Genomic DNA, 144179 nt, shown 5'->3' on the forward strand with positions numbered 1-144179 from the left:
ACTAGGGAAAGATTAACATTCTACAGAACGCAGGAATGTTGCGACTGAGTGAATTTGGTCAAGGCCAGAGTAGGGAATTAGCGTTTCAGATCCAGCACGGAGACAATGCCGTTGCAGATGCCATGTGGTAAAGTACCATCACGCATTAGGCCACAGTAAATGTTGAGTCTAGATTTTGTTCACTCCGACTTGCGTGTGCTTTGACCATTGAATATCAAAAGCTAGGATACTAACCTACCCTCACGTTGAGTACATGAGAGTTTTTCATTGGTTCAAAAAGTAAATTAATTCTCCACCAACTTGGTGCATTGACCTGCTACGACAACTTTTATTACTTCATGCATTCTAGGTACTTGACAACAGCATTTGCAATGATTTTTGTTACTATCTGCACCTGATATTAGCTGCCTTACAGAGGCAGGGTCATATTATTTAGAATGTCTTTTTGACAACCTGGGCTTGAGAAGACTGTTCAGAGGTTTTGTCCATTTGCGTGCTAAGTGGTAAGCTAAGTTTGCACACATTAAGTACATTCACTGTGCGGATACAAAGGTCAGGCATACGACACAGTAGTTTTCATAAATAATTTCAGGCACATCCCGAGATGGGATAGGCCTGTGATAGGTTTGCGAACAAAGGTCAGCTTGTATAGCCACGTGCGTTACTAAATTAGTAGCTTAGGTAAATCCTGTCTTTCACAGCTTATTAAAGTAGGAGCCATGTAAAGGAGATTATAATGTTGTAATTATCGTATACATAAGCTTTATATGACTGATTCCATGTAAAAGTTTTTAAAGGTGAATAAATATTCCATTCTATTATTGATTTCCACGACTATTTATCTAAATACCTAATATGAGTATTACTTTACTTGCATGTACTCAAACAGAGATGCTGCGAATCGAAAATTATTGCAGCACAAAAGGGAGGAAGTAAAGTAGCCAGTGAGTGAAGGCGAATGGAGATTACAATTTCTCAGGCATCCTGCTTTGCAGACACAAAACGTAGTGATGAAGCGTCTTCCTGAACCACCTCCTTTACGAACATTGATAGAGAACTAAGAAAAGTCAGAGAGCAGTGAAACTACAGCCATTGGGATAAATGTAAACGAAACATTTAATACAAACGAAAACTTCCAAATACTGTTTCTGTATGATTTGCTGTCGTTTACCGAAATGTGGTTATTAATTCCCCCTTAGGGAATAAACTGTTACTCGACGAAAAGGATATGTTACAGTAATGATTTTGCTGTTGGAGTATGCCAAAGTATTTAGTTGTGGGGATGCCCACGATTCGTTTTCCTTTTTCAGACTGATGTTGTCGTATATATTTTAACATCTCGTCGACACTGTGATCTGTAGAGATGGAGGAGTCGGTGAACTGTTTCTCTGTAGACATCTATTGGAATTGTTGTCAATAACTATGGACAGCTAAGTTCTGTATAGCTGCACAGAAATTTACGTTCAGCTTTGCCAGAAAATCAAGTCAATGTCACATGGCATCTAACCTTTTTGTGTTTTACTGAAGACATAATAATTACACAGAGTGTACTGCAACTAGATTTATTTATTATTGGTACAGATGCTCAGCAGGAATGATGTTGTTAGTTTCTCAACCAATATTGGTTAACAAACTAATTAATGTATTAGATGCTTCTCAGTCAAGTACAGGAAATCTGTTGGCTTACTTCAACATTTTATTTGGATACAGTTTGTACAGCAAATTTGTGGATACAAATTATGTGGCTTAAAAACAGAAGAACGGACACTACTTTCTTTGTAATTTATCAGTTTCCAATTGCCACCACCAAGAGAACACCCACCAGGTTAGCCGAGAGCACTGATGCGTTGCTTTCTGGACTCGGGTAGGCGCGCCAGCCCTGGATCGAATCCACCCAGTGGATTAACAATGAAGGGTCGGAGTGCTGGCCAGTCTGGATGTGGTTTTTAGGCGGTTTTCCACATCTCACTAGGTGAATACCAGGATGGTCCTCATGTCCCAACTCAGACATCTGAAACACATTTGCACTCTTTCGCGATTTACACTAGACACAGACAGCTGGGGTACACTGATTCCATCCCGAGGGGTATGGGGTGGCGGAAAGGAGGGTATCTGGCCGCCCCTTCAAATTGACCATGCAAAATCAGATTGTAGCCCTGCCAAACCTGCGAAAACTGTGGGACAAAGGCAGTAGCAAGAAGAAAGAAGAAGAATTGTGGTTAGAGAACACCACAGCTTTAATGATGTTATTATATCGTTACTATTTTCCGGCCTTATTATTTGTATCATGTTTTTTCTGTATGTCATTAACACATTACGCTGAAACGTTGAGTGAGGTCCAGTCAAATCTCAGTGCAACATGTACTGAAATAGTAAGAAGGCAGTGTGTGTAATTGAATGATGGAAAATTGGCATTTAATGTCCCTTCGCCGAAGAGGTCATGGTTGACACAGCATTAAGTCAGATCAGCGAAGGATGAAAATGCAAATTGGCCGTATCAATTTCGTTCAGACCACGTAAGGTTTACTTTAATCGTTTAGGGAAAACACAGAAATTTAATGTCTGATTGGCTAGGCGGGGATTTGAACCTTGGCCTTCCTGAACAAGGAGACAGTGAGTGTGTGTAGCTATAGAATGGTAGCTATGGAACTTCCAGTCCTCTCTAGCTCCAATTTTTTTTACCAAACATCTAAATTAATCTATTTCAGAAGAATTGCTCAGATGAAACGAAGGCTGATAATTGAAACATTGCAGATACTTCGTTGAGAATCAAACACTGCCAGCCGTCGAGAACCAGTCACAATAATGAGGTTTAGAAAGAACCCACAGATAATCCCTCCCCCCTCCCCCCCAACACACACACACACACACACACACACACACACACACACACACACACACACACACACACACACACACCACCACCACCACCACCACCACCACCACATCGCCAACACGCCAAATTGTTCGGGCAGCTGCCCCAACATGCTTCTGGTGAAGTAAGAAGCAGGCGAATGAGGGAGCCGCTCTTCCACCAGCATCAGGCACCAGCTCATCACACAAGAAGTACATACATTTTAGGGTTACTTTAGACTTAGAGTACCAAACGCGTGGTAATCGCACAGTGGTGGATTTGTGATGTAAGGCGTGTGTCATCCAATATTGCATCCTATATTGCATTGGCAGTGGATCAAATCAAATGGCTCTGAGCACTATGGGACTTAACTACTGAGGTCATCAGTCCCCTAGAACTTAGAACTACTTAAACCTAACTAACCTAAGGACATCACACACATCCATGCCCGAGGCAGGATTCGAACCTGCGACCGTAGCGGTCACGCGGTTCCAAACTGACGCGCTTAGAACCGCACGGCCACACCGGCCGGCATTGGCAGTGGATGGCTTTGTCTTGTAGTGAAGCAAAACCAACCCTTGTGACACATTCTGACCGCTTGCGTTTAACGACTTTCCGAAGGTTCTATAAAGTGTCACAGAAGTGTTAAGCAATCATTGGGAATACACAGCAGCTACTTAATAACACTGAGGAAGCAGCAGCTTTTCTAAAATTGTTTGTCTAATTTGCTAGGATCAACTCAGCTGATGTAAGTGTAAATAGAATCAAGCAGTTTATTGATCTACATCCACTTGACTGGCAGAAGGTTCAGCGAACCACCTTCAAACTATTTCTCTATCTTTCCACTCTCGAAAATGAACACAAGTCTTTCTGTGCGAGGCCTGATTTTTCTTATTTTATGGAAATGACCATTTCTCCCTATTCCGGAGGGCGCCAACAAATTATTTTCGTATTCGGAGGAGAAAGGTGGTGTTGGATTTTCATGATAAATTACTGTCTCAACGAAAAAGTTTTTTCATGATCGTGTGGCCGCGCGGTTTCGTTCGTCCAGTACCTGGAAAATGGTTCAAATGGCTCTGAGCACTATGGGACTTAACTTCTGAGGTCATCAGTCCCCTGGAACTTAGAACTACGTAAACCTAACTAACCTAAGGACATCACACACATCCATACCCGAGGCAGGATTCGAACCTGCAACCGTAGCGGTCGCGCGGTACCAGACTGAAGCGCCTAGAACCGCTCGGCCACTTCGGCCGGCCATTACCTGCACCTCCCTGTGAACTCGTTGCAGCAGATCGCCAGTAGGAAAGCAGAGCAGAAAATTATCGTACTGCAACTCGCACTGGGCTGCGTACAACATAACTATTCTAAGAATCGGAGAAAGGGTTTAATTTCGAATGAAAGGTGGAAATACTGGCAAAACTTCAGTATAATGAACCTTGAGATGTACACGTTCACTGCCAAGCCCGTGCTAATCTTAACACAGTCATGCACAAACCCTTTTATTCACGTTAGCAAGTTTATGGTAACGTATTTCTCGAAATCTGAACGGTTACTAAGGACGGATTGTTCTTAAATGCTCGCCATACTATTAAGTTTATCGGTGTCTGATGCACTCACATTTTCAGTCACCGATCTTCTCAATATGCCACGCGGGATTACTGAGTTTTCTCGTACACATAAACCACTTAAAAAAATCCATACTTTCTAAAAAAACACACCGGAATAAATATGCCTTCACTTTAAAACACTTTTGAAACACGTAGCACAACTAAAACCGGCAAATTATAACTTCCTTTGGAGCTCATACTACACACCACTGTACCATTGAAAGGCTCTGCTCCGACTCCCTTAGACTGCTGTAAGCATTCTGTAACTCCAAGAGAAAAGACACGCGACGAAGAACCCGTTCTGGTTGGTCAGCTTTTCTTAACGCCAATAGAAAAACATTACTCACCCGCGTTACACCGCGCTTTTCATGACTAGCCAATCAAGAAACAACACACTTTAGAATTGTATTTTTTCCCTAAATAAATGTTTAACACTCTGATAATTTGTTTATAGTTTACTTTATTAACTGTTTTCATCTGCACTCGAGTTAGCTTTCCTTTTTCCATAAACTTACTCAACGTATCATGATACTAAATCCCCCGTTGTCTGCTTTCACACTGCCTTAAAATTTTTGTCACGCTAGTTCGTACAGCGTTTATCAGTAGAACAATGATCTACATATTTACTTTAGATCACATTCATGCACCATTCACACTACTAAAAGCATATACAAAACTGTAGAAACATACATAAACAAAAAAGCCTTCATGAAATAAACAGATCAATTCACAAAAACATCCTCTTGATCTGTTTCTTGAATGTCTCTGTGCATTGCCGAACTCTGATGTCCAAATTCTTAACTGCATTATAATTTTTTCTGTTCAGTCATGTCCGCTGCTGTCCTCTAGCAGAAGAAAATTGGAACCACGTACTCGACTGAACCCGCTTCAGACACTCTGCCACTGCGGACGCGTGAGCCATTCTCCCGACACACAGGCTGCAGACAGGAGAGATATAACGCGCCACGCCTCAACCGCCACCCCAACTCGCACATCATATCAGTGCAGACAACACCGCGCTGTAGCAGCGGAGGCGCGCGCATCACTGGTGAAGCGTGGTGCTACCCGTGCATGGTCAGAAGAAGAGATGTGGCGTGACGTTAAGCACATTGTCGTGCGTCGTTATTACGACAGAGCAAAATTGTCGTATCCCGGCGCCACAGAGTGGGCAGAAACGGGCAGAAGAAGAAGGCAGCACAGAGAAGAAGCCTTCGACACCGCAACCTAGTAGGAATGCGGAGCGGAAGCGCGAAGAACGTCATGGACCTGTCCCCCTCCGTATATTAAGTGCAGTAGATGGTCGTGGACAGATATGTGTGATGTCATAGCCAACTGCTGCAGGGAAGAAGTAGGCGCAGAGTCCCTTGACTCAGACGCCGTCGTCCAGCTGCAGGCTGGCCTACTACCGCGCACTGACCAGCGCTGTGGCGGCCCACATTGTTGATCCACCTACTGTGGAGAAGACGACCGCGTCCAAACAGTGCGAGGAACACTCCAAGGCCGTGATCAGGGGGTTGCCTTGGATCTGTGATGAGAAGACGGTCCAAGAGGGGCTGTCATGTGCTGGGTTCCGTAGTGCAACTTGTAACCTCCCCTTCACTTATCGACCTTAATGACAGTGAAAAATTAAACCACGTGCACCTAATGGAAATTTGGGAAAAGCAATCTTCACCGAAGTTAATTTGTCGGTAAAGAGGGACGAAAGGGTTACATCTAAATGAAAGGAAAAATGCAAATGAAATTGGTGGAAATTTGAGAAAAGCGTAAAATTAATAAAGAAAGTAAATGTGCGGTCGTTACATTAACAATTAATTGGCGTTAATTAGATGTTTGAGATTTGGGGAAAATTACGGTCGCCAGTCCTATGGACAACTACTATAATAACTGAAAACGAAAGATTAATGCACATATAATTAGCAGTAAAAGCGTAGCAACTGAAGGTTGACACATGTTGTGTGAAAACTGAATGTTTGTCAGAAGTAATAAATTTCGCTACACTCTGACTTAATTTAGCAAAAAAGTTAATAAAACCAGAAAATTGAAAGTTAACTTAGTGACTGAAATTAATAGTGAACTTTATTTCTGAAGCACTACGAAATTCAATAAAATAAGGTTAGTCTTGGGCTACCTCAATCATTTCTAAAGCTACTTGAATCTACGCAATTTAGAAATAAGAGATTTAACTTTGAACTTGAATTAAATGATCCTGAACAATTAACAATAGTAAAATTTAGTACGTACCAAGCTGAGCTGCAGTCACAGGTAAGCTAAAATATGATAACAAAACTAGCACTCTTAATTTCTGCTTGTGTAATCTAAATATTGTAGCCAGCTATGAATACCTTAACTGAACTTTAAAATTAAAGCAGTGAAATGGAATGATATTACTTTAATGCTGGCGTATGAATTTCAACGACACTCGGCTTCATTCCAGAAAAGGATGGGACCCTGCTTGGTAATGCAATTGGGACAATGAGCAACAAAGGTTCATCTTAAGTTGCTGTATTTTTTTTTTTTTTTGGTTGATGCAACAGTTTGAAAAGCTGAGGTCTGTTATACAGTTCTAAAACTTTACCTGCTTTTAGTCTTCCTTGTTGGTTGATTGAAGGTTTGCAGTCGTCGATCGGGGAGGTGGCGACAGTCACTCATTGTCGGCCGTCGCTGTTGCAGGAGCTGGATGTTGGCGCGCCTTCTTCTCGACACGGTCACCAGGCGAAACGGGCTCTTGATGTGCGCCAGCTAATGCTTCCCGTCCGCGACACCGTATCAGAAACTATCATAGCAAGTCGAGCGCAATTACATGCTGCCAAACCCCGGAAGGGCGGTAACTCGCGGTGGAAGCGTCACACAATCCACATGCTATACCGCCCTAGTCCAGCCAGACTCCGTCTGCTCTGCCCGCGCTCCATGTGGCAGAGTTAACACTACCAAAGATCCTAAACACTTTGGTTCTCCACACGACCTATGGATGTAATCGTTCGATAGCATAGTTGTCCCTAGGAAAGACCCAGCGTAAAAATACAAATAATATTTACAATGCAAACTAATTATACATCGACATAAATGCATAAATATACATATATACAAATTGTAAAACAATTACAATATGTAAAGGCACCGAAATGTCATATCTTCAGGTAACAAAATAAGGAAAAAATTTATAGTACAATAGATGGAAATAGGAGGATATGCATTTCCGGCGTTACAAACTGCTAAGCTGCACAACCAGACGAATAAGAAGAGGCTGCTTCCGTACATCCTCATAGTAGAAACTGCTATGGATAGCAGCTACATCTGCAGGTTAAGCTCTTAGGCTTTCCTGTGACCGTCGAAGCTCTCCCCTACGCATCGATTCTAAGCCACAGTGCTTGAGGTGCCAAGTTGAAGGGCGTGTGGCTAAATAGTGCCGCAATTCGCCGCGGTGCGTAAAGTGCACCGGCGTGCACGACACCCGCGTCCGTGACAGACGACGAGAACAGGCGGCAAGTTGTGCTCGCTGCGATGGGCCACATGTGGCAAACTGGCGTGGCTGCCCGGCTCTCGCCAGCAGACCGAGAAGACACGACGACGGCGCCGAAAGCGCCGCCGAACGAAGACGCAACCAAAAGGAGTGAAGACAGCTGCCACTGAGCAAGGGCGGCCGGAATATCGCGCCTGTGAGTATGGCGCGGGGCACCGGCCACCGGTGGTGGCACAGCAGGGACATGCGCCCATACTGGCGGCCGCGGCGGAGGAGGCGATTGCGGCCTTCAAAGCCGCAATGGACGCAGACAGGACAGCTTTTAAGGCCACCCTGTCTGCAGATACGGAGGAGGCATGCAGCCAACTGCGGCAGTTGCGCTCGCAGGCGGTGCACGACGTCTGTGCAGAGGCCGCAGGGGAAGAGAAGACGCCTGCCGCCGCTACCCTAAAGGCTGCGTTCACACTGCCGGCCGGGCCGAGCCGGGCTGACGCGTACTGGCTCGGCTCGTGCCTAGCCAGCTTAGGCCGACGAGTAGTGCATTCACATTGCGCGCCGCGCCGAGCCGGGACGGCGAAATGGGGGAAAATCCACTTCTCCGATTTTCATGTTTTAAAAATTCTTAGCGGTATATAAGACTTCGCCACATCGTTTTATGAACTTATTTTTTCCTTAAAAGCGTTACTTACGTCGTGAAAAAAGAAAAAGTCTACTTTTCGTTTCGCGTGATTTCTTAGTTTCGTAACGCTTCCCAACCGATTTTGAAGAAAGTATGCGGCTAAAGAATCTGATTTTTGCACACGTGGTAGTGCAACATCTTAGCTTCGTATTGAATCATTTATCTTTCCATATTTCTTAACAGTCTTTGTGAAATGATGCTATTTGTCAACGTTGTGCACTTGATTTACAAATCTTGTAGTGAAAAAGTTATGTAGCGGTTAGCTTACTGTTAGATCCGTTTTAGACCATACATTGTTGGGAATGAAATGTAGCTAAAAGTACCAAAAAGTTTTTGAAATGATAATGATACTGATATCTGTCTCTGGTCTCAAGTAATGCGAGCTATTCAGTGGCGTCAGTGCCGCGTCCGCAAGCCACGGAGTTCGCGCGGTTACAGCTTGGTTTAGTGTAGTCATATGATGCAGGACAGAAAAAAACTAATTACTAGTGATCAGCGCAGACCTAGTGCCGGTCCCTCTTATTATTTTAATGGTCTCATTCTCTAGATAAATCCAAATGTATAAGAATTTTTCCCTCGGCTACTGGACAATTCATCTGCTATGCTTTTATAATTGGCCACACGTTGCATCACAAACAATTATTTGTCATCAACATCCTACAATTAGTATGATGTACATTTCGTATTTCGAACTAAAAGATAACTGAAGCGCAATTCTGTATTCTCGTTGTCTACTTTGACAGAAAAAATAATGGAGAGTTAATGAAACTACTGTAGATCGGCACAGTTGTGCGTTTCATTGTTCTTCATTGTTTTTTTTTTTTTTTTCTTCCTTGGCGGGCTGCGCTGCACTGTCAAGGTAATCCCCACTCTTTGGCTAAATGGCTGGCGGGAGGCCAAATAAATAAATTTAAAAAGATCTCCACCCTTCGACAGCTGACAAGCAAGTCAGTAGAAAACGCAACTGCAGTCAACAGTTGCTCGCCTTTAGCTAGTCTGTGCTGTCGTGTAGAACAATGTCTTCACTCTTTTATTGGTATTGTTTTGACTCTGCAGTAACTCGTCGAGTTTTCAAGTACAGAAGAACTAGGAGGTTATGGATTCATCCTATGAATAGCGACAGACATTTAGGAGAGTTTTTTTCTTTATATGAAGAACTTAAAAACTATCCTGAAAAATTTTATTCAAATTACAGAACGAATCATAATACATTTCAGTATGTGCTGCAGAACATTCAAGACAAAATTTCTAAACAGAACACAAATTTTCGCAGAAGTATAACAGCAGAAGAAAAATTGTGTATAACGATAAGGTAAGATTCGTTAGTACACACTTTTTGGTTTGCAGTAGAACTTTGTACAGCATTCGCTACCTCCAGTTAATTGTAGTCATGCTTTTGTATTTTAAATTTCACAAACGCTAACCTCTGAGGGGAAGAGAGTTTATGGGACTCCTGAGAATCATTAGGAAGTAACTAGCTTCGTCATTTTGGGTAATGTCTTGTTGTGCCTTCAACGAAGAATCGCAGAAATACTCCTTCAGAATTTTCCAACTTTTTTCTTCTTTTTTCTTCATGATGCAGCGCTTGGCAGTGGTGATGGTTCATCATGTGGAGCCACTGATGACCTCACAGAATTCTTTTCATTACCTTGTAAGATAGACAGATTGATAGGCGAAGAGTTTTGAGATAATGCCCTTTGACTCAGTGGTTCTATCTCCACTGATAAGGAACTGCCACAGCATGACTTTACAATGCATTATCATCTGGTAGGGACACATTTCCGTCCCTCAGTGACACTCATATCTGTCTCCGTTTACAAGTAAATGCGAACTATTCAGTGGCGGCAATGCCGCGATTGCTGGCAAGCTATTGTTGTAAATGCATGTAAATACGATAGGTTAAATAAATGAAGTAAAAGTAATTTCGCATGTATCAGCATAATAAACGTAATTTTTCCTCACTGATTGTGAAATGTGAGGTAACATCTTAAAGTAAAAGACGTGTGCAGTCACACTTGTGAAGAAAGCAGAAGGGAGACGTGTGATGCGTGTACTGCAGAAGCTGTAGTGCTGCTCCACAGGCTCGCGCCTGCGGTCGGCTCGCGCCGGCAATAATAAACACTCGGGATGTCGCCGGCTCGGCTCCGGGAGGCTCACGCCGTGTCGGCGCGGCCCGGCCGCCAGTGTGAACACCGCAATTCAAAACCACGTGTTTGATATGCACACATCTTTTATATTAAGATGTTACCTCACATTTCACAATCAGTGAGGAAAAATTACGTTTATTATAATGATACATGCGAAATTACTTTTATTTCATTTATATAATCTACCGTATTTACATGCATTTACAACAATAGCTTGCCAGCGATCGCGGCATCGCCGCCACTGAATAGTTCGCATTTACTTGTAAACGGAGACAGATATGAGTGTCACTGAGGGACGGAAATGTATCCCCACCAGATGACAATGCATTGTAAAGTCATGCTGTGGCACGTTACTGTAAGCTGTTGTCTGTGACATCATTTGCGATGTTCTTACTTTAAGGAATGCAGAATAACATATACATGACATTAACTTGTGTCCATCAATTTGGTATCAGAAATTCGGCTAGTATGACAGTAATGATGCAGTTTCCAGATTATGGAACGAAGTAACCAAGGAGTGTGTTTCAGATAGTACGCACAAATATAAATTATTTTCCTTTATAATTTTATTTGTTTTATTTACAGTGAAATGAGATACACAAAAACACAGTAAATAGCTAAGTTCTTTCAATTCCAACATTTATTTTTGAAAGGTTTTTTAATTATTTTAAGTTGCATTTTTAACGAAATATTCAACAGAAGTGTTCCTGACAGTTTTCAAACGTAATGTGGAATTTCTGTTGAATGTGGCACCAGCTGTCTGCATATCAGCATTGTTACAAAACTTTTCAGCTTCAGCATTGTATCCTCTGTCAATGACGATATTATGAAGTAGACAAATGCACTTGACTATGTGATCAGCTACGTCAATGGATGTTTCAATTTCCTTCCTCAGTAGTCTCCATTTATTGATCATTATACCAAATGCACATTCAACAACTTTTCTTGCTCTGGAATGCATATCATTGTATCGAATCTTCTCGTTGTCCAAATTTCTGCGAGGAAAAGGTCTCATCAAATTCTCTACATCTACATCTACATCTACATCTACATTTATACTCCGCAAGCCACCGAACGGTGTGTGCCGGAGGGCACTTTACGTGCCACTGTCATTACCTCCCTTTCCTGTTCCAGTCGCGTTTGGTTCGGGGGAATAACGACTGTCTGAAAGCCTCCGTGCGCGCTCTAATCTCTCTAATTTTACATTCGTGATCTCCTCGGGAGGTATAAGTAGGGGGAAGCAATATATTCGATACCTCATCCAGAAACGCACCCTCTCGAAACCTGGACAGCAAGCTACACCGCGATGCAGAGCGCCTCTCTTGCAGAGTCTGCCACTTGAGTTTATTAAACATCTCCGTAACGCTATTACGGTTACCAAATAACCCTGTGACGAAACGCGCCGCTCTTCTTTGGATCTTCTCTATCTCCTCCGTCAGACCGATCTGGTACGGATCCCACACTGATGAGCAATACTCAAGTATAGGTCGAATGAGTGTTTTGTAAACCACCTCCTTTGTTGATGGACTACATTTTCTAAGCACTCTCGCAATGAATCTCAACCTGGTACCCGCCTTACCAACAATTAATTTTATATGATCATTCCACTTCAAATCGTTCCGCACGCATACTTCCAGATATTTTACAGAAGTAACTGCTACCAGTGTTTGTTCCGCTATCATATAATCATACAATAAAGGATCCTTCTTTCTATGTATTCGCAATACATTACATTTGTCTATGTTAAGGGTCAGTTGCCACTCCCTGCACCAAGTGCCTATCCGCTGCAGATCTTCCTGTATTACGCTACAATTTTCTAATGCTGCAACTTCTCTGTATACTACAGCATCATCCGCGAAAAGCCGCATGGAACTTCCGACACTATCTACTAGGTCATTTATATATATTGTGAAAAGCAATGGTCCCATAACACTCCCCTGTGGCACGCCAGAGGTTACTTTAACGTCTGTAGACGTCTCTCCATTGACAACAACATGCTGTGTTCTGTTTGCTAAAAACTCTTCAATCCAGCCACACAGCTGGTCTGATATTCCGTAGGCTCTTACTTTGTTTATCAGGCGACAGTGCAGAACTGTATCGAACGCCTTCCGGAAGTCAAGAAAAATAGCATCTACCTGGGAGCCTGTATCTAATATTTTCTGGGTCTCATGAACAAATAAAGCGAGTTGGGTCTCACACGATCGCTGTTTCCGGAATCCATGTTGATTCCTACATAGTAGATTCTGGGTTTCCAAAAACGACATGATACTCGAGCAAAAAACATGTTCTAAAATTCTACAACAGATCGACGTCAGAGATATAGGTCTATAGTTTTGCGCATCTGCTCGACGACCCTTCTTGAAGACTGGGACTATCTGTGCTCTTTTCCAATCATTTGGAACCCTCCGTTCCTCTAGAGACTTGCGGTACACGGCTGTCAGAAGGGGGGCAAGTTCTTTCGTGTACTCTGTGTAGAATCGAATTGGTATCCCGTCAGGTCCAGTGGACTTTCCTCTATTGAGTGATTCCAGTTGCTTTTCTATTCCTTGGACACTTATTTCGATGTCAGCCATTTTTCGTTTGTGCGAGGATTTAAAGAAGGAACTGCAGTGCGGTCTTCCTCTGTGAAACAGCTTTGGAAAAAGGTGTTTAGTATTTCAGCTTTACGCGTGTCATCCTCTGTTTCAATGCCGTCATCATCCCGTAGTGTCTGGATATGCTGTTTCGAGCCACTTACTGATTTAACGTAAGACCAGAACTTCCTAGGATTTTCTGTCAAGTCGGTACATAGAATTTTACTTTCGAATTCACTGAACGCTTCACGCATAGCTCTCCTTACGCTAACTTTGACATCGTTTAGCTTCTGTTTGTCTGAGAGGTTTTGGCTGCGTTTAAACTTGGAGTGGAGCTCTCTTTGCTTTCGCAGTAGTTTCCTAACTTTGTTGTTTACCACGGTGGGTTTTTCCCGTCCCTCACAGTTTTACTCGGCACGTACCTGTCTAAAACGCATTTTACGATTGCCTTGAACTTTTTCCATAAACACTCAACATTGTCAGTGTCGGAACAGAAATTTTCGTTTTGATCTGTTAGGTAGTCTGAAATCTGCTTTCTATTACTCTTGCTAAACAGATAAAGATAATAAAGGGTATGCTTCATCTCCCAAAATGACGTACGGTAGTTCCTGACACATTCCTTCAAGTTTTGTATGTGGCGGTAATAACAGCTCCCCATTTGTAAGTTTCTTATATAACATACTTTCTTTAAACACTCCTGCATCAGACTGTTTACCGTAGGCGCCAACATCTACAGCTATAAATTTGTAATTTGCATCAGCAGCTGCTTGGAGTACAATCGAATAATACCGTTTGTAATTGTAAAACAAGCTGCCAGAAAGTTTAGGACATTGGACACGTATGTGCTTCCTGTCTATACATCCAACACAGTTTGGAAATCCCCATCTCGTATGCATTTCACTGGCAATTTCTTTAAATCGAGAGACAGTTGGCGTTGGTAAATGAATGGGAGCAAGTGACTCCCATATGGCCATACAAACGTCTTTCACCACCACTGATACGGTGGACACTCCTAATCGGAATGACGATGCTAGTGCATGAAAGGAGATGCCAGTGGACAGATACCTGAGAAAAAAACAATGTAACATGTGTTACTCAAGTGTGGTGCTGGGCGAAGTTTTTACAGTTTTCTTTGCACAGTAGATATTTACTTAGTCCATGTCATTTCACAGTTATACAACAATAAATAATTAAAGAGACATTTTCTTGAACCCTTCTATATTCTTTCAATTAAAATAATGAAATCGAAATGCAAAGACCTGAGAGACAGTTACAGAGAATAACTTGTGTAACTTGGCAAAATAAGGTCATGTGATCCAGGGAATAGTATATTAAAATGCAATTCCACTCGGACTTTGTTCTGTCATATGATTTTCCTAAGTTCCAAGAGCTATGCACAGTTCCTTATCAATGGAAATAGAACCACTGAGTCAAAGGGCGTTATCTCAAAACTCTTCGCCTATCAATCTGTCTATCTTACAAGGAAATGAAAAGAATTCTGTGAGGTCATCAGTGGCTCCACATGATGAACCATCACCACTGCCAAGCGCTGCATCATGAAGAAAAAAGAAGAAAAAAGGTGGAAAATTCTGAAAGAGTGTTTCTGCGATTCTTCGTAGAAGGCACAGCAAGACATTACCCAAAATGACGAAGCTAATTACTTACTAATGATTCTCAGGAGTCCCATAAACTCTCTTCCCATCAGAGGCAAGCGTTTGTGAAATTTAAAATGCAAAAGCATGACTACAATTAATTGGAGGTAGTGAATGCTGTACAAAGTTCTACTGCAAACCAAAAAGTGTGTACTAACGAATCTTACCTTATCGTTATACATAATTTTTCTTCTGCTGTTATACTTCTGCGAAAATTTGTGTTCTGTTTCGAAATTTTGTCTTGAATGTTCTGCAACACATACTGAAATGTATTATGATTCATTCTGTAATATGAATAAAATTTTTCAGGATAGTTTTTAAGTTCTTCATGTAAAGAAAAAAACTCTCCTAAATGTCTGTCGCTATTTATGGGATGAATCCATAACCTCCTAGTTCTTCTGTACTTGAAAACTCGACGAGTTACTGCACAGTCAAAACAATACCAATAAAAAAGTGAAGACATTGTTCTACACGACAGCACAGACTAGCTAAAGGCGAGCAACTGTAGGCTGCAGCTCCGTTTTCTACTGACTTGCTTGTCAGCTGTCGAAGGGTGGGGATTTTTTTAAATTTATTTATTTGGCCTCCGGCAGCTAACAGCCATTTAGCCAAAGAGTGGGGATTACCTTGACGGTGCAGCGCAGCCCGCCAAGGAAGAAAGAAAACAATGAAGAACAATGAAACGCGCATCTTTGTCGATCTACAGTAGTTTCATTAACTCTCCATTATTTTTTCTGTCAAAGTAGACAACGAGAATACAGAATTGCGCTTCAGTTTCCGCAGTAAACGTATCACAAATCTCCAGTTTGTTTTTGTGATTACTTTTACATCAAATTGTATCAGACCTATGTCATTGACACTTCTATCTAGACACTTTATTTAGACAATGAGACCATTAAAATAATACGAGGGACCGACACTAGGTCTGCGCTGATCACTAGTAATTAGTTCTTTTCTTTCCTGCATTATATGACTACACTAAACCAAGCTGTAACCGCGCGAACTTGCGGACGCGGCACTGACGCCACTGAATAGCTCGCATTACTTGTGACCAGAGACAGATATCAGTATCATTATCATTTCAAAAACTTTTTGGTACTTTTAGCTACATTTCATTCCCAACAATGTATGGTCTAAAACGGATTTAACAGTAAGCTACCCGCTACATAACTTTCTCACTACAAGATTTGTGAATCAGGTGCACACGTTGACAAAAGGCATCATTTCACAATGACTGTTAAGAAATATGGAAAGATAAATGTTTCAATACGAAGCTAAGATGTTACACTACCACGTGTACAAAAATCAGATTTTTTAGCCGCATACTTTCTTCAAAATCGGTTGGGAAGCGTTACGAAACTAACAAATCACGCGAAACGAAAAGTAGACTTTTTTTTTCACGACGTAAGTAACGCTTTTAAGGAAAAAATAAGTTCATGAAACGATGTGGCGAAGTCTTATATACCGCTAAGAATTTTTAAAACATGAAAATCGGAGAAGTGGATTTTCCCCCATTTCGCCGTCCCGGCTCGGTGCGGCGCGCAATGTGAATGCACTACTCGTCGGCCTGAGCTGGCTAGGCACGAGCCGGCCCAGTACACGTCATCCCGGCCCGGCCCGGTCGGCAATGTGAACGCAGCCTTTATGGACCAGCTGGCGGAAGGATACACGGCGGCGTGTACAACGAAGAAGAAGAAGTTGGAAGCCGTCGCAACAACGCCGAAGTCCATCGGTTCCGAACAGTTCTGCTCCGACGAGTGGGCTACCAGGGCGATCAGGACGCTCAAGGGCATGGGCTACGTCGTCCGCTACACAGAGAAGACACAACCGTGACCCTCATTGAGCCTGTCAGCGCAGCCAACGAGAGAGGAGTCGTGTCACTGCGCGACCGCACATCTCCGAGCGCTTGGTTCACGCTCGCCCACCAGACACCGATGGGCGGCCTGGGCCTCCCCCCGCGCCAAGTCACCACTGACGCAGCGCGGCAGGGGGCTTCCACAACTCAAAACTGCAGCACACCGTGCTGCAGCACCGTCACAGACTGATCTCTTATGACGAAAATACGGCATGACACAGTATCCGCTTGCATGATACCCGCTTCTAACTTAACCCATCCTTGCATGACCTATTGCAGTCAGCAAGACATCTGCTACTGCTCTTACTACCCGACCTAACTATCGCAGAGGTTTTTTTTCCCTTGGCGCTTGCCTTGACACTTTTTTACCTCTGCCCTTCAAACCACTACCCTTCGTTCTACTTTCGATCCAATCTATCTCCGGTTGAGTGCGTATAAATGGTTAACCTTAACCAGACGTACGCAAACATCGCAGTACCCACATCCTGCGACACCTCTAGTGAAAACTAACCCTTATGCAGAGATGGCAGGAGACCTTGTGAGTTGGCCATCATGCCGGTGTGGACGTGGAGGGGCTCCACCTCTTAAAAAAAAAAAAAAAAAGATCATATCAGTGACACTATCTCCCCTATTTCCCGATAGTACAAAACGAGTTGCCCCTCTTTGGACTTTTCCGACGTCCTCCATCAATTCTTCGTGATGTGGATTCCACACCGAGCAGCAGTACTCCAGTTGAGGGTGGACAAGCGTAGTGTAAGCACTGTTTTTAGTAGACCTGTTAAATTTTCTAAGTGTTCTGCCAGTAAATTGCAGTCTTTAGTTCTCTTTCCCCACAACATTATCGGTTTGATCGTTCTCATTTACGTTACTGGTAATTTAATTACGAAGTATTTACCTGAATTGACAGCCTTTAGATTTGTGTGATTTATCATGTAATCATGATTTAGGCGAGTCCTTGTAGTACTTGTTCCGACGTGAAATCAAGCGCCGGAACGACAGGCAAGATCGTTAGAGCGGAGGGGCTGTGAGACGATGTCAGCCATTAGTAAACTGGCCGGACCCCTTTCTAGGACGACAACGAGACAGTAGCGTCATCTACCTAAAGAGGACATAAGCACCTCGCCGCCTGGCCACGACCCAGTTGGAGATGGTTCAAATGGCTATGAGCACTATGGGACTCAACTGCTGTGGCCATTAGTCCCCTAGAACTTAGAACTACTTAAACCTAACTAACCTAAGAACATCACACACACCCATGCCCGAGGCAGGATTCGAACCTGCGACCGTAGCAGCAGCGCGGCTCCGGACTGGAGCGCCTAGAACCGCACGGCCACCGCGGCCGGCCCAGTTGGAGACTAGGTGTTCTAAGAATTCAATGGTAATTCCAAGGTAGCAGAGCTATTGTGCCCATACAATCTAGCCAGTGGGCAGGTCCACTGGTTCTGTTCCCTAAACCCTCATATCGCATTCGCCTCTGTGTTGACTTTAGGTCTACAGTCAACCCACAAACTGTGATTGACACTTATCCATTGCCACGCCCAGAGGATCTTATGGACAGATTAGGCACTGTTCGCTACTTTTCAAAAATTGATTTGCGCGACGCATATTTTCAAATGTCACTAGATGAAGAATCTCAAAAAGTGTGGGCTTGTTTAAATGTTTGCGTTTGCCTTTTGGCAGTGGTTCCGTACCCGCCATTTTCCAACGGTATTTGGAACAGCTGACTGCTCAAATACGAAACAGTTCAAACTAGATGGACGATACTGTCGTAACAGGTCGTACACCTGAAAAACACATTGCAAATTTGTGTGCTTTGTTTCGTGTGTTATCTGATGCAACACTAAAGTGTAGACTGGACAAGTGTGATTTTTTTAAACCTGAGTTGCAGTATCTTGATCATGTCATCAACAGTCAAGGTTTACATCCTCTTCAATCACATTTGTTAGTCATACGTTATTTGTCAGTTCCTCGCAATGTCACAGAATTGCAGTCAGTCTTAGGGAAAATGAACTATTATATTCGGTTCATACCGACTGCTGCACAAATCGCAGCTCCATTGCATCGCTTGCGTCGCAAAAACATCCTCTTCTTTTTGGACAGATGAGTGCCAAGAAGCTTTTCAAAAGCTTAAAAGTGCATTGCTCGGTGATCGCTGCTTAGTTCAATTTGATCCTGAAAAACCGGTTGTGTTGCAAGTTGGCGCTTCCTCTTACGGAATCGGCGCTGTGCTTTCGCACAGAATTGATGGTAAGGACAGATCTATTGCTTTCGCATCAAAAGTGTTGTCCAAAGCTCAGTGTAACTATTCACAAATAGAGAAAGTGGAATTGGCTATTGCGTATGGTGTCGCCAAATTCCACCACTATTTGTATGGCAGAAAATTCTATTTAGTAACGGATCACAAGCCTTTTCAGTCCTTGTTTCGTCCGACGAAGCCGGTTCCTGTACGAACTGCCCAAAAATTGCAAAGGTGGTCTTTGTTGTTGTCTCAATACCAGTACGAGATTGTATATCGTCCGACAGTTCAACATGGTATCGTCCGACAGCTCAACATGGCGGACGCACTTTCACGTTTTTCGATTGGCCCTGACACAGACTTTGACGCTTCTGCTGCATCTTGTTATCACAGCGATGCTTAGGATTCCGAATTGCTTCAGTCCTTTCCTCTGAACTATAGGAAAATTGCACAGTCCATTGAAGTAATTCAGATTGGAATGTTTTGCTAAAATACAGGGTGATTCAAAAAGAATACCACAACTTTAGGAATTTAAAACTCTGCAACGACAAAAGGCAGAGCTAAGCACTATCTGTCGGCGAATTAAGGGAGCTATAAAGTTTCATTTAGTTGTACATTTGTTCGCCATTTCAGCCAATAAAGTTTTTGGTCCCTTTTTCTTCGAAGGTGCTACTGTAACTGGACTACAGTATCTGGAGATGTTAGAGAATTGGCTGTTCCCTCAGCTCGAACAAGAAGCACAACAATTCATATTTCAGCAGGATGGAGCGCCACCACATTGGCACTTATCTGTCCGTAACTACCTGAACGTCAACTACCCGAGGCGATGGATCGGCCGCCAGGCAGCCCGTGACAGAGCACGTCATCACTGGCCTCCAAGAAGTCCTGATCTTACCCCCTGCGATTTTTTCTTATGGGGGTATGTTAAGGATATGGTGTTTCGGCCACCTCTCCCAGCCACCATTGATGATTTGAAACGAGAAATAACAGCAGCTATCCAAACTGTTACGCCTGATATGCTACAGAGAGTGTGGAACGAGTTGGAGTATCGGGTTGATATTGCTCGTGTGTCTGGAGGGGGCCATATTGAACATCTCTGAACTTGTTTTTGAGTGAAAAAAACCTTTTTAAATACTCTTTGTAATGATGTATAACAGAAGGTTATATTATGTTTCTTTCATTAAATACACATTTTTAAAGTTGTGGAATTCTTTTTGAATCACCCTGTACATTCACACGTATTGGCCTCGCTCTTTGCATAGCATTAAGAACTCTGTAGTGCGCCGATACTTTACACGTCGGCATAGTCTCGCTATACAGCACGGTGTGATTCTTGTTCAAAACGACAGTGGACAGTCACGTGTGTTGATCCCCAAAGCTTTGCAAAAAGAAGTGCTGCAGTTACTTCACCAAGGATACAGGCGGATTGTTCGTACGAAACAATAGCCCGTCGACACTGTACTTGGCAGGGTATGGACTCGCAAATAGAATAGATGGCGTCAAAGTGTCACGCATGTGCGAAAATCAGTCCACTACGCCACAAAAATTCTCTGCTTGGCCTAAGTCGTAATCGCCATGGTAAAGTGTGCACGCAGACTTTGCAGGACCTGTTTGTGACACTCGTTGATTGATTGTGGTTGACTCGTATAGCAAGTTTCCTTTTGCTGTGCCCATGAACTCGACAATGTAACGTAGCACAATTAAGGTGCTGTCCTCTATTTTTTGCCTCGAAGATTTGCCCGAAATTAGTGTCGGACAACGGCCCTCAGTTCATGTCAAATGAATTGGAAACATTTTGTGAACACAATCCAGGACATTTTGTATTTAATTTGGGGCGTAACATACCTTTCCAGATCAAATAATTGTAATTAAGTAACGCATAACCTTTGTACCATGTCTTCCTTTGAATAAGATCTTGAGTGGCAAACTTTCCATGGTTTAGTAGCAATGTAACATTTTCCCCCTGCACCCCCTTTTGCGTTCTTTTAAATTTGACACGTTTTTTTCGTTGCTTCTGCAACATTGTCCTGTTTTGTATACAATGAGGGACGAGTGCCATCTTTTATGAATTTATTTGATATGTCTGCTTAACTGCTGTCGAAACTCTTTCTTCGAATTTAAACCACATTTGGTCTACAGTTACATAGTCACATTAGAAGGAATGGAGACTGTCTCTTAGGAAGGCGGCAGGCGAATTTTTATCTGCTTTTTAAAGTAGTTGTTGGTAGTTATTTATCTCTTGTTAACATTCATCTTGACTCAGTTTATAGGGATGTGAAACTGAATGATCAGACAGACTCAGTCGTAAGTAAAACTGAATGCAGACTTGGATACTAGGAAAACGTATACAAACTAGAGTGTTAACAAATCACTAGTACGACTCATCCGAGAATGTGCTGAAGTGGTTGGAACCTATAGCTTCTGGTCGTATACGAGGGCTATCCACAAAGTACATTACGTTTTCGTTTGTGTCCGTTAAGAGCGGGGCTAGCACGGCCATCTTGGTGTCATGGCATTCCGCCGCTCAGTTGGCATCCTGCCGTGCTAGTGAGAGGTTCGTGCTGTACTCCGTTGAGTTACTGTGACAGTTTGAAATGTCAGCGTCAATTTAAAATGCCGCGAAGTGTGAAGTGCGTGCTGTAATAAGGTTTCTGACTGCAAAAAAACTGTACACCGGTAGAAATCTATCGGCAGCTTTGTGAAGTGTATGGGGACAACATAATCACTGAAGGTGGAGTGCGTCAATGGGTCATAAAATTTAAAAATGGCCGAACTAACGTTCACGACGAAGAGCGAAGTGGAAGACTCAGTATAGTGACTGCCGAACTTGTCGAAAAAGTCGATGCCGCGGTCCGTGAAAACCGTAATTTCACAATAACGGAACTCTCTATGAGTTTTCCACAAATTTCACGAAGTTTGTTGCACGAAATCATTACCGAAAAGCTTGGTTACCACAAGTATTGTGCAAGATGGATACCAAAAAACTTGACAGAGATTCCCAAAAAGCAGCGAATGGCTGCAGCGTTAACGTTTTTGGACGCTTACGAGAAAGATGGCGACTCACTACTCGATCGCATCGTTACTGGTGACGAAACATGGGTTAAGCATGTGAACTGCGAGACAAAATTGCAGTCAATGCAGTGGGGGCACACAAATTCCCCCCAAAAACCCAAGAAATGCGTGCAGACAATGTCGGCAAGGAAGGTGATGGCGACTGTCTTTTGGGACAGAAAAGTTGTGATTTTTGTGGATTTCCTGGAAAGAGGCACTACAATAAACTCGCAAAGGTATTGCCAAACTCTGCACAACCTCAGAAGAGCAATACAAAACAAGCGCAGGGGAAAGTTGGGCTCAAAGATCTTGCTGATTCACAACGCCCGTGCCCGAAAACAAGCGCAGGGGAAAGTTGGGCTCAAAGATCTTGCTGATTCACGACAACGCCCGGGCCTACATGGCAAATGCCACTCGTGAAGTTCTCGAATCTTTTAAGTGGGAGTTGTTTCCTCATCCGCCGTACAGTCCCGACCTGGCACCGAGCGACTTCCACTTATTCCCAGCAATGAAGAAGTGGTTGGCTACGCAGCGTTTTGATGACGACGCACAGCTTCAAGAAGAGGTAACCACGTGGTTGAAGGCGCAGGCGGCCGAATTTTACGACGAAGGAATTTCCAAGCTCGTCCATCGCTACGATAAGTGCCTTAATTTAAATGGCAACTATGTAGAAAAGTAGTATTTAAGTGTGGCTTTCATCTTTATATAATAAATAAAAAAATGGTTCAAATGGCTCTGAGCACTATGGGACTTAACATCTATGGTCATCAGTCCCCTAGAACTTAGAACTACTTAAACCTAACTAACCTAAGGACATCACACAACACCCAGTCATCACGTATAATAAATAAAATTTTCCAATACTTTATTTATTTTTAATTCCAAAACGTAATGTACTTTGTGGATAGCTCTCGTACAATGAAGGGCAGCACGAATGGTCACAGGTTTGACCGTTGGGCGAGTATCATGGAAATGCTGACAGATGTGAAATGGCAGACACCTGACGACAGGCGGTAACTGTCCCACGAAAACCTGCTCACAAAGCTTGCCCCCACGTATCGGTCCCGTAGGGACTACGAGGATAAGATTCGATTACTTGCAGTGCGTATGGAGGCATTTAAGCAATCATTGTTCATGTGCTCCATATGAAAACGGAACTGGAAGAAACCTTAATATACTGTACAATAGGAACAACCAGTTTCTATCCATTTTAGATTAATTTGCAGGGTATATATGTGCGTGTAGCTACTTGACGCACACCTCCTCGAACACGGCTTGCTTTCGACGGTAAATCTCAGGTGTCCTCAATTTCTTTGCGTGCAGAAGATGAATTTCGTTGTTGTTCTTATACGGTATCAACATTTTTCTACTTATGTTGCGGGAGAGGATCGCTACATACCGTCAGTATGCATAGGAGGTTTGCGTAACTCAGCACTCGTGGTCTAAGGGAGGCGACGCGGTGGTGCAGTGTGTTCGGTCAGAGGGCTGCGTGCCCTCTCTAATAAAAGAAACTGAAATATTCAACGGCGAACTTGAAGGGGTCTCATGTGAAGTCCACTCAGACCGAATGAACAGACCCAAAGAAAAAAAGACAGTGTCTCTGACTAGTAGTCAAAACGTCGAGGGGTTCATGGTTCGAAACTCGCAACTACCTGAATTCTGAATAAAAATAAACAGGAATGGCGGCCGAAGACTTCCGGCATAAGAAGTCATTCTCATTCTGCCAATGGCCTTGTCAAGAAGGGCGGATGAGTGGACAGAGATTCGGGGCGCTCTCTTGCCCTTGTCGTGGAAAACTGCCTCTAAAAGGCGGAAGAATCAGCAATGATGAACGTCATGAGGATGCAGAAGGCAGTGAAAGCAACTGCATTGAAGACACATATCGCATATCCATAGGACATGTAGCCTGCATTTGATCTCTCCATTGGCAAAAGATTCCTGACTAGTCCCTAATTCGGATCTCATTCTATGAGTCGGGACGTGGAATGTCAGGAGTTTAAACGTGGTAGGAAAGCTAGAAAATCTGAAAAGGAAAATGTTTAGGATCGATCTAGATATATTGGGCATCAGGGTAGTGAAATGGAAATAACGAAGGATTTCTGGTCAGACGAACATGGGGTAACATCAAGAGCAGGAGAAAATGGTATAAAGAGATTAAGATTCGTTACGAATAGGAAAGTAGGGTAGAGAGTGATCGATTTGAAAGGTTCAATGGCAGGATTATTCTCACCAGAATCGACAGAAAATCGACACCGACACGATAATTCAGGTACACTTGCCGACGTCGCAGGCTGAAGATGAATAGACAGAGAAAGTATATGAAGATACTGCAAGGGTAATACAGTACGTAAAGGGAGATGAAATTCTAACAGTTATGTGCGACTGGAACGCAGTTGTAGGGGAAGGAGTAAGAAAAGGTTACACGATAATATGGGCTTGGGACAAGGAATAAAAGAAGACAAAGCCTCACTCAGTTCTGCAATAAATTTCAGCTAGTAATAGCGAATTATCTGTTCAAGAATCACAAGGAGGGGAGGTCTACCTGAAAATAGCCGGAAGGTACGGGAAGATTCCAGTCAGATTATATCATGGTCAGGCCGAGATTCCGAAATCAGATATTGGATTGTAAGGCGTACCCAGGAGCAGATATAGACTGAGATCACAATTTAATAATGATAGACAGTAGACTGGAACATAACAGAGTATTCAGGAAGAATCAGTGGGAAAAAGAAGTGGGCTACAAAGTACTAGAGAATGACAAAGTACGCTTGAAGTCCTCTGCTGCTGCGGATCATGCGATGATGAAAAACTCAGCAGGTAGCTTAGTTGAAGAGCACTGAATATCTCTAAAAAGGCAATCACAGAAGTCGGAAAGAAAACATAAGTATGGGGAAGGAAACTGAGAAGAAACCACGGGTAAGAGAAGAAATACTTAAGTTGATCGACGAAATAAGGAAGTACAAAAATAACCAAGGAATTTCAGAAACACAGAAATATAACTCACTTAGGGTTGAAATAAGAAGAGCAGGGAATCTAAAGAGAAATGACTACATGAATAATGTGAAGACATAGACAAAGAATTGATTATCGAAAGGACTGATTCAGCATACAGAAAAGTCAAAACAGGCTTTTGTGAAATTAAAAACAAGAGCGGTAACAATAGGAAGTCCACTGTTAAATTCACAGGAGATAGCGAATAGGTGGAAAGAATACACTGAAGACCTCTACGAGGGCCGGCCGCGGTGGCCGAGCGGTTCTAGACGCTACAGTCTGGAACCGCGCGATCGCTACGGTCGCAGGTTCGAACCCTGCCTCGGGCGTGGATGTGTGTGATGTCCTTAGGTTAGTTAGGTTTAAGGGGAGCCGGTGGTGCTTATGCTGCCCATGTTAAAATCACTAAGTTTGAGGAACATTTATGAATAAACTGCCAAATAGAAAAATTTAATTTTTTTTTACACATAGAGTGGTTTAGTATTGCAGTTATGACAGAGGGATTTTGGAGTATCTTTTCTAGTTTACTTCCAATTATTTTTTTTATTAATGACCCAAATTTTTTTACAAATAATTGCTTTATAATTAAACTGAAATGAAACTACTGAACACATTGCCAAATGGCTGTGTTACAATGTAAGTTTGACCACTAGGAGTGCTGTATAAAAATTTCATCTCTCTAGCTTGAGTGGATTTTGAGAAAATGTTCCTTATATTCGAAAAATTCTAATTTACGGGAAATGGCTATCAAAGTTTCTCAATACATTCCTGCACTATAGGATGGATTATCAGGGTCTTCTTCTTCATCCTCCAAAAGCTTCCTCTTCTGTCTTCTTTTCTGGCCTGTTGTTCCATCATACTTCATATGCATTTCTCTTATTTCTGCTCCTCTTATCCTTTCTCTGTCAATATTTCTTAGTGCTCGTACAGTGTTCACCCCAGCTGTAAATCCTAATGCCTTCAGATCTTCACACTGGTCCCTTGGTTGTAGGTTGCTATTGCATCATAAATGCCAAAGTGCAGTGTTTTTATGCTTACAAACACCCTTTTTAAGTGGCCGTGCGGTTAAAGGCGCTGCAGTCTGGAACCGCAAGACCGCTACGGTCGCAGGTTCGAATCCTGCCTCGGGCATGGATGTTTGTGATGTCCTTAGGTTGGTTAGCTTTAACTAGTTCTAAGTTCTAGGGGACTAATGACCTCAGCAGTTGAGTCCCATAGTGCTCAGAGCCATTTGAACCATTTTGAAACACCCTTTTAGGAATCACTCTCCAAATCAAATTGTTTACGCTCTCATTCGGATTCTGCGTCTTTCCGTGTAGACATTTGTGTAACAATTCTGGCTGTGCTAAGTCATGAAAAATTGGTTTTATTGTTCCCTCATGATTCTTGTACATACTGCATATTACCCGCTTTACACAAGAAGTATAATACTTCCAACAGGCGCAACACTGAACTAATTCGAAACGGTAAACAGCAAGGAGACGATGTTCCGCGCTCTTATTCATTGTAGTATCGCAACTTGGTATTAGTGTTAATTTTCTTTTCTCTACGCTATTCCTCTTATTATATACACGGTTACTAAAACGTGGCATCGTAACCAGAACAAAAGTGTACGACAATATTAAATGGAGCAACATGTTCGAAATTCTGAGGAAAATAGGAGTAAGCTGTAAGGAAATACGGGTAATATTTGTCACAGAAAACAATGTAGACAACCCTTGCACACTCGCTGTATGCGTAACACGAGGCGCTGTATGCGTAACAGGCCGAGAAAATCCCAAGCAGTTCGCCAGGAAGTCACGAGAGGGTGTTAGATGCATTCAGCGGCCGCCCATTTCCTCTGCAGGCGTAGGGCGAGTAGAACAATAATTCAAAGTTTACATTAAAGAGGAATGTTCCAATTAATTTTCGGTAGCAAAAAAAAAAAAAAAAAAAAAAAGAAACAAAAAAACAAAAAAAAAATCGTAATTTTTTTGGATTTGACCACCTCCGGCTCCCCTTAAGTAGTTCTAACAAGGGAACCTCCCCATCGCACCCCCCTCAGATTCAGTTATAAGTTGTCACAGTGGATAGGCCTTGAAAAACTGAACACAGATAAATTGAGAAAACAGGAAGAAGTTGTGTGGAACTATGAAAAAAATTAGTAAAATACACAAACTGAGTAGACCATGCGAAGGTAGGCAACATCAAGGACACTCGGAGTGAAGGAGCGCCGTGGTCCCGTGGTTAGGGAAAGCAGCTACGAAATGAGAGGTCATAGGTTCAAGTCTGCCCTCGAGTGAAAAGTTTAATTTTTCAGACGATTATTATCTGACAAATTCTTATGTTTTCATCACTTTTTTGGGAGTGATTATCACATTCACAAGAAAACCTACATCGGGCAAGGTTGAAGAATCTTTTTAACCATTCGCCAAGTGTACAAGTTAGGTGGGTCCACAACATATTCCTGTCATGTGACGCACATGCCGTCACCAGTGTCGTATAGAATATATCGGACGTGTTTTCCCGTGGAGGAATCGGTTGACCTATGACCTTGCGATCAAATGTTTTCGGTTCCCATTGGAGAGGCACGTCCTTTCGTCTACTAATCGCACGGTTTTGCGGTGCGGTCGCAAAACACAGACACTAAACTTATTGCAGTGAACAGAGACGTCAATGAACGAACGGACAGATCATAACTTTGCGAAAATAAAGAAAATAAAATTTTCAGTCGGGGGAAGACTTGAACTAAGGACCTCTCGTTCTGCAACTACTCACGCTAACCACTTTTTTTTTTCATCTGCTCGGTGCGGACGTCGCGAGACACCCGTTTATGTTCGTTATTGCTCGATTAACTCAGTTTTTTTGTTACAGAGGGCAGTCACCGGACCACGGCGCTCCTGAGCTCACATTCTCCTTCATGTTGCCTATCTTGCACATGGACTACTCAGTTTCTATATTTTACTAATTTTTTTCACGGTTCCACACAACATCTTCCTGTTTTCTCGACTGATCTGTGTTCAGTTTTTCAAGGCCTATCCACTGTGCCAACTTATAACTAAATCTGAGGGGGGTGCGATGGGGAGGTTCCCTTGTAAGTTCTAGGGCACTCATGACCTCAGAAGTTAAGTCCCATAGTGCTTAGAGCCATTTTGAACCTCAACGAGGGGGAGGACTTGCCTGATGATGCGGCAGAAAAAGAAACAGGAGTTGACAGAGAAGTATTAGAGACAGAATTTAAAAGAGCTTTGGACGATTTAACATAGAATAATGTAGAAGCGACTGACAACATTCCATCAGAATTTCTGAAACGATTTGGGGAAGTGGCAACAATACGGTTATTAATGTTGGAATGCAGAATGCATGAGACTGGCGATACATCATCAGACGTTCGGAAAAACATCATCCACACAGGTCAGAAGATTGCAAGAGCCGACAAGTGCAAGAATTACGGCATAATCAGCTTAACAGCTTATGCTTCCAAGTTATAATAAAAATAATGTACAGAAGAATGGAAAAGAAAACAGATCAGTTTGGCTTTAGGAGAGGCAGTTCTGACTTTTCGGTTGATAATGGAAGCAAGACTGTAGAAAAATCAAGACACCTTTATAGAATTTGTTGACCTGGTAAAATAGATTGACAATGTAAAATTGTGCAAGATGTTCGAAATTCTGATAGAAATAGAGGTAAGCCGTAAGGAAAGACGGGTAATTTGCAATAACAGTGGAAGACCAAGAACAAAGTGCTCGGATTAAAAATGGTGTAGGACGGCAATGCGATCTTTCGCCCCTTACTGTACAATTTATACGTCGAAGAAGCATTGGTGGAAGTGAAAGAAAGGTTCAAGGGTGGGATTAAAATTCAATGATAGATTCGCTGACGACATTGCTGTTCTTAGTTGAAGTGAAGAGGAATTACAGGCTGTTTTAAACGGAATGAACAGTCTAATGACTACAGAATATGGATTGACAGTAAACTGAAGAAAGACGATGAGGCGTAGCGCCGTATACCGATCCTGCCTAGTGCCTTGGAAGCGGTTAGGTGGGAGATGTGTCTCAGAGCTGGATAGTGACAGATGGTGACGCGAGACTGGCCGAGCACGTGGTTTATGTGTCAGCCGATAGAGGACAATATTGGATAGGGGGACTGTAATTTTAGTTTCGATTGTGCCCACTAGAGTGCACTAAAGGAATAAAATGTTTTTCATAAAATGTTCTAGTATTTTCATAAAGCGTTATTTTGTCTTTTTGGTGTATATAAAATGTTATAAATGTGTTTTAGCAGTATGAGTGATGCGTGAGTGTGGTTTAAGGTTAATATGAAGAAAATTGTTTAACGAGTTATGTAGTAGGATTTAGTGTGGGAACATTCGAAGAAGTATGGATATGGACAAAGGGGATTTTTGTAGAACAGATTTGTGAAGTAAGTTTATGGTAAAGGGAAAGTTAATTCAGTTATAAATAACAATAGTAAATAACTTTATGCATAAACAAAACTTCACCATATTAGATAATTACGTCGGTAAAAAGTGCAGTCGTTAGGTTTACGATTTTGGGATTGGTTATTGATGAAAAGCGCGGACTGACGCGGGAGAGTGTTGTTTTGCTATTGGCTGTTGAGTAAACTGACCAATGGTAGAGCAGTATTCTTCGCGCGCCTTTCTCTGCTGGTAGAGAAGACTTCGATAATTCTAGAGAAGAGTCGGAGTCTAGCCATGAAACAGTTCGGACGTGTGTAGTAGTAGTTCCGATGGTAATGATGAGTTGCCGTATCCTGCAGTGTTTCATACATCAAAAGTGTTGTAAAGTGACGGCATAATTATTCCGATGGGTGTGTAGAAATTTCGGAATTTTTAAGTGAATTTTGTGACGAGAAAAGACATATTCCGCGTGGCGTATTGAGCAGGTCGGTGGCTAAAAACTGTGACTGCATTTGGTACCGACAGACTTAATATTTGGCGAGCATTATCAATCAATAACAATCTATTTTTGTAGCTATTACGTTTTCGGGAAATTCAACACCATAAATTTGCTAACGTGAGTGAAAGGGATTGTGAGTGACTGTGTTAAGACTAGCACGGGCTTGGCAGTGATACTTGTTCACCTAAGTTTCAGAATACACTCCTGGAAATGGAAAAAAGAACACATTGACACCGGTGTGTCAGACCCACCATACTTGCTCCGGACACTGCGAGAGGGCTGTACAAGCAATGATCACACGCACGGCACAGCGGACACACCAGGAACCGCGGTGTTGGCCGTCGAATGGCGCTAGCTGCGCAGCATTTGTGCACCGCCGCCGTCAGTGTCAGCCAGTTTGCCGTGGCATACGGAGCTCCATCGCAGTCTTTAACACTGGTAGCATGCCGCGACAGCGTGGACGTGAACCGTATGTGCAGTTGACGGACTTTGAGCGAGGGCTTATAGTGGGCATGCGGGAGGCCGGGTGGACGTACCGCCGAATTGCTCAACACGTGGGGCGTGAGGTCTCCACAGTACATCGATGTTGTCGCCAGTGGTCGGCGGAAGGTGCACGTGCCCGTCGACCTGGGACCGGACCGCAGGGACGCACGGATGCACGCCAAGACCGTAGGATCCTACACAGTGCCGTAGGGGACCGCACCGCCACTTCCCAGCAAATTAGGGACACTGTTGCTCCTGGGGTATCGGCGAGGACCATTCGCAACCGTCTCCATGAAGCTGGGCTACGGTCCCGCACACCGTTAGGCCGTCTTCCGCTCACGCCCCAACATCGTGCAGCCCGCCTCCAGTGGTGTCGCGACAGGCGTGAATGGAGGGACGAATGGAGACGTGTTGTCTTCAGCGATGAGAGTCGCTTCTGCATTGGTGCCAATGATGGTCGTATGCGTGTTTGGCGCCGTGCAGGTGAGCGCCACAATCAGGACTGCATACGACCGAGGCACACAGGGCCAACACCCGGCATCATGGTGTGGGGAGCGATCTCCTACACTGGCCGTACACCACTGGTGATCGTCGAGGGGACACTGAATAGTGCACGGTACATCCAAACCGTCATCGAACCCATCGTTCTACCATTCCTAGACCGGCAAGGGAACTTGCTGTTCCAACAGGACAATGCACGTCCGCATGTATCCCGTGCCACCCAACGTGCTCTAGAAGGTGTAAGTCAACTACCCTGGCCAGCAAGATCTCCGGATCTGTCCCCCATTGAGCATGTTTGGGACTGGATGAAGCGTCGTCTCACGCGGTCTGCACGTCCAGCACGAACGCTGGTCCAACTGAGGCGCCAGGTGGAAATGGCATGGCAAGCCGTTCCACAGGACTACATCCAGCATCTCTACGATCGTCTCCATGGGAGAATAGCAGCCTGCATTGCTGCGAAAGGTGGATATACTCTGTACTAGTGCCGACATTGTGCATGCTCTGTTGCCTGTGTCTATGTGCCTGTGGTTCTGTCAGTGTGATCATGTGATGTATCTGACCCCAGGAATGTGTCAATAAAGTTTCCCCTTCCTGGGACAATGAATTCACGGTGTTCTTATTTCAATTTCCAGGAGTGTATATTAATTGAGGACAAAATTTCCAAACTTTCATTTAGTGACACAACTTTCTCCCGAAATGTAGATTAGTGACTTTAATTGCAGCCAGGTTCACGTCGAAGTACAGAAGGTTTCACTCGGCTTCCCTACTGATGAAATGCTGAGACAATGTTCACAGGTAGGTGCAGGTTCGTCGTAAAGGGACGGAAGGAACCGCGCCGCCGCAACGAAAATAATGAGAAGTAGCAGAAATGAGAACAGCAAGAAAACTGACATCAGAAACGCGGATGACGAAGTAGACGAAGTCAAGGAATCCTTCTAGGTAGGCAGCAAATAACTTATGACAGACGGAGCAAGGAGGACAATAAAACGAACTAGAACTGGCAAGAAGGGATTCCCGAAATTTTCGAAGTACGTTTGGCGCTCAGCACTGTATGGTAGTGAAACATGTAGTCTGAAAAAACCGAAACAGAGAGAATCGAAGCATTGGACATGCGGTGCTAAACGATGATGTTGAATATTAGTTAGATTGATAAGATAAGGAATAACAAGGATCTCCATAAAATTGGCAAGGAAAGACATATTTGGGAAACACTGAGAAGAAAAAGGGATAGGATGATAGGACATCTGCTACGACGTCAGGAAATAACTTCCATGGTACTAAAAGGAGCTGTAGAGGATGACAGTGATCGGAAAACATCCGGCAAATAATTGAGTATGTAGATTCTCAGTGTCAGTATCATATGATGGGGTTGGCACAGGAAGTGAATTCGTGACGGGGCTCATCAAATCAGTCAAAAGACTGATGACCTGAAATAAAAGTGTATATCGGTTTCGACAGATAACGATCTGAGCGGGAACCAGCATGAGATGAACCATGTCGAAAGTACATGAAGACCTTATGTGCCCTATTGTCCTGCATTTGGTGTCTAAACAAGCTACAGCAGTTTATTGTTAATTTGGTACTTTCTACGGTGTCCTCCAGAAAATACGAAACACAACTATATTTAGAGTACCGATCTGCCTAGCAGTCAGGCCCGACTGATTTAAGGCTAGGTTCCAAAGGACATCACACAAGGCAAGACTTATGTTATATTTCATCTTACATCACACAAAAAGCGCCCAAATTTGCATCCATCTGATATAATTTGACACATGGCTCTACTCAGATAATATCACAAAGTACCAGCATTATCAACATCAATATTAACAGTACTTCAACACTACATCAGGGCCATGACTCCATTCACCGGCAAGAAATGCCAAACTGGATATTCAACATGTGATCGCAGTTACCATTCAATGGATTCAGGAGTAGACTGATGGTAAAGACAGATCAGTGAAAGTCATTACGCACTCTCTTCACAGCAAATTATTTGTGAAGTTTCTATAGATAAATTATTATAAATTGTTGATATTCCTTATTCCCACCATTATTTTGCCGTAGCTGTTGGTTCACTATAACTGACCCTGTGACAACGCTGTACATTTGCTGCATACGAGGAAGTCACCTCAAAATGGCAACTACTTCTGTTATATTTTTATGTAGGTCACCAGGTGTATTTGGTAAATACAACAGTAACCAACTATGCGGTGGGAATGCTCAGTGTTTCGATGCACACGAAGTATACGGTATCATAATTCCTTTTCCTTCACCAAGCGACGTTGTGACTAACACCGTTGACCTGAATTAGAGATGTAGTGACTCCAATGTTCCTGTGAATAGACCGTGGACGGTATACACAAATAGATGAGCGATTTTAAAACCTACTCTCGACAAGCTCATGCAACTCCGCATCACTCAATCGTGAGAAACCGACGCGACTATTGTAGCTGAAAAGCAAAATAGAATTTGCAAATTACAACAGGAGGAAGATACAGGTATTCAAAGACATAAATTCGGGTTTAAATGAAGAGATGGTGGCCCCTCTAATTAGCCAAAGAGAAAATCGTAGTGCACTAACAGCAGCACAATGTAAGTAAAGTCTGCTTGACATTATTCGTAATTTAGCCTCACTACGTTAGATCAGGCAACGGCCTTGGCTCAGTGGATATACCTGTTCCTGTCAGATCACCGAAGTTAAGCGCTGTTGGGCGTGGCCGGTACTTGGATGGGTCACCATCCGTGCCGCCATGCGCTGTTGCCATTTTTCAGGGTGCACTCGGCCTTGAGATGCCAATTGAGGAGCTACTCGGCCGAATAGTAGCGGCTCTGGTAAAAGATAACCATCATAACGACCGGGAGAGCGGTGTGCTGACCACACGCCCCTCCTATCCGCATCCTCAGCTGAGGATGACACGGCGCCCGGATGGTCCCGATGAGCCACTTGTGGCCTGAAGACGGAGTGTTACTGCTGCTAAGTTATATCACGTTTCTAATAACAACATTAGGAAACAGTTTAGTGTTGCACCGATCCAAGACAAAATGCGTGAGAGTCGTCTTCGATGGTTTGGACATGTTTTACAGGTCAGTGATGACTCTGTTGCCAAGGCAGGTTACACACTTGAAGCCTTCGGCAGTACCCAAAGGACAACCTAAGCAACGTTGGGCTGATACGATTATAAAGACCTTGTGGCGACGTCATTTATCCACTGCGCCAAAAACAGCGGGTGAGAGCTGCAGCTGATCTTTGCTGTAGTCGGATTGGTTACGAGTTGTTTATTCTTATTAGTTTTTGATCTGTGCTTGGAAAATAAAATATTTTCTCATCTCATGAAAAAGCTGTTACTTCATAAAATATAAAGGCTCCCATAGTGGTGACCCCGAAAAGTCGTAGCAGAAGCATAAAGAAAATATATATGTCGACGAGAATAATGAATTCAGAGACAAAAGCATGGGGCAGTGGAATCAAGATTGAAGACTACAGTCTGTTCGACCAAGGATCGCGGTCCACGCCCTTTGATTCGCCACAAAACGGAACGACAGATGTTAACGCAAAAGATGGGAGTACCTACGCGCGACACGGAAATGATAAGCTTTCCGCGTTCTGGCCGACGCGCCCCCAGCTTTGGTTTACGTATATTTCGGCAGCGTGGGGTGTCTAACAACATTGACAAATTTAGTATAGTGGTTTCACATCTAAATTTAGAAGTGATAGAGCAAGTACAGGGCTATTACAAATGATTGAAGCGATTTCATAAATTCACTGTAGCTCCATTCATTGACATATGGTCACGACACACTACAGATACGCAGAAAAACTCATAAAGTTTTGTTCGGCTGAAGCCGCACTTCAGGTTTCTGCCGCCAGAGCGCTCGAGAGCGCAGTGAGACAAAATGGCGACAGGAGACGAGAAAGCGTATATCGTGCTTGAAATGCACTCACATCAGTCAGTCATAACAGTGCAACGACACTTCAGGACGAAGTTCAACAAAGATCCACCAACTGCTAACTCCATTCGGCGATGGTATGCGCAGTTTAAAGCTTCTGGATGCCTCTGTAAGGGGAAATCAACGGGTCGGCCTGCAGTGAGCGAAGAAACGGTTGAACGCGTGCGGGCAAGTTTCACTCGTAGCCTGCAGAAGTCGACGAATAAAGCAAGCAGGGAGCTAAACGTACCACAGCTGACGGTTTGGAAAATCTTACGGGAAAGGCTAAAGCAGAAGTCTTACCGTTTCGAACTCATTGATGTGGAGATGCTGCGCCGAGTGTGGGAGGAACTTGATTATCAGCTTGATGTTTGCCGAATCACTAAAGGGGCACATATCGAACATTTGTGAATGCCTAAAAAAACTTTTTGAGTTTTTGTATGTGTGTGCAAAGCATTGTGAAAATATCTCAAATAATAAAGTTATTGTAGAGCTGTGAAATCGCTTCAATCATTTGTAATAACCCTGTAGAAGAAACCTTGTCGCAACAAAATTACTTTGTGCTAAAGGAAGCTCTCATACAGCATTATACGTTGTCACCAGATTTGCGACTACAAAAAATTTTCGCATACGAAGATTTGGGCGACAAGACTCCGTCACAAGTACTCAAAGCCTTACGTACATTAGCCGGCCCGGAACTCCTACCTGAAGAGTCTTTACGTCTAATATGGCTTCGTAAACTTCCTGCCAACATCCGTGCCGTCATTGCAGCAGAAACAGACTTACCATTGCAAGTCTTAGCAAAAAAGGCAGACACCATCGCAAACACCTTAACCGAAGTTTCTGCGTGTTCCAAATTCAACTACAGCCAGGATAGAGGCCCAAGAATGTGTAGTGTGATGGAATCTGACGTCAGTGAGCCAGGAACATGCAATAATACTTCCCAACAGCAGTGCTCATCGACCGAACCCACCATACAGCAACTGGCAGCACAAGTGGCAAAACTCAACGTGCATGTAACTTCACACCACCAGCAGCTACGAAGTCGCAGTTGGAAAAGACGAAGAAATGCTATCCAACAGGATTTGACACATCAATGGCGCTGGTACCACAGACGCTTCGGTAACACTGCCCGTCAAGGTATTCAACCCTGCAGCTACCCAAACTTAAAAGGCGGGCGTTAAAGGGCGCTAACGTTCGTCAACAACAACATAGGCGCCCGAGTCATAGCGTGATTCAAAGAGGTGAAAATGCCACGGTATCTGCAGTCAACCAATCACACCGATTGTTCGTGTTGGACCTCTCTTCAGGTGAGAAGTTTCTGATTGACACAGGTTCAGAAGTCAGTGTTTATCCAAGAAAGAGAGGTGATATACTCACGACAACAACGCAACATGTGCTGACTGCGGCAAACAATTCCAGAATATCTACCTATGGTGAGAAACAGTTGGCATTACATCTGAATTCCAACTTCCATCCAAAATGGACTTTTGTGGTTGCTGATGTGCCGAGTCCTATAATTGGAGCGGACTTTTTACGGAACTACCGACTTATGCCCGACCTGGTTAACCGTCGTTAGGTGACAGTTCCCACAGAAGGGATATTGCCTACATCTACATCTACATCTACATTTATACTCCGCAAGCCACCCAACGGTGTGTGGCGGAGGGCACTTTACGTGCCACTGTCATTACCTCCCTTTCCTGTTCCAGTCGCGTATGGTTCGCGGGAAGAACGACTGTCTGAAAGCCTCCGTGCGCGCTCTAATCTCTCTAATTTTACATTCGTGATCTCCTCGGGAGGTATAAGTAGGGGGAAGCAATATATTCGATACCTCATCCAGAAACGCACCCTCTCGAAACCTGGCGAGCAAGCTACACCGCGATGCAGAGCGCCTCTCTTGCAGAGTCTGCCACTTGAGTTTATTAAACATCTCCGTAACGCTATCACGGTTACCAAATAACCCTGTGACGAAACGCGCCGCTCTTCTTTGGATCTTCTCTATCTCCTCCGTCAAACCGATCTGGTACGGATCCCAAACTGATGAGCAATACTCAAGTATAGGTCGAACGAGTGTTTTGTAAGCCACCTCCTTTGTTGATGGACTACATTTTCTAAGCACTCTCCCAATGAATCTCAACCTGGTACCCGCCTTACCAACAATTAATTTTATATGATCATTCCACTTCAAATCGTTCCGCACGCATACTCCCAGATATTTTACAGAAGTAACTGCTACCAGTGTTTGTTCCGCTATCATATAATCATACAATAAAGGATCCTTCTTTCTATGTATTCGCAATACATTACATTTGTCTATGTTAAGGGACAGTTGCCACTCCCTGCACCAAGTGCCTATCCGCTGCAGATCTTCCTGCATTTCGCTACAATTTTCTAATGCTGCAACTTCTCTGTATACTACAGCATCATCCGCGAAAAGCCGCATGGAACTTCCGACACTATCTACTAGGTCATTTATATATATTGTGAAAAGCAATGGTCCCATAACACTCCCCTGTGGCACGCCAGAGGTTACTTTAATGTCTGTAGACGTCTCTCGATTGATAACAACATGCTGTGTTCTGTTTGCTAAAAACTCTTCAATCCAGCCACACAGCTGGTCTGATATTCCGTAGGCTCTTACTTTGTTTATCAGGCGACAGTGCGGAACTGTATCGAACGCCTTCCGGGAGTCAAGAAAAATAGCATCTACCTGGGAGCCTGTATCTAATATTTTCTGGGTCTCATGAACAAATAAAGCGAGTTGGGTCTCACACGATCGCTGTTTCCGGAATCCATGTAGATTCCTACATAGTAGATTCTGGGTTTCCAAAAACGACATGATACTCGAGCAAAAAACATGTTCTAAAATTCTACAACAGATCGACGTCAGAGATATAGGTCTATAGTTTTGCGCATCTGCTCGCGTCTTCCGCGTCGGTTCAAGTGCAGTGCGATGTGCCCGCGTCTTTCCGTACGAAGATTTCCGGCTCCTCTACCGCGTCATCCGCGTCGGGCTATAGTGATACGATTTCGTATCCGCAACTAAGCGGGGCGCACACATGTGCGTCACGCAAGAAGACACCCGACAGTCGTAACGATTCATATACTGTAGGCAATATCAGAGCACTGTCGGAGGAATCACTTTTTCGTAAACTGCTTCAAGACTTTCCAGCACTTACAGAACCCGTCAACGCAACCAGAAAATGCAGACACAATACTCAACACCACATCAGCACGACACAAGCTCAACCCGTTGCCTTCCGCCTGCGGCGTCTGCCTCCAGAGAAGCTGCTCGCGGCGCGAGCTGAGTTCGACAGACTTCTAAAAACAGTTCATGGGCATCTCCAATTCACATGGTCCGTAAAAAAGACAATTCATGGAGAGTATGTGGAGACTACAGGGTGCTCAATGCCCGCACAATTCCCGACCGCTACCCACTACCCAATGTGACTGATTTTAACAGTACGATTAGCAATGTCAAAATATTTAGTGTGATTGATTGCGCCGAAGCATTTTCCCAGATTCCCATGGCTCCATCTGACATTAAAAAAACAGCAGTTATCACACCATTCGGTTTGTTTGAGTACAATTTTATGCCATTTAACCTCAGAAACGCTGCCCAAACATGGCAAAGATTCATTCATGAGGTGCTTCGAGAATTACCATTCGTATATTGTTATATGGACGACATTTTAGTATTCTCTGGTTCTGTATATCAGCATGTCGAACATCTGAGGCAGCTTTTCCGCCGTCTGACAGAGTATGGCATAATTATTAACGAAACAAAGTGCACGTTTGGAAAACGCGAGATTAAGTTCCTGGGATATTTGGTTTCAGCAGCAGGCCTGTCACCTTTGCCTGAGCGGGTTGAAGCAGTACAACAGATGCCCTTTCCCACAACTTACAAAGGACTTCGCAGATTTTTAGGCATGCTCAACTATTACAGACGTCACTTATCTAAATTAGCTGCCGCCCAAGAGCCTCTCACAACGTTACTTGCAGGTAAAAATACAACAGGAAATCGTACAAGTCCATGGAGTCCAGATGCTGAAGCAGCTTTCCATGACTTAAAGAAATGTCTTTCTCGGGCAACACTACTGGGACATCCAAGATTGAGCGCTCCTTTAGCGCTCATGCTTGATGCGAGCCAAACAGCAGTGGGTGCAGCGCTACAGCAAGAAGTTGATGGCAGATGGCAGCCGCTCGCATTTTTCTCTAAAAACCTGACTCGACAGCAGCAAAAATGGAGTGCTATTGACCGTGAGTTGCTTGCTATTTACTTAGCCATAAAGCATTTTCGCACGTCTGTCGAAGGGAGGCACTTTGCAATTTTTACCGATCACAAGCCGTTAGTAGCTATATTTCAACGAGGCACAGAGCTCAAGTCACCACGTCAGTGCAGGCAAGTCGAGTACATTACACAGTTCACAACTGACGTGCGTCACATTTCAGGAAAAGACAACCTGGTCGCAGATTTCCTGTCTAGGAATTGTGCCAGTTTAAATTCAATTCGTTGGACCGAGTTAGCGTCTAAACAACGAGAAGATCCTTTCTTGCGCCGTCTAATAGAGGAACAGAGAACTGCGCTGCAGCTCAGACGTGTGTCTGTCCCAAATGTTCCAGACGGAATTTGATGTAGCAAAAGGAAAGGAGCGACCTTACATACCAGAACAAAATCGTCGCGAGATTTATAGTGCACTACATAACCTATCACATCCAGGAGTACGAGCTACAGCCAAGTTAGTTTCCTCCAAAGCAGTGTGGCCTGGAATACAAAAAGATTGTCGTGTATGGGCGCGTGCATGCCTAACATGCCAGCGTAATAAAAAATCAGCAGACTTGTCTTTGCACCTATTGCTGACTTCCCGACGCCATCTCCAAGATTTTCACATATACATGTGGACATTGTGGCCCGCTATCATGCTCTTCAGAACAACGCTATTTGCTCACAATCATTGATCGTTTTACCAGGTGGCCAGAAGTAGCTGTAATACAAGACATTTCTGCGGAGTCGGTTGCAAAAGCACTGTTGCATACATGGTTCTCCAGGTTTGGCGTTCCGCAAAACATAACAACAGATGGCGGAAGGCAGTTTGAAAGCCAACTTTTCAATGAACTTTTACTACTCTGCGAGTGCAACCACCTACGCACCACAAGCTATCATCCATCTAGTAATGGAATGGTGGAACGACTACACCGCACGCTCAAAGCTGCATTAATGTGTAGTTTCACTTCATGGCCTGAAACACTATCGCTGGTCCTACTCGGATTGAGAACGGCCGTGAAGGAGGACTTACAATACTCTTCTGCAGAATTGGTTTATGGCGAGCAATTGAGGGTTCCTGGAGAATTTATCGTTCCAGCATCTATACAGCCGTTCACCCCTGAGCTATGCACGCAATTCGCGAGACAACTCAGCGTTAGAATGAGAAACATCAAACCCACTAACCCTGTCAGACATGGAGACCGGAGAGTGTTTGTACATAAAGACCTGCAAGCAACGTCCCACGTGTGGCTTAGGGATGATACGGTGCGCCCGCCACTTGTTTCGCCTTACTCTGGACCATACAGGGTAATCACAAGAGGAAGCCACAGCTTCAAAATCGATAAGGATGGTAAATAAGAGACAGTCTCAATTGAGCGGCTTAAACCAGCTTACACCGAAGAGGGTACACTCCTTCCTCGGTCTGCAAAATCACCCTCAAACGTGGAGGCCAAAGAAACAGCAGATTAGTCTCGCCGAGCCCTCGGTTTCAGAAAAGGACAACGAAGCAGCAAGTGCAGAACAGGAGCAGCCATTGCCTGCACCAGATGTTTTCACGAGAGCTGGTAGAAAAATCAAGTGCAAGTTTCCCCACATTCCTGGTGCACCCGGTTTCAAAAGGAGGGGGGCTGATGTGGCGACGTCATTTATCCACTGCGCCAAAAACAGCGGGTGAAAGCTGCAGCTGATAGATATTTATCTTTGTCGTAGTCGGCTTGGTTACGAGTTGTTTATTCTTATTAGTTTTTGATCTGTGCTTGGAAAATAAAATGTTTTCTCATCTCATGAAAAAGCTGTTACTTCATAAAATATAAAGGCTCCCATAACCTTAAATACGTAAACATCCACTCAGACGCAGCCCGTCATAGAGCGAAATGGAGACAACTGGCACATGTAGCTGACCTCAGGCACGCGGGACAAACGCTGAAGGAAAGAAGAAGCCTCGCAAGTTGTAGTAATTAGTACACACAAACACGGGCAGAAATGCAGGTCTGTGAAGATTTTTCCTTCTTCATTGAATTAAGATAGAAAGCGGCAGACACGACAACTCACAGATTGAAATTACAGGTCGTAGGAATGCCGCTATGAATCTAATGGTCACTCCTGTGTTGTTCCTAGGTGTAAGATGACACTGCTCACATGAGATGAAATGGTACTAAGAACACAGTACAATGGCGACGCAATCGTATACGAAGCCACAGATTTAATTCAGCGCCGATCAGGTATCGACAGACACTTGTTAACTAACAAAAGTACACTAAGAATATATACAGACAGACACTTGTTACAGTAATGAAAATACATTAAGAATATATGCAGTAAATAAAGTTACTCATGCTTCGAAAGAAAATTAAATGCAACTTTTCAGTTCGTGTGTCATACAAGTTGATTTCGTGATCATGTTATAGACTTTCACGTTACAAACTTTTACGAATGATGGAGAGTGGTAAATGTGTCGGATTGAAGTAAATCACCGAGGTCCGAAAACGACTGAGTTGGAAGTTGTAAGCGAAATTCGTTCTGATATCTTTGAATGTGGATCTCTTCTATTTCAAGGTCTTTGCATTCCGTGGCTTGAGAGAAGATAGTATAGACAAAAGCAAGAAAAAATCATCAAGTAAATATGGGCTAGAAAATGTTTACCTGAGCATTTGTTCAGTAGTAGAGATGTGTTCCAAAGTAGCGAACACGAACAAATGATCATAGCTCTTAAGATAGGCATTTTCGTGCCCATGTTTACTTGATAATTTTTTCTTGCCTTTGTCAATGCTACCTTCTCTCAAATTTATATGAAATCATTTTCCGCAGTAATTGCACTGTCTTTTCAGTAGCTTCAGCTTCTATTAGGGATAAAATAATATCGCAGAACTTTAACCTTCTTCTTCTTCTTTCTCCAAGTGCTAGGCATTTGCCTGAAGTGTCCTCTGTTCAGTTGTCTGTAGGTAGTTTCTATTTAATCTCTCCATCTTTTTCTTGGATTATCTGTTGGTCTTGTCTCTACTCACCGATAATGCATTATTATTTTGGATATTCTGTTTTCATCCATTCCATTTTTTTCTGTAGTTCTCTATTTGTTCATTTGTGCTTGGCAGCCCTAGTTTACCTCTGACTGTTTTATTTCTTATGTTGTTGTTGTTGTTATGGTCTTCAGTCCAGAGACTGGTTTGATGCAGCTCTCCATGTTACTCTATCCTGTGCAAGCTTCTTCATCTCCCAGTACCTACTGCAACCTACATCCTTCTGAATCTGTTTAATGTATTCATCTCTTGGTCTCCCTCTACGATTTTTACCCTCCACGCTGCTCTCCAATACTAAATTGGTGATCACTTGATGCCGCAGAACATGCCCTACCAATCGCTCCCTTCTTCTTGTCAAGTTGTGCCACAAATTTCTCTTGTCCCCAATTCTATTCAATACCTCCTCATTAGTTACGTGATCCACCCATCTAATCTTCAGCATTCTTCTGTAGCACCACATTTCGAAAACTTCTATTCTCTTCTTGTCTAAACTATTTATCGTCCACGTTTCACTTCCATACATGGCTACACTCCATACAAATACTTCCAGAAACAACTTCCTGACACTTAAATCTATACTCGATGTTAGCAAATTTCTCTTCTTCAGAAACGCTTTCCTTGCCATTGCCAGTCTACATTTTATATCCTCTCTACTTCGACCATCATCAGTTATTTTGCTCCCCAAATAGCAAAACTCATTTACTACTTTAAGCGTCTCATTTCCTAATCTAATTCCCGCAGCATCGCCCAATTTAATTCAACTACATTCCATTGTCCTCGTTTTGCTTTTGCTGATGTTCATCTTAATCCTCCTTTTAAGAGACTGTCCATCCAGTTCAGCTGCTCTTCCAGGTCTTTTGCTGTCTCTGACAGAATTACAATGTTATTGGCGAACCTCAAAGTTTTTATTTCTTCCCCATGGATTTCTTATATCGTATCTTTAATTATAATTGTATTTTTCTGTGTTAATGCAAACAGTAGTTTCTACGACGGTATTGTATTTGAAGTTCTTCACCAGCATCAAATTTTTTTCGGAACTACTAATTAAAAGATGATTTGTACACTTATATAACCGTTATTTTGAATATTGCTTTTATGCTGATATTACTATCTTTAAAATAGTCAGCAGTAGTGAAAGACATTAACTGGATGAAACATTTGACTTTACTGAGATTTTATTTATAAAACCACTTGGCAGGAACATTGATTTGCAAAGACAATAAATAGTTCGAATACTGATTTATGACAAGCTAGATGTAAAGAATGTTGACATTAAAACATATCAAGGCAAAAAGGTGGCGGCGGTTGCCGACGGCTCGCAGACGTTCGAAGGGGGCGCAGGCACGTCTGAAGCTTGAGACATTTATCACCGGGAAACCCCGAGCGAGAGGCAGGGCGTCCACACCGGATGGAACGAGATCTGATTGAAGTTCTCAGTCCTCGCCCCCGCACGTGCTGCCGCGTGTGGTGTCCGCGTCGTCATCTTTCGGTCACTCCGTCAACTCTCATTCAGTCAGATTGCGATCCTAAAATTACGTGATGCGGCAGTAATACTACAGTTTAATACAACCACTGGCATCACTCCTGCACAGATTTGTTATACAGTGTGATAGCAGCGGCAAATCAGCCACGCTGTTACATACTTGCAAGACACCACTGCGTTTAGGCTGGCCGCAGTCAAATGTGCATGCATTGAGCATCCCCTCTCAAGGTTCAAGTCCCCCCTCTACGGTCCAGTTGTACGGAAATGGACTGTGCGCAAGGAAATGGAAGAAGGGTGGCCGCACAAATGAACCGTACCTGTGTGCCCTGATAAGCATTAATAAATTGCTAAGTAGTGATGGTGACTGTCAACTATTGCAATGAAATATGGGTTTCAAATCACATTTACTGATTGGGAATTCAAATATTAATGCTCAGAACAAACACCAAATCAAATAACCCGTCAGAAGATAATGAATACAGATATTCGTATCAATGGGTAATAGTTATAAGTCCCGGGAAATTAGGGAATAGAAATGCGCTGACAGAATAAACTGAATTGCTAACGACGTTTCTACACGCGCTAACTGAATTTTAATTTCGAAATTGAATTGACGGTGATGACTGCTTTGGAAGGTTAGTGACTAAAAGCATGAGAACCCCAAAGAGTAAAGACACGACCGAGTGGTCGCCGTAAATGTGAAAGATCAGATAGTATGAGAAAACGCTCCTATCATCCAGGGCGATTTTCGTACCCCACTTCACTGTGAAACTTGTAATATGCCTAATATACAAAGACTTAATGAAAACTTCGATTCCCTGACATCGTGTAGTACAATACCTCACTTTAAAATGATTGGTATTGTGGTGATTCGTGAATTTCATAAAAATGAGACTAAATTGGAGACTAATTAGCAGACACTATTACAAAATAGAACAAACGACAATGTATTTTAATAAACTGTGGCATTCATTGTAGTAATGGGAAAAACTTGAATTAGTGAAAATGGTAGGAATAAAATATATGGTATTAATCACCAATTGTAATTATTCAAATAATTGGACTTTTACGAATGTAGTTTATTCATTCAAGAAGTTATTCTGTCGCTTGCAAATGAAGGCACATATTGTAAAACGTAAATTTAGGATGAAAACTGTAAAGAACATTCCGTCTTAATGACTTTATCAATTAAACTCGTATTGTTGTAACCAGATATACGCCTAATTATAAAATTCTAGGCATTTCTTACAAATACTGTCAATCAAAACCTTTTTCGCTTAACCCTCTTAGCTTCAATTATTGTTAGGAATGTGAGTCGTTGTGTAATTATCATGTATTAATTAATTTTGTGAAGTTCATTAATATACTCATATTTAGATGGAATTTTCACATTTAAAAACATTTTAACATTATAAATTCCACATATTATTCGATTCTGTAATTTTAGACGTATTATTCTGTGTAATCAGAACATCTTAGCTTTGGAACTTTTAATTGGAAATACTATTAAAAATATGTTGTCATTATTAAGTAATAATGGTCCAAGTGACCATTATTTAGAATATATAAATAGGGAAGCAGCGAGGCTGTTGGGTGTGTTAGTTACTTGAATATTCTTTCACTAAGATTTAAAGTTGTGAAAAAATATTTTTCTTGATTTGTGAACCAGTCAGTTGTCTTACGAAGATATACTGTACAACTCGGCCTCTTTGCAAGGTGACATGATGGATTTGATCAACTGTTACGAACGGAAGAATAAATGTTTAAAAAACTGGAACCGATCACTTTCACTGTAAACCACACACTTCATGAACATCCAGGCCATCTACGAATATTTCAGTTATGTGGAGAAAAATTTCGTTTTAACCTTCTACTTCTGTTCCTAGATAACATCAGATGACATACACTTTTGAAGATTACCTTACCAACGAGTAGATAATAATTAAGTAGAAGTGTTAAAAACTTACATCAACTGCATGAGACGAGGTGAGTTGAGCTTGCAGGTGGTGATGGACTCTTGCATGGCACGGCCTCTCTGGTCTCCAGAATGCTAAAGCTGAGTGCCGTATGTCGAATATCGAATGCGGAACCTTGACTGCCATGTCCCGGACGAATGCCGAATCTCCGTCGTCTGAAGCTGGATTATCTAGAACTTGTGTTATTCGGTCCTTAACGGTGTGAGCTCAAAGAATGCAGTTTCAGACAGTCCGAGGCAGCGTCCCTTATTCTCCCAACCAAAACCCCAACACGGTTCCTGTAGGGAGGGAAAAAACATGATTAGTAACATTTTAGTAGAGTTAGTGTTATTTCATGTTAGTACGAGGTGTGAAGGTTCCCACTCGCCGTACCCAACTTCATTTAGGAGCTCTTGCATATTTGTTCCACCACAGAGAGACAGCACTGCTGAATCTGTCAATTGACTATGAACCAGACAGCTAAGGAATTGCCATGTATGAGGCTCTGCGAAATCATCGACCCGCAACACAGTGCTTTTCAAGTTTTTGTATGTCCATCCTTTTGACGGAGGCAGTTGATGGTTGGAGTGCTGACACCTAAGTTTTCAGATAGTCTGCGTAACTAATTAAGTTGGCCACTTGATGCGGTGTATACAGGGATCGTGTTAACCCCTTCAGCATCAACTACAGCCTGGAGATGGCGCACTGAAGCGCAGAAACTGGTAGTTACAAAATAAATAAGATCACAGGGACGGCTGTAGGCGTTTTATTTCCTGACAACAGTGCTTTTCAAGGGAGCAACACAGACTTATGGGATCGGAGACAACCGGCGTGGCGTTCCGTCCACGAATGGATTAGAAATGGCTTTTGCTGAAGCCAAGATGCTTTGCCAGAGAACGGCGTGCGTTCTCACACTGAGAAGGATGTTGAGTTTGAGCACTGGGTTCAGTCATGGCTTGTGCCACTGGTTTACTCAAGTAATTTGTAGTAATAGGGTATTGCAATAGTGGCCAACAGCTGAGGAACCTCATCATCAAGCGCAGACACAAATATTAATGTCCAGGCTGCGCTCGATTAACCTGACGAATGTTTGGCTTTTAACATCAATAAGCGCAGCAGCTGCTGCGAGATAATTCTGATTATTTACATTGAAACGTCCCCTTAGAAAAATTACAAATGACTGTGCTTATACTGACACACAATATTTTTTTTAGCGCAACGCAATCTGACTTTCAAAAATCCCTACAAAAGAATGGCCCTGACTAACATTAACCTGTACGTTTCACAAATCACTTACCTCACAAAAATCTTGGTTACTCGAACTACTGCAATACAGCGAGCACCACTACTGCCAGCTAAATAAAAGATTCAAACTACGGAAGCCAGTAGCTACTGATAGGCATAGTTAGCAAATGAAAGATTTTAATAGAGAACAAACAATGTATTTACCTTAGCAGTCAAAATATATATAGCAGTTCATGACAAATTACAAAACTCCGCCATATCTCTCCCCACATCCACCACTGCTGGCGGCTCACCTCCAACTGCCCAACGCTACGCGCTGTTCACATCCAGCTGCCGCTGCCCAACACTACAATGGCAGACAACAATGCAAACTAGCCACAGACTGCACACAGCACAGCCAGTGATTTTTATACAAAGGTGGCGTTACCAATAAAAAAACCTAAACAGCCTACTTACATAGCCCCCATGCTCCCCACAAAAAATTTTACAAATTGTTTTGGGCAATGGCCAATAATGATTTGATAAAATTTTTCATAATTACAATAACAAAGATATCAAATGCACACACTTATTGATACAATGTTGGTCAACAGCTAAAATTTTCTCACAGTCCATAAAAACAGTCCTGATCATTCATCACAGTGAAACTGCCGTTTCTTTTCTCAAAGTCTGAGCAGTAAAAGAAAATGCACACGGAAGTAGTGGATTTCCATGCAGTCTTGAAGAAGTAGTGTTGTCCTTCCAACGGAACGACAGTGCTGACTCTTGACATGCATACAGGTAATGGGCCACAACAGAGCAAACCCACAGCAGAGTCAATCGAAGTTTTGAAGAGTATTGGTAGGTCATCACAGAGCAGACCCACTATAGTCTTGGTAGAGAGTATGGTATAGGTGGGCCACCAAAGGTGCAGATCCACTACAGTCCTTGTAGAAATAATGGTACTGATGAATCATCAAAGGTGTAGACCCACAGTAGTCCTTGTAGAAATAATGGTATTGGTGGATCACCAAAGGTGTAGACCCACTGTAGTCCTTGTAGAAAAAATATTGTGTGTCAGTATAAGCACAGTCATTTGTAATTTTTCTAAGGGGACGTTTCAACATGTACCCACCTCACTCTACAAAATACACTACTAGACAAACCAACATCTCTGGCCATCATTATCTCGATGGGTATCACACCTGGATTCGTCATACATCACGTCATCTACAACAAACTCTAGAGAACATACACACATCCCCAAAAAATTAAAATGCAAACCCTTTATATTATATACTAATTATGGGCATGTGCTAAACTTAGATTTAAAGCGACACTCTAATACACATTTTTGTACATCTTATTTTACGTTACAATACCTATATACAATACCTGGAATATCGTCTCAGTTATGTGAATGGATTTGTGATTTCCTGTCAGAGAGGTCACAGTTCGTGGTCATTGACGGAAAGTCATCGACTAAAACAGAAGTGATTTCTGGCGCTCCCCAACGTAGTGTTATAGTCCCTTTGCTGTTCCTTATCTATATAAATGATTTTTGGAGACAATCTGAGCAGCCGTCTTCGGTTGTTTGCAGATGACGCTGTCGTTTATCGACTAATAAAGTCAGAGAAGATCAAAACAAACTGAAAAACTATTTAGGAAAAGCTATCTGAATGTGCGAAAAGTGGCAGTTGACCCTAAATAACGAAAAGTGTGCTGTCATCCACATGAGTGCTAAAAGGAACTCGTTAAACTTTGGTTACACGATAAATCAGTCTAATCTAAAAGCCGTAAATTCAACTAAATACCTAGGTATTACAATTACGAACAACTCAAATTGAAAGGAACACACAGAAAATGTTGTGGGGAAGGCTAACCAAAGACTGCGTTTTAGTGGCAGTACACTTAGAAAATGTAACAGACCTACTAACGAGACTGCCTCTACTACTCTTGTCCGTCCTCATTTCGAATACTACTGCGCGGTGTGGGATCCTTATCAGATAGGAATGACGGAGTACATCAAAAACGTTCAAAGAAAGCCAGGACGTTTGGTATTATCGCGAAATATGGGAGAGAGTGTCACAGAAATGATACAGGATTTGGGTTGGACCTCATTAAAAGAAAGGCGTTTTTCGTTGCGACGAAATCTTCTCACGAAATTCACTTTCTCCTCCGAATGCGAAAATATTTTGTTGACACCGGCTTACATAGGGAGGAACGATCGCCACGATAAAACAAGGGAAATCAGAGCTCGTACGGAAAGATATAGGTGTTCATTCTTTCCGCGCGCTATACGACATTGGAATAATAGAGTTTTGTGAAGGTGGTTCGATGAACCCTCTGCCAGGCAGTTGAATGTGATTTACAGAGTATCCAAGTAGATGTAGATACTTGGTTGTAGTGCCTGATGGCTGTTACTGATTTCCCTTCGCATTTCACTTTAGGCGTAGTTCCCTCAGTATCGATTCCACTTGCTTTCACTAATGTGTGCATAAGTGAATGTTTGGTGCTGCTTATCACGTGAAATTTCTTCTCTCTTCATCACATCACTCTTTAGCATATTATCTGTTGCATCTGCTCCATATCATGCAATGGATCTGTCTTCTACTGTTAACACAGAAAACAGAACGTAAAATTGTTACGGGTAGTATGTATCTCTGTTCCGTAATTGGCAATTGGACGCCACACGAACCGCATGTGCATTCTAGCTCATCTGTGACCCCCGATAAATGCCAGTCCTACGTTACCATCATCTCACCGCCTCAGTGAATCCTCATATGAAACACTAACACTGCAAAAAGATGCGCCAATTCCCTTGGAGTGGGCCACATCAACGTCAACTCGTCTACCATTTCTAATGTTCCTACACGTGTAGGCAAAAGCATCATTCGTCGACCTGCTAAACACTGAAACAGTAAAAACTTCCAGACAAAACTGAATATACACTCCTGGAAATGGAAAAAAGAACACATTGACACCGGTGTGTCAGACCCACCATACTTGCTCCGGACACTGCGAGAGGGCTGTACAAGCAATAATCACACGCACGGCACAGCGGACACACCAGGAACCGCGGTGTTGGCCGTCGAATGGCGCTAGCTGCGCAGCATTTGTGCACCGCCGCCGTCAGTGTCAGCCAGTTTGCCGTGGCATACGGAGCTCCATCGCAGTCTTTAACACTGGTAGCATGCCGCGACAGCGTGGACGTGAACCGTATGTGCAGTTGACGGACTTTGAGCGAGGGCGTATAGTGGGCATGCGGGAGGCCGGGTGGACGTACCGCCGAATTGCTCAACACGTGGGGCGTGAGGTCTCCACAGTACATCGATGTTGTCGCCAGTGGTCGGCGGAAGGTGCACGTGCCCGTCGACCTGGGACCGGACCGCAGGGACGCACGGATGCACGCCAAGACCGTAGGATCCTACACAGTGCCGTAGGGGACCGCACCGCCACTTCCCAGCAAATTAGGGACACTGTTGCTCCTGGGGTATCGGCGAGGACCATTCGCAACCGTCTCCATGAAGCTGGGCTACGGTCCCGCACACCGTTAGGCCGTCTTCCGCTCACGCCCCAACATCGTGCAGCCCGCCTCCAGTGGTGTCGCGACAGGCGTGAATGGAGGGACGAATGGAGACGTGTCGTCTTCAGCGATGAGAGTCGCTTCTGCCTTGGTGCCAATGATGGTCGTATGCGTGTTTGGCGCCTTGCAGGTGAGCGCCACAATCAGGACTGCATACGACCGAGGCACACAGGGCCAACACCCGGCATCATGGTGTGGGGAGCGATCTCCTACACTGGCCGTACACCACTGGTGATCGTCGAGGGGACACTGAATAGTGCACGGTACATCCAAACCGTCATCGAACCCATCGTTCTACCATTCCTAGACCGGCAAGGGAGCTTGCTGTTCCAACAGGACAATGCACGTCCGCATGTATCCCGTGCCACCCAACGTGCTCTAGAAGGTGTAAGTCAACTGCCCTGGCCAGCTAGATCTCCGGATCTGTCCCCCATTGAGCATGTTTGGGACTGGATGAAGCGTCGTCTCACGCGGTCTGCACGTCCAGCACGAACGCTGGTCCAACTGAGGCGCCAGGTGGAAATGGCATGGCAAGCCGTTCCACAGGACTACATCCAGCATCTCTACGATTGTCTCCATGGGAGAATAGCAGCCTGCATTGCTGCGAAAGGTGGATATACCTTGTACTAGTGCCGACATTGTGCATTCTCTGTTGCCTGTGTCTATGTGCCTGTGGTTCTGTCAGTGTGATCATGTGATGTATCTGACCCCAGGTATGTGTCAATAAAGTTTCCCCTTCCTGGGACAATGAATTCACGGTGTTCTTATTTCAATTTCCAGGAGTGTAGTTGGTCACCCAGGCTGATCATATAACGAAAACTCTTTCAAACACCAGGCACGACACTAACAATACGTGCTGCTTAAATACTGCATCTAACATACTTCCTAAATATTACATCCCAAAAAAGACTTCACTGCTCCGACAAAAAATATTTCGGACCGCACGTGGTGCTCTGTGAATAGTACCTCATCTTAATCATACTCGTACAACGCCATCTACAAGAAAATACAAAATTAAACCATTACCAAACGGCGAACCTCTGCAATATTAATTTATATAATTCCAGCAAGCAGTAGACTCTAAAATTTGCCAAATTCGTGGCAATGCCTCACTTCCTGCATCCTGCAACGGTCACCACTCAAAACATTTGAGAAACTCGGAAACCACAAACTGCAAACAAACACAGAATCAAACTTCCTTAACCAGTGGAGTTTTATCTGTCCATATAGAATTAATTTTGTAATGCTCATCTCTTAAGCCTAAGACACTATTTTATAAAGGGTTCCACATTACTCAGATGGTGTGTATCACCGAATTAGCATGATTTTATGGACTCAACGTCGGCAATGTTGGTGTAAACAAAACATCAAATACACAGCAGCCTGTAGTAAAGTGGGTTGAACTTGTGGTGCAATTCTTTAAGCTTGTTGGTTCGCTTGTGAAATTTAATAATCAGCTTTTGCCCTACTTCATCCTGTCTGAAATTCCAATTCTTGGCAGGTCTGTACTTACGTTTCTGTCCCACCTCTCGAATTCTTCATATAGCCATTGTGATAAGTTTCCCATGGTGTTCCTTCACCTCAAATTTGTATTGAAAACCCTTAATAGACAAAAGCTTTGCTGAGAAAACCGGTGCATGACCGTTCAGTATGTCGAGTAATTTTTCCTTCTTACCTGAATCACATTCTGCATTGCCACAACCTTTCCTCATATCTTCTACCTGATTTCATCCGTGGTTTTCACAACACACTTTCTCCCTGTCCAATATCCATGACAGCCTCATGTCCTCCCAGCAATTCCATACCCAAGACTAATGGAATGGTTAACTTTGGTACGACCAAGTAATTCCACTTTAGTTTCATCCTCTGGCACGGAAACTCAACCCAAACTCGTTGCCTAACTTCCGCACTTTTTACAGCAATTACGCCACGTAAGTTTGTTTTATGCAGGCTCAAAGTGGGCCAAATATTATCCTGTACTCGTGTATTTGGAGACTGCTGACAAGTGAAACTTCCCCCCTCCCAACCCCCACCCCTTCCCCCACCCCTCAGATTTAGTGGTGAGAGGGCCCAGTGGACAGCTCGTCAAAAGCTGAACACAGATCAAACACGAAAACACGAAGATGTACCGAACCGTGAAGAAAAAGCAAAATAGAAATAGCGAACGATCCAAGAACAAGAACTACAATAAAGAGCAGCTCGAACCAGCAGTGTCGTCGTGGGTAAGTGGCCATGGCGTTGGACTGCCAAGCGAGCGAGCCATGTTCAAAATATATATATAATTTCACAACATTATGAACTGTCCATCGGGTCACTGAAATGTTTCTTCTCTTTCTGTAGTCTTGGCAGCTTTCATAGTATACACTGGTTATACAATATGAGTCACGTGGTAAGAATACCTTACCGTCGCAAGCAAATATGGCGAACAGTGAAAGCAGTTGAGATACCACATAGACGTCTCACAGAAATGAAAGGCCGGCCGGTGTGGCCGAGCGGTTCTAGGCGCTTCAGTCTGGAACCGCTCGTCCGCTACGGTCGCACGTTCGAGTTCTGCCTCGGGCATGGATGTGTGTGATGTCCATAGGTTAGTTAGGTTTAAGTAGTTCTGAGTTCTAGGGGACTGATGGCCTCAGATGTCAAGTCCCATAGTGCTCAGAGCCATTTGAACCATTTCAAATCAGTTTCTACACATTACCGTCTACACTTCTTAATTCATAATGAGAGTTTAGAAAAATCTTCTGTAACACAAAAACTTGGGTACTGCTGGAAGCCCTTTCCGTATTGTAAGGGGTCCGTAGGCCCTTACTATAAGTTTGCACTCGGCACAGATCGAAAGGGCAAACAATCGATAGTGTCGGGTTGCGAGAGCGAGTGTGAGTTGAGAGTTTCGAGGTAGCGGGCTGAGCCGTGCGGAGGCCGGTTGCTGTGATACAAGGCTGACCGACAAATGGAGTGGCCATCGCCGCGGCTTAACCCCTTGGTGTTAGAATAATACGGGAAAGTGAAGAAGTATAATTACTAGAGTGATCAGTGATATTTCTGTGCCGATATTTTTGGTTTCGCGTCTACCGCGCCGGCATCATTTGGATTGCAGTGTTGGATTGCAGTGATTGAACTTGCGTGTGACGATAATGAATAGCAAGGAAGCCTGTGCTGAGATTAGCCGTTATTAAATATGTATGACGAAGGCAGTGGCTGTCTCCTTTTTTTCTTGTGTTTTTGAGACGAATGTAGGTCTTGATTAGTGAAGCTGTGTTGGCGTTCTTCTTGTCACCAGACATTTCGTTATTACAGCATTTGAGAAGGACAAAATGGAATGTAACAACTCCGTAGCAGTCAAATCCGATTGCCAGCCCCATTAGGTACACGGTCACATTAATTAATTATTAGTTGGGCTGCTATCAGATCCCGATCGAGCGGGATACGTAAATCGGAGGTGTTACAGTATGACGATTTAACTCCCCTTCATGCTCGGTCTTAATGCTATTGAAAAATATGCGAAGCAACTGCCTCAGTAAGTTTGAAAGTTTAGTAATGTTATTTTGAGATATGTAGAGGTACGTTATCTGGCGAGAGTACTTGTTTATTGTTTCCTGCTTGTAACATATCGGTGACATCGCTGTTTCTACAGGCGAGACGTTAAACTAGTTCGTAAGCTAGACAGAGGATGCATGACTAATTCTTTGCGATAGAAAAACGGAAAATGAAAGTGGCTTTGCTCGTCTGCTGTCACTTTCTCTCTCTCTCTTTCTCTCTCTCTCTGTCTTCCACACCACACATTGCACCTTCTCTCCCCTCTCTCCTGTGGTAACTGAGCATGCCAATGTACGCTTAACATAGGGACACAATTTCTACTTCATACTTATTTATTCGTGACGATAGCATTTGTTAGCGCTATACTTGTTTTTTCTTCCTTGTCACACATAATTAAAATACAGTATGAACGTGTAATCAACACTACAGTCAAATCACTGATAAAAATATGGAAATTAGCGCAAAATAATCAACGTAGAACTCGGAACACACGTCACACACAATTGTGGTAGCATATCGTTATTGGATAGTTTCTCACACGATACACAACAATTTGCAATTCTGCATCGATATCATCCCCCTTTTTACGTGCACAAAACACTTTAGCGACACTGAACGAAAGACGGAGATACATTGTTCTTGATGGATTCCTGGAGTGTACATCTGCCCAAACTAAGCCTGAGAACTCACAGAGAATGCAGGCCAGAACTTCTAGATAACAAATCTTCCTTTGCCTGGATTCTTAACTACGGTATCACATAGGTTGCCAAATGAGAGCAATCCAGTGCGTGCGCTTACTGTGGATTCTGGCTCCACAATGCGTTGCTTTCTGCCAACTGAGCTGTTTAGGTAAACGAGGTACCGTTAGCTGCACAACATTTACATTTTCCCGGTAGATGATTACGTACGGTCTGTGCTTTGATCACTATTTCGGCATATGAGACCCGTGCTACTCGTGGTGTCATGGAAGCGTTCTGCGTAGCTTTACGTTTGATGTCAGCTATTTATCGATAATTAGCTATGAAAGCTTGGTCATTGCGGGCTTTCATAACAATATGAATTGAAATGAGGTGGCCCTCATCTATGTACCCTCAGAGTTGCGATATTAAGAGTTTTGGCTGGTTTCGGTATCTAGGGGATAGGATACGCAGTTGACGCATTACAAGCCAAATACTGCTGAGTCTACAGTATACAATATGAACAGACACATGAATCGAATGGTCGAAGGTTCCTATCACTCGGCAATTGCGAATTTTGAACGTAATATAGACATTTACAAATGAATGATTGCAATTGAATACAATCTGCAGGTTCTATCTTAACGACTTTAAATGATGAGTTCGACAGTAGAAGTACTTTTGAGAATGCGGTATATTTCTGCGAAACACTTATTGGTGTCGATGGTCCAGCAATTAAATAATATTTATGTTGAATTACAGGGAAACAATAGATTCCTTCTGCACGTAATTAGTTATGAACAACAACATAGCTCGAGACATATTCACTTCTAAACGCACACTACGTCTTCACTGCAGAAACCTCGGAAATCTCACAAGTTCACGAGTCCGCCCTCCGAAGGATTTCTATCTCTCGCGACCACACGAAAGCCACTCCACACTCCATGTCCCTCTCGCGTCCAGCACGTTCCGTGTCCTGTGCGTCTGTACTGTCCCGGACTCCCTTCCATTCACTTCGGTAGAGACCTCCCTTAGTAACGAGCACTGTGATTGGCTACAGTGCTCCCTCCATCTCTCCAAGGGAACGTACACTCTCAAACATAAAACACTTTCTAAATGCTGGATTTACATTCAAATAACTTGAGATTAAATAAATATTCCTACGGCTGGACCGTAAACACGCTCTAACACACATTATTAAATATATAAACAATTAAATTAACATATATCAAAAGAAAAGAAGCAAAAGGTAGGTCAGGAGCCTAACATCTCTGTGCTTTCTAAAACACAATAAGCATATGGCAGATATTAACAAAGACAGATGAATCAATATCTTTATAAGCGTGCTGCTACCGTTTTTTCGTGTAACTGTGGAGTACTTATGGCCTGAAGCGATCGATAGTAATCGGCCACTTTGACCTCCAATAACTCATGTACTATTCAAGTTACATGCCTGTAATTCATACAAATTTAGGTTTACACTAATATCTTTTTAAAGACACGTCGATCGACGAAATCGGATGATGCGTTTACATTTTGGAAATTCGTTGCTGGGTGTTACTTGACTAATTTACAGTCAGATACTAAACTTTAAACTATTAAAGATATTGAAAATCTGATTACAACATCAGAATCGTCGTGCAAATAATGGTAATGTACATGTTTCTCTTTCAGGTATCATGGTTCCTCTGGCTACGATTAATTTCTGTACGAACTGTGAAATGTCTGCCACTAAGGTTTCACAAAGTCAGCCATCTTTGGCACTCCCGGCATAGACATCTCCTTCATCGACACAAAGCACCGTCCTCGTCACAGCGGAATTCCCTGCCACGCGGCTGGACCATGCGCTGGGGCTACCCCTCTCGTCCGGCTAACGTTCGCACCACGTGTTTGCTGCCTGGCCCCGGCTTTGACGAGCGTCCAGTGTGGCCACTCCAACTTAGAATATTTTCAGGGCGCCATAATTCGCCCATTACTTCACAATCCCATTCTCTTTTCTTGATCGCAACATGGACTGATTTTATTGCACCTGATGATGCATAAAAAAAGCCTGCAAAATCGATCATCCCTGTAAATAAATGACTTCAACTAAAGCGGTCATATCTTCTCAAAAAGTTAGTAATGTGTCTGGCCGAATTAGGCAGCCACAAATTTGAATGTTGTGATCGTTTCTTTCGTTTGCAATCACTTTACACAAAGATAAATATGCAGAATAAATGTAAATAAGAACAAAACAACAGCTTCTTTAGTATTAGTGACATTGATAAGCACTCAAGAACTACTGTCCTTCTGAACTCCTGGTACGACTATATTGAAGATAACCGTTTTATTCTGTGACATCCAAATGTGGGACAATATTATTTGAATACTTGATTTCGTTTTGGAAGTAACAATAGTTCGGAAGCTAATTTTATTTATTAGAAAATTACTTACCTTGTGTAGTGGGAAATTTGTTAAAGTGTACCACAACAGTTTTACTGATGTGATCAAACAAAAAAAAAAATACATGATTATAGAAGCTAGCTTGCAATGTTAACCCAAGCTATGAAATAACGTTGTAATCATTTTATTTGTCTTCAGAGGGACAGAGATTCCCTGTTTTACGTTTACGATTTGCTAGCAAATTCTATAGATACTAATTTGGAGGCACCCTAGCTATCTTTATGCACTGATAAGCCAAAACACTATACCACTGCCCAACGAACGTTGGATGCCGCCTGATGTCGTTGCGGGCAAATAATGTGGTAACAAAAATTTGTAAGCGGAGCAGACACGGACGGGGGATCAACCTAGTCCAAATATGGGCTGAAAATGGGGAAATTCATTGAGATAAGCGACTTTGACAAAGGGCAGATTATTATTTCAAATAAGTTTCTAGAAAACGGTGAAGCTCTTCGGATGTTCATGTGCTACTGTCGTGAGCACCTACGGAAAGAGGTAGAGGTACAGTGAAGCCACCACGACGATCAAAATGATTGGACGTCCACGGCTCTTCACAGGACGTGGGATTCTTCGGGTTGTCTGCTCTGTAAAGTAGGATAGATGTTGATCTGTGGCAACTCTGCCGATAGAGCACAATGCTGGTTCATGCACAAGTGTTTCGGAGCCCGCCGTTCATCGTACATTGTTGAACATGGAGCTCCGTAGCAGACCACGCCTTCGTGCTCACATGTTGACCCAACGACATCGTCAATTAAGAGTGCAGCGGGCACTCGACCATCGGGATTCGACCGTCGATCAATGGGAACCTGTCGGATCTTCGGGTGAATCACATTTTTGCTACACTTGTTCGATGGTCGTCTCCACAATCGCTGTTATCGAGGTGAACGGCGGCTCGAAACCTGCAGAGCTCCACGGATGCAGGCTGGTGGGAGCAGTATTATGTTATGAGAGAAGTTCTCCTGCGCTTGCATGGGACCGATGGCAGTAATCGAGGACATGGCGACAGCTGCGAACCACCTGCATCCCTTGATGCTTAATGTTTCCGCGAATGCGGTGTCCCCTTTCAGCAGTATAATTGTGCCTGTCTCGGAGTCAGAACCGTGCTGCAGTCGTTTGAAAAACATTACAGTGAACTCAGGTTGATGTCTCGGCTACCAAATTCGCCTGATGTAAATCACCGTATACGCAAATCAGCGGTCCGTTGTTTACTCTAATTACATGACCTGTGTGTAGACATCTAATGCCACACAACTTCACAAACCTACCAACAAACTGTCAGATACCTGATACGCAATATCAGTGATGTATTTAGTTCCAAAGACGGACACGCTATGAAGCAAGTGGCCATAATATTTTGGTTTATCAGTGTATGTTGTCATTTTAATGAATCAGGCAATGATACTTTGCTATTTTTAATCTTTTTTGATGAAAGACTATCAGGAATTTTTGGATTCTGTGAGCTGTGGCCTTCTCCACCAGACATCACGGCGCCTAGAGTATCAGCAACCAAACTGACAGCCTGCAGCCGCGGGTTGCCCGCACGCAGGCACACCGAAGCACCACACAACCGACAGGCAATATTGATGAACGGCCACAACAGCAGCAACAACAACAACACCACTGCAAAGACACCAGCGGCCACCAGGGGCCACTACCGGCCCACATAAACATAGGGAAGAGGTCGCTGCAGATCCCGGAACTATTTTTACACGTCAAACCACGTGATGGATAATAGTTCCGAGGTACTCATCCGCCGAAGCGCTATAAAGGCCGGCGCTCGGCCGCACATCGGCGTCCACCTCCTCCAGTTTGCCGATGACACCGCCTTCCTCGCCCTTGCCCCCACCCTGCAACGCTCCCAACGCCTTCTCCAATCCCATCTTGACCGGTTCACCGCTTGGTGCCACCAGTGGTTGCTCAAGGTCAATCCCTCCAAAACCCAGGCGATCATTGTAGGCAAAACCACCCCTTCCTTCCGCCTCCTTGATTTCTATCTCACCGTCTATGGCCGTCCTATCGCCCTCACTCCCACCCTTAAGTACCTTGGCGTCACCCTCGACCGTCGCCTCTCCTGGACTCCCCATCTCCAGACGATCCAAGCCAAGGCACGTTCCCGACTCCGTCTCCTCAAGCTCCTTTCCGGCCGCACGTGGGGTCTGGACTCCTCCACAATCCTCCACACCTATAAATCCCTCATCCGCCCTATCCTTTGTTACGCCCATCCAGCGTGGATCTCCGCCCCCCCTACCTTTTATAAATCCCTCCAAATCCTTGAACGCCATGCTCTCCGCCTTGCCTATCGCATCCGTCTCCCCTCCCCCACGCAGATCCTGTATGATCTCATCCCCTTCCCCCACCTCCTCCTTTTCCTTGAAAGGATACGTATCCTGTACACCTCACGTAAACTTGATCCTCCTCACCCGCTCGTTTCCCCGATCCTCTCCCACCCCCGCCCACTGCCGCGCCTGTATTCCCACATCCCACCCGGTCTCCATCTCTCCACCCTCCTTACCCTCTCCCAAGGTGGCTTCCGCCAGCTCCCTCTCCCTGATGATGTCCTCGTCCCCTCCATCTACCCCTCTTATCAACTTTGATCCTCCCCCCACCTCCTATGTCCTCTCCTTTAGGCACCCTCCCTCCCTCTCTTCCCTTCCCTCCTCTTTCCTTTCCCCCCTCCCTCCTCCCCTCTCCACCGGGCTTCCCTCCCCCTTCCTCCCTCCCCCTCTCTCCTTTGCCCATGGCATCTCTGCTCCCCCCTCTCCCATTACCCTTCCCATTCCTCCTCCTCCACCTCCTCTCTTGGCAGGTCCCCGGACTCGTACACGCTCAGTGAACATTCGCGCGCCGGGGATCATCGCCGTCAGTGTTTCGTGTGTGTGCCTTCGTTTGTGTGTGGTGTTGTTCGCCGTCACGCCCCCACCGTTCACGTGCCGTCGCCATCATCCATGTTCTGTGCATCGTGTCGCCCAGTGTTAGTGATGTTTCTCGTCTAGCGTGAACGGCTACATGTTTTATCGATTTTTAGTGTCTACATTTTTTGCCCACCGTTTTTACTGTCTACTCTGTGCCACCTTTATGTACTACTTGTTGTACCACTCAAGGCTGAAGAGCGGCGTATTGTGCTGCTGCCAGCCCGCCTTTGTATAAGGTATTAAAATCACAATAAAGAAAAAAAAAAAAAACCGCACATCGGCAGTTCATCGACCGCCAGTAGACGTGGATAGCTGCCGTCCCGGCAGCCCGGCTTGGATCTTCTCGCTGATCTCTGGATTAGGATTGGTATATTGGAGAAGTCTCTGGCGGAGACTAGTAGGAAATTATTTCAGTTGTTTTCTATATTATTCTTGTATGTAATTGTGATTCGAAGACAGATCACTGTTTTGTGTTGGTGTTATACTTGGAGAATTTGTTTTGGTTAAATGAACGGTCCAATAAACTGTTTTCGGACTTTTATCGTTAGTTTCTTCTGCTTACGCAGACATAGCTATGTGGGTTCAGGTGTTGGGTTGAAGTAGGTGATTTTCTTATTATGCCAACACCAAGTGATTAGAGTTTTGCAAAAGTAGGAGTTTTATTTTTATTTATTTTTTCTTAAAAAATGACGGTGATGAAACATGACCATCACCTGTCGCTGAGCGATATTTAATTATTTTTCTACTAATTTCTTGGCTACTTTTGAGGAGAGTAAAAGGTTTCATAACTCTGGAGGAAGGCTTCAAATTATGTATATTGTTGAAAAACGAGCGGGCCAGTTGTCCGTCCCGTCATCTAGCTCGACCACAGGAGGTCAATCACAGAGGCTCTGAAGAAGGGAAGAAGATCCCCAGGGCACAGCAGTTCACTGAAGCGACTGGGATAAGCCCCTGCCCCCTCGCTCTGTCGGCGAAAGTGGCGTTCTCCCCCGAAGGCAGCTGCCGCTAAGCCACTGCCAAGACCGTAGAGTATAATTGTTGTTGCTATGGTGGTCTTCAGTCCACAGAGTGGTTAGATGCAGCTCTCCATGCTGCTCCATTCTGTGCAACTCTCTTCATCTCCGAGTAACTACTGCAACCTACATCCGTCTGAATCTGCTTAGTGTATTCATTTCTTGGTCTCCCTCTACGGTTGTTACCCTCCACGCTTACCTCTAGTGTAGGTCGGTAGTCCCTTGATGCATCAGAACGTGTCCTACCAACCGATCCCTTCTTCTAGTCAAGTTGTGCCACAAATTCCTCTTCTCCTCACCTCTGTTCAGTACCTCCTCGTTGGTTACGTGAACTATCCAGCTAAACTTCAGTATTCTTCTGCAGCATCACATTCCGAAAGCTCCCATTCTCTTCTTGTCTAAACTATTTATCGTCCATGTTTCCCTTCACTCTACATAAATCCTTTCACGAAGGACTTCCTGACACTTAAATCTACACTGGATGTTAACAAATTTTTCTTCAGAAACGCTTCCCTTGCCATTGCCAGTCTTCCTTTTGTATCGTCTCTACTTCAACCATTATCCGTTGGTTTGCTCCCCAAACAATAAAACTCATCTACTGCTTTAAGTCTCTCATTTCCTAATCCAATTCCCTCAGCCTCACCTGATTTCATTCGACTAAATTTCATTACCCTCGTTTTGCTTTCGTTGATATTCGTCTTATATCCTTCTTTCAAAACCCTGTCCATCCCGTTCATATTTCCTTCCGACTCCTTTGTTGTCTCTGACAGAATTATGTCATTGGCAAACCTCAAGGTTTTTGTTTGTTTGTCCCTGGATTTTAATTCCTACTCCAAATTTTTTTTTTGTTTCCTTTACTTCTCGCTCAATATACAGATTGAACAACTACTGTTTCTCTTTCGTGTCCTTCGACTTTTATAATTTCCATCTGGTTTCTGTACAAATAGTAAATAGCCTTTCTCTCCCTGTATTTTATTACTGGCTCTTCAAAATTTGAAAGAGTTTTTCAGTTAACATTGTCAAAAGCTTTCTTTTAAGTCTACAAACGCTAGAAACGTAGGTTTCCTTTCCTTAATTTGTCTTCTAAAATAACTTGTATGGTCAGTATTGCCTCGCATGTTCCTACATTTCTACAGAAACCAAACTGATCTTTCCCGAGGTCGGCTTCTACTAGTTTTTCCATTCTTCTTCTGTAAAGAATTTGTTAGTATTTTGAAGCCGTGACTTATTAACTGACAGTTCGGTAATTTTCACACCTGTCAGCACTTGAGTTCTTTGGAATAGGAATATTATATTCTTAAAGTCACTGGGTCTTCCGCTTGTCCCATACTCTTGCTCACCAGATGGGAGAGTTTTGTCATGGCTGACTCTCCCAAGGCTGCCAGTAGTTCTAACGGAATGTTGTCTACTGCCAGGTCCTTATTTCGACTTAGGTCTTTCAGTGCTCTGTCAAATTCTTCATGCATTATCATATCCCCCATCTCATCTTAATCTACATCCTCTTCCATCTCCATACTATTGCCCTCGAGTACATCTGCCTTGTCTAGACCATCTATATACTCCTTCCACCTTTCTGCTTTCCCTTCTTTGCTTAGGACTGGTTTTCCATCTGAGCTCTTGATGTTCATACAGGTGGTTCTCTTTTTTTCTCCAAAGGGTCCTTACATTTGCTGTAGGTGGCTTCTACCTTATACCTAGTGATATATGCCTCTACATCCTTACTGTTACGTCTTCTGCACCACTTGTTAGCAGCTGACACAGTGGCTGCTCCAAAGACTTATACGGCGTGGAGTTTATTTATTGAACTTTGTTTACAATTTCTCCCTTGTCGTCGCTGTCCAGCCCTGCAGATCTCTCCGCCTGACTGCCGCTGTGTACATTCTCTGACAATGCGCGCAACGCCTGCCGCTGATCGCACTCGGAGCCTCAGGCCACCAGTGCTCCGCTGAAGCTAGGAGCCCTGTGGTTGAGATGAACTCGCCGCCGCTCGGCGCCCCAGTGCGTGAGGTCAGCTGCTGACGCCTGCTGCACCGGCGGCTGGGAAGCCGTCAGTCGCGATGTCCGTGAGGTCCCGTTACGGGCGGACCACGCGCCATGGAGCCGGGCTGCCGTGAAGTCCGGGCATCAGTCCCCGGCGGCGCCTGTGACCAAGACAGTGCTGCGACCGGTCCTGCTGGAAGGTCTCGCTGTAGTTAATCAGCCATGGTGCCGACCGAACTCGGGCCGACCTCCAGAGCTGTAGTTGGCATTTGGCGGCGAACGGATGACTCCTGTGAGCTGGAACAGACTTCCGGAATCGTCACCTACGAAGATTGAACATTCGGACCACGTATGTTCTCGGATCCGAACTGCTTCCTAATAGCTTCTATCTGTTGCTGCCTGCGCTCACTAATATCTGGCAAGAGGACGTTTTTTAGCCTCGGTGGTAGCTTTTGTTACTAGTCCCGCAGTATATTGCAGTGTAACTTAGCGTGCTGACCTCGCTTCCCCCTTGCTCAGCACTCTCCAGGCTTTGCTCGGCGCTCGGTCTGTGTGTGTCCTTGCGTCAGTCTGTTTGTAGACTGCTGCTGTCAGCAAGGCTATCTCTGCATGCCTACTTCGCAATGCCTCGATCGCCGGCCTGCCCTTGTTGTGCCATTCTCCACTGCGTGAAGCAATGCTTACATGTGGCTGCAACATTACATTTGTCCTCTAGCCATTCCTTCTTAGTCATTTTGATCTTCCTGTAGATCTTTTTTCAGACGTTTGTATTCCATTTCACCTGTTTCATTTACTGAATTATTATATCTTCTCCTTCCATCGATTAAATACCTATGAGCGATGAATTCGTTGCCTTTTCCCTCCATATCATGTTATCCTGTAAACTGTGCCATGCCTGCAACTGTGTTTAGGTGCAAAGTGCTCGAAAAGTGAGTGGAACATGCCTGTATGCCGACAACAAGCTCTCGCATATGAAGATGCAGTCAGTAAGACAACGATGGGAAATTCCTCCTGGGTTCCTCTGTATCAGCGTAAATAAAGTGAAATTCTCTCTTGTCACTGCGGCAATGGCTGGGTGTCCTCCCCTTTCATGCTGGCTTTTTAGAAAAGCCAGGAGTTTGGGTTACAAGAGAGAAATTTTTGTGCACTTGTCTAGAGGGGGAAAATGTCTGGGGGCGTTCGTGGTTCGGAGGACGTCGGTGGCGGCCTCTTTCTGCCGCCATCTCGGCCGTCTCTTTCTGCCGCCATCTCGGCCGTCTCTTTCTGCCGCCATCTCGGCCGTCTCTTTCTGCCGCCATCTCGGCCGTCTCTTTCCGGTGCTGACGTGTGCTTTCTGGCGCACGTTGTTGAGTTTTGAATAACTCTGGCATTGCACATTAGCGCTGTCCACTTCCTAAACGTCTCACAATATGCAGGATTCGCTATGCAACTCGAGTTACTTGATTAATTGTATTATACCGTGAGTCTCGGGCTCGTTTACTTTACATTTGAGCTGCATAGTTGTAGGAAGCTTGTAGGGTTTCCTAAGCAGTCTTCCAAATAGGTGATGAACCTATCACAGTATTAGCGGGACGTCGACGATTAAATTGAGCTTTTACAGAGTTTTGTTTCAATATTCTCAACGATTTTGTGCTAGTTTCATCAGAGCAATTTCTGAGTCAACATTACGAGATTTTTGTTGTTGTTAATTTTGTTGGTACTTTACTTATTCTCTGCTATTTTAATGTGGTATTCGTAGAGACTTACTAAATTCACACTTCGTTTGAATCTCGATACCAAACTTTTATCTAATAACTGATCCCAGTTTGGCGCCCTACAATCATCAATATCACTCGTGCATTCCTAATTTGTTTCCCTCATTGTGATGGTGTTGCGGTGCAAACAAATGCCATCCATTTTATTTAACGATTAAATGTGAGACCGTTTGATCTGTAGTTACAATTTGTGAGCAATGCACTAATTTTGTCTTAGATGTGCTAAAGTCAGGTCTTAGGGAGACCAGTAAAATTAGGCAAACAGAAACATCTGCACAAATACCAAAACTGCAGACAAATAACACCACACACACGCCTAGTATGTTTCTATAAGAATGTCAGATACCTCGGTGTGTGGCTGGACCAGAGACTTACATGGGGGACCACAATGAATACGTTCCCGACCGATCTAACGCCAAGGTCACAGCTTTACGCTATGCCCAACAGGCAAAGCACACTGAATGGAAGGATGTCTAGGTCCGTGTACACAACACTAATTAGACCACCGATGAAGTATGCAGTTCCAGTCTGGAGATACACGTCTGCGCTGTCTGCAGATCATACAGAACAAAGTACTACCTATCATAAGCAATTCTCCATGAGACACACGCTCCGCGGACCGTCAGAGTTTACCGTGTTAAGACTCTCACGGAGGTACTAAATAAACTCGCCACACGAATGTACAGGAAAACGAAACACTCCGACAATCCTTTCATTCTAACCTGGGAAACTACGATCACAACCAAAGGTGGAAACAAAACCGTCCATAAGCAGTGCTAGTTATGGACAACTAACCATTTACGGGTAGTACCAACACACACACACATGGAAAATACTGCTGAACCCCTTGTAACCTCCCCCTCACTTATCGACCTTAATGACAGTGAAAAATTAAACCGCGTGTACCTAATGGAAATTTGGGAAAAGCAATCGTCACCGAAGTTAATCTGTCGATAAAGAGGGAGGAATGGGTTACATTTAAATGAAAGGAAAAATGCAAATGGAAATTGGTGGATATTCATTTTGAAAAGGGGTAAAGTTGGTAAAGAAAGTAAATGTGCGGCCGTTACGTCAACAATTAACTAGCGGTAATTAGATATTTGAGATTTGGGGGAAATTACGGTCGCCAGTCCTAAGGACAATTACTATAGTAACTGAAAAAGAAAGGTTATTACACATATAATTAGCGCTAGAAGCGTGGCAACTGAAGGTTGACACGTGTAGTGTGAAAACTGAAAGTTTGTCAGAAGTAATAAATTTCGCTACACTCTGACTTAATTTAGCAAAAGAATTCATAAAACCGGAAAATTGAAAGTTAATTTAGTGACTGAGATTAATAGTGAACTTTGTTTCTGAAGCATACCGACATTCAGTAAAATACAGTTAGTCTTGGGCTACCTCAACAATCATTTCAAAAGCTACTTGAATCTTCGTAATTTAGAAATAAGACATTTAACTTTGAACTTGAATTAAATGAATCTGAACAATTGACAATGGTAAAATTTAGTACGTACCAAGCTGAGCTGCAGTCACAGGTAACTAAAATACGGTAACAAAACTCGCACTCTTAATTTGTGCTTGTGAAATCTAAATATTGTAGCCAGCTATGAATACCTTAACTGAACTTTGAAATTAAAGCAGTGAAATCGAATGATGCTGGCGTTTGAATTTCAACGACACTCGGGCTCATTTCGGAAAAGGAAGGGACCCTGATTGGTAATGCAATTGGGACAATGAGCAACAAAGGTTCATGCTACGTTGTTGTAATTTTATGGTTTGAACAGTTTGAAAAGCTGAGGTCTGCCATACAGTTCTAAAACTTTACGTGTTTCCAGTCTTCCTTGTTGGTTGATTGAAGGTTTGAAGCCGTCGATCGAGGAGGTGGCGACAGTTACTCATTGTCGGCCGTCGCTGTTGCAGAAGCTGGATGTTGGCGCGCCTTCTTCTCGACACGGTCACCAGGCGAAACGGGCTCTTGATGTGCGCCAACTAATGCTTCCCGTCTGCGACACCGTGTCAGAAACTATCATAGAAAGTCGAGCGCAATTACATGCTGCCCAACCCCGAAAGCGCGGTAACTCGCGGGAGCGTCACACAACACACCTGCTCCACTGCAGCACTCCAGCCAGACTCCCTTCTGCCCGCGCTCCACGCGACAGCGCTAACACTACCAAAGATCCTAAACACTTTGGTTCTCCACACGACCTATCGATGTATTCGTTCGATAGCATAGTTTTCCCTAGGCCAGACCCAGCGTATAAATACAAATTATATATATATATATATATATATATATATATATATATATATATATACAAACAGTAAAATAATTACAATATATAAAGAGACAGAAATGTCATATCTTCAGGTGACAAAATAAGGAAAAATCTATAGTACAATAGATGGAAATAGAAGGATATGCATTTCCGGCGTTACACCCTGCAGCACAGCAAAGCTAACTGGCATTGCCAGCTGTAAACTAGTCGACCAACCGGCAACGCAAGGATGACGTATTGCAAACTAAATGCAAACAAACCATACCAAAACGTTTACACAGTGCGATTTACATCAGGCGAATTTGGTCATCAACCTGAGTTTACTGTCAGTCTCCTGAAACTACTATAGTACGTTTCTAGCTTTATGGCAAGGACAGTTAACCAACTGCAGACATCAGGCACGAAGAGTACAATTCGTCCGCAAGAATGTTTCGCACAGGCTAATACTGTCTCACCCCCCCCCCCTTTCCCCTGATTTGTGTCTGTGAAACAGTGGAGATTTCGAGAAACCGTTCGCCTGATGACGGCGCATCCGGACACTGCTGTCGACTTGATGTAACAAAAGGCGAGTCTCATTCATCGGGGTACACGTCTCCCTCGATCCACGTTCCAGTCTCGAGGAAGCCGTGCCCACTGCAGCCATTACTGAAGATGTCGTTTGGTAAACATGAGAATACATAGTTCTGCGTTGCGGAGCCCCATGCTGAACCACGTGCGCTGCTGGTGTGCACTTGCGCCTGCATCATCATTGTACTCTGTCGTTGGATCTGCCGTATCTTGCTTTAGATACATTTTCCGATAAATTAACAGAAGTTCTAGATAAAGTCTCAAGCACAAAGGTAAACATAATTCTGTGTGGGGGGCATTGACAACAACACTAATATCATAAATTAATCCAGAAGCACCCTCATAAATTTCCTTCAAAGTTTTGGCATGTCCTTATTGGTCAGTAGCGCAACAAGGGTTATAACAATGACTGTATCAGTAATTGACCATGTGGCCACAAATATGGACAGGGAAAAAATATGATGTAGCTGTAAAAGATTTCGGACTATCAGACCGTCTCTGTCAACTAACAGTAAAATAAGGCATCGAATCATTCTCTAAACTACAAGCCTACAAACGACATCTACCAGAAATGAAAATAAGACTTTTCGAAAGAACTAGCAAAACATAAAGAAACAAATGTATGACATTTTGTAAATTCTCAACATTACTGAAACTGAACTTTGAAAAAGGCTTTTCCAAAAGAATGCATGTCTGTATCAATATCTCACAAAAACAGATGGATAACAGCGGGTATTTAGAAGTCCTTCCAAACACTTAAATACATCAGTTCCACGAAAAAAGTCGCAATGATCCAGAATTCTTACGTTTGTATCACAGATACAAAAAATCTTTTGAAAGGTGCTGATTGCTATAAAAAATTATTAAATGAGAAAATGATATATAATGCAGAGAATAAAAGCAAAGAAGTCTGGTATGTTATAAAAAAGGAAATAGTGAGACAAACAAACGCAGAATAACGTACTACTAAGGGAGGGGGATAAGGAAATAAATGCTCCACAACACATAGCAAACTATGTAAACGAGCATTTTTCAAGAATTGCGGAGAAGATACAGCAAAAATTAGCCAAAATAAATACAACACATGTAAATAATATTTCACTAAATACAATGATGTTACTTCCAACTACTGAGAATGAAGTCAATAAAACTGTTCGAAAACTATAAAATAAAAAGTCAGTAGGCCTAGAGGAAGTATCTGTGTGCGTACTGAAACAATGCCTAGAGATTATACGAAGCCCCTTAACAAGTATAATAAATGACTCCTTCACATCAAGGACATTTCCAGAGCAGTTAAAACAGGCAAGAGTTGTACCTTTGCTTCAGAAAGGTAATGCAGAAGACATAGAAAATTTCTGGTCCATTACCCTGCTGTTACCATTCTCAAAAATAGTAGAAGCAATTATGAACTACTGATTAATGAAGTACCTGAATAAATACAATCTTTTAAGCGAATCAATTTGGTTTCTGAAGTGGCAAAAATAAGAAATCAGCCATAGTAGAATTCACGAAAGTTTTACTTGATGCTCTTGACAAAGATATGTCACAGGCATATTTTTGGATTTTTCTAAGGCGTTTGATACAATCGACCACAAGATTCTATTAAATAAATTAGAAGCATTAGGAATAAGAAGGGTAGCCAATGACTGGTTTCGATCATACCTAGTAGATAGGGTACAAAGACGAGAGGTAATATATACTTCAAATAGATCTAAACACTTATTAAAACACTTATCAGAACCAAAATATATATTAATACAGGGGTTCTGCAAAGTAGCATATTAGCACCAATACTATACCTGATGTACATAAATGACTTTCCCCAGTTGTGTTACTCATGGCGAAAAAAATTCTCCTCATTGATGATGGCAGTATTATAGTCACTGAGAAAACAAGAAATCCTTGCAGAGAAAATAAATGAAAATCTCAAGGACGTTTCTGATTGGTCAATAAGCAATAAAGTGACATGGAACATAAAGATAACTGTCATGAATTTCAGTTTGATGAAGGAAAATGATGTTAAATTAAATGTAGATGATACCTCTATAGACTGTGTAATAAATACAAAATTTCTAGGAATGAATATTGATTCTTAGTTGAAGTGTTGTGAACACACAAAGGTACTTGCAAACAGAATGTCATCACCATGCCCTTAGAATCTTATCATCAGTGTGTAACATGTAGTGTCTTTTAGTTGCATATCATTCATATGTACACTAAATTCTTAGCAATGGCATTCTTTTTTGGGTAACAAATGTACATAATATAAACACAATTTTCAAACTTCAGAAAAGGGCCATAAGAATAATAACCAAAAATGATAGTCTAGCTCATTGTAAAGATCTGTTCGAAACACTGGGGATTTTAACTGCTCCATGTGAATACATTGACCAATCAGTTGTACACATCAAAAATAACATTGGTCATTATTGCACAAACAGCTCTGTCCATTACTATGGAACAAGAGCTAGACTGACTTACATTTACGAAGAGAAAATAAAACTCAAAAGACTATTTCTACCAAGGAATAAAATAGTACAATAAATTACCAGAGGAGATTAAAGAAATTGCAAAAGTACACTTACTTAGAAGGCAACTAAAAAGTACATGTTATGCAATATATTTTATACATTGAAGTGTTACTTAGATAAAACAGAGTAGGGGTTTGATAAAAAAAGTTATGCAAATAAATAATAATAATGATTATAAAACATCCAATATTCCACATAACACCATCACACTGTTTTTTTTCCCTCATTTTTTCCTTTTCTGGAAAAACGTACCCCCAAGCAATGCATAGCACAATACTAAAACCCCTTCCTCTTTCAGAGACCAACATCTCACACGCTTGTGTGTGTGTGTGTGTGTGTGTGTGTGTGTGTGTGTGTGTGTGTGTGTGTGTGTGTGAAGTGTTATGAAACAATGTGTTTGTAGTGTGTGCAGTGACTGATAGTGAGATATGAGTGAACACTGTGGCACTACATTATGTAATAAGTTATTTATAAAATAATAAGTTATTTATAAAAGAAGTATTTTACAGCAGGCGTAAATGTAATGATTGTTTCTAACTAGAAGTCTGTAAATGTATGTGTATGCGAATTAGCTTATTTTAAATTGGTCTAAACTTGTAAATACTTTGACATGTCCTATGTCCTTGTGAAAAGATATCTACGGATGAATAAAGCTACTACTACTACTACTACTACTACTACTACTAGAGACTGGAGAAGTCTCATGGCCTTCATGTTCTGCTATGAGGCGCGCGCGTCCAACATCTTGTTGTGTGTCTGTGGTTTCACCGTTCCTCAACCACTTTACAAAGGTGCTCGCACAACAGACGTGCTTCGCCATTTACATGATGCTCTTCCCTAAGGGTTGGGTTATAAAATGCTGCCATTTTTCAAAGGTGCTTATGTAAGTTAATTTTCCACTTTTCGAGTAGTGTTATGACTAGAATGGTGCTTCATTCGTATATGCCGCGCTTATGTTCACTATCTGATCCAAAGTATCTAGAAATCGATAGGTGTTGTTAATTTTGGCTATGTCTACGACTTGAACTCTGTTGGAGAACAATTGAAAGGTTACTGTTGGATTCCTTTCATGTTAATTTCTTAAATATGTTGTCATTTACGGCATAAATTCCTCTTCTACATTTACTGTGGTGTTTCTGACTATCTGGGAGGGGACTGAGCAGTGAAACGTGTTACTTTTACACATAAACAAGAACGATCTGTCACACTACTACACTTTAAAACACAGTTTATATGTAATTCATGTCACATAGTCTCATACGGCACCTACATCCGCTTTCTTTTATATACTGTATATGATAAGATACTGTCATCCCCCTTCCCTTCTGTGTGAGAGGATGAATTAGCAAATGTATTTCTAGTTGCATGCTGGATGGTAGCAGACAAGCCTGTCTGCTAGAGAACAGTAGGACCAACGTCGGAACAGGTAGCTACGCTTTCTAAAAGCAAAGAGGTTTCTATCCTTAGTATGGTCCTGTCCGTCCCTTGTCATGTTGGTATAGGAAGCTGCCCCTCTGGTCACTTCCGTTTTGTATACGGAAGCACCCTTGGTAGGAGCCCAGGTCAGTCTGTCCGCAGCGAGCGTCTGAAGTGGTAAGATCTCCGGCTAAGCGCGTGTCTGCTAAGTACGTAGGACAATGGATTTCTTAAGTTCAACCTAACTGAAAATTTAATCACCTTTATTTCAGGTTTAGCTCTAAAATATCTAATGTTATCTTAAATTGCAACGCAGTGTATTTCGAGTGTGAAGTTCAGAATATCTTCCGGTAGTTGCTTTGTCACTACTTTATGAGTAAAGTGGAACCACGTGTTGATCAGTAACTCTAACTAGCATCATCAATCTTCAATGCGTATGTGCGTGAGATTATAACGTCTCGTCTTGACAATATTTTTCAATATAGCAACTTTTCTTTATGTTCAACCCACGTGGGGTGTACTTTGTGAGACCAGTACCACGTGCTTATACAATTGTTTGACCCATCAGGTTAATAATAAGACGATAATAACCAGTTCGACGTTTTTCTTTTGTAAATTGCTTTTCGATCTAATTTATTTTAATTATCAAAATTATTGTGGAGTTACACTCTTTGTGTAAACCAAGTTGACCACGTGAAGCATGTGATGTAAGCATCAAAGTAGCCCTCAGCTATTCTTTTCGGGAAGATTTCACAGAGAGTTAGTATGAATTTAGTATACCAGTGTGTGGTAATTACATGACGGACAGGATTGCGCTACGAACGTAACTTCTTTGGGTGAAAATTGAATCGGTTGGTTGTGGTTAATTTCTTCTTGCATATGTTTCAACGTTCTTCGTGTGTTATTTTATGAATGCAGTGTTGTATGCAATCTCCCAAACTTGGCTCCCTATTTGATGTGTTCCAAAAGATTACAAACTCACATTTTCACATTCCTAAATAAGGCACCAGTTTAGTTATGAATCAAGTTTAATATGCTGAAATTTCAATGATCAATGTTAAAATAAATGTTCAAATATAAACTGATTTCTTTCTTTTTATTTAAATTGTCATATATATATATCACCGGTTATCGTAAGATGAATACTAAACGATTATAAATAATGTTAGTCTGGTTGGGAATTTGGTAAGCTAGACTGGATACCTGGTGAAACAGTTGCTCAGTAATGCAAGGTTAACTTCCTCAGATAGCTCACAGCTTTTAACCCATATTTATGGTCTTGAATATCAGCACCGCTTTCAGAACAAATTAATGCAACAACATTACACAATTTCAGATAGGTTTTTGAATGTCTCTGGAGGAATTGCAGCCCGTTCTTCCTCAAGAGTAGAAAACAGAGAAGGTCCTGATGTTGAACACTAGAGTCTGGAATGAAGTTGGTGTTCTAACTCGTCCATAAGGCGTTCCATTAAGTCCAGGTCGGGACTCTGGGCAGGCCAGTGCATTTCAGAACCATTTTCTCACAGATGCTGCTTTGAGACAGAGTGCGTTGACATGCTGATAGAAACAATGATCGTCCCCGAACTGTTCTTCCACAGGTCACATTGCTGTAAAACGTGTTCATATGCTTGCGCGTTTAGAGTTTTCTTAAGCGCGGTGAGGAGGCCATCCCCCAATCAAGAAAATCGCCCTCATACCATAACACGTGTAAAATTCTCTGTTGGCACTACACACGATGGAATTCGCCAACCCCAAATCCTTCCACGAGATTGCCACGGTGCACAGAGTGATTATTCAGTAGCAATGCTTCGTTTCCAGTTGTCCAGTATCCAGTGGCTTCTCTCTTTACACCACCTCACGTGCTGCTTTGCATCGAATACAGAAATGCGTGACTTATAATGAGCTGCTCGACTACGCCGTGCTACCTATACCGCTGGTCGCTGGTATAACACTATGGAACCTCGCACCCCCCCCCCCCCCCCCCCCCCCCCATGAACCATGGACCTTGCTGTTGGTGGGGAGGCTTGCGTGCCTCAGCGATACAGATAGCCGTACCGTAGGTGCAACCACAACGGAGGGGTATCTGTTGAGAGGCCAGACAAACGTGTGGTTCCTGAAGAGGGGCAGTAGCCTTTTCAGTAGTTGCAGGGGCAACAGTCTGAATGATTGACTGATCTGGCCTTGTAACAACGAACGGCTGAAAGCAAGGGGAAACTACGGCCGTAATTTTTCCCGAGGGCATGCAGCTTTACTGTATGATTAAATGATGATGGCGTCCTCTTGGGTAAAATATTCGGGAGGTAAAATAGTCTCCCATTCGGATCTCCGGGCGGGGACTACTCAATAGGATGTCGTTATCAGGAGAAAGAAAACTGGCGTTCTACGGATCAGAGCGTGGAATGTCAGATCACTTAATCAGGCAGGTAGGTTAGAAAATTTAAAAAGGGAAATGGATAGGTTAAGGTTAGATATAGCGGGAATTAGTGAAGTTCGGTGGCAGGAGGAACAAGACGTCTGGTCAGGTGACTACAGGGTTATAAACACAAAATCAAATAGGGGTAATGCAGGAGTAGGTTTAATAATGAATAGGAAAATAGTAATGCGGGTAAGCTACTACAAACAGCATAGTGAACGCATTATTGTGGCCAAGATAGATACGAAGCCCACACCTACTACAGTAGTACAAGTTTATATGCCAACTAGCTCTGCAGATGACGAAGAAATTGAAGAAGTGTATGATGAAATAAAAGAAATTACTCAGATAGTGAAGGGTGACGAAAATTTAATAGTCATGGGTGACTAGAATTCGGTAGTAGGAAAAGGGAGAGAAGGAAACGTAGTAGGTGAATATGGATTGGGGCTAAGAAATGAAAGAGGAAGCCGCCTGGTAGAATATCACACACGGCACAACTTAATCATAGCTAACACTTGGTTTAAGAATCATGAAAGAAGGTTGTATACATGGAAGAACCCTGGAGATACTAAAAGGTATCAGATAGATTATGTAATGGTAAGACAGAGATTTAGGAACCAGGTTTTAAATTGTAAGACGTTTCCAGGGGCAGATGTGGACTCTGACCACAATCTATTGGTTATGACCTGTAGATTAAAACTGAAGAAACTGCAAAAAGGTGGGAATTTATGGAAATGAGACCTGGCTAAACTGAAAGAACCAGAGGTTTACAGAGTTTCAGGGTGAGCATAAGGGAACAATTCACAGGAATGGGGGAAAGAAATACAGTAGAAGAGGAATGGGTAGCTTTGAGGGATGAAGTAGTGAAGGCAGCAGAGGATCAAGTAGGTAAAAAGACGAGGGCTAGTAGAAATTCTTGGGTAACAAAAGAAATATTGAATTTAATTGATGAAAGGAGAAAATATAAAAAGGCAGAAAATGAAGCAGGCAAAAAGGAATACAAACGTCTCAAAAATGAGATCGACAGGAAGTGCAAAATGGCTAAGCAGGGATGGCTAGAGGACAAATGTAAGGATGTAGAGGCTTATCTCACTAGGGGTAAGATAGATACTGCCTACAGGAAAATTATAGAGACCCTTGGAGATAAGAGAACCACTTGTATGAACATCAAGAGCTCAGATGGAAACCCAGTTCTAAGCAAAGAAGGGAAAGCAGAAAGGTGGAAGGAGTATATAGAAGGTCTATACAAGGGCGATGTGCTTGAGGAAAATATTATGGAAATGGAAGAGGATGTAGATGAAGATGAAATTAGAGATACGATACTGCGTGAAGAGTTTGACAGAGCACTGAAAGACCTGAGTCGAAACAAGTCCCCGGGAGTAGACAACATTCCATTAGAGCTACTGACAGCCTTGGGAGGGCCAGTCCTGACAAAACTACCATCTGGTGAGCAAGATGTATTAGGCAGGCGAAATACCCTCAGACTTCAAGAAGAATATAATAATTCCAAACCCAAAGAAATCAGGTGTTGACAGGTGTGAAAATTACTGAACTATCAGTTTAATAAGTCACGGTTGCAAAATACTAACACGAACTCTTTACAGACCAATGGAAAAACTAGTAGAAGCCGACCTCGGGGAAGATCAGTTTGGATTCCGTAGAAATGTTGGAACACGTGAGGCAATACTGACCCTACGACTTATCTTAGAAGAAAGATTAAGGAAAGGCAAACCTACGTTTCTAGCATTTGTAGACTTTGAGAAATCTTTTGACAATGTTGACTGGAATACTCTCTTTCAAATTCTAAAGGTGGCAGGGGTAAAATACAGAGAGCGAAAGGCTATTTACAATTTGTACAGAAATCAGATGGCAGTTATAAGAGTCGAGGGACATGAAAGGGAAGCAGTGGTTGGGAAGGGAGTGAGACGGGGTTGTAGCCTCTCCCCGATGTTATTCAATCTGTATATTGAGCAAGCAGTAAGGGAAACAAAAGAGAAATTCGGAGTAGGTATTAAAATCCATGGAGAAGAAATAAAAACTTTGAGGTTCGCCGATGACATTGTAATTTTGTCAGAGACAGCAAAGGACTTGGAAGAGCAGTTGAATGGAATGGACAGTGTCTTGAAAGATTTAAGTGTCAGGATGTCATTTCTGAAAGTGTTTGTATGGAGTGTAGCCATGTAGAGAATTGAAGCTTTCGAAATGTGGTGCTACAGAAGAATGATGAAGATTAGATGGGTGGATCACATAACTAATGAGGAAGTATTGAATAGGATTGGGGAGAAGAGTAGTTTGTGGCACAACTTGACCAGAAGAAGGGATCGGTTGGTAGGACATGTTCTGAGGCATCAAGGGATCACCAATTTAGTATTGGAGGGCAGCGTGGAGGGTAAAAATCGTAGAGGGAGACCAAGAGATGAATACGCTAAGCAGATTCAGAAGAATGTAGGTTGCAGTAGGTACTGGGAGATGAAGAAGCTTGCACAGGATAGAGTAGCATGGAGAGCTGCATCAAACCAGTCTCAGGACAGAAGACCACAACAACAACAACACTTTGGAACTCACGAATAACTCCATTCGATGAGTTCATGCAATGTTTACAGCCACCTTCATGGACGTCATGGTCAAAAGAAGAGCGGATGGCACCCTGGGCCACAGGGTATGCAGGAAGAAAACGCACACTGACCAGTATTTGTAAGCGGATAACTGCCACAACCTTGCGCAGAGGAATGCGGTGCTAAAAACACTGGTGCAAAGGGCGCGCACCATCTCTGACGCAGAGAGTCTGCCCCGAGAGCTGGAACACCTCAAAACGGTATTCCGAAAAAGTGGGTGCTCGGAATGGCAGATCAGACGCACTCTCCGTCCCAGCTCTACAGTACAGCGTGTGGAGATGGAAGAAGTCACGGAGAAAGAGATAGCCACTGCCTATATACCCTACTGGCGCACTATCGGGGAAAATAGGAAGAATATTGAGGAAACACCGAGTAGGAACTGTCTTTTGCCCGACCAATAAAACACGAGCATTATTGGGAAGTGTCAAAGAAGATCTCGGTTTGCGGAAGGCCGGCATATACCAGACTCCGTGTCAATGTGGGAGGACATTTTGGACAGACAGTGCGCACCATCGAAGATCTTTGCTGAGATATCAGAGTCACACTTGACTTGGGTACCCCAACAAGTCGCAGGGCACTGTTTGTCCGAAAATCACGAAATGGACTACCAACATGCCAGGGTCTTGGCACAGACATCTAAATACCGGGACAGCGTCGTTAGAGAGGCTATCGAAATTCATACCAGGGAAGGACTCATCAACCAAGACTGCAGCTACAACCTCAGCAGGGCATGGGAACCAACATTGAGTCTAATTAAAATGACGCTCAGCAAAGGAAAAGACGGACGACTAGGACGGACGAGGCAATTACACCGACGCCAGCACAGAGGCCGACGCCAGGGTTTCACGACCGCTGACGCGCGGGCGCGGACCGCGGAGAGAACGCCTCGTGAGGGGAGTGGATTTAAGACCGCCGCCTGCCCTCAGGAGCTCAGTTCGTCAGCGCACCTGACGATGGTGACATGGCTGATTGCCGAAATATTGTGCCCGTTGGACACTATGGACCGCCAGTACACTCGTGGGCTGTTCGAGCAAGAAATACGCCGGGAGAAACTGAAGAATCACACCTTTCGGTATGGCTACGGTAGCTGTCGCCCAGTATTTGAGGTGTACCTGGTCTTGGTTTAACTGCCGTTGTTCTTTTGCATTTGCTCTTGGAAATCACATCACCAGCTGTCGTTTTGGCACGCTTGGAAGGCTGAAATGTGCCTGATAGATCTGTTACTCAGGTGACATCCAGTGACTAGTCCACGTTCAAAGTCGCCGAGCTCTCCTGATCGACCCATTCTGATGTTAACTGCTTCTCTACTATCAGCACAATACTCTACTTTTATACAGGCGTGTCCGCCTCTCGTTATATCATGTGATAAATTCCGCACTCGAACAAGCAATGAGAGACATTATAAAGTGATTTAATGACAGTCAACATACAACTTTTTTTACTCAGCCGCGTGGTGTGGCTGCGTGGTTTGAGGCGCCATGTCACGGATTGCGCAGCCCCTCACGCCGGAGGTTCGAGTCCCGAGTCATCCGTTGTGTGTGTGTGTGTGTGTGTGTGTGTGTGTGTGTGTGTGTGTGTGTGTGTGTGTGGTTCTCAACATAAATCAGTTTAGTTTGAGTAGTATGTAAGTCTAGGGGCCGATTATGGTTCAAATGGCTCTGAGCACTATGGGACTCAACTGCTGAGGTCAACAGTCCCCTAGAACTTAGAACTAGTTAAACCTAACTAACCTAAGGACATCACAAACATCCATGCCCGAGGCAGGATTCGAACCTGCGACCGTAGCGGTCCTGCGGTTCCAGACTGCAGCGCCTTTAACCGCACGGCCACTTCGGCCGGCAGGGGCCGATTACGTCAGTAGTTTGGTTCCTTAGAAATTCACGCACATTTGAACATTTTTATTTACTCAGAAATTATATCGTGGAAGCTACAAAACGTATTTCGTTACAAAAACACAGACACAAATACCAATCAGAGATTATAGCATAACTATTCCCCACATCCTCCGCACCTTGTTCCACCTCCAGAGGTACAGCCACTGGCTGTATATATATATAACCTCACCGATAGGAGTGCAGCAATCTGCGACAGTTTGCTGATAACGCTGTAATATAACTGAAAGAATCGTCGTTGAGTGATTGTAGAACGACACAGGATCACATAATTTCTAACTGGTCTGATGAATCACAGCTATCCCTATATGTAGGAAAAAGTAAGTTAATGCAGATGAGTAAGGAAAACAATCCAGTGATGCTCGAATACACTCCGGCCGGCGTTGTCATTGTCCTCAGACATTACTACCAAGCAGGGTCCCTTTCCCTTCCAACCAATCACCGAGTGTTGTAAGATTATGAAAAATGATTGTGTTTGCTACAGAACAGTTTAAGTTTAAATTTTATGCCACAGTAACTGTTCATTCTTGTATTGCATAACAGAGGCTAGTTAAAGTAAAGTAACATTTCACTGGCAAAACTAATAACTAAAGAACAGTACAAATTAAGAGTGCAAAATTTATTTTATTCTGTATTTAGCTTAGCGAGTGACTTCTGATGGCTTGGTATGTATTTTATTGTTGTTATTTTAAAAGTAAAATCAATTGTTCATTTGCTTAAAGTAAATTCAGTTCAATCTTTTAATAATCAATGTAAATGTACCTGTATGCAGGAGGAGGAACGAAGTTATGAAAGAATTCTAAGCCGAGCATAATGTAAATGATGTGATTCTAAGCAAAGAAGGGAAAGCAGAAAGGTGGAAGGAGTATATAGAGGGTGTATACAAGGGCGATGTACTTGAGGGCAACGTTATGGAAATGGAAGAGGATGTATATGAAGATGAAATGGGAGATATGATACTGCATGAAGAGTTTCACAGAGCACTGAAAGACCTGAGTCGAAACAAGGCCCCGGGAGTAGACAACATTCCATTAGAGCGACTGACAGCCTTGGGAGGGCCAGTCCTGACAAAACTCTAGTAATGTCTAGGGACATGAAAGGGAAGCAGTGGTTGGGAAGGGAGTGAGACAGGGTTGTAGCCTTTCCCCGATGTTATTCAATCTGTATATTGAGCAAGCAGTAAAGGAAACAAAAGAAAAATTCGGAGTGGGTATTAAAATCCATGGAGAAGAAATAAAAACATTGAGGTTGGCCGATGACACTGTACACTACTGGCCATTAAAATTGCTACACCACGAATATGACGTGCTACAGACATGAAATTTAACCGACAGGAAGAAGATGCTGTGATATTCAAATTATTAGCTTTTCAGAGCATTCACAAAAGGTTGGTGCCGATGGCGACACCTACAACCTGCTGACATGAACAAAGTATCCAATCTATTTCTCATACACAAACAGCAGTTGACCGGAGTTGCCTGGTGAAACGTTGTTGTGATGCCCCATGTAAGGATGAGAAATGCGTACCATTTAATTTCCGACTTTGATAAAGGTCGGATTGTAGCCTATCGCGATTATGGTTTATCGTATCGCGACATTGCTGCTCGCGTTGCTCGAGATCCAATGACTGTTAGCAGAATATGGAATCGGTGGGTTCAGGAGGGTAATACGGAACGCCGTAATGGGTTCCAACGGCCTCGTATCACTAGCAGTCGAGATGACAGGCATTTTATCCGCATGGCTGTAACGGATCGTGCAGCCACGTCTCGGTCCCTGAGTCAACAGATGGGGACGTTTGCAAGACAACAACCATCTGCACGAACAGTTCGACGACGTTTGCAGCAGCATGGACTATCACCTCGGAGATCATGGCTGCGGTTACCCTTGACGCTGCATCACAGACAGGAGCGCCTGCGATAGTGTACTCAACGACGAACCTGGGTACACGAATGGAAAAACGTCATTTTTTCGGATGAATACAGGTTTTGTCTACAGCATCGTGATGGTCGCATCCGTGTTTGACGACGTCGCGGTGAACGAACATTGGAAGCGTGTATTCGTCATCGCCATACTGGCGTATCCCCCAGCGTGATGGTGTGGCGTGCCATTGGTTACACGTCTCGGTCACCTCTTGTTCGCATTAACGGCACTTTGAATAGTGGACGTTACATTTCAGATGTGTTACGACCCGTGGCACTACCCTTCATTCGATCCCTGCGAAACGCTACATTTCGGCAGGATAATGCAAGACCGCATGTTGCAGGTCCTGTGCGGACTTTTCTGGATACAGAAAATACAGAAAATGTTCGACTGCTGCCCTGGCCAGCACATTCTCCAGATCCCTCACCAATTGAAAACGTCTGGTCAATGGTGGCCGAGCAACTGGCTCGTCACAATAGGCCAGTCACAACTCTGAACTGTGGTATCGTGTTGAAGCTGCATGGGCAGCTGTACCAGTACACGCCATTCAAGCTGTGTTTGACTCAATGCCCAGGCGTATCAAGGCCGTTATTACGGCCAGAGGTGGTTGTTCTGGGTACTGATTTCTCAGGATCTATGCACTAAAATTGCGTGAAAATATAATCACATATCAGTTCTAGTATAACATATTTGTCAGATCTAGTATAATATATTTTTCCAATGAATACCCTTTTATCATCTGCATTTATTCTTGGTGTAACAATTTTAATGGCCAGTAGAGTAATAATGTCAGAGACAGCAAAGGACTTGGAAGAGCAGGATATAAGATGAACATCAACAAAAGCAAAACGAGGATAATGGAATGTAGTCTAATTAAATCAGGTGATGCTGAGGGAATTAGATTAGGAAATGAGACACTTAAAGTAGTGAAGGAGTTTTGCTATTTGGGGTGCAAAATAACTCATGACGGTAGAAGTAGAGAGGATATAAAATGTAGACTGGCAATGGCAAGGAAAGCGTTTCTGAAGAAGAGAAATTTGATAACATCGAGTATAGATTTAAGGGTCAGGAAGTCGTTTCTGGAAGTATTTGTATGGAGTGTAGCCATGTATGGAAGTGAAACATGGACGATAAATGTAGTGGCAGCATTCCGAAGTACACAGGTAAATGTGAATGTGCTTAGTTTATATTTATTAGTAACAGAACACTGCAAAGTAGTGTTTACTTGGACAGAATAATTATTTATGAAAAAACATTTGAGTTAGAGAAAAACTAAGAAAAACACTAGATAGCTGAGGACATTTACGTATCAACTGATGAATAATAATTTATATTATTTAAATATGTTGCAGAAGTCGGAAGTGGATGTGTCTGACTCAGATCAGGACGAGGTCTTAAACAGGCTGCAGCCGTCTTGGACCTGGCATTCGTTCACCAACCCGGTTTAAGATCTGGAACAGCGAGTATGTATGAGTGGGAGGAGGACTCGTCTTGGATGCATCGAAATTATTCTAAGTGTGCAGCCTTGGACTCGTGATATTTGCATCTGTCGCTAGAGAGAACTCTGAAATACTTTCAACCTGCAGACATAGAATATTTCGCATCAGGTGAGCTGGTGGACTTGTGATGTTTATGTGTGTCACAAGTGAATACTCTGAAGTATTTTCAAAAGTGGTTCAAATGGCTCTGAGCAGTATGGGACTTAACTGCTAAGGTCATCAGTCCCCTAGAACTTAGAACCACTTAAACCTAACTAACCTAAGGACATCACGCACATCCATGCCCGAGGCAGGATTCGAACCTGCGAGCGTAGCGGTCGCGCGGTTCCAGACTGTAGCGCCTAGAACCGCTCAGCCACTCCGGCCGGCCCAAGTATTTTCACGTTGAGGCTTTCAATATTAGTTGAACTAGTCGAAGCTCTGGAACTGTAGTGTGGTTGTTGTTTGTGAGTGATGTACTCTCGGATTTTAGTTACTTCGCAAGTGTGGAGCTTGTACTTTGAATTTGTGCTAAAGGAACTTTTATTATTTTGTAGAAGTTTACGTGAAACTTAGATACTGTTCCGTTTCATTTAAGACCTCACTCATATATTAGGAATTTTAATGTTGAACGGTTTTTAACTGGTGATACATTTAACAGTGATCTAACAGACTATTTTTCACCATAAATTCGTACCTGCATTTGTTTGAACTTTGTGACTGGATTTTTTTTTAGGGTTAATGCGACAGATGTGCTAGACTATAGCGTAGTCAACACTTAAAAATCAAACCATACATTCAGAGGCCCTATAAACACTAACTTTACTGTTCATGGAGGGAGGTGGGGGTGGGGGGGGGGGGGAGGAGTTTGCGAGCTAGAAGTTTACTGAACAATATTTTATGTAATCAGCAAGAAAGCCACAGCTCTAACCTCAGTCACTTATTATGCGTTACGTCGCAAGTTAATTTCACCCTAGTCCAAGTACCCAAGTATCCTGAAACAAAATTTTCCTTATTATGCGTAACGGGTTTACTAAGCCCAGGGAGCCATAAAAATTAGCGGTTGCTTGTAATAAGTTTGTTTCGATGGCTACTGACTATAGTATTATATCTATGATTTAATGCTAGTACACCAAGATTTACTATCTACTTATACCACAGCAACGCAGTGCCCATAGAAAAATTTTTTCCTGCTTTATTAACTACGTACATTTAAATGGAGGGTATAAATATGTTGTGTATGTTATTGCGATGTACATATGTTTTAATAATTTCCTATGTGCAAAATAACCAGTGAAAGAGAATGTAAAGAATTGTAGTAGACGCACTGGCCAAGTTAGGGAATGCCGTTATGTAAACCAAAGAGGTTATTGTTATTGTTTTACTGTTGCTGAAGGCAGATCGTGGCGCAGTCGAGTAGCGACTGTCAGGTGGTAACGAGAGTCAGTCAGTAGCGAACGAGCGGGTCGGACGCAAACGAGGAATTCTGCTGCGAGAGGAGGCAAGCCTTGTTTCACTGCAAGATGCCACGTACGGTATGGCCAGGCATAATGTGGAGAAGTAATTGGGCACAGCGCAAAGCATCAAGGTTAATCGAAGTGTAAGAACAGCGCTGGGGGCCCAAAGTTAATCGTGGAAGAGCCTGTGGCCGTACATTGTCGTGGTCAGTGGACCACGCCGCACCGACCGCACAGGTATGAAGTAATACCCATTTTATCATTTAGAATTGTAAAAGGCTTGCCAGTTTTGGTTGCGAATCATTCAATAAAAAATACTTTAACAATTTGTGTGTGTTAAGGTGTGCAATCCTCAGTAAAAACTACCGGACAGAATCCTCTCCATATCCATAACTAACAGAGTGTGTCATTAATGAACTGAAAGCAAATAATGAGAAGAGTGAAGTGTATCGAACTGATTAAAAGTATAAATGAAGGTGAATAAAAAGCTAGTTTTTTTTGGACTTGTCAGTTAAATGCTGATTATTGACAAATAATATGACAAAGCAGTATAGTTAACAATAGTTAATGTTCAGACAATTTTTTGTTAGAAGTAATTTACGTAACAAAAAGTTAGTTTTTGGGACTTGCTAGTTAAGTGTTGATTATTGACAAGTAATTTTATAAGGCAGTATATTTAACACTACTTCATGCTCTGACAGTTTTATATGAGAAGTAATTTACGTAACAATAAGTCAAAGTAGTGTACTCCGTAATCATGTTATAAACCTATTAGTGTAGAACAACAGTTTAAATACTAAAATTACTGTTTCCGAAAAGTTTACCTTTTGCAAAACAGTTTAATAGCAGCAGCATCACAGTGAGAAACGCAGTTCAGTTGTTACGTAACTGGTAGTGTAATTTTATTAATACCATGAAGTAGTTGCAAATTTGCTTTTGTCCACAACTGAACATTTTTCTGGGTGATCGTTGTGTTTTGATAATGAGCGCGAGTCAGTGCCTTTGCGACCATCCACACCTGCCAGCATGCTACAATAGTAATGTGATTTAATTTCAAAGTCAAGAAAGAGATTTAATTGATTTCGCCCACACTAAGTGAGCACCTGAGTGGCCGTGCCGTTCTAGGCGCTACAGTCTGGAACCGAGCGACCGCTACGGTTGCAGGTTCGAATCCTGCCTCGGGCATGGATGTGTGTGATGTCTTTAGGTTAGTTAGGTTTAATTAGTTCTAAGTTCTAGGCGACTGATGACCTCAGACGTTAAGTCGCATAGTGCTCAGAGCCATTTGAGCTGGCGACCGATCATTTACAGTAATTTCCAAATAGAATCTAAATTGATTAATAATTTCTGATCAAAATTTCATTAGCTTGTTTCCGCATTATTTTGTAGATTTTCTATTTGCGCCGATCGTTATTGTGCAATGTAAATCGCACATTAACGATCAGGTTATGACAGCACCGTTAATACTTTCACTTCGGACTGGATTCCTTATCCCAAATTAACAACAAACCATTAGCAACAAGGTAATTCTTTAAATAATTTACCACCCGGAGAGGAAGGGGTGTTATATATTGTGTTTTAATTACACCAACACTAGTGAATTTCTCCTGGTCTCTCGTCATACTGATTTTCATGTTCCGATGCATTGCTGAGATTTCGTGACCCATTTCGATATAAGCAGCTTGATTTGACTCACGAGTGACGATAGTTGATAGTAAAAGTTTACTGCTCAAAGTTCGCCTGCAGTGCTTGCAGCAAAGTTATCTATCTAGGTGTTACGAGCTAAAAAGGCAGATGCCATGGGGAACTGCGATCGATACATGGCTGCCAATTCACTCAGTACAGACGGAAGTAGAACAGGCTACATTAAAGCAGAAAAGGAAGTCGTTTGAATCGACAAGTAGTTCTTCTCCGCATGCTGATCACTTCATTTGGTCCGTGATTATGGTCTCTGTGCCAGAAAAACCGTCTGGGTGGAGAAGCAGCTGCAGAAAGGGCTGGGTAGTACCTGTGACGGCGGCAGAAATTTGCATTGCAAGTGAGTATTGCATTTACTTCGGGAAGGAGGTTAGACCCTATTTCGAAGACATCGTTCAGGAGGGAGACAGATGCGTCAAAAAAGTCAGTTCTTGCATGCCTTTTTTTCATCAACATCTGATGAGTCACATAAAAGGCGTAGGCTGACTTTTTTTGGTGACGGGGGGATGGGCGGCGGGTATTCTGACGTGTCCATTCCGAAAGTAATTTGACACCCGCGTCTCACTGTCTCGTGAGCAGCACTTACTACGTCGTTCTTCTCCAGACGCCTCTGGAAAGTGAGAAAGCGTTTTGCGTCATTACAGATAGAATACGGAGCGTGAAATTCTTCAAGAAGAGCTGAATCCTTGGCACTGACTGATCGGACTGTAGATACAGCAGAGGAACCAGAAGTTCCCGTCCTTGGTGCTTTTCCCTGGCTTCCGGACCACAGACCACTTAGAAAGTGATTTAACGTCACTCAACTTTCAAGGTTATTGATAGGGAACTCACGATGCACTTCATTACCAAAGCACAGATACAGATACGTATCAGATGGCGTTCACCGATTCCTCCGGAAGTTTTTGATCAGAAAGTATACATTTCTTACCATAATGCCCCCAGGGAAATTCTTGTCCTAACAGGACCTATTCACGAAAATAGCCCAAAATAGCACCGATTGTGTTGTTCCTGATGGTCCTAACGAGGCATCGCTAGCTACCCGTACTGGAAATCGTATCGTCCTGCTTTCAACATACGTGTCAGAAACAGTAAACGTTCTCACTGCTAAAAGCCTTCATTACGTCTGTAAACGCTTGTAAAAACACTGTCAATCATAAAATCATTCGTATTGTTTGAAAAGGGAACACTGTCTAAGCACAGACATGAAAATCAGAACAATTATGCAAACAGAATTCGAAGCACTGTCCTGCAGAAGAGAAAAACAGCTGGAATTTTCGGTGTCCCACAGCTGTTGGCCCAGAGACGTCCTAATCCCACAGTGGTGGATGAGGGTCTTTTAACACTTGAATAAAGAAGAAGACATCACGCAAAACTCAGAACTCTATGTAGATACCTTGCCCCCCATCTTGTCTGAACTGGTCTGTAGACGCACCTATGTCCCAGCACAAAGGATGTCTTGTGAATGAATGGAGCATTCTGATTGACTCTTACAGAATTTACCCACCAACTTGCTGATGCTGCTGGCGTGGAAGCTGTGTCCGCCTTTTTTTCTGCAAACGAGACTTTCAGCAGAAAAAAACTATTTGTACAGATCTCTTTATTGCACTGACAGTGAAATCCTGAAAAAGTGATCTGCAGATCGTCAAATACATCACCCTGCCGCAGTGCAGCGCCGACAGAGGTAACTGCCGCTGTAAACGCGGCCCATGACTACAGCTGTGGGAGAGCATGTCAGCCAGAGAAAGGTCAGCCAACCATGGACAAGCGCCCGTCCGAGGAGGACCTGAGTGGTAGGGGTTCGAATGCTATCAATACTCCCAGCGCAAACACTCGTTGTATGGAATCTTTTCAAATTTCCGCAGAGTATACACTCGACGCACACGCGCTTCCAACGGCGACTCGGTGCAAACTTGGTATTAGTTCACTATTCACCCATCCAGGGGAGCCGCGAGCCAAATCGTTATAAGCCAGAAGCTTTCTCGGACTCTCTGAACCAGTGTACAAAGGATGGGCAAGCCCTAGCTCGGAACAAAGGCGTTCGCTGAGATGCTGTTTCCGGCTCTGACCCGCTTTTGCCGGCCGGAGTGGCCGTGCGGTTCTAGGCGCTACAGTCTGGAACCGAGCGACTGCTACGGTCGCAGGTTCGAATCCTGCCTCGGGCATGGATGTGTGTTAGGTTTAATAAGTTCTAGGCGACTGATGACCTCAGAAGTTAAGTCCCATAGTGCTCAGACCCATTTGAACCAGTTTTTTTTTTTTGCCGCTTCTCTAGACGTGACAAACACTTCAGTTTACTTTGTAAATTATAGGAATGACTTGGACTCTGTTACATCACCAACATCGGTATTCGCGGGTGGAAACAACAGTCTTCTCTATTATTTTTTTTTCGAGTTTTCGCGTAAAGGTCTTCGAAGACAGTGGTTTACAGCACCATGCAGGTCGCTAAACTTTCGGGTTTCTAGAGAAATGATTTCTAGTCTATATCTCCGGCGTCTTCGGCAAGCGATCTGCTATGCAAGCGATATTGCTATGTGCTTGATATCGAGAAGTATCGCATAAATATTCTGACAAACCATGTGAAAATGAATTTGTTCTTGCAATCTCAGAGACTGGAGATGGGTGTAGAAAGCAAGCATGTGAACAGGTCGGAGCCAGAAACAGTGACGCCTTTGTGCCAAGGGGAACCACCCCAGCCTTTGTTCAAAAGTCTTTGCAGTATATATGCAAGTGTCTGGTGGTCGCTACTGCGGTACTTATTCAGCACATTGGAGGTACTTATTCAGCACATTGATAGGCATAAGCGGAATGAAAATTTTTTTACATGGAAAATAATGTGCGCTATAGACACTGAGATTCATTCCAGAACCACAGCCATAAAGAGGAGACATATCCAGTACATTGATCGGTGTCAGACTGCGGGGCAATCCTAATATTTAATTGTAGTTACACTGATAAATATGTACCTGGTTCCCAATATTCTTGTGAGTCTGGAGACTACCGTAGAAATCACAGCAGCAAGCAAGCAGGTCAAAATGGCTCTGAGCGCTATGCGACTTAACTTCCGAGGTCATTAGTCGCCTAGAACTTAGAACTAATTAAACCTAACTAACCTAAGAACATCACACACATCCATGCCCGACGCAGGATTCGAACCTGCGACCGTAGCGGTCGCGCGGTTCCAGACTGTAGCGCCTAGAACCGCTCGGCCACACCAGTTGGCTACCCGTACTTCACCTGCTAGATGCACACACCACAATCGATGTTCTCTCAATTAAACAAAGTTGCGAAATGTGCAGAAGCAGTCAACCGGACAATTTGCATGCGAGAGAATAATGATCCATCACAGACACAGGTACCGTTTTGAATTTTCTCAAATTTTTACGTGATCATGAAAGCTGTCCAACACATACTAAGTATTAGTTTGCTATTCGGTCGTCTAGAGGACGACATGTTAAAGTCAGCTACATTCCTGCATCCCAACAGGATTTTCCATTTGGACAGCTCCTGTTGTTAACCGGAAACGTGAATCATTCCCACCATGCACCCCCGGACAGAATTGTCCTCGGAAACCGGCTACATTTATATTTTATCACTGTACTTACAATTAAATATTACGATCGCGATCTCAATTGGACGACATTCGACAATGAACAAAGTATCGGAAATAGACCCTGCTGATGGCTGTGGCTCTGGAAATAGAAATATCTGAATCATTCTTATGACTTGACATACTTTTCCCTTTGCTATCACAGTATTCCACGCCAATCCATATCTTGCTTATGACTGGACATAGTCATTTCCTTTGCACATGTCAGAACATGCACATACTTTATAAGCCTGATGCTCAAGGCGAACCTGTCACACATCCTCTATTACTTAGTACAATATTCTGTCAATAACATATTGCTGGCGATACGAAATAATACTGCCAAAAATCAGTGATGGCTGGACATGTCTCATAAGTTTTTCTTGTGAGTGGCACCACTGTGTCTTAGAAAGAGAGGCAAATCCTCTTACAAACCGCCAGAGGTTAAAAAACACAATCGCAACAACTAGTGTATGTTACTGTCATAAGTGGTCTTGGTTCTACAGGTGCAAGTACCCATTTTTAAAAGGTATACCAGCTCTTTAAATCGAGGTACGGCATTACATCTGAATGAAGTGGTTTTTCCGGACAAATACCATGACACTGAACATAGGTGGTGATCGCTGGAGTGTATGTTCTCAGGCTAACAGTGCGGTTACACATCGCTGACGGTGCAACCTTGTAACAGAATTACCGAATTTAGTAGGTGATTCGACTAAGGATCATGATATGAAACCAATATTTGCAACTTCATCATGCCACTGCTGGATATTTCTCTAATATTTGTAATGCATTCTGTCTCGATGCCATACCAGAGGAGTTAAAGGTGATGGTTGATTGAGAAGGATCACAAGCAGTAGATGGTGTGCTGATTAAGGTCGTAAGAAATGTACACTAGCTTTCCAGATCTCTAGTGCAACCCTTTCTGGTAGAAATAATGTCTTTGATATGGAATCGAGTCTTTCCATTCAACCACATACCTGCATTGTATCCGATGGAGAAGTGCTTTAATGGTTACAGCCACCAGTGAATCATATTTCTGGCTCTCTCATATCTCGAAACGAGTCACCTTTTTCGAACTTGTCTGCTATAGTAAAATTTGAGATGGAGCTGTAACATTGTATGATTTAATGGGCAGACTGATGATGCTTTCTAGAGAGGGAGATGTTGCTGCAGCTCATCTGACCATTTTTTCTGCTGTTCTGTCAGGATGCATCAGTTGCTCGTTTGACTCGTATACAACCACGTGACTTAGAGCACTGTCTACTTGCAATCGATAACAGCAAACCTCTTGGTCATCAAAGAACTTCCATCTCATGTGTGATGAAACGTGACCATCATGTTTCGACACATTACTCTAAAGGAACGAAGATTTATGTGATGTACTCCATTTCCCTGTCGCATCTTGCTTATAAATTCCAAACTTCAGTTTCATAATTGTGAGGGATACCAACACCTCATGCTTGTGGGACCCAAATGGGTATGGACAGCAGGTGGTGCGTTCTTCATGAACAAAAGATTTACCAGTGTAAATACGTGTGATAGGTGTTTCATGACAGTATTCCTTTTGTGGTTGGAATAAAAAAAGAGAAGCAATCAATGAAATTACTTTTTGCAAGACCTATGTCTTTCCAAACAGCAGAGAATGATGATGAAGAGAAATCCAACCCCGACAAACTGAATTTTTCATAATAAACAATACACCGTCGAATTTTCTGTAATGAGATCCGTCCGCTATATCACAGAGCCACCAATTTCCATATATTCCATACATGGCCTTAAATACTATAAATTGTTTAAATAAACTATATTCCACATATTCTCTAGATAGTTTAAACAATATTCCATACACTGCAATCGCTTTCCAGACAAAGTCTTTCGCTAAATAAATAAACTATATTCCATAACCTGCCATAAATAATTAAGCAATATTCTATACATTGTCTAAATTGTTTAAACAACAATCGAATTACCTCCAAAAGACTAATCTACTGTGTCTTTCTCCAGAAAATTTCTGGAGGTGGGGTGTTTACCAGATTTACAGGGGTTGATTAATTGAACAATTTGATTATGTAGTCAATCAAATTGATAAGAGTGAGACCTGAAAGTGCACTTGTAACAGCGATGACGAGAGGATGGGTTGGAGTTTTCCTGAGGCACTGGGGGTGGGGGGAATTGGAGAGGGTGGGCCAACAATAGGTTCAAGACCTGTCAATCAAAAGGAAGGATCCTTTTAGCAGAACAATAGGTTTAAGACCTGTCAATGAAAGGAGAACAATAAGTTTGCCCCTGAGTGGGTATCTACCACTGATGTAGGTAACCTGCACTAACAAAATGCGCTTGTGCCCCTGTTGCCCTACTACTTCCAGACACCCCGCAAAACATACGTTTTTCATGTTAGGTGCATTGTGTTCCCACCTACTGCCAGGTACCCCATATCAGCGACCTCAGTAATCATTAGACATCGTGAGAGAATAGAACTGGGCGCGCCACAGAACAGACTTCCAATGTGCTCAGGTGATTGGGTGTCACTTGTGTCATGCATCTGCACGCAAGATTTCCACACTCTTAAACATCCCTAGGTCCTCTGTTTCTGATGTGATAGTGAAGTGGAAACGTGAAGGGACTCGTACAGCACAAAAACGTACAGGCCAACCTCGTCTGTTGACTGATAGAGATTGCCGACAGTTTAAGAGGGTCTTAATGTGAAATAGGCAGACATCTATCCAGACCATTACACAGTATTTCCAAACCGCATCAGGATCCACTGAAGTACTATGACAGTTAGGCGGGAGGTGAGACAACTAGGATTTCGCTTGGTGTAAGTAGCATAAACATTGCACGATTGAACAGTGGATAAACGTTGTGTGGAGTGACGAATGAAGGTACACAATGTGGCGATCCGATGGCAGTGTGTGGGTATGGCGAATGTCCAGTGAATGTCATTTGCCAGCGTGTGTAGTGCCAACAGTAAAATTCGGAGGCAGTGGTGTTATGGTGTGATCATGTTTTTCTTGGAGGGGGCCTGAACTCCATGTTTTGCGTGGCACTATCACAGCACAGGGCTACATTGACGTTTTAAACACCTTCTTGCTTCCCACTGTCTGTTGAAGAGCAATCTGGGGATGGCGATTGCATCTAACAACACGATCGAGCACCTGTTCATAATGCACGGCCTGTGGCGGAGTGGTTACACGACAATACGATCCCTGTAATGGACTGGCCTGCACAGAGTCCTGACATGAATCCCATAGAACGCCTTTGGGATGTTTTGGAATGCCGACTTCCTGCGAGGCCTCACCGACCGACATCGATACCTTTCCTCAGTGCAACACTCCATGAAGAATGGGCTGCCATTCCCCAAGAAACCTACCAGCACCTGATTGAACGTATGACTGCGAGAGTGAAAGCTGTCATCAAGATTAAGGGTGGGCCAACACCATACTGAATTCCAGTATTACCTATGGATGGCGCCACGAACTAGTACGTTATTTTCAGCCAGGTGTCTGGATACTTTTGTTCACATAGTGTAAGACCAAAACTTTGATAGCTAGTCTTATTTTCGTATTCGTTGAATGGTTCACGTGTAGCCCTCCTTATGTTAATTTTATCTTTGTTTAGTTTTTGTTTACCTGTGAGACTTTCGCTATGTTTAAATTTGCAGTGAAGCTTTGTTTGCTTTCATAGCAGATCCCTAAGATGATGGTCAAACCACAGTGGGTCTCATCCATCCCTGACAAATCTGCTCGGTAAATACTTGCCTAAAAAGTGTAGCATGATGATTTGGAATACTTTGTCCATTCATGCCTAACATTGTCAGTGCTGGACAAGACGTTTTCGTGATTACCAGTGTGATAATCTGAAACCTGTCTCTCGTCGCTCTTGCTAAACAGAAAAATCTTCCTGCCTTTCTTTGCATTCCAGTTTACAGCCATAAACGCTCTTGTGACCACTGATTCACTGTCACTTTGAAGTACAGTGCAGCATTCAATAAAATTGCGTCTAACGCAGATTTCGCTTGTTGCCCTTGTATACCTCTGTTTGTCTTCGAGTTTCGCCTGTACAGAGAGGGAAAAATAACTTACATATGCAGGCATTTCTGCGTGTCTTGTAAATATTATCCGTATGTAGTGTAGTGTTGCGGAATAGTAAAGAGTTGGAAACGTGGAATATTTTCAAAGTTTCATTGCCTATGCCGAGAGCCACAGGCAGTAAGTTAGCCGAGAGGTAGGAGGATTGCACATATATCGGAATGTGTCGTCAGGCAGGGGCAATGGCCTGGTTACACACAACAGGCGAGGGGTAATTGCTTAGGACGCGGGTTTGTGTTAGATGGAGACTTTTGTAGAGTGCAAGACAGAGGTATAGCGTCAGCTGTACTGCATTTCACAAGTTCACGTTAAGTCTGCCTTAACAACACGTAACTCTGTTGCAAGAACACCTAAGGGGCGAGTACGACAGATGAATCAGCAGTATAAGTGGAACGAATGCGTTCATTACAAACGAGCATGACGTCAGGACGTCGCTCGTGCCTCCTTTAAATACGCCAGCTTTGATAACAATAAGGCACTCGCAGTTAGACTTGCAGTTAGAAGTGTACTGTGTCTCTGCATAGCTCTCAGCTCGGTGACCGACATGTTAATCTTTATTGAGGAGATGTTGCAGTAAGGGCGGCCCATCCAGCAGCAGACGTGAGGGGACAGTACCAGCTCTGGGCCTCTCTGCTGCCGCTGCCAGTCATCAACCCAGGATTAGCAGACATCGCGGCAGACTCGCTCGCCGCCAATGCTGACCACATCAGTGAGCCATCGTCGATATCGTGCGGGGCCTAGACCCTGTGCATCCGCCGTCATAACCGGGTGAGCCGACGACGCTGGGGGACTGCAGCCTGTTCCGCCCCTCCACCGCGGACGAGCCACAGGAGGAGCAGGGAAGAAGACGGGGTAGTATAGAGCACACTCCGCACTACGAGAACGCTTCTCGTGCCGATGGCGCTGGGACTCCAACCCGGAGCCTCTACGCGCAGCGGCTTGCTTTCCGCAGCACGAGGCGATTTTTGTTAATAACTATGGATGCACTTTCATTGTTGGGAGTGCACTCTGTGAGACCTGCAGAAACAGCAGATTTATCTGAGTTTAAGGGAAACAGTTGGGAAACGTACTTGGTACCAGTCAGATGTACTGTGTGTAATTTAACGGGGCATGTATTCCGTAGTGTGCATAACCATCCGGTTGTGGCTCACAGGTTCGTACAGGCTTCATAAATAATGTATTTGGCTATAGTTACCGAAGATCAAGTATTCAATGTTGTAATTGTGTGTCGATAGTGGAGGTGGCCAGTAAACACAATCAGGCTAATTTAAAAAAGATAACACATTAATAAGTTGATCAACACTATGGACCCCCCCCCCCCTCAGGGGTCTCACGTTTTTTTTGGACCCTCCCCCCCCCCTCCGCCCCTAGGGGTCTCACGGTTTTTTCGTGAGTTTGTGCATGGCGCTTTTTACGAGTTCATGCATAGTGCACACTGGGCCCCGAGCTATTGCAGCCCATTCTTCATTCCCTGGTTGCATTTCCTACGCCCTGGCCCTTCCCTCCCTATCCTAACTCCTTCCCCATTGCTCCTTCCTTCCCCTGTCTTCGTGTTCAGATTTAGGTAGACCTGGCTCTCCACCTGGTTTCCTGTATTGGTCGCAATTTTGTTCCTTTTGCCTATTCTTTCATCCTTCAAAATTTCCTGTTTTTAGTGTATGCCATATGGGGAAGAACTCATTCCCTAGTACCTACAGTGTGGATTCCTCTCCCCCCTACCTTCCCCTCTCCCTTCCCCACTGTAGCCCGTTCCACCCTGGTAAGTCACCAGCATGTGTAGCAAGTTTGTGTGGTGGGGCTTTTGTGTACCCATATGGCTGAGCCCCCTGACAACACAGGGATCACACTACTGATACCTGAGCTGTTCCCTCCCCATGTATGCCAAAAAGTGGTTGCTTATCTTCTTGAAGCATCCGAACTCCCAGCCATGACCACTGTGCCAGACAGCCCTTACTGTGGCTGAGTGGCGCCAATGGGGAGAGCCCTTTGCTGGAGTGGGTGGTATCGGGTCAGATGCTTGGTGCATGAAGCGTAGCAAGCGGCAAAAATCTGGCCATTATCAAACGGCCGTCCCTCTGAATGGTGAAGGATCCTTGAATGCTGCTTTATATCACCCAGCAACCTTCTCTTCCCTGGCTACACCATGGCACAAGGACCAGGCTTGCCATCTTGGGATGAATCCCTTTCCCCACGACCTTGTGTGTACTAGGACAGATGGGGACACATTCACCACCACAAAGTCATTGTTTTTGGTGTAAAGTATCGAGGACCAATTTGGTGAAGTGGAGTCTCTTAATAAGATGCAATCGGCCTCTTTGTTGATCAAAGATCCTTCTGCCACCCAATCTGCAGCTCTCTGTGGCTGTGATCGACTTGGCAATGTTCCAGAATCTATCGCTTCTCACCAATCTCTGAATATGGTCCAGGGAGTAATTTTTCATAGAGACCTCGTCCTGCAAACTGACGAGGAACTCCAGGCTAATCTGGAGCGGTGTGGCGTTCATTTTGTTCAATGTATGCAGAAGAGTCGCAAAGACAACCACCCCAATACTGGCGCCTTCATTCTGGCTTTATATGGGGTTACCTTCCTAGGAAAGATCATGGTTATGCGCTACAGATCTGACGTGAAGCCGTACATCTCTCCACCTATGTGGTGCTTTCGATGCCTGTGTTTTGGGCATATGCCTTCCTGCTGTACAGTGGACCCTTTGTGTGGTGACTGTGGACACCCACTCCATGAGGGAAGCTCCTGTGTTCCGCCACCTGCGTGTGTCAGTTGTGCTGACCGCCACTCCCCTAACTTGCTGGGTTGCCCGGCTCACAAAAGTGAAAAAAAGATCCAAGAATACAAGTTCCTGGATCGCCTGTCTAATGCTGAGGCTTCATCCAGTGTCACGATCATTAACTGTTGCCGCTTTTACTTCCTTTCCTCCTCTTCCCTCGACTTTAGCCCAGCCCTGTCCCTCTCTCCTCTCCTCCTCCTCTGCAGTTCCCCCTCCCTGGACGAAGAAGTTCCTCCCTTATTTGGCATCTGCTAGTGATTAGTCTCACTCCTGGGACCCTTCTCCCCGGTGTCTCTCAGGCCAGAAGATTGTTACCACCATGTGTGCGCCCCAAGGTCGCCCACTCTCTTTCAATTCCAGGTCATACAGAAGCCTGTACTCCTACTGTGCCTGCCCTCCTCGGCCTCAGAAAGTGAAGAAGAAGAAACATAAATCCCAAGACAAGGCGCCCTCAGTGCCCCCGGAGGTGTCATCTCCCTTCTCTCAACCTGAGGCTGATATCTTATTTATGGATGTCACTCCATCCTTGTCGGTGACAACTACTGTCCGAATGACCTGACCTACTTCTCGGCTTCTTCATGTCTACCTTGGACTCATGCAACTGGTGCTATCATCACTTACCGGAAATGCAAAGTCTTGTCTCCTCTTATTTTGCATTCTGTCTCGCTCTTCAAGAAATGCATTTCCGTGATGACCACTCTCCAACTTTTCAGGGTGATTGGGCCTTCTTTTGGAAACATGCTAGCCCCAGAAGAAGCGTCTGGTGGGGTGTGCACTTTGGTTTGCTCTGATGTCATTAGTGACTGGATCCCCCTATGTACCAACTTGGAAGCGATAGCAGTTCGAGTGCAGACAACTCCAGCAACCACCATTCGCAATGTCTACCTGCCTACAGGTAGGCCTCTTCGTTATGTTGCACTGTCCCAGCAACTCCTGCCCCCATTTCTCCTTCTTGGGGACATCAGTACCCACCATCCACTGTGGGGGATTGTCACTTGAACAGTTAGGGGTGTCCTAATTGACCAACTTATCATGGACATCGATTTGTATCTCCTCAATGATGGTTCCCCTACCCACTTCAGTGCTGTTCATGTCACCTTCTCTGCTGTCCATCTTACGGTCGCCAGTTGGTGTGGTCAAGCGGTTCTAGGCGCTTCAGTCTGGAACCGCACGACCGCTACGGTCGCAGGTTCGAATCCTGCCTTGGGCATGGATGTGTGTGATGTCCTTAGGTTAGTTAGGTTTAAGTAGGTCTAAGTCTAAGAGACTGATGACCTCAGATGTTAAGTCCCATAGTGCTCAGAGCCATTTGAACCATTTGATCTTATGATCTCCTCTCCTGCCCTCGTGGCTTCCCTATTTTGGCATCCGATGATGACCTTTGTGACAGTGACCACTATCATTCCAGTGCTGCCGCCTGGCATACAGTCTTCCATGTTGGTCATTTCACAGGGCCAATTGGCCTTTACATATGTCTGCTGTCCACTTTGACACCTCCCTCTCGGATTATATTGATGTAGTCGAGCAAGGCATCTCTGCTGCTATTCTTCATGCTGCTGGAACTGCTGTGCCCCTTTCCAGAGGTCCCTCTCGTTGTTGACCGATAGTGTGGTGGACAAAGGATGTCACAATCGCTGTCCAGGACCGCCGATGGTTGCTGCAGCGATTTAAGCGACACCATTCACAGACCAAACTCCTCACTTTCAAGCGTCTTCATGCTAAGGCTTTTAACTTATCAAGCAGAGTAAAAAGGAATGCTGGGAGCGCTGTGTTTCCTCCCTGGGGATGTATGCATCACCATAGATTTGGTCCAGGCTCTATAGCCTTCTTGTCTGCCAACGATAGTCAATTGTCCAGGGTCGGCACTTCCATGGTGGTCTGTGCACTGGTCCATTGCTCCTTACAGAACTCCTCACGACACACTTTGCGATGACATCGTCATCATTTTTGTACACTGCTGCCTTTCTTCAGCAGAAATGCAGGATTAAACAGACCCCCCTCTGTTTCATCTGGCACCATCATAAGCCCTATAATGTACCCTTCATTGAATGGGAATTGATGCAGGCTCTTAGCTCTTCACAAGACACAGCCCCAGGCCCACTTTCCATCTACAACCACATGATCCATCACTTGGACGTCCCACAGAGGCAACTGCTCCTCAGGGTCTTAAACTAGATTTGGCTCATGGGTGCTTTTCCATCACAATTGCTAGACAGTATAGTTATCCCTGTCCTTAAGCTCAGGAAAAACCCAATGTCTCTCGACAGCTACCGCCCAATTAGCCTGACGAATGTACTTTGTAAACTGCTCGAAAGGATGGTCAACTTCAGATTATGTTCGCTACTCGAATCCTGGGGCCTTTTGTCCCTGTATCAGTGTGGCTTCTGGGCAGGGTGCTCTCCAACTGACCATTTACTCTGATTGGAATCAGCCATCTGACTGGCTTTTAGTCACCACCAGCAACTTGTCAGAGTCTTCTTTGACCTACATAAGGCGTATGACATGGCTTGGCGCCATCGCATTTTAGTTACCCTCTATGACTGGGGCTTCCATGGTCACCTTCCGATTTCTATCTGCGAGTTTTTATCTCATCAGCTCCTCCGCTTCACTCAGCGCCCCTCAGGTTCAGGAAAGCTGTGTCCCCACAGGTTTCTGTGCTAAGAGTCACACTCTTCCTCATTGCCATCAATGGGCTTGTGACGTCTGTTGGGCCTCTGGTTGCCCCGGCATGTGCAGCTCCCTCTTGGTGGCGTCTGCTGAGTGCCAGCTCCTAGGCGCCATCCGATACGCCTCTGCGTCGTCCACCGCCCATGGCTTCCAGTTTTCTCCCCCCAAAACGAGGGTCATCGACCCACAGTACACCCCAATCCAGAACTTTATTTAGGCAACTAGCTCCTTGGCGTTGTAGCACAGTCCTGTGTCTTGGGCCATATTTTTGCTAACTATCTGACATGGTTGCCCCACATTCGCCACCTAAAGACTATGTGTATGCGGGAACTTACGCTCTCTGCCTCCTGCCCCACACATCTTGGGGTGCAGACCATTCAACTCCTCTCCATCTTTACCGTGCTCTGGCTTTGTCCAGACTAGATCATGGTAGTCAGGTTTATGGCTCAGCAGCTCCTTCCGTTTTGAAACTCCTTGACTCTGTCCATTGTTGTGGGGTGCATCTGCCTACTGGTGTCTTTCACACTAGTCCTGTTGATAGTCTCCTCACAGAAGTGGGAATTTCCCCTCCACACATCCGACGGAGCCAACTCCTTGTTTCTTACACAATCGCCATTCGACAATTCCCTGACCATCCTGTGTACCCTGTGCTCTTCCCCAATGGGGAATTATCACTCCTAACACACGCCCTTGGGTGGAATTGCCGGCTGGCATGCGTCTCACTTCCCTCTGTCAGGATCTCTGTCTCCTATCACTGGACTGCACCCCATGTCTTTCCCCCCACACCTCTCCTTGTATGGTGCCTAGACCACGGATTAGCACTTTTCTATTCCAGTGTCCTAAGGTCTATGTCGCTCCTATGGATTTCCAGCTTCTATTCTGTGCCACCATTGCAGAGTTCCAGGGTGCGACCATCTATTACCCTGATGGTTGTAAGACCATCGATAAGGTAGTATACAATTTCATGTCCCCCACAGACTTTGAACACCAATTATTGCCGGGATCATGTAGTGTGTTCACAGCAGAGCTTCTAGCCATTCAAAGGGCCCTCCTTTTTGTTTCTCAGGCCTCTCTGCACAGTGTTTTAATTTGTTCAGACTTCATAAGCAGCCTGCATGCTATCGACCGTTGCTACTCTCGTCACCTTTTGGTTTCCGGTATCCATGACCTTCTTTTGCCCTTGAGCGTGCCACCTGTTCAGTTATCTTTCTTTGGGTCCCAAGTCATGTGGGAATCCCAGGGAATGAACTGGCTGACCGTTTGCTTAGAGAAGCAGATACTTACCCCCGATTTCCCTTCATGATTCCAGCTGCGGATATGCGGATCTACGTCAGATCTCTCTTTGCCCAAAAGTGGAATGCCATCTGGAGAGCTACTGCTCGTAGTAATAAACTCCGCACAGTCAAGGTGTCTACAGCAATTTGGCGCTCTTCCTTCCACTCCTCTCGGAAGGAGTCTACTATTTTATTCCATTTACGCGTTGGTCATACACGGCTCACCCACTGATTCTTCCTGTGTAACGACCCACCCCGGGAATGTGGTTGTGGAGCCATACTGACGGTATATCCCATATTGGTGGACTGTTCCCTTCTTTCGGCCCTCGTGTTAAGTATATTCTTCCCGATTCCTTAAATTTAATATCAGAAGACGATCCACGGATGGTTGAACTGGTCTTCGGTTTCCTCCATGAAAGTGGTTTCTATTTTCAGTTATAAGGCTCTCCTTTAGTCTTGGGGCAGGAGCAGCTTGTTTGTGATTGGGACTTCTTTTACAGTCTTTTCGGTCTGTGACTCCATGACCGCCCCCTTTTTCTCCAGTTTTTAGATTTAATCTCACCTTTTATGTCTCAATGGAGAGACGTCTACAGACGTTAAAGTAACCTCTGGCGTGCCTTAGAGGAGTGGTATGGGACCATTGCTTTTCACAATATATATAAATGACCTAGTAGATAGTGTCGGAAGTTTCATGCAGCTTTTCGCGGATGATGCTATAGTATACAGAGAAGTTGCAGCATTAGAAATTTGCAGCGAAATGCAGGAAGATCTGCAGCAGATAGGCACCTGGTGCAGGGAGTGCCAACTGACCCTTAACATAGACAAATGTAATGTATTGCGAATACATAGAAAGAAGGATCCTTTATTGTATGATTATATGAGAGCGCAACAAACACTGGTAGCAGTTACTTCTGTAAAATATCTGGGAGTATGCGTGCGGAACGATTTGAAGTGGAATGATCATATAAAATTAATTGTTGGTAAGGCGGGTGCCAGGTTGAGATTCATTGGGAAAGTCCTTAGAAATTGTAGTCCGTCAACAAAGGAGGTGGCTTACGAAACACTCATTCGACCTATGCTTGAGTATTGCTCATCAGTGTGGGATCCGTACCAGATGAGATAGAGAAGATCCAAAGAAGAGCGGCACGTTTCGTCACAGGGTTATTTGGTAAGCGTGATAGCGTTACGGAGATGTTTAGCATACTCAAGTGGCAGACTGCAAGAGAGGCGCTCTGCATCGCGGTGTAGCTTGCTGTTCAGGTTTCGAGAGGGTGTGTTTCTGGATGAGGTATCGAATATGTTGCTTCCCCCTACTTATACCTCCCAAGGGGATCACGAATGTAAAATTAGAGAGATCCGAGCGCGCACGGAGGATTACCGGCAGCCGTTCTTCCCGCGAACCATAAGCGACTGGAACAGGAAAGGGAGGTAATGACAGTGGCACGTAAAGTGCCCTCCGCTGCACACCGCTGGCTGGCTTGCGGAGTATAAATGCAGTGTGTTTTACTGTTCATTATTTTATAATTTGATTTTTCGCAGACACTCTTTCTTCTGTAACTCACTTCAAAATGGCGGGACTGATGACCTCGCCGTTTGGTCCAATAACCCCTCTCAGTTAATTAGTCAATCAATCAACACTATGGACAGAATGAGATTTTCACTCTGTAGCGGAGAGTGCGCTGATATGAAACTTCCTGGCAGATTAAAACTGTGTTCGCAGGAGAGCTTCTGTAAAGTTTGGAAGGTAGGATGCGAGGTACTGGCAGAAGTAAAGCTGTGAGGACGGGGCGTGAGTCGTGCTTGGGTAGCTCATTTGGTAGAGCACTTGCCCGCGACAGGCAAAGGTCCCGAGTTCGAGTCTCGGATCGGCACACAGTTTTAATCTGCCAGGAAGTTTCAACACTATGGGCACTTAAGAAGTGAGATATATATATAGCTTTCAAGTGCTTTAGGTTCTTCTGTGGTGCTGAGATATATACAATGAGCGTTCACATCTTCGTTGTAACTAACAGTCTGCAGTGCTAATATACTTAGATAGTCTCTGAATATTATTTATGTTTAGTAGCATCTTGTTACGTGAATCAATGTATTGTCATCCCCGCTGTCTTTCGTACTAATGTTGGTAAGTCTATAGATGATCGAAACTGGCACCCAAGCTCTCAATTGCAGCTGCTTAAAAAGATGGGCCAGTTAATAACGATCGTAGCTATGACCCAGTGTCAGTTCCGCATCCTCTGGTGATGTGTGGCGCCACTTAACGGAGAACAGCGAGCGATAGGTTGAGTCATCAACACCTCTTTTTAGATAAATCTACACGGGTGTGCAAAACTGAAGGACGAAAGTAACTTTCGCATGATGTGTCACTGCCAAGTGTCATATCTAGATGAAATTAGGACCATTCCGAGAAAGAACTGAAACTATACTACAGAAGGTAACTGAAAGAAATACTGAATGAGACGAACAGACACGATACTTTTATTCGAAGACAATAATTCCAATGAAGTCACCGCGACTTGTGATCGTCCCTGGATATTACAAAACGCGGGCCATGATTCTTAATAGGGCTCGTTTTCATTACGGACAGCAATCCAAGCTCTGTAACGTACTTCAGTGGTTGGTAAGGACATCTTGTAGTAGGGCGTTCCATTCTTTCAACTGATGGATGGTCGTTGGTGCATGTGCACATGCTATGTAGGGTGTATACCAATGATGTGTTATTTATGGTTGTTCAAAGCAGAAAAATACATAGAGACTTATTACAGATTAAGTGAACATTTTAGAGACTTTGACACGTTAAGTCACAATATTCGGAAGTGGGAGCACTCAACACGTGTGTCGACATTGCTCACTTTTCTGCCCAACGTGGGAAGGCCGACGACCAGCGGAGTTTACACAGCAGCAGTCAGCAGTTCGACAAATCCACGACCGAGCAGAAGCGTAATGCTTCCGAGGAGAACAACGACCAGCGCAGTTCGCACAACAGCGGTCAGTGCTCCAGGAAATGTCAGCATACTGAACTCATGTGTGAGACGTATCTGGCGATGCGGAGGACGAAAGGGCGACGCCCGACCACGCCAGCTTATGGGTAAAACAATTGAAGGCGTCACGTTTGATGACACTGGTCACGTTTCTGCGCAGTATGAGAAACATAGATCAAAGACCGAAGTGTCTGTCGCCGCCCTAGAAACTTCGTGACATTGGCAAAAACACCGAGTAAATACCTTCGACAAACTAGTGTAAAGTGGTCTTTTGAGGATGTTTGAGGGGAGAAAGAAGACATGAAGAAACGCCTCCTGGACGGACGGACCGATGCCTAGTCACTGGACGTCATACTTCGCTACAACGACTTGGCTGGTACGCTGCTCGACAGAAGATGTCGGTACCACGCCAATAGGTCAATGCAGAAGACGCCATTCTCAATGTTGCCAGAGAGAAGTTCGAGTGATACTTACCCAGGTGGCTGCTGAAGACGAAGGGACTGCGGCCTCACCAAATGGATCACCTGTGGCCCTAGAGGTTGATAAATTCCACCAGAAGACGCCGAACCTGAGGGTCGCTGGTTCGATTGCAGGACGGAGCACTCCGCGCCACGCAGTAGCTGCTTGTTAATAACGCAACGAGCGAATTCACAAGGAGTAGGCCGCGCTGACACCGCAGTGAGCCACAGGTATGGTACTGAATGAAAGAATCGCCGCCGCCACTGCAACACGAGCTGACGCCGTGACAGCGGATACTGGAATCTGCACTCTACGACTCCGCCGCTCTGCAGCCGCGAGGAATTGAGCGAGTTAAGACACATTGTATTACTCTGAGAGATTGCAGGGCACTCTCACTTCTGATTTGGTGTAGGGAATACGATCTACGGCGATTTGACTTCATACATTGTGATGAAATGGTGGGCAGCAGTTTATGGTCTTGTTTGCGTGCTCTAGGAAAAGAAATACGATAAGCTTTACCTGCGTTCAAAGGAACAGGATGCCCACTTAAGCGACTGCAGTAGAAGCACGGAGTTGCTGGGGCGACAAAGCGCGTTTTTTTTTCTGGAGAAGGTTGAAGAAACATTTCCAGACGGCCCTGTGCCAAGGTCGTATTGTGCAGAAACACATTGGCTTGGTGCCACAGACAGGGCCAGTTGTCCAGGTATATGGCCTAACGCTGAAAAGTCGTCGACAGCGCATTGTAGGCCTTGTTAGCGAGCAAGCCGCCAAAAGAAATGTAAACATTCTGCAAATGTCCGTGGGACAGGAAAACAGGTGCCCAGACGTGCAGACTCTGTTTCAAAACATCTTTTGTCAATGTGAGTTTATGGCCGTTCCCTGCAAACTTTGAAATGGACGCAACAGGGGAGATAACAAGCTGTTTATGGAGGGCTGTACTTCCACCCTGTATTGTGTTAGCAAAAGACACGGCAAACGTGTGGGCAAGAGGCTGCAAAGCTATAGTTTTTCCGTTTCTGTCAATTAACTTTAAGATTCTGATTGGTAAAATCGGTTTGCAGTGCAAAGACCATTCACCGAGCTTAGAATGCCGGGCTCCGGCTCCTGATTGGCTTGTGCGATATTGGGGGAAGTCAAAAAAAGAGAAATGTGCCTTTGGAACCGAGCTGAGGAGGCAACACAGAGTTCTAGGCGCTTCAGTCCGGAACCGCGCTGCTGCTACGGTCGCAGGTTCGAATCCTGCCTCGGGCATGGATGTGTGTGATGTCCTTAGGTTAGTTAGGTTTTAGTAGTCCTAAGTCTAGGAGACTGATGACCTCAGATGTTAAGTCCCATAGTGCTTAGAGCTATTTGACCCATTTGACGCAACACAGAGACAGGGAGATCGTCACTCACTCTTGTACAAGTCTCTTGAACTGGCGCTTCACTAGTGAAGACCTGCAGGTCTCTACCTAAACGGTGAGACTTGTGGCTTTTGCTAGGGCGCGACTTAGAGCCTGTGCCAGTCACCTTGTGAACCGTCAGAGGTACTGCCTATATCATCACGGTCACAACGAGTGACGTGTGGGTGTACTTACTTGTCTTGAGTCGGCCGTCTAAACATTTGACGTATTCCGACACACACAGTCGTGGCACGGAGTCAAATTGGTTTGGCAGACCAGCAAACGGGGCACCTGTGCACTGGAATCTGTCGGGGTTTCAGAGGCTCTTAGGGAAGTACCTGCATTCTGAATTAGCCGAACGTGAGACCGCGTTCTTGCATTTTTCGGGAACGCGTATTTAATAACAGATTGCCGCCGTCCGTGACTTCAGTCGCCGAACGCATTTTAGTGTGGCGCCTTGACCAGTAGGATGGTAAAGTATTCGCTGCTGCGAAGTAGGGCTATAATATCTATTTCTCAGCACCCTGTTCTTTCGAGCCATATTTTTCCTTTTTTTTGTATGGTAGAATAAAGATGCTTGGTGGTGGCGTAGTTTGATGCCATAACCTGGATTCAAGTGTATGAAGTGAGACAGAGCGAGTAGTGTTCTGGTTAGTGTCGTGTGTCGATCCCCAGCAGATCACTTTGTCCACCATATATCCCATTTTAGTAAGGCTTTTATTAAATAAATATTTTTGCATGGTGTCTCTTTAATAATTTTGTTGTCTTGTTTAAGATCAATAAATCGATTGTGAATTAGACTAAAACTTCTCCATGAGTTCTGATTAACAGTTCCTTCGCATTTTTACGGCAGTCTATATCAGAAACATAAGGAGTAGCTTTTTCATTTGGTGTCCACTGCATGGATTTTTGCATCATTAACAGTAATCTTCTTTCAACTCTGTTCGTATAAAGGCTCTTTTGTGTCAATAAATGGCTGTTAGTGGAACCACCAACGTTTCACTCACATCTCACTCTCTGAATACAAGGAAAGAGCCCACTCCACCGTCCACAAGGTGTCGCTTTTCCTCGCGCCATCCCTGACAAATAATTACCTTTGCTCCTCTCTGTCACTGACACTCAATATCTAGTGTTACTAAACCACGACACGCTACAACCACGTCGACTCAACGCATCCCACATCTGCTCAATGTGATTTAAGTTGGGGAATGGGCAGTCCAATCCATTCGCCCAATAGCTCCTCTACCTGAGCTGTTCGATGCGGTAGCTCATTGTCATCCTTAAAAATTAAGTCAGAGCGAATGCGAAAAGACGCTCATGAGGGAGGAATACATTGTTACTATAAAGCTGACCAGTGAGTGTACCGTATTCAAACATTTGGAGGTCAGCGCGCCGATGCAACATTAAGTCCCCTCACACCATACACTTGCACCACCAAACTTATTTTCGACAGTGTAACTGGGTGAATTACATACCCTCGTATGGCGAGACATGGGGACACTAATGCACCCAACAACATTGACCAACATGATCGCTTTGGTGGTGCAGGTGTTATGCTGTGATCACATACCGTGTTCAGGACCATGTCCCACCTATTGTTAGGATCAGGAGAGCGCCATGAATCGCGGTAACTTCACTTACTGTCATTAAATAAAAATGTCCTTCCTGTTTGTCTCAATGCGTATTTCTCCCATTTACCTACCGTACTGTACTGCAGCACTTATTTCTATGTATGGAACAAGTTTAATCGAGCTGTGTTACTTTGCAGTGACACATCGTGCGAATGTTACTTTCGTCCTTAAGTTTTACACACCAGTGTACCATCAATTACTAGTTACTGATATATTTATATTAAACTAAATTAGAGTTGCACATGCTACTGTACAACAGACACGACATTTCACTGATCACAAAGTATTTTTACACTTCTTGTGTAGTTACCGTCACTTGCATGTCAAATCTCAATGCTCCTTCCGTCACTGATGTCTACTCACACCTTCCCATCTTTGGCATCATCCCTTTCACTCCCTCTCTCTGCTCTGTTGACAGCTTTAAGACCTGTCTGTGTTTCTGCCGCAAATAATTACTCTGCTCTCAATTTGCTCATTCCTAGATATGTTGCTTTCAACATTGTTTGGTAACTTAAATATATCATCCCTCCTAAATAAGAACTACAGGATTTCACGTCTCCTAGCTTTCACCTGTAGAGGGCATGTGAACACCATATTCTCAGAGGACACTAAGCATTCGCAGTCACGCAATGCTGATGGCTTTTTCCTAATCCAAGCAATTAATGGGGGTTGTTGTTGTTGTCTTCAGTCCTGAGACTGGTTTGATGCAGCTCTCCATGCTACTCTATCCTGTGCAAGCTTCTTCATCTCCCAGTACCTACTGCAACCTACATCCTTCTGAATCTGCTTAGTGTATTGATCTCTTGGTCTCCCTCTACAATTTTTACCCTCCACGCTGCCCTCCAATGCTAAATTTGTGGTCCCTTGATGCCTCAAAACATGTCCTACCAACCGATCCCTTCTTCTAGTCAAGTTGTGCCACAAACTTCTCTTCTCCCCAATCATATTCAATACCTCCTCATTAGTTACGTGATCTACCCACCTTATCTTAAGCATTCTTCTGTAGCACCACATTTCGAAAGCTTCTATTCTCTTCTTGTGCAAACTAGTTATCGTCCATGTTTCACTTCCATACATGGCTACACTCCATACAAATACTTTCAGAAACGACTTCCTGACACTTAAATCTATACTCGATGTTAACAAATTTCTCTTCTTCAGAAACGCTTTCCTTGCCATTGCCAGTCTACATTTTATATCCTCTCTACTTCGACCATCCTCAGCTATTTTGCTCCCTAAATAGCTAAACTCCTTTACTACTTTAAGTGTCTCATTTCCTAATCTAATCCCCTCAGCATCACCCGATTTAATTTGACTACATTCCATTATCCTCGTTTTGCTTTTGTTGATGTTCATCTTATATCCTCCTTTCAAGACACTGTCCATTCCGTTCAACTGCTCTTCCAAGTCCTTTGCTGTCTCTGACAGAATTACAATGTCATCGGCGAACCTCAAAGTTTTTATTTCTTCTCCATGAATTTTAATACCTACTCCGAATTTTTCTTTTGTTTCCTTTACTGCTTGCTCAATATACAGATTGAATAACATCGAGGAGAGGCTACAACCCTGTCTCACTCCCTTCCCAACCACTGCTTCCCTTTCATGCCCCTCGACTCTTATAACTGCGTCTATTTAACAAATATATTAATGGGGGTATGTTTGTCATATAGCGTACCATTCCTCCCTATTGGCGATCATAGTCTCTCTTTGGTGTTCGAAAAGAGATCATATGCTCGGCGTCCTGTATTTCTACTTTACGAAACCCGCCAGAATTCCTCAAGTACCATATTTCGAAGATCTGACGTACTATTTGTTCTAATTAGCTATACCTTCCAGTTAGCTTTTTGTACTACATACTGAGGTGTCAAAAGTCATGGGATAGCGATAGTCACATATTCATATGGCGGTAGTATTGGCTACACAAGGTATAAAAGGATAGTGCATTGGTAGGGATGTCATTTGTACTCATGTGATTGACATGAAAAGATTTTCGACGTGATTATGGCCTCAAGATGAGAATTAGCGGAGGAATGGAGGTTGGAGCTGGAAGCATGGGACGTCCCATTTCGGAAATCGTTAGCGAATCCAATATTCCAAGATCTGCAGTGTTAAGGGGCTCCGGAACGCCCTATACTTGCAATGTTAAAATAACGCTTATAAATTACATCTTTCCTCACAAAGTATTTGAGGTAGGAAGTTGAATTTTTTACAGGTTATTTATTGGAATATGTGCTACAACTTAACACAGGGATTTAACAAAATTTTAGTTCAGTTATTAAAGATGATTTTTTTCAATTGTAATGAAAATTCACAACATTTTTTTGCAATTTTTTATTTATATATTCAAAAGTATACAGTTTTTTGGAAAAAGGCTATGTTAAATTATGCAGAAGGTACTGTGTAACATTTACTGAAAGTTTGAAACAAATATGTTTGGAAGATGCTTAGAAGACATGAAATTAGTATGAGAAAATAAAGGTTTTGGGAATCGAAGGACAAAGATTGGATTAACTTTTTAGTGCATTCCAGGTCCATAGGATGGATTATCTTCATCCTCTGCAAACTCCTGCTCCAGCTTCCTCTTGTTCCTCCTCCTGTTTACTCTTGCTTGTATTTCTAGACTCTTTACAGCACTGTCTGCAGCCCGAAGGCGTTCCTTGTCTAAAGCAAGCATCGCTCGTTGTTGTGTTCGTAGATTTTGCTACCATTTTCTTCAGTTGCAGTTACTGCAACACTGTTCGTAAAGGTGGTCATGTATGAACACTTATCACATTTCAGTTGTATTTCACTAGCAAGTCCTACGTGCTTTATTATGGAGAGTTCCAGACCAACTTCACTACAATGAATACATCTTACACAGTTTGAAAAAATTCCTTTGAGAACCGACATATCAAATATTTCATTCACATCCGATTCGCACATAAAACATTCATAGTTTTCACTCATTGAACCAAGCTTCTTCTGTGAAGTATTTTCTTTCCCACTTTGACTGCTATGGGCAGGTGTACTTGAGAGGTTAGGTTCACTCACTTGGTTATCGTCTTTATTGTTTACAGTAATAACACATACCTTTGGCTTTCCAACATTTCTCCTTTTCTTAAAAGCCTTCAGAGGATTTCTAATAACTTTACTTTTACTCATTATTATACTTCAACAAAACAGAAACTCAAGAAACAGAATTAATTACGAATATTTTCGAGATAACGAAAGAGTAAATAAACATGAAACAAACGACAATCACACCAGCGATATATATTGAACCATCACAGGTTAGCCACAACACATACTTTATCTCACATCACTAAAATGTACCTGATGAACACGGACGTTAATAATAACACCATTTGACAGCAGTTTAACAGCGCCACAGTGGGTCACGCCCATGTAGAACACATTTCAAAAAAAATTTAAAAATAGTTGTAGTCTTCGGAATTGAATAAATTATATATCTATTAAGAGGTAATAGTCTGCAGATTCAGAAAACGCAAAAAAGTAAAAATTGAACTTTTCACGATTTTGCGCCTTTCCGGAGCCCCTTAAGAGTGTGCCGAGAATACAGGTATCAAATTTCAGGTGTTACCTCTCAGCACGGACAACGCAGTGGCCGATGAGCTGCACTTAGCAATCGAGAGCAGTGATGAAACTTCCTGGCAGATTAAAACTGTGTGCCCGACCGAGGCAAAGGTCCCGAGTTCGAGTCTCGGTCGGGTACACAGTTTTAATCTGCCAGCAAGTTTCATATCAGCGCACACTCCGCTGCAGAGTGAAAATCTCATTCTGAAGAGCAGTGATGTTTGGGTAGAGATATCAGAGCCAACAGACAAGGAACTTTGCGTGAAATAACCGCAGAAATGAAGTGGGACGTGCGACGAACATGCCCATAAGGAAAGTGTCATGAAACGTGGAGTTAATGGGTTATGGCAGCAGGTGATTCACGCGAGTACATTTGCTAATAGCACGACATCGCCTGCAGCGCCTCTCCTGGGCTAGTGACTATATTAGTTGGACTCTAGCCGATAGAAAAATCGTGGCCGCAACAGATGAGTCCCGATTCCAGTTGCTAAGCGTTGATGGTAGGGCTCGGGTGCGGCGCAGACCCCACGAAGCCAGGGACTCAAGCTGTCAACAAGGCACTGTGCGAGCTGGTGGTGGCACCGTGATGGTGTGTGCTGTGTTTACATGGAATGAATTCTGTCCTCTGGTCAAACTGAACGCATCACTGACTGGAAATGATTCTGTTCGCCTACTTGGAGGCCATTTGCAGCCATTCATTGACTTCATGTTCCCAAACAACGTGTCATATCACCGAGCCACAATTTTCCCATTGCTTTCAAGAATATTCTGGACAATTGGAGCAAATGATTTGGCCACCCAGATCGCCCACATGAATGTCATCGAACATTTATGGGACACAACCGAGAGGCCAGTTCTTGCGCAACATCCTGTACCGGCAACACTTTCGCAATTATTGACGGCTGTAGAGGCAGCATGACTCAATATTTCTGCAGGGGACTTCCAGCGATTTATTGAATCCACGCCACGTCGAGTTGCTGCAGTATTCCGGGCAAAACGAGGTACGGCAAGCTATTAGACTCTTGTCGCGTCAGTGTATCTCGTAGCAATCAATGTGCTACGGCAAGAAATCAGACTGTGACGCTAGCTGAACATGTTCCCAGTATGACAAAAGTTTCTGTGCTGGTTTAGTACGAAATATTCCCGCCTTCCTTAGGAGAACCCATCGGTGCGAGCTTCTTAGGGTGACTGTCTCGTACCAGACGGTGCCAGCGAGCCCAAGCAATTGCTGTAAAGTCCTCAGTGACGAATAGTATTGAACTGTGTTATAGTTTTGCAGGGGGGGACGTTGTAGCTGCCAGAGTTGACGCTGGCGTTTTTGAACAAGATTTTAGCCGTCTTTTGACAGACTGTATCTACACATACTGAAGGGTTTCTTCTGTCGCAGAGGAAAACTAAATAGCTGCATAGAATGCGATGCGTAATTGGGCTGTAGCCTAGCTTCAGGACTGGATTTAGGATTAAGGAATTTGGCCGTAAGCAGCATACATGTAGTTTTATTTGCAGCTATTGTTAATTTTTTTTTTTGCCCTTCACCATTTCTGCATGTCTGAAAGCACGTACTTTATATTTTCTGCAGGCTTCCGTCTGGAATCCTCAGAGACAAACAAGAAATTGCCAGCACAAGCCACTACTGCATTCACTTCATCAGTTCCGTTCAACAGTTCCAGCAGCAGCTATAGTCTATATGAAACAAAAAAACGGAGTTGTGTTGGTACTTCCTACGACGTGGAGTCGAACAAAGACCCATCAAATACAGTACGGCCCAATTAAAATTGACCCGAAAAGTGTTTTATACTTTGGCCCGAGTTGACGTGCTTGGGTTGAGCTGCTACACGTTTGACAGTTTCACACAGAATTGACAGTTCACGCACAGCACTACATCGACACCAACGTGATCACTTCCAGTATTCGTAAAGAAGACTTTTCTTCGTTTCCTTCAACTTATTTCTAGCTAAATTTATAAAACAGTTTATAGATTAAATCGATTTTAACCACCCCTTAAAAAAGTATCGCACATGTCATTTCTTTATTTTACTTCGGTTCAATGTTCGGTTACACTAAATGAAGAACTAACTATAAACATACTGGACTAAAACTTTTTTCTGTTCAGCCAGTTACTTTTCTTCCTCACTCATTGACCAATACATCCAGCTAGTAAAAGAAAACAGAAACAAGCTGGACGTCAGCGTTAACAACGAATGTGGTATATTACACCGAAAGAATGAACGCTTTAAATCATATCTGTGAGTGATATCTACTGCTATTTCATTTTTATTTTTCTCGATAACTGACAGTAACATCTTAAAATGTTGTTTCAATATAATGATACTTCTCGTTTTGTTATGAAAGAATTCTTAAAACGGTTTTTGTTTGTGGATAGTCCAGTATTTGTGGTAGATAATTCAGTTTGGAAAGCGTCACACTTAATTCATATTCATTGTTACAGTTTATCCTGCAACGTGAGCCATGTTTGTGACAAGGGAGGAACGTGGAACTCGACGCCGTAAACAGATACAAGAGGCACATGTGTGCTGCACTTTAGCCGACGTATTGACCATGCGTTTTTCATGACATTCAATTAGTTATTAATGGCTGAGAAAACACCACAAAAATGGGTTTAATGGATGACAGCTTGGTGTTACACAAACCTGACGGTAAATAAATAAACAGCATTAACTGCTCGAAATGTACACATGCGAGGCTTGTCTTTCGGTTGACGCTTTAATGCATCCTGAGCCTGTGAATATATTTATAGGTCGCAGATTTTAGACCACGCTGCTCTCTATTTTGACAGACGGTGAGACGCCTGTGGCGGAGCCTTTTAAGGTTTTGTGTGAACTGTCCAATCTGCCTCCTAAGTTATTAGGTACTAGAGTTTAAGGTGTTATCAGTTTTTTCGTCTGAAAAAACCATCGAGGCGCAAAATCCTGACCGATTATTTTATTATTCTCGTTGTTATGGTATCAGGGTATTATGAAAGTCTGAATCAATGACTCTGTTTACTGTTTCAGCGATAGTACGATTGTGTAGGTGAATATGAATGAATATTGTAACGAAATAGCCCGTTTGTTGGATACTCCAATATTTCTCTGCGAGTTAAAATGTCGGAAAAATGGTAGGTGAAGGAACATACATCACAGAACTATCCTTGAAATTTACGCTCATAGAAATTTATAATGTTCTCTTCATATTCTCGCTTATTGATAAAAGAAAGTACTCTGTGACTTGGTAGAGACAACCATGTTTCCGACCACCTACATACCTAAATATAACATTTTGAGAAGCAATATAATTGTGGCTTATACCTGATTTGCTTAGACAGTGACCACGTCTTGTCTAAAAGAAAAGTCGATCAAATTAATCAGGAATAGAAATTGATACATAATCTGCTGAAACACTTAGCCTTAAAATTTACGTGTTTGCAAAACTTTATCACCTTTGATAATTTATACCCCAGTGAGAAGCTTAGAACACAATGTATTTTCGATTGCGCCTAAACCTTTGAGCTAGAATAAAATTCAAGTGTTAAACACGTAAGCTGAATTTTATAAACACGCTGAATTCACAAAATACTGGTACCCATCGCATGTTTGTATTTTTGGAACACTAAAACAAGATTTAACACTTGAAAAAGACAGCATTAAATTTAATCTTGTCTTTAAGAGTATCTATTACAACCACTCTCATCAAGTTACTTGGGCTATAGCATACACTAATTTTCTGAAGTTACCAACATCTGTTTGATGTGTAATGTGTAGTTAAACTGGTATCAGTGACCATAAAAAATAAGTCCATATGTAACGAATGTGTTGACTTTGGAATCGTGCGTTATATTTAGCATGGAAATACTGTGAAGAGAGTTGCTTATCAGGTGTGTTATAGGACAGACGTGGTTTGTACATTCGACCTGTGTCATATTTTTCCGCAGTGTTAGCGCCCGTGTATAATATTTAACGTGTATGATACATAAGTTGAGCCAGAAGCCTCAATAAACCATAAAGATGACTGAATTTGATGTTTTTCCCTAATTCGCATCTATTAATTTCACAAAGTGTGTTACGTAAAATTTCTGCAGAGCTGCTAATTCGATGCTTGTGATACTGACTACTCATTTTCGAGTTCTATGAGATCATTAAGAATAAAGCTAAGTTTGTTGTGCCCCCTACGTTTCTCGGTAATAAAGGAATCTGTATTGCTGATCTCGCATAAGGTGAAGTTTTGTAGTCGAAAAAAGCAGTCCATGGAAAAATTTTTACTTGACTCACATTTGGGGGAAGTAATAAGGCCAATTTCCCTGGAGAACAAAGTATTTCTGAAAACACACACACACACACACACACACACACACACACACACACACACACACACACACACACACACACACACAGACGCGCGCTCGTAATTTTAACTTTTAATTGGAGGCAATGGTTTACATTCACCTGGAAATAAACCAAAATAGTTTCAATCACCTGGTTCCAGCGAAGACTTTTGGGAGGTTTCTCTTGGTTTTTAGGCGAATCCTGGAACTCGAGCTCTCCTCCCGAACAGTCCCAGTTGGGAAGTCCTCCACCTCACTCCCAGATAACTGGAATACTCAGCTGAAAGGATCGAAGTTTGTTCTACAACAGCTGTCAGCAGTAGGGAATGAAAGATGTGAAAACATTACACATATGATCGCCAATCGAAGGCGAGTCAAAATCTGCCACTAAAAATGTGTTAAAATTTGAAATCTGATTCCAAAATCTCTGTCTTACCATTACATAATTATTTTGAAACTCTCCGGTGTCTACAGGTCTCTTGCAAGTATGCAACGTTCTTTCAGGATTTTTCTACCAAGTGTTAGAGATTATTAAATTATACTCTGTGAAAAATTCTACCAGGTAGCTTCCACTTTCATTCCTTTCTGCCAGTCCATATTCTCCAACTATTTTTCTTCTCTTCCTTCTCCTACTATCGAATTCCAGTCCCACATCGCAGTTAAATTTTCGTCTCCTTAAACTACCTGAGTAATTTCTTTTATCTCATCACATATTTCTTCAATGTCTTCATCATCTGCGGAGGTAGTTGACATATAAAATTGTACTATTCTAGTAAAGTTCTGTTCCTCCTGCCACCGAACTTCGCTAATTCCCACTATATATAACTTCAGTATATCCATTTTCCTTTCTAAATTTTGTAACCTACCTGTCCGATTAAGAGATGTAACATTCCATGCTCCGATTCGTAGAGCGCCAGTTTCGTTTCTCATGATGACGACGTCCTTTGAGTAGTCCCCGCCCGGAGATCCGAAGGGGATATTATTTTACCTCCGGAATATTTTACCCAAGAGGATACCATCGTCATTTAACCATACAATAGAGCTGCATGTCCTCGGAAAAAATTGCGGCAATAGTTTCCCCTTGCTTTAAGCGGTTTGCAGTGCCAGCACAGCGAGGCCATTTTGGTTTACAAGACAGATCAGTTTACCATCCAGAATGTTGCCCCTGAAACTATTGGAAAGGCTGCTGCCCCTCTTCAGGAACCACACGTTTGTCTGGCCTCTCAACAGATACCCCTCCGTTGCGGTTGCACTGACAGGACGGCTATCTGTATCGCTGAGGCACCCAAGCCACCCAACCAATGGCAAGGTCCATCGTTCTCGGGGGGTGCCCCACCGAAGAATATAGAGAATATGAAATTCAGACTGGAGATAGCAATAAAACCGTTCTGAAAAAAAAAAAAACCATATGTTGTCGTCGAATATGGATTTAAATGTTTGAATGTCTTTTCTCATAGTATTTGTCTAGAATGTAGTCTCATATAGAAGTTAAACGTAACAATAAACATAAGGAGAACCTTTTGGAATATGGTGACACAGAAGGAAGGTGAGGATTAGACGGGTAGAGAGGTTAACTAGTAATCAAGTGCAGAATCTAACTGAAGATACAATGTTGTGACACAACTTTACTAAAAGAAGGGGTGGGTTGATGGGAAACATTCAGAGGCATCAAGAAAGCCTGAATTTAGTAAACGGAGAATTTGGGGAGGGGGGGGTGTCTAGAGGTAAAGCTTGTAGAAAAATACCAAGGCTTGATTACAGTAAAGAGATACAAGTGGATTTAGACTGCCGTAGTCATGCAGAGATGTCGAGGCTTGTAGAGGAGAGACTGACGTCAAGAACCGCCTTGAACCAGTGTTCTGACTAAAACCCACGACAATTAAAAACAGTTCACATCCCCAGGTTCTGAGCAAGGTTTTCGGGAGGCTCCATTCAGTTGCAGAGCAATCGCTAGAACAGAAAATTCCCTCCCAAAATGGGCCCATTGGAACTGCCTCTACCAGCTTACTTGGTAAAGTATTTGGCTGAATGGACCCTAACTCCATAATGTGTGAGAACTGAAACAGTCCACTGTATTTTTAGCTGTAGAGAATAAAGGAAAATATAGAGCTACCGACTTTACGGTTTTGCATACGTACACTGATACTTAACCAGGCACTAGAGCTTCATATACGCGTTTTTGTCTGGGGCGCTTTGCACCAAAAATAAATTAAAATTAGCTTCAATTTCTCAGTTTCGAGCAAGGTTTTCCGTATTTGTAAAGAGGTACTGGAACTGGAACTCCCCTTAGAAGAAGTTTCAATTCTGATTTCTTCAGTGGATCGTATCCCGAACATTCACAATACCTGTCGAAGTAGAGAATGAAAAGTGTATGAAAAACTGTGTCAGTCTGTGTTAGACATTGAACCAAATACACTGCATTACTTGATGACCTAAAGTAAATAAAAGAAGTCGTTCTACTCCTTCTACACTTACAGCTGTACTCTGCAAGCCACTTTACGCTGTTTGGCGCAGGGTACTTCGTGTGCCAGTGTCGCTTTCCACTTTCCTGTTCATGTCGCGAATGGTTCGCGGGAAGAACGATTGCTGTAAGCCTCCGTGTATGCCCTAATCTCTCTGATTTTAGCTTCAGGGTCTTTCCGTGAGATATACGAAGCAGAAACCAATATATTGGTTCGCTCTTCCAGGTAAGTAGGCTCTAGGGATTTTAACAGTAGACCAAACCGTGACGCAGAACGCCTCTATTGCAATTTCCGCCACTGGAATTGGGCTTATAAATCTGTGACACTTTCACGCTTACTAAATGAGCCTCTAACGAAATGTGCTGCTCTTCTTTGGATCTTCTCGATTTCCTCTATCAGTCACATCTGTTATGGATTCCAGACTGACGCGCAATATTCAAGAACTGGTAGAACGAGGGTTTTGTAAGCTATCTCTTATATTACTGGACTACATTTTCTGACGATTCAGTCAATGAATCTCAGAGTGACATCCGTTTTACGCGCGGTTAATCTTATGGAGCCGTTTCACTTCAAATCGCTCAATACGGATACTCCTGGATTTACTGCTTCCACCAAATTCTTCTGCGGTCGTTTAATCATACAGTAATGGCACTTTCTTTTTATGTATTCGAAGTACATTTCATTTATTTATGCTGAGGGTCAAGTACCACGCCCTGGAGCAAGCGCCTACTCTCTGCAGGTTTTCCTGTATTTCGTTCCATTCGACTTTATTGACTATGTCATTATATATACTGTGAAATGTAATTGTCAAATAACACTCCCCTGGGGCACACCTGAAGTTGCTTTTACGTCTGAAGACCCCTCTCCGTTCAGAATGACATGCTTCACTGTGTTTGCTAGAAACTTTTCAGTCTAGGCACACAGATGGTCTGACAGACCATACGCTCTATTTTGTTCACTAGACGGCAGAGCGGAACTGTACTGAACGCCTTCCGCTAGCCCTTTCTGTTTCTTGTGGACGAACAGAACGAGTTAGGTTTCACACGATCGTTGTTTTCGGGACCCTTGTTCATTCATAAAGAGGAGACTTCCTGTCTCCAGGAATGTCATAATACGCGAGCATAAAACATGTTCTAAAATTCTATAACAGAGATATGGGCCTATACATTTGTGCGTCCGTTCGACGATCCTTCTTGAAAACAGGAATGGACTTTTTCCAATCATTAGGAACGCTTCGGTTCTCTAGAGACATACGGTATACTGCTACTAGAAGACTAATTTCTTTCGGACACACTGTCTGGAATCGAGTTGGTATCCAGTCAGGTCCCGTGGCCTTTCCTCCATTTAACCAATATGAGTTGCTTTTGTGTCCCATGGTCACTTATTTCGATATCTCCATTTTGTCATTCGTACGGCTATACGAAGAAGTAACTACAGAGCGGTCTGCCTCTGTGAAACAATTTTGACGTTTTGTTGGGCTTTTATACGCTATGTGATGAAAAGTATCCGGACACCTCCAAAAACATACGTTTTTCATATTAGGTGCATTATCCTGAGACCTACTGCCAGGTACTCCATTTCAGCGACCTCAGTAGTCATTAGACATCGTGAGAGAGCAGAATAGGCCGCTCCACGGAACTCAGACTTCGAACGTCGTCAGGTGATTGGGTGTCACTTGTATCATACGTCTGAACCCGAGATTTTCACAGTTCTAAACGTCTCTAGATCCACCGTTTCCAATGTGATAGTGAAGTGGAAACGTGAAGGGACATATACAGCACAAAAGCGGACAAGCCGACCTCGTCTGTTGACTGACAGAGACCGCCGACAGTTAAAGGAGTGTAGTAGTGTGTAGTACGCAGACATCTATCCAGACCATCACACAGGAATTCCAAACTGCATCAGGACCCACTGAAAGTAGTATGACAGATCGGTGGGAGGTGAGAAAACTTGGATTTCATGGTCGAGAGGCAGCTCATAACCCACACATCACGTCGGTAAATGGCAGACGACGCCTCGCTTGGTGTAAGGAGCGTAAACATTGGACGATTGAACAGTGGAAAACCGTTGCGTGGAGTGGCGAATCACGGTACACAATGTGGTGATCCGACGGTAGGATGTGGATATGGTGAATGCCCGGTGAACATCATCTGCCAGCGTGTGTAGTGCCAACAGTAAAAATCGGATGCGGTGGTGTTATGGTGTGGTCGTGTTTTTCATGGAGAGGGCTTGCACTTCTTGTCATTTTCCGTGGCACTATCAGAGCACAGGCCTACATTGATGATTTAAGCACGCTCTTGATTCCCACCGTTGAAGAGCAATTCGGGGATGGCGATTGCATCTTTCAACACGACCGAGCACCTGTTCATAATGCACGTCCAGTGGCGGAGTGGTTACACGACGATAACATCCCTGTACCAGACCGGCCTGCACAGAGTCCTCACCTGGAGCCTATAGAACACCTATGAGATGTTTTGGAACGCCGACTTCGTGCCAAGCCTCATCGACCGACATCGACACCTCTGTTGAGTGCAGCACTCCGTGAAGAATGGGCTGCCATTCCTGAAGAAACCTTCCAGCATCTGACTGAACATACGCCTGCGAGAGTGGAAGCTGTCATCAAGGCTAAGAGCAGGCCAACACCATATTTAATTCCAGAATTACCGATGGATGGTGCCACGAACTTGTAAGTCAGTTTCAGACAGGTGTCCGGATACTTTTGGTCACTTAGTGTATGTTACCTTCCGCTTCAATGCCATTATATTCATAGAGCGTCTGAACAAATCAGTTCGACGCCTTTACTAATTTAACATAAACCCGAAACGTCCTAGAATTATCTGTAAGGTCGGTACACAGGATTTTACATTCGAATCTGTTGCACTCTTCACGCATGGCCTTCCTTACGCTGTTTTTGGCTTCCTTTGGCTCTTGTTTGTCTATGAGACTTTTTATACGTTTAAAATTGCTGCGAAGCTCTCTTTGCTTTCATAGCAGCTTTCTAAGACGACTGTCGAACCTTGGGAGATCTTTTCCTCCCTCTCAAATGTGCTCGGCACATACCTGTCTGAAGCGTTATTGTAAGATGCTGCTGAACTTTGTCCATTGATGCGCAAACATTGTCAGTGCTCGAGATGAAATTATCATGTTTATCAGTCAGGGAATTTGAAATATTTATTGTCGGTCTTACTAAATAGAAAGCTTTTCCTATCTTTGTTTGTATTGCTCTTTACAATCGTATTTAGTCTCGCTGCAACGGCCTTCCGGTCATTGATTCCCTGTTCTATGCTAACAGAGCCGAAAAGTTAGGGTCAGTTTGTCGCCAGCAGGTCTAAGATGTTACTTTCACGACTCGGTTCTCTCATTAAGTGCTCAAGGTAATGTTCAGATGCGGGACGTAGAACAATTTCACACGTTTCCCCGTCCCTACTATCCACCCAGTGACTTGAGTCTCCCAGTGTGTAGCTGGTAAGTTGAACTCTCCACCTAAATCAATGGCATGACAAGGAAATTTACTGTAAATATTCTCCGCCGCGTGGGATTAACCGAGCGGTCTGAGGCGCTGCAGTCATGGACTGTGCGGCTGGTCCCGGCGGAGGTTCAAGTCCTCCCTTGGACATGGATGTGTGTGTTTGTCCTTAGGATAATTTAGGTTAAGTAGTGTGTACGCTTAGGGACTGATGACCTTAGCAGTTAAGTCCCAGCCGGCCGGTGTGGCCGTGCGGTTCCAGCCGCTTCAGTCTGGAACCGCGTGACTGCTACGGTCGCAGGTTCCTCATGGAGTGCCTAACACTTTTTGTAGGTGAATGCAAATTTGTGTTCCGTCCTCTTCTAGTGGATTGAGACACGTTGTTTATTACAAGAAGTAAGATGAGTACAACCTCTGGGGATAATGTCTACCGCTACGGTCGCAGTTTCGAATCCTGCCTCGGGCATGGATGTGTGTGATGTCCTTGGGTTAGTTAGGGTTAGGTAGTTCTAAGTTCTAAAGGACTGATGACCACAGATGTTAAGTCCCATAGTGCTCAGAGCCATCTGTACCATCAGTTAAGTCCCATAAGATTTCATAAACATTTAAAATATTTTTTTCTAAATATTCTCCAAGTTTCCCCAAAGATGTTTTACTCCCTGAAATCTGACTCAGTTTGTACCATGGTCTCCAAAAGTTGCAGGGAAAATGTTGAGGCTTATAATACCCTCCTACATGTCTGCAACTGGTAACCGTTTTTTCCCTCTTCCAGTCCCCGTGGTTTGGTCGAAAAGAAGAGAGTTCTCCAGTGGGCTACATCGTAAACAGCTCACCACAACTTAGCACAGGGGAATGAAACATAAAACAGTAGCAAAATCAATATTCATCACTTAACACTTCCGGGCTGAGATGCCGTGGTCTGTACATAAGACTCTCCCGTAACGTTTCGCCTTGGACTGCGGAAGGCATCCTCCGAGGACAATCGGCGAACTGCAACGAGAGCGAGCGCGAGTGACCGCCGCATATATAAGCCCTCCAGAGGGCGCTGCTGTCAGTCACGTGACGTCGGCTGTGCTATGATCTCTGATATTGCCAACTTTCTCAATTGAAACTAATCGATTGTCACGCTGTTGCTGCAATGTCGACATCCATATCTTATCCAGCCTAATGCCTTCATCTTTCCTATTAAAATTATTCAGGTGTTTGGCAATCTCAATGGTCTGTCTGTACATTCGCGCATAATAATGGGACGTCTTTGCTATGACGGTCGTCTCACTAAACTGTACTTCACGATCACCTTCCTGAAACACATGTTCCGCTACAGCCGATTTATCGATATGTCGGAGGCGGCAGTTCCTTTTATGTTCACCCAGACGGGTGTTGACACTTCTTTTTGTTGTGCCTATATAGACCTTTCCACAACTGCGCGGAATTTTATAGACACCTGGTGTAGCTAGAAGATGTCGTTTATCTTTTGCGGATCTTAAACATTCTTTTATTTTCGTGGTGGGTCTGTAAACAGTTTCCACATCGTACTTGCTTAAAATTTTTTCCAATGGAATCAGTGACCTTACTGATGAATCGTAAGAACACTTTCCCCTTGGGTTGGTGTCGATCCTCGTCCGTCCTGGTTGTCAGTCTAGGGCTTTAACACGCGTACACCAAGCAATAACGTATTCTATAAATGCAGTAGCGTCATAACAGCGAAAACCCACCCACCCACCATCCCCACTCCTAAACTAACACAACAATATACTTAGTTAACACACCAGACATTTTGCACCAAACATTTAACTTATCATCTGCATTAATCCTTCTGCGATTCCTTGTATACAATGACAATGGCTTGTCTGTTGTAACCACACACGTTCCATAATCCCTGTTGGGTACAACTCCAACTGCAAAGGTGCGATAAGAAATAATGTCTCTCTCATTGTAGGCCTCCAATCCTTGAAGAGGTCTATCAGTACCTCTTAGAATAGCAATTGTTAACCATGAATTGCCACTAACTACTTCTGTTTTAGTACAAGAAAATTGAATCTTGCAACCAACAAAAGTAATAGGTCCTTGTAGTAACTCCTGTCGACCAGTCTCATTTGGTGTAATTGAAAAACTATCTCTCTGTTGGAATTGTTAAGTGATGACAACACCTGCCGTGAAAGCCTTCATTCTATGATCAGAATCAATATTGTTTGTCGCTATATATCTCTGACACAAAAATATTTAAATTTGCATATAATTAATCTTAATAGTTTGGTTGTACATTTTTTCTGAAAACCAGTTTATTGGATTGTAGGTCACGTGTTCGTTTAATTTGAAAAAAAAATGTAATCCTATTTTAAGAATGTATATGTATCATTTTCCTGTGCCCATTATTTATGAACCATACTTGCGTGAAATCGTTCTGCACCCTATGTTCGCTGCCTAGTAATGGCAGAGTTTACGTCATGCGGAAAAAAACTGCAACACTCATCTACTCGTGATCAATGTATATCTATCCAGACCTTAAGATTAAGTACATAGTGCTATTTAAAACCTGTGACAGACGCCGAAAATACTTTTTTTTAGTACTTCACCGATATCAACAGCATTTTGAGCTCTTGAATAAATGACGGGACGATTAAGGTAAAGTCTCTATTCACTACAGCAGCAGAGCTTCAGAAGTTAACATGAGGGTTTTTATGACTGAAACAGTCTTTGAAGATTTATGTAACGCTTAAAAGCAACTTCAAACCGGATGACCATGAAATATAGAGCATTTTATGAAGCAGTCAAAGGCAGTTAAATCCTGCAGTAATGAAAGAGAAATATAATTAGACAGTAACCTCACAAAGAGCTTAAAAACAGAAATTCCATTACCTTAGTCGTCTGACGAGAAAGCTACGAAATGCGAAGATGTCCCCTTACTTCTGCATTGTAGTAAGTTGAGAGAGAGATGGGGAGAGAGAGAGAGAGAGAGAGAGAGAGAGAGAGAGAGAGAGAGAGACTCAGGTTGATTGTCGGCCGTAACCAAGAAAAACTTTTACTAACTTCATCTTTCCATATGTAATATCTCTTTATATTCTACTAATTATCCCTGCACAATTCTATGAGTGAATTACGCTCCCTACTTGACCATCTATATACTCGCAGAATAGATGCGCAAAGTAGTACAGTACTATTACTATTCCATGAGCGTATGATTACTCTGTAATATTCTCTCTGGTATGTTGAGGGGACTTCTAGGATCTTCTAAGTGCCGTATAGCCACATTGAATAATTATAATTTTGCTATCGAGATTACTGGAAGAAAGAGATTGAAAATGTATTGTATGCTACCCAAGAAAATATATACTGACATTTGCATCAAAGGTGTGTAAGGAATTTCATTATATATGTATTCTCTAATTGGAAATTTGCACGGAGGTGTCGTTTCGTTGGTAATCAGAAGGGAACTTCCGATGAATTGGAAACGAACCTGCAATTATTAGATCCAAGAGCTACATTATTTCATCGGATAATTAAACTCTATCAAAGCAAATTTTCCGCTTGATCTGAAGTTTCCCGACTGACTACGCAACGCAAGAAAACCAAGACATTTTATTTACACAGGATTGCAGATCGCTTCGAGCCATCGAGACTGCGGACAAGGAGAGTCATCGTCCGATTCTGATTAAACAAGTAAAGCTTAATTATAACTTTCTTGAGCGACTGTGGTGACTGTGATATGGCTACTTATGAATGAGATCGTTAATAAAATACTAATAACTAACTTTCCTCCTCACCAGCAACCAGTATAAACACAATATTAATTAAAATTATACATATTTAATCTAAAGTAGTTCACACGCTATAGACAGATATCTTTATCGAAAATTTGCTAATGGCTTAGAAGTAGTAGTTCATAACAACGCTCTGCGCTACTAAATATTTTATACGTACATATATTTTGTAAACCAAATACCTGATGTGTTAGCTGATAAGGCAGTTGGTTTGAAACTTTTTTTTAAAGAAAGAAGTGGACTTGATGGTCAGTGACTGGTTATTCTGTGTTTTTCAGTTATTTATTACTAATGGTGTTGAGACTTTGGTTTGGATTTGGATGAAATACTGAAGCATTTTATGTAAAAGTTGTGACAACAACGATTACCAAAATACAAAGAGCATCCAATTTACAAGTTTTGTAAACTAGATGTAAAGGCAGTAATGCCATACCTCAAGTAGGAACTCTAAACAGTTAGCTATGGGGAGGAATATTTGAACGAACTGAGACTGAGGTTTATAAAAATAGTTGACTAATCAGTGGAAATGGAAGGGACTTTCCAATATTTAACGTCGCCTTAAAGAAACTTCTAAGGAAACAACTGTGGCGTACTAGTTGCAATACAAAGCTTATGGCTGTAGAGAGAGAAACCTACATGAAGCATGTTTGGCTGTCAAAATGGTGGTGCGTAAAGCTTTCGGTAACTAGCGTAACAGACTCAAAAAACCCAAAGGAATTCTGGCCATACGTAAAGGCTGTCAGTGGCGCTATATGTACTGTATATACGGTCATGATTGACACAAGAACTGAAAAGAAAGATACAGGAGTACTGCAACAGATTGTCTTACCACTGGAAAGATGAATTATGCTGTAGAGATACTAGTACCAGTGGCGTTGAAATACAGCTGAAATTACTAAGTTAAAGCAAGCTCCAGATTTCGACGGAATCCCTGTCAGATTCTACACGGACTATACAGGGTGGTCCATTGATCGTGACCGGGCCAAATATCTCACGAAATAAGCGTCAAACGGAAAAACTACAACGAACGAAACTTGTCTAAATTGAAGGGGGAAAACAGATGGCGCTATGGTTGGCCCGCTAGATGGCACTGCCATAGGTCAAACGGATATCAACTGCGTTTTTTTAAAATAGGAACCCCCATTTTTTATTACATATTCGTGTAGTACGTAAAGGAATATGAATGTATTAGGGGGACCACTTTTTTCGCTTTGTGATAGATGGCGCTGTAATAGTCAAAAAAATGTGGCTCACAATTTTAGGCTAACAGTTGGTAACAGGTAGGTTTTTTAAATTAAAATACAGAACGTAGGTCCTTTTGAACATTTTATTTCGGTTGTTCCAATGTGATACATGTACCTTTGTGAACATATCATTTCTGAGAAGGCATACTGTTACAGCGTGATTACCTGTAAATACAACATTAATGGAATAAATGCTCAAAATGATGTCCGTCAACCTCAATGCATTTGGCAATACGTGTAACGTCATTCCTCTCAACAGCAAGAGTTCGCCTTCCGTAATGTTCGCACATGCATTGACAATGCACTGACGCGTGTTGTCAGGCGTTGTCGGTGGATCACGATAGCAAATATCCTTCAACTTTCCCCACAGAAAGAAATCCGGGGACGTCAGATGCGGTGAACATGCGGGCCATGGTACGGTGCTTCGGCGACCAATCCACCTGTCATGAAATATGCTATTCAATACCGCTTCAACCGCACGCGAGCTATGTGCCGGACATCCATCATATTGGAAGTACATCGCCATCCTCTCATGCAGTGAAACATCTTGTAGAACATTACGTAGGAAATCAGCATACACTGCATCATTTAGATTGACATCGATAAAATGGGGGCCAATTATCCTCCCTCCCATAATGCCGCACCATACATTAACCCGACAAGGTCGCTGATGTTCCACTTGTCGCATCCATCATGGATTTTCCGTTGCCCAATAGTGCATATTACGCTGGTTTACGTTACCGCTCTTGGTGAATGACGCTTCGTCGATAAAGAGAACGCGTGCAAAAAATCTGTCATCATCCCGTAATTTCTTTTGTGCCCAGTGGCAGAACTGTACACGACGTTCAAAGTCGTTTCCATGCAATTCCTGGTGCATAGAAATATGGTACGGGTGCAATCGATGTTGCTGTAGCATTCCCAGCACCGACGTTTTTGAGATTCCCGATTCTCGCGCAATTTGTCTACTACCGATGTGCGGATTAGCCGCGACAGCATCTAAAACACCTACTTGGGCATCATATTTTGTTGCAGGTCGTTGTTGACGTTTCATACGTGGCAGAACACTTCCTGTTTCCTTAAATAACGTAACTATCCGGCGAACGGTCCGGACACTTGGATGATGTCGTCCAGGATACCGAGCAGCACACATAGCAAACGCCCGTTGGGCATTTTGATCACAATAGCCATACATCAACACGATATAGACCTTCTGCGCAATTGGTAAACGGTCCATTTTAACACGGGTAAAGTATCACGAACCAAATACCGTCCACACTGGAACAATGTTGCGTGATACCACGTACTTATACGTTTGCGACTATTACAGCGCCATCTATCGCAAAGCGAAAAAGTGGTTAAACTAAAACATTCATGTGGCGAAGAGTTCTCGGGCTTCCAGCCGAGTGGCGGTGTCTTCAAACAGCGACGTTTCGACGAGTGACATACTCACCATCTTCTGGCGAAGTGCCGAGACTTTGCGGATGCCGGTCCCTTTATACCTGCGGTGTGCCCCCCACCACCTGGCCGCGGGAGGCTGGGTCCAGAAGAGCCGGCGGGCGAGGTGGAGGGGGAAGCGGGTGCGCCGTTCGTGTCTCCGTCAGAGCATTCTGATTGCGTCTCGTGAGCTGGACGGTTCTTGTTGCGTTCCTGGCGTATTGCGGCTAATGCTGGATTCCAGGCCGCGCTCAGTTGATAGCCTTCGTCCCTGTTCACAAGTAGAAGAGAATGGCTGTATTCCATTCCTGGACATACTGATCAGGAAGAAAGCGGATGGCACGCTGGGCCATTCAGTATATAGAAAAAAGACACACACAGACCTGTACCTCCATGCAACCAGCTGCCACCATCCGGCGCAACGCCAGTCAGTACTGACCACCTTGGTGCATAGGGCGCACGTCATTTGTGACAAAGAAAGCCTCTCAGACGAATTACACCACCTAAGAGAGGTATTTAGGAAAAACGGGTACAGTGAAACACAGATTGGCAGGGCCTTCAAGAGGAGACAGGCTGACAAAGTTCAGGAAGAGGAAGAGGAAGTTAACAAGAGACTCGCCTTTATTCCATATTTGGGGCCCACATCAGCCAAAATCGGGAGGCTATTAAGAAAATCTAACATAAATACCGTCTTCCGACCACCGCCGAAGACGAAAGAGCTGCTGGGCTCAGCTAAAGACCCACTCAAACTAAACACACCTGGTATATACAACATTGCCTGCGAATGTGGTGTGCAGTACATTGGTCAAACGCAGCGCTGCATCTCAAAAAGGTGCGAGGAACACATCAGGCATGTTCGACTTGGACAGATAGAGAAATCTGCTATAGCTGAACATAGCATCAAAGAGAACCACACCTTTGACTTCGAAAACACCAGGGTGCTATGCCGAGCCGGGAGCTATTGGGATAGCGTCATTAAAGAATCAATAGAAATACGGGTCCACGAGAACCTTGTGAACAGGGACGAAGGCTATCAACTGAGCGCGGCCTGGAATCCAGCATTAGCCGCAATACGCCAGGAACGCAACAAGAACCGTCCAGCTCACGAGACGCAATCAGAATGCTCTGACGGAGACACGAACGGCGCACCCGCTTCCCCCTCCACCTCGCCCGCCGGCTCCTCTGGACCCAGCCTCCCGCGGCCAGGTGGTGGGGGGCACACCGCAGGTATAAAGGGACCGGCATCCGCAAAGTCTCGGCACTTCGCCAGAAGATGGTGAGTATGTCACTCGTCGAAACGTCGCTGTTTGAAGACACCGCCACCCGGCTGGAAGCCCGAGAACTCTTCGCCAGCTGTATACGCCGGGAAAGCATACACTCACATTTAAAACATTCATGTTTCTTTACGTACGAGACGAATATGTAATAGAAATGGGGTTTCCTATTTAAAAAAAAAACGCAGTTGATGTCCGTTTGACCTATGGCAGCGCCATCTAGCGGGCCAACCATAGTGCCATCTGATTTCCCCCTTCAAGCTAGGCGAGTTTCGTTCTTTGTAGTTTTTTCGTTCGACGCTTTTTTTGTGAGATATTTGGCCCGGTCACTATCAATGGACCACCCTGTATATTTCAATGAGCCCCCATTTTAGCTACAATATGCAAAAAAAAAAAAAAGAAAACCTGTTTCACAGCGAGTGTAAGGAAGTGTAAGTAACAGCTATTTGTAAGTCTGTAAGGAGAGTAACAGAAGTGTTCAACAAAGCTACCATCCAGTATAAACTGACATCGGTGTCTTGTAGAGTCTTCGAACATATTCTGAGCTTGAATGTAATGTCTCTGAAACTAAATGAGCTCGTGTATGGCAATCAACACGCACTGCGGAAAAATCGGCCTTTCGAAACCCAACTCACACATGTTTCACATGACATCCTGAAAACAATCTATCAGTGGAATCAAATGGATTCCAAAGTGCATTCGGCTCAGTACCAAACCTACGTTAATTAACAAAAGTTCGATAGTGTGGGATATTAAGCAATATGTGACACTGGACGGAGGCTTTCATGGTAGAGAAGACACAACCGGTTATATTGAAAGAAGAGTCATTGACTAAAGTAGAAGGAGTGCCCCTGGGAAGTGTATTGGAAGCAAGGAAGGAAGAAAGGGACACTAGAGTTGAGCAGCCCTTCGACGTCGTGGTTATTAGAGGCGGAGCACAAGCACGGAATGTGTCAAGAAGGGTGAAGGAATTAGGAATTCGGCTGTGCCCTTTCAAAGAAACCGTCCCGCCATTTGCCTGGAGACATCTGGGAAATAACGGAAAACCTAGACGAGGTGGCCATACGTGGATCTGACCAGTGGTCCTCCCGAATCTGAGTCCAGTATACTAACACTACGACACCTCGCTCGGTAAGTGTAGTTCGATTGGTTTTCGTACAGTGTATTATTTACCTGACATACATTATTAATAACTTCAGACTTTATGCAGAATGTACATTTTCTATGATCAATTACTATCTAAAAAATGCCATATACATACCCAGGAGGATCTTAATAATTTTTAAAGTGATGCAGATGTTAGCAACGTGCTGTAAATACTCAGAAATGTAAAATTGTGCAATTCGCAAAACACAGAAACTGATTGCCTTTGACTATTATGTCAATGAATCACATCTGGAAACACTCAACTTACACAGAAACGTGGGTGTCAGCAAGCCAGATGGGACAGTGTTTTCACTCTGGACTCGCTTTCTGAAGGACTGTGGTTCAAATCCTCCCTTAGGCTTGCCATGGTTTTTCTAAATTGGTCCAGGAAAATGCCGGGATGGTTCCTTTGAAAGGGAACGGCCGATTTTCTTCCCCATCCTATCATAATTCGAGCATGTTCTCCCCCTCTAATGACCTAGATGTCGACGGGGCGTTAAACTTTAATCTTCTTCATTTTTACTTGGGTGTAACGATTTGTGGGGGGTATGAAACAGAATGGTCACTTGGAACCAATCGTTAGTTAAGCATGTAGCAGGCTTGGTTTCATTTGTAGGATACTGAGAACATGTCATCGGTCAACAAAGGAGATTACATCAGTCTCCCGTCGTAGAATGTTGTTGAAGTACGTGGGACCCATACCAGTTAGTGCTAATAAGGTATAATGAACGAATACAAAGAAGCGCAACACGAATACACAAACTTTTGTTTCACTAATGGAAGAATGTCACGAAAATTCTGACAAACCTGAATTCGCTATCGCCGGAAGATAGAAGCCAGTGTTAACTGCAGAATGTAGTAACATACTTCAGTCTTGGACGTACCACTTACGTAGCGACTGCGACGACAAGATTAGAATGCAGTGTGCACGGAGGCATTCAGTCATTCTTCCTCCATCCATACGAGAATGGAACGGGAATAAACCAGAATATGTGGCAGAATGGAAAGTACCATCTGCTAAACACTTCACAGTGGTTCGCATAATATAACGTAGCTGTTTGGACATTAATTTTAAATCCCTAGATGAGACTATCCTCTTATCAACTCGAAAACGTAATCGTCCATCGCAGGAAGATGCCTGTTTGTGTGGTCATGCTAGGAACTTGAAGAGAAAATTTACCAAATGAACGAAGTGCATTTCTCACCAGTTTAGTGACTTTCGAATCGGCGTTATTGGTGAAAATCTATGTACAAAGCAAAAGTGATGTCAGTTACACATCAAGAAAAAAAACACCATGAAGGAATTATCCGAATGGGACGGAGATCAGTAGACCTGATGTAGCTGTACAGACAAATAGATGATTACTGTTTCAGAAAAACTGGATGGTTTAGTCAAGAGAAAGAGCTACAGAAATTGAGCAAGTCAGTAACGCGTCGGTCCTCTTCTGGCCGGTTTCCAATCAGGTATTCGATTTGGCATTGATTGATAGAGTGACAGGATGTCCTCCTGAGGCATATCGTACCAAATTCTGTCCAACAGTCGCGATACATCGTCAAGATGCCGAGCTGGTTGAGCTCCCCTGTCAGTAATGCTTCAAACGCTCTCAACTTGGGAGAGATCTGGCGACCATTCCGGCCAAGGAAGGGTTTAGCAAGCACGAAGACAACCAGTAGAAGCTCTCGCCGCTGTGAACGGGCATTATCTTGCTGAAATGTAAGCCCAGGATGGCTTGCCATGAAGGTTAACAAAACGGAGCATAGAGTACTATAGACGAGCCAGTCTGCTGTAAGGGTGCAGCGGATGACAACCAAAGGGGTCCTACTATGAAAAGACATGGCATCCCAGACCATCATCACTCGTGGTTGTCGGGCACTATGACAGGCGACAGTCTGGTTGCCGGCCGCTGTGGCCGAGCGGTTCTAGGCGCTTCAGTCCGGAATCGCGCTGCTGCTACGGTCGCAGGTTCGAATGCTGCCTCGGACATGGCTGTGTGTGATGTCCTTAGGTTTAAGTAGTTCTAAGTCTAGGGGACTGATGACCTCAGATGTTAAGTTCCATAGTGCTCAGAGCCATTCGAACCATTTTGACAGTCTGGTTAGTATCCCACCGCTGTGTGTGCCGTCTCCAGACACATCTTCGCTGGTTATTGGGGTCCATTTCGAAGCTGGTGTCATTAGCGAAGACGACTCTATTCCAGTTAATGACATTCCAGGCCAACTACGTGTCTGATGACACCTGTGACAGCGGTAGGATACCAATTTGACCGTCGGCCGGTATACGGCCCGACGACCACGCGTGATGGTCTGGGACGCCATTTCTTTCCTTACCAGGACCCCTTTGGTTGTCATAGGCGGCATCCTTACAGCAGAGCGGCACGTCGAAGGTGTTCTATGCTCCGTTTTGTTAACCTCCATGGCAAGCCATCGTGGGCTTACATTTCAGCAAGATAATTCCCATTCACACCGGCGAGGGTTTCTACACATAGTCTTCGTGCTTGGAAAACCCTACTTCTAGAAAGTCTGGAGCACTATGAGCAGGGCTTTCCATCATCTCGGGATACTGACGACGCAACGTGCCAATTGGTCAGAATTTGGCACGATACCGCTCAGCAGGACATCCAACAGTTCTATCAATGCCCAACTGAATAACTGCTTGCGTAAGGCCGGGGCCTGAGGTGGATCAATGCGCTGTTGACTTGCTCAATTTGTGAAGCTCTTTGTCTTCAATAAATCATCCATTTCTTCTGAAAATTTAATCATTTGTTTGTCCTTACATCTACAGTAGATCCGTCGATTTCCATCCCATTTGGGTCATTCCTTCGTAGTGTGACAATAGCGCTGATTTATGCAGCTATAAGAGGTTTTGAGACTCTAGTTATCTCTAGACTGCCTTGTTTTTCATCTCTAAAATTCCTTGATCCATCTAGAGATATCGCTTTGTAAAGGTGCCACAAAACGACTCTGAAGTTGCTAGTCATATACGAATTCGTATTACGTTATCTGAAGATGATGTACCGACGAAAAGTCTCGAGATTAAAAAAAAAAAAAAAATAAAAAAAAAGATTTCATTCCGACTTAAAGACACTGGTATTGGGATGTAAACATCTGAACACCAGGGACGGAAGTAATGACAGAAATTCTTTCTTATTAATAGCTGAATACTTGGTACAGCATAACAAATGTATCAGATACCCACATGTTAAGGCACGCACCTTCCTACTGCAGTTTTGTGCTTTCTATTTTTCTTACTCACAGCTTGGTGGAACTTTACTGCCGCAAGCTGCAAGAGAACATTCATGTCCGCCCAGAAGATATCAGTTGTCTCCATGTTGAAATATTTATCAGAACATTTTTTTACAGCAAGAGGCGGTGCAGTTTACCTTTGCTTATTACTCACATATTTTAGTAAGCCCCACAAACACGCTACCTTGCTTAGGAGAACGATCAATGAAACTTGTTCAATAAATGGTGTAATAATTTTCCATCACGGCTCTCTGATGACTGTTACATTGTTGTTGTTGTTTGTTTTACACTTCGTTTCCAAGTTCACTAAGTAAAAGAGTTAAGCTCTTTGAGGAATAAGTGTGTTCGATTTTCATACCAAAAGATCAGACACTGCCATTAAATCTGTAATAAGCATAGAGTTCATAACGCCTCCAAATGGACTTAGAAATTTCTCTACAAAACGATGTTTCATGACTACTGCAATGGACAGTGATAATTATTAGTTTAATACTTTTATCCATTCTGGATTTGGATTATTATTATTAGTTTTATTATTTTTCCCAAACATGAATTGTAATTTCCTGAAAATCAAAGGAAGGATGTGACTCATCTAGTATCAGTGAACTATGTAACATGTATGATGGACGACATGAAGCTACCACCGACTATTGTTCTCTCCCCTTCCGCATCTTGAGCCAAGCATGGGAGCATCTGCTTTAATCCACTAGTGTACTTCCATTAGTTAATAATAATTAGTTCATATAATAACTTGTTTTATTTCATGGAGAGTGACACTGCATCCCATTGATAAATGTTAATAAGGACCTCTTTGTAGCTCCTCAGTATTTGGTAGCATTACGGTGACTGGAACCTTTGGTCAGAAGACAACAGTCGCAGATCGAATCTTCTTAAAGTATAAATCGTGTTCAAAAAGTAAATTTACTTTTTATGCAGCAGATAACAGTTAGATCTTTTGTGAGTCAGTGTTCATATAGCGCGGCAGTTTAAATTTCCCGCACGTAGTCAGTTATTAACGTACTGCGAACGACGCATTTTACGCTCGGGCAGGCATTGCTATATAAAAAGTATGCAAAGCTCTCATTATAACTTTCAGAGAAAATAATCAGTTGAGAAATCATTTTAAATTTTAGCACTTCTGTGTCTATCTGAAACCAAATTAGGTACTTTGAACTTACGTAACGGGACTGCTAATTATAACGTTTTCGCCCTCTCATATATTAAATACAGATTCAAACGTTACTTAAAGAAAAGCAGGAATCACTGCCAGACACTTTCGTTTTCCCCGTTTTTATCTAGAAAATGGAGGGGTGAATCTTCCGTAAAACACAAAACGCCGCCCAAAGAAGGAGGAATAGGGACCTTAAAGATCCACCTGTGGAATATAGACTGTCTAAAAAGAGCAATAAACACAGCTCCAAGAGACTTTCTGCAGGAATATGACATAGCAGTCCTAACAGAAACATTTTTACCAAAAACTGGCAACACTCAGAATTTTACCGCCCTCATCTCCATGCAAAACAGGGCGGCAGAGGAAGACACAGTGGAGGAATAATTGTCCTCATAAAACCGGAATTAACGGCAATTACTGCAACTATGAAACAGGAACACGCACTCTTGACAGAAACGAAACACATTACAATAACATCAGAATACTTCGAACAGAAAAATAATAGATGAAACAGGCCAGCTGATCACTCAGGCCAAACATAATAAACCACTAATTATTGCTGTAGATTTAAACTGCAGAATGGATAAATTGCTCTAAGCACTATGGGACTTGACATCTGAGGTCATCAGTCCCTTAGACTTAGAACTACTTAAACCTAACGACATCATGAACATCCATGCCCGAGGCAGGATGTGAATCTGCGACATTAGCAGCAGCGAGGTTCCGGACTGAAGCGCCGGCGCCCGGCGGATATACAAAACTACAAGGCAAAAGTAATAGTGGAAGAGTTGCAGGAAGAAGGCTTTATCCTGTTAAACAATCCCAACATACCTACATACATTTCCCACAATGGCAAAAGTACAATAGACATTGCATTCATAAGGGGACCAACAAGGAGTAATATATGTCCCCTCTGGACTGCAGACCACACACCACTTTGGAAACACATCGCTCTGGAAACAAATATCCAAGGAGCATGGCGAAGAGCGAAAGAAAAAGAGGATGAATCGCTTTCGAGAACGATAGACGTCAGGAAAGGGGAAGAATTATCAGACGACATAACAAATCGAAATGCTAATAGACAATTCGCGAGTAGAAGAAGCAACAGAAGCGATAGGAGAACTCCTAAGACACGCCGCACATTCCCAGGTACGAAAGAAGGGAGAAAAAATGGTACGACACAGAATGTTACAGTCTAAGGAAAGATGTTCTAGAAAACCAACATTGTAGGGAAGCAGCCTACTCACGCTGTAGTAAATTCACATCAGTTTCCATTGTGTGCCAGCCAGTCTGCTGTAACTAGCTCTGACATCATAAATGTTGCGCAATACCTTAAAAATCAAGCAAATGACCTAAAACTTTTCTAGCATGTCAGGAATAATACTAAATTAATGTGTGTTAAACATCAGTTCGATAACTTCAGCCATTTTCGAAATTTGGATGTTTTCTGAAAAAATCAATGGCGCAACAGAAAAGAGCTAGAGACTTCAAAATTTATATTTAGATTCATCTTTCATAATGATTTAATAAAAACAGTACTTTGGATTTCACAAATTAAGACTTTAGTGGAAATTCATGATTTTCTGGTTTTCGTCTCAAAACTGAAGGAAGCAAGATAGATTAAGTAGGCTAATAAATAAGGCTAGGATGTTTAGATTTAAATAGGTTGGAGGTCCGCTATGACTATGAGGATGTGAAAAGTTTCTTTTGAATACCTATAAAATTATAGCGATAGCGGATCTCAAAAGGGCCAGTTCAGAGCTCATCTACTGCGTGCAGTGTAATTTAATTAATTCTCTCGCCCAAAATATTTAACTTAGCCACGTCAAAATTTTATTATCAATACTTACCTGCGTGCTGAATGTACGTTTAAATTAAGAGCTTCATCGGCCATCAGCAAAAGAAGCTATAATTTATTATGTAACTTGAAGTGGTGCGTTACTAGCCCAGCGGCTAGTCGGGAGAGCCGATTTGATCAGGCGTTCCCTTAGCCGTCCGCACCGCGGCTTTATGTATAAGAACGCTGCGCGATGATGTAAGGCCCCAGTTCTCTCCAGACGCTGAATGACACGCCATCTGTGTCGGGAGTCGCGTCGCATCAGTGTCACTGCTACAAACAGCCTCGGGTGCCGTATTAAGTTACTAGAGATACGCGGAACCATGAAATCATTTCAAGTGAAGGCTTAATTCTGGGATGATTTTCATTATCTAGCTTCAGTTTGCGTATTGTCGTATTTTCACGTGCCGTCGCGGGACAGACATTCTACCAAATATTTAGCGTGGCGTTTAATGAAATATTTTCATCAAATTATGGCGAGCATTCTTTTTAACCTTTAATTCGGACATTTATAGTTGCATCAGCGCATTAGGCTCTGAACTGCTCTGTTAGTTAGGTTGTAGGGATACTTGTGTTTTTTATCAGTGAATTTCAGAATATACTCAACTATTTTGGAGAACCGTTTTTGATTAGAAATCCCGTACAATCTCCTAATCCCTCAGAGCTATAAGCTGCAGCTATAATGGTATTCTCAGATGAAGTGGGCACTAGGATCTCTAATTACTGGCTCCACGTTTTGTTAAATCACTTTCTGGGTGCTAAAAAGTAAATAGAGAGCCAGTGTTGAGAACGGCGAAAGACAGCATTAACAACATTCTAAAAGCCAGAAACTGATTCAACATGCAAGCATTTATACAGCAAAGATATTTTTTACAAATTATCCGCCGCCCCACAACATCAACTAAAACAGTGCGCAGAGAACGCTATACTCCTCAAGACTTGCGCCGAAAAACGAAAGATCTATAAGAAAACTCTAAAAGTAAAGAAGAGAACATTCCGCGCAAGAGAAGGAAAGAAACTAGGGGAGAAAACCTCAGAAGACCCACATATTGTGCTATGCCCCAGAAGACGAGCTGAAACACATTAATCGATATGAAAATATGGAAGACGCTATCGACAATACACTGAAAAAGGAAGGACTTAGAGGGAGACTTAACAGCACCAAGAACAAAAAGGCTGTAGGCCCTGACAGACTTTATAGCGAATATTTAAAAGACACTGTCCAAACACTAACGCAAATGTGGACAAAACTCTACAATAAATGAATAGAAATAACCTCCATTTCAGGACAATGGAGACAATCAATAGTAAAAGTGCTATATACATGGAAAGGAGACCCCCAAAGGACCCTAGCAAATACAGAGGCATTGCCCTAGAAAAACTTACATTTCAAAGTGTTCGCAAAAATAATAACGGAAAGAACAAAAAAACAATCGACGAATACCTCCCCGAAAGACAAATGGGATTCAGGAAGGAAAGATCAACTCTGACTGCAATAGAACTCCTGCTGAAAAGCGTATGGGAAGCCCTTGACGACAGAGAAAAGTTTTATGTGGTATTTATAGACTTCACGAAAGCCTTTGACATAATAAACGGAAAATGAATGACCAAAAAACTAGAATAAACCCTAGAAGAAAAGAATATGTGGACACGTATGATAAGCACAATAGTGCCATGGAACGAAATATGGATCTCAGACAGCCTCTCCCTTTCTGAGCCGATACTCCAGTCAAACGCGAGGACTACAGGGAGATCTACTAATTCCTCTGTTATTTATCCTTGCAGCAGAATAAATTACAACAACACCCCAAAGGAAGGGCATAATCTTATACGCATATGCAGACGATATTGCAATAGGCGCAAAAGGACAGAGCAAAGTCGTTTTTGGAAACCCAGAATCTACAATGTAGGAACCAACATGGATTCCGGAAACAGCGATCGTGTGAGACCCAACTCGCTTTATTTGTTCATGAGACCCAGAAAATATTAGATACAGGCTCCCAGGTAGATGCTATTTTTCTTGACTTCCGGAAGGCGTTCGATACAGTTCCGCACTGTCGCCTGATAAACAAAGTAAGAGCCTACGGAATATCAGACCAGCTGTGTGGCTGGATTGAAGAGTTTTTAGCAAACAGAACACAGCATGTTGTTATCAATGGAGAGACGCCTACAAACGTTAAAGTAACCTCTGGCGTGCCACAGGGGAGTGTTATGGGACCACTGCTTTTCACAATATATATAAATGACCTAGTAGATAGTGTCGGAAGTTCCATGCGGCTTTTCGCGGATGATGCTGTAACATATAGAGAAGTTGCAGCATTAGAAAATTGTAGCGAAATGCAGGAATCTGCAGCGGATAGGCACTTGGTGCAGAGAGTGGCAACTGACCCTTGACATAGACAAATGTAATGTATTGCGAATACATAGAAAGAAAGATCCTTTATTGTATGATTATATGATAGCGGAACAAACTCTGGTAGCAGTTACTTCTGTAAAATATCTGGGAGTATGCGTGCAGAACGATTTGAAGTGGAATGATCATATAAAATTAATTGTTGGTAAGGCGTATGCCAGGTTGAGATTCATTGGGAGAGTTCTTAGAAAATGTAGTCCATCAACAAAGGAGGTGGCTTACAAAACACTTGTTCGACCTATACTTGAGTATTGCTCATCAGTGTGGGATCCGTACCAGATCGGGTTGACGGAGGAGATAGAGAAGATTCAAAGAAGAGCGGCGCGTTTCGTCACAGGGTTATTTGGTAACCATGATAGCGTTACGGAGATGTTTAACAAACTCAAGTGGCAGACTCTGCAAGAGAGGCGCTCTGCATCGCGGTGTAGCTTGCTCACCAGGTTTCGAGAGGGTGCGTTTCTGGATGAGGTATCGAATATATTGCTTCCCCCTACTTATACCTCCCGAGGAGATCACGAATGAAAAATTAGAGAGATTAGAGCGCGCACGGAGGCTTTCAGACAGTCGTTCTTCCCGCGAACCATACGCGACTGGAACAGGAAAGGGAGGTAATGACAGTGGCACGTAAAGTGCCCTCCGCCACACACCGTTGGGTGGCTTGCGGAGTATAAATGTAGATGTATATGTAGAAAGTTACAAGAAGCGATAAACGATACGGAAAACTGGTGTTTTGAATTTGAGTTCGAAATAAGTGTTGCGAAAACAGAAACGATCGTACTCAGAAATGGAGGTAGAGCACCTGCATCAGCTGAGTTCTTCGTGCGGGAGAGAAAACTGAAGATTGTACCGGACTTCAAGTACCTAGAGGTCACAATACAAACAACTGCAAAATATTTCACTAAACATGTAACAGAGAAAGCAATGCGAGCAATAATGGCAATCCATGAAACACGATACATCATATCCCTTAGCCTAGAGACAGCAATGGCACTATTCAGAGCCAAAATCTTCCCATTACTGACGTACGACATAAAATTATCGGACCACATTTTACAGTGAAAAATCTAACGACACTAGAAAGAGCGAAGGCTATCCATATAAAGAAAGCAATAGGAGTGTCCAAAACAACACTCTCCAGACTTGTATAGCTGCTGACGAGGGAACCCTTTCTCAATGAAGACCTACAGACAAACCTGAGGCTACCCAACAGCAGTGCTTTGAAAGTCTACTGAAAACATTGAAGGAGAAAAGGGAAGACGTACCTCCAGAATTTTGTAGCACATGTGCCATGATTGACCGAACATGGACAAAGGAAAACTTCGAAATGAGACACGTGACCACCAGAATGGCAGTCCATGGTTTCCACCATCTTATTTGCAACAACACGTCATATCATGAACCAAACGCAAAGTGTGAGTGTAAACTGTGTCATCAAATATGCAAACTTTAGCGTGAAATTTCTGATTTCGTTTATTATTATCACTGTACTTTGAATTTGTATGGCTATTTGGCTGCAGTAAACTTATTCCTTAATGAAATTTTCACTCTGCAGCGGAATGTGCACTGATATGAAACATCCTGGCAGATAAAAACTGTGTACCGGACATAGACTCGAACTCGGGACCTTTGTATTTCGCAGGCAAGTGCTCTACTGAGCCAAGTGGTAGAGCACTTGCCCGCGAAAGGCTTAACTCTCAAGTTCAAGTCCGGCTCAAATTTTTAACTTGTCTGGAACTTTTAATGAACTTATTATTAAAAAAATGGTCGTTTCCCATTCTCCTATTTACGGAGACGTTATACGTTCCTGCTGTCAATGATAATGTTTGTTACTTTACCATGGACCTTGCCGTTGGTGGGGAGGCTTGCGTGCTTCAACGATACAGATAGCCGTACCGTAGGTGCATCCACAACGGAAGGGTATCTGTTCAGAGGCCAGACAACCGTGTGGTTCCTGAAGAGGGGCAGCAGCCTTTTCAGTAGCTGCAGGGGCAACAGTCTCGATGATTGACTGACCTGGCCTTGTAACACTAACCAAAACGGCCTTACTGTTGTGGTACTGCGAACGGCTGAAAGCAAGGGGAAACTACAGCCGTAATTTTTCCCGAGGGCATGCAGGTTTACTGTATGATTAAATGATGATGGCGTCCTCTTGGGTAAAATATTCCGGAGGTAAAATAGTTCCCCGTTCGGATCGCCGGGCGGAGACTACTCAATAGGATGTCGTTATCAGGAGAAAGAAAACTGGCGTTCTACGGATCGGAGCGTGGAATGTCAGATCCCTTAATCGGGGAGGTAGGTTAGAAAATTTAAAAAGGGAAATGGATAGGTTAAAGTTAGATATTGTGGGAATTAGTGAAGTTCGGTGGCATGAAGAAGAAGACTTTTGGTCAGGTGAATACAGGGTTATAAATACAAAATCAAATAGGGATAATGCAGGAGTAGCTTTAATAATGAGTAGGAAAATAGGAGTGCTGGTAAGCTACTACAAACAGCATAGTGAACGCATTATTGTGGCCAAGATAGACACGAAGCACACGCCTGCTACAGTAGTACAAGTTTATATGCCAACTAGCTCTGCAGATGATGAAGAAATTGATGAAATGTATGATGAGATAAAAGAAATTATCAGGTAGTGAAGGGAGACGAAAATTTAATAGTCATGGGTGACTGGAATTCGACAGTAGGAAAAGGAAGAGAAGGAAACATAGTGGGTGAATATGCATTGGGGCTAAGAAAATTAAAGAGGAAGCCGCCTGGTAGAATTTTGTACAGCGCATAACTTAATCATAGCTAACACTTGGTTCAAGAATCATGAAAGAAGGTTGTATACATGGAAGAACCCTGGAGATACTAGAAGGTATCAGATAGATTATGTAATGGTAAGACAGAGATATAGGAACCAGGTTTTAAAATGTAAAACATTTCCATGGGCAGATGTGGACTCTGACCACAATCTATTGGTTATGAATTGTAGATTAAAACTGAAGAAACTGCAAAAAGGTGGGAATATAAGGAGATGGGACCTGGATAAACTGAAAGAACTAGAGGTTGTACAGGGTTTCAGGGAGATCATATGGGGACAATTGACAGGACTGGAGGAACGAAATACAGTAGAAGAAGAATGGGTAGCTTTGAGATATGAAATAGTGAAGGCAGCAGAGGATCAAGTAGGTAAAAAGACGAGGGCTAGTAGAAATCCTTGGGTAACAGAAGAAATATTGAATTTAATCGATGAAAGGAGAAAATATAAATATGCAGTAAATGAAGCAGGCAAAAAGGAATACAAACGTCTCAAAAATGAGATCGACAGGAAGTGCAAAATGGCTAAGCAGGGATGGCTAGAGGACAAATGTAAGGATGTAGAGGCTTATCTCACGAGGGGTAAGATAGATATTGCCTACATGAAAATTAAAGAGACCTTTTGAGAAAAGAGAACCACTTGTATGAATATCAAGAGCTCAGATGGAAACCCAGTTCTAAGCAAACAAGGGAAAGCAGAAAGGTGGAAGGAGTATACAGAGGGTCTATACAGGGGCGAAGTTCTTGAGGACAATATTATGGAAATGGAAGAGGATGTAGATGAAGATGATATGGATATATGATACTGCATGAAGAGTTTGACAGAGCACTGAAAGACCTAAGTCGAAACAAGGCCCCGGGAGTAGACAACATTCCATTAGAACTACTGATACCCTTGGCAGAGCCAGTCCTGACAAAACTCTACCATCTGGTGAGCAAGATATATGATACAGGCGAAATACCCTCGGACTTCATGAAGAATATAATAATTCCAATCCCAAAGAAAGCAGGTGTTGACAGATGTGAAAATTACCGAACTATCAGTTTAATAAGTCACAGCTGCAAAATACTAACGCGAATTCTTTACAGACGAATGGAAAAACTGGTAGAAGCCGACCTTGGGGAAGATCAGTTTGGATTCCATAGAAATATTGGAACACGTGGGGCAATACTGACCCTGCGACTTATCTTAGAAGCTAGATTAAGGAAAGGCAAACCTACGTTTTTAGCATTTGTAGACTTAGAGAAAGCTTTTGACAATGTTGACTGGAATACTCTCTTTCAAATTCGCAAGGTGGCAGGGGTCAAATACAGGGAGCGAAAGGCTATTTACAGTTTGTACAGAAAGCAAATGGCAGTTATAAGAGTCGATGGGTACGAAAGGGAAGCAGTAGTTGGGAAGGGAGTGAGACAGGATTGTAGCCTCTCCCCGATGCTATTCAATCTGTATATTGACCAAGCAGTAAAGGAAACAAAAGAAAAGTTCGGAGTAGGTATTAAAATCCATGGAGAAGAAATAAAAACTTAGAGGTTCGCAGTTGACATTGTAATTCTGTCAGAGACAGCAAAGGACTTAGAAGAGCAGTTGAACGGAATGGACAGTGTTTTGAAAGGACGGTATAAGATGAACATCAACAAAAGCAAAACGAGGATAATGGAATGTAGTCTAATTAAGTCGGGTGATGCTGAGGGAACTAGATTAGGAGATGAGACACTTAAAGTAGTAAAGGAGTTTTGCTATTTGGGGAGCAAAATAACTGATGATGGTCGAAGTAGAGAGGATATAAAATGTAGACTGGCAATGGCAAGGAAAGCGTTTCTAAAGAAGAGAAATTTGTTAACATCGAGTATAGATTTAAGTGTCAGGAAGTCGTTTCTGAAAGTATTTGTATGGAGTGTAGCCATGTATGAAAGTGAAACATGGACGATAAATAGTTTGGACAAGAAGAGAATAGAAGCTTTCGAAATGTGTTGCTACAGAAGAATGCTGAAGATTAGATGGGCAGATCACATAACTAATGAGGAGGTATTGAATAGAACTGGGGAGAAGAGGAGTTTGTGGCACAACTTGACTAGAAGAAGGAACGGGTTGGTAGGACATGTTCTGAGGCACCAAGGGATCACAAATTTAGCATTGGAAGGCAGCGTGGAGGGTAAAAATCGTAGAGGGAGACCAAGAGATGAGTACACTAAGCAGATTCAGAAGGATGTAGGCTGCAGTAGGTACTGGGAGATGAAGCAGCTTGCACAGGATAGAGTGGCATGGAGAGCTGCGTCAAACCAGTCTCAGGACTGAAGATCACAACAACAACTTTACTTAGCTGTTCATTTTACTCAAATAAAAGACTGAGAGGCGCCAGGCCATTCTCGCCTGCCATCTCCTATTTTATTTTTATTCACAAGATTTTCGTTGAGTTTAACTTTCGTTTAATTTCTATTTACGTCGATATATCGTACTGAATTACCGCAGGATCAATCTAATGGAAATTTAGATTAACGACTCCTTACTTCTCTTTTTCGTTATATGAGCAAAGTTACTACAGTCGTTACCTTCAAATTATTCACACCTTAGCTCTGCTGTGGGTAGACAAATACGGGATGTGGTTCCGCAGGCAAGCGTCTCGGGTGCATCTTGGTTGCCCACTGCTATGCCGGCGAGGGAAGCCACCCTTCGTGACTACGGCTACAGCTGGACATTCTGTTTGACAGGTACTGTTTCTGCTGATCTGGCGAATGGGTTTCTGGAAGAGACAAGAACAACGCTGAAAACATTCTTAAGAACCACAGGCCAGATTTTCCATTTGCTTCTTACTCACATGTTCTGGCGCGCTCGAAACATTACGTTCCTCATGAGAGCGAAGTTTTAGGGTTCTTTCGACTCCTACTAGACTTTGGATTGGTCCGCCTGGATTTTACAGACTTGGTGGGAGCAAAAATTACTATTAAACTGATGAGGCAAACATTATGCCCACCTGCTTCACAGCATGTTTTCCGTATTTGGAACGAAATATATCACTGATTCTGCGTATCACAGGTCATCCCCGTTTTCAAGAAGGGACGTCGAACAGATGTGCAGAACTATAGACCTATATCTCTAACGTCGAGGATAATGACTTTTCTGGAGACTAGAAATCTCCTCTGTAGGAATCAGCATGGGTTTCGGAAAAGACGGTAGTGCGAAACCCAGCTCGCGCTATTCGTCCACGAGACTCAGAGGGCCATAGACACGGGTTCACAGGTAGATGACGTGTTTCTTGACTTCCGCAAGGTGTTCGATATAGTTCCTCACAGTCGTTTAATGACCAAACTATCAGACCAATTGTGTGATTGGATTGAAGAGTTCCTAGATAACAGAACGCAGCATGTCATTCTCAATGGAGAGAAGTCTTCCGAAGTAGGAGTGATTTCAGGTGTGCCGCAGGGGAGTGTCGTAGGACCGTTGCTGTTCACAATATAAATAAATGACCATGTGGATAAAATCGGAAGTTCACTGGAGGCTTTTTGCGGATGATGCTGTTGTATATCGAGAGGTTGTAACAATGTAAAATTGTACTGAAATGCAGGAGGATCTGCAACGAATTGACGCATGGTGCAGGGAATGGCAATTGAATCTCAGTGTAGACAAGTGTAATGTGCTGCGAATACATAGAAAGAAAGATCCCTTCTCATTTAGCTACAATATAGCAGGTCAGCAACTGGAAGCAGTTAATTCCATGAACTATCTGGGAGTACGCATTAGGAGTGATATAAAATCCAATGATCATATAAAGTTGATCGTCGGTAAAGCAGATGCCAGACTGAGATTCATTGGAAGAATCCTAAGGAAATGCAATCCGAAAACAAAGGAAGTAGGTTACAGTACGCTTGTTTGCCCACTGTTTGAGTACTGCTTACTGGTGTGGGATCCGTACCAGATAGGGTTGATAGAAGAGATAGATAAGATCCAACGGAGAGTAGCACGCTTCGTTACAGGATCATTTAGTAATCGCGAAACCGTTACGAAGATGATAGATAAACTCCAGTGGAAGACTCTTGCAGGAGAGAGGCTCAGTAGCTCGGTACGGGCTCTTGTTGAAGTTTCGAGAACATACCTTCTCCGAAGAGTCAGTCAGTATATTGCTCCCTCCTACGTATATCTCGCGAAGAGACTATGAGGATAA

The sequence above is a fragment of the Schistocerca serialis genome, chromosome 6, assembly GCF_023864345.2.
Source record: "Schistocerca serialis cubense isolate TAMUIC-IGC-003099 chromosome 6, iqSchSeri2.2, whole genome shotgun sequence".
NCBI classification, from domain to species: Eukaryota; Metazoa; Arthropoda; class Insecta; order Orthoptera; family Acrididae; genus Schistocerca; species Schistocerca serialis.